This window comes from Haemorhous mexicanus, chromosome 5 (assembly GCF_027477595.1).
Source record: "Haemorhous mexicanus isolate bHaeMex1 chromosome 5, bHaeMex1.pri, whole genome shotgun sequence".
Classification (NCBI taxonomy): Eukaryota; Metazoa; Chordata; class Aves; order Passeriformes; family Fringillidae; genus Haemorhous; species Haemorhous mexicanus.
Window position 1 is genome coordinate 28,460,288 of NC_082345.1, and position 144,179 is coordinate 28,604,466.

Genomic DNA, 144,179 nt, shown 5'->3' on the forward strand with positions numbered 1-144,179 from the left:
CATGCCCCCTTTGTGTGTCTCTGTGTCCTTCCATCACTCCTATCTTCCATCTTCTTATCCTTCCCTCAATAGGTGATTCTTTTCTACAGAAATACTAAATCTTAGCTTAAAACAGAAGAACCACCCCATTTTCCCTGCCCCCTTTCTTTTCTCTCTTTCATCTTTCTTCCCATGGAATTGTTTGAAGTAGCACAAGTTCCCGAGAAAGGCTTTTTTTTTCCTCCCTTTGTGCTTTGGCTCTGTGTCCCTTCTTCATAATATCTTCCCTTTGTTATTTTGTTCTGCCTGCCTCCTCTCTCTGTTTTCTCCCCATCTCTCAACCCTTCTTCAAGGCTCTCTCTTCATTAATATGTTAATTTCTAGCCCAGGAATGCTTCTTGCAGCTCACTGCTCACCAGGGAGAGCCAGAGGAGAGAGCCAGGAGAGAGAGAGAAAAGGAAGAGAGAGAAAAAGAAAAAGGAGTGAGTCAGTAACTCACAACAGGACAGGACAAGGGGTGTTAGCAAAGGAGAATCTTGCACTGACAGGTGTCATGATGCCAGCAAGAAGAGGATTATCCACAGTTTTGGACTGGATTTGTCGTTGTCTATTGTTTTCACATTTTCAACTTCTGAAGCTTAATATTAGTAGGAAAAAAACCCTTGAAAACTAAAGGAGCTCTGAACTCCTTTTTTTTTTAAGTAGTTCCTTTGTGGCAATTACTAAGTTATCTTTCCTTCTGCAGAGAATTTTTTTAAGCATCAGGCCCTACTCCCACCCTGATATGGTCTCTTTGTTTCATTTGTCTGCAAATGTCTGATTTGTTGTCTGTATGGTCTTTGCATAAGGCTTTGGGCATATTTTGCAGGATGAACAAAACCATACCAGAAATTCTCTGAAGGTAGTTTTACTCCAAAAGAAGTTTTCAGGTGAGAAGTAGGGAATGTTTAAGCTGCTATTCAGGTAAAGAGGGATGAATAAAGATTAAAACACTCCAGAAGTTATATAGCAGTGAAAATGTTAGGGAACCTGGGGTTATGAGGAGCATGACAACTGCCATTAGAGACAGGTGTGATGAGTCAAAGTTTTCCTTTCTGCCGCCCACCAGTACAGTTACTGGGTGGAAGGTTGCAAAGAAAGAAGAGATGGAGGCAGGCACCTCTGCATCATGGACCAGATCTGGGAAGGATGCAGAATGCCAACACTATTGCAATTTTGCCCTGAAATGAGGAAGCCTCTTTGCTGTTTTGTATCTAATGAAGCGAGACCTCTGTCTGTGCTCGTAGTCCTGCGATTGTGATTGCCCAAGCAAATAATTAACACTGCAGCAATGAAAGCTGGTGCTGGGGAGCTGGCAGGGTGGGTGGCTGGAGGTGAGGAAGCACTTCTGAGAAAGGGCATGTGGTAAAGGAGAGAGACAGGAAAAGACAATACAGTGCTGCAAAACCGGTATGAGCTGGAAGCCAAATAACTGGGGAGGAAAACTCAGGGGGACTGCTGCAATGTTCTGTGAAGTCCAAGGCCCCCGAGCCAAGAGCCTTTCATATATTACGTACACACAACTGTGTCAGAAGAATATTATTTAGGTTGCAAAGGCAAGCACTTCAAACAGAAGAAAATGCCAGAATTAAGGCTGCAATCTTAATTTGGCATTCTTGTGCCTATGCATTATAGAGCAGTGGTTTCAGTACTGTCTTTCATGACAGGACCCCTGCCTGCTTCTGTATGCGTGGTGGGTAATATTTCCTGACTGAGCAGTGATCCAGTATTTCATTTCCTTCACCTTGCCTACTGTGTATCTTAAAGCTTTGTATTGTGCCTGCTTTCACAGGCTGCTGAGAATTGAGGATTCTTTGTCTCAAGGTGTTATCTGTGGCACGTTAGGCCAGTATCTCGGTACATCATGAAGTTCATGGATTTTCACCCTGCTCCTACGAGCTGAGAGGACACAAGCTACTTTGTGTAAATCCATTGTATAGGCGGGGAACTGAGGTGCAGCAAGATTAAGGTCAAAAATGTCTATTAATTTTTCATGGCCCATCTGAGACTCCTAGAATCTCATTATTCAAAGTACTGATCATTACAGAATGCTTTCAGGGTTCAAAGCAAATTTCTCTTTGTCTTCAGCACAGCAACTCTTCAATTGCCCCCCGCTAAGTCTTTCCTAGGACTGAGCACCGTTTTTCATTGATTTTTTATTAATGTAGAAATGGAAATTTGGTGACATACAAGTTATATGGGCTGTTTGTTTATACCCTGTATAATTGTTTGTTTTGCAGAAATCATCTTGAACCCAGGAGAAAAGCAAAACACTCTCCAAACCATTTCCCTTTTTCAATTTTAATCTGAATTATTTCTTTCAATATATTTGAGATGAAACACTGGATTTTGAATTCCAATTAGTTTATAACTTCAATATGTATCTTCCTTTCATTTGAAAAAAAGATGTTTGAAAATGCTCAGATTCAAAAGAAGACAGGCTGAATATACGTATTTTTTCTTTCAACAGAGTCAGAACTTTATACTTACTGATCTGCCAAAATTGGGCTCTCTGTACAGTACTTATTTTTGTTTGGAATGGCCACCAGACCAAAAAAAGGGGCCAGAGGATATTTCCAGTTTTTGTTAAGCATCCAGAAAATGAATGCATAGATTTAGAGACAGCTTGTAAAAAATCTGGTTTCAGAGAATTTACAGATCTCTTCTCCCTTGTGTCCAGTAATAGGATGCATGTGAATGGTTTGAAGCTGTTCCATGTGAGGTTATACTGGGTGTTAGGGAGGTTTGAAGGTTTCCTTCACTGAGAGGGTGGTCAAACACTGGAACAGGCTTCTTGGTCAATGCTCCAAGCCTGCCTGTATTTAGGAGGCATTTGGGCAGGATGATTGTTGTAGGTCCCTTTTAACTGAAATAGAATAGAATGGAATACATAGTATATTGTAATAATAAATAATGAAATAATATTTTGTTCTCTTTGTGCCACCATGGCCTTGTGCAGAGCTTGGGACAAATCCAGCCTTGCAGTACACTTTTCAGCTGGCTTAGCAATATGATTTTTCCTGTTTGTCCCAGCCATTCTCAACCTCTCACTTGATTACTGCCCACTTTCCAAACAGCTAAGTTTGATTCCCAAATTAACCTATCTAGTACATTCAATGAGATCAGGGTCCTGCAAGAAAAATTGTTGATTCAGGACTGATTCTTAGTTGTTATGCAAAATGGGATGCATTCAAATTGGTTGAATAACTATAATGCTGAAGTTTTCCCTCTTTTGCAGTGCTTTACTTTTTTTAATGCAAAAGCCATCACTTTGCCAAACTGCATGGTTTAGTGGTCACAAACCATGTTAGCTTTTCTCTCCCACTGCTGGCCTCTTTTGTCGTGCCTCCACCAGCTTGCCTTGTCTGTTCTGCCCTTCTGGCTTCTTGTCCCCCTCTGGTTCTCACCTAGTAAAGTTAGAATCTGTCTTACAGAAAAATAATCTAAGCTCCAGAACCTGGATCTAGAAAAATCCAGCCTCCACTGTTGGACTGTGTCACTTATTTTCATCCATTTCCACTTATCTCACATTCTGACTCCTCGTCCAGTCTGCTTTCCCCTCCCCTCAGCTCCAACAAGTCACACACAGTCTCTTTGTCCAAACAGTCCAGGTGTCACACCTCCCAGTTCTCTTCTTTTTTAGCCCCTCACTTCTTGCAGTGTCCCAAGTCAGTGTACCCTGATTACCTTCCTGGCTCTTTCCTGCTGATTTTGAATTAGCCAGCCTCCCTTTCCAGCCATCTCTGTGTGCAGGGAGCAGGCACAATAGGAAATACAAACCCAATAGGTGTATTCCTCCTTCTTCTGCTTCCCCAGTCCACTCATAAGCCTTACTAGAGCCTTAGACTACAGAAGGCCCAGTCAGGAGAGGAGTTTAAAAAGGATGGGTTTTTTTTTTGAAAGCTCTAATAATTTTTCTTGAACAACTGTAAATTGTAGTTTTTCCAAAGGCTTATGACCTGTCTATGTTTTCACAAGTATGGGAAAAATCAGCATGAAATGAATGTTTGCTTTCCTCTCTCATCAAAATTCATGTCCCTTGAAAGCAGAGAACTAGTGGAGCTTTTTATTAAGGTCACTATCTTTTTCCTAATGTTGGTAAAATAGCTTTTTCCTCTTGCCTGTTTTTGGAAAAGACCAGACCATTTTGACTTCAATCTTTGTCAAACATCAGACATGACATGAACATCTGATATGGAAAATGCCACTCTTAAAGATAAAACTTGGCATAGCTAGAGCAATCTATAAGGAAGACTTTACCTTGGGAAGAAGAGACAGCTTGAAGGGATGGCGATGCCAGCTCCAGCAATGCAAATCTCTCCTCTCTCTGGGCTTCCTGGAACATTTTTAGGATGTCAAGTAGATCTGCTTACTGGCTGAATGTGTTCTTGTAGGGTCTTAAACCTGGGCCTCAGTCAACAAGCAGAGAAACTAATTGGTTTTTTCAGTTTCAATTGAAAATGATGTTTCTTAAAAAAAGATAAAAAGTCTCTACCCCAGGCTTTCAGCACCTTTAATGTTTGTTTAAAAACGTTTGTCACACAATGAAAGAAAATCGGTACCAGTCCCCAGCATGGAAGTAAAACCAACCATCCAAACAGTTAGAAAAAACAAGTGCAAGAGTGGAAAAAAATCCAATCCTCCACAGGCTGTCCTTTTCTTACTTCTCCTTCTCTTCCTCCCTCCTTGCTGCAGCCATGGGTGTTCAGCTACAGTGCTGTATTTTGCAGTCCTGCCTTCACCAAAACACATTAACTCATGCAGCTCATGAATCATCCCCAAACATGGGAAGCCTTAGTGGGAAGAAAGCAGTGCCAGAGATACTGTTTTTTCTCAATCTTTTGTAAAATATTTCTAAGAGCCAAGTGGCACGTTGAGGTTACAGGCTCCAGATGAAAGCTCTGGCTGAGAGCTACGGAGTATGGCAGACTGGAAGAGGCAAGTTTGGGGTCAGAATGTTGGGAGAGATTTGGCAAAGATTTGGCCAAGCATCTTCTGACACTTGATGCATCCTTCCTTGGTCTCTTCTTGGAAAAAACATAGTGAAAAATACTTCTTTGGACTCCATGAAAGGCATGCTGTGTTCTGGGAAGAGATTTCAGAGTAGATGGTGCAGCCTCGAACCTCACTACTAGCCTTAGCTAAATAAACAGAGAATCAAAGTTTCACTTAGGTTGGAAAAGACCTCAGAGATCATTGAGTCCAGTCATTAACCCAGCACTGCCAAGTCCACCAGTAAACCATGTCCTTGGTGCCACATCTACACATCTTTTAAATACTTCCAGGGGGAATGGCTATACCATTTCCCTGGGCAGCCTGTTCCAGTGTTCGACGACCCTTTCAGTGAAGAAATTTTTCCTTGTATCTAATCTAAACCTTCTGTGGCACAACCTGAGGCCATTTTCTCTCATCCTCTTATGGCCACTTAGCAGCAATGGTTGTGGGACTTGTGAGATGAGCAAGGTATCTCAGTCTGGTTCAGTGCTGATATCATCTCTCTCCTGAGGCTGTTCTCAGATAGTTCTTGTGAGTTGTCCACAGCTGAAGGGGTGGGGGTTTGAGTGGGGCTGAATTATGAACTGCTTTCTCATGGCAGGTAAGGGATACTTCCTGGCTGACATTCAGAAGACAATGGAGGTAACTTGCCTGGCTGATGTCCACTCTATACCTTTCTCAAGGATAAATAAAAATCTCCAGGGTTGTTATGATTCCTCCTCACATGAGCCTGAAAAGCGCTGAGTATAAATTGAAAAAAAGAGGAAACAGGAAGAAACACCAGCATCTCAAATGATGTGCAAGAGGGCTGCTGCCTGTGGCACTTCATGTATTCAATTTCAGTGTGCTGTATTTACTTCTGTTTCCCTTCTGAAAAGACAGCCTCCAGGCACTTCACTAAATGGATTGAAAGGTTTGTCTGGTTTTAATGATGCTTCTGAAAGAGCTTGTGTGTTATTCCCCCACTCAAATACTTCAGAGAGACTTTGCAGTGCCTCTTGGTAAATCAGAACATTATGAATACCTTGGCATTTAGGGGGCAGGCAATTATCTGTTCTGGGACTGCTTTAGAAGGAGTGACTGGGGTTAATCAGCTAATGTTTTCTAGGAGAGGGTATCCTAATCTGGGAGAGTATGGGAACAATCAGTGGGTTAATTAAGATGTGTGAAATGGCATGGTATGAACATTTAGCTTTATCCTATGATTTATTCCTATGATTATAGGAATTGGAAGCACAGTTTCAGTCTCAGGTGGGATGCTGTGCCAGTGCTGCTCAGCAGTAGCCAAAACTGGTGTGTTACAAACTCCTTTCTAGGTACCAATGCAAAGCACAGCACAGTGAGGGCTGCTGTGAAAAATGACTCCATCTCAGTCACACCCAATACAAAACTCTGCCCTTAATTATCATGGTAGAAATCTATAATATCAGTGTGTTGAAGAGTGCTACAGAAGAACTGGGCAGCAGAGGAAAACTAAATAGAGTCACAGGGATTCACCTGCATAGCTGAGATAAGGTCTGGCTCTATGGCTTTGGCAGCAGAGAGGGGAGCTCAGTGATCTGGATGTGAAAGGATGTAGTGCTGGTTCCTCAGCATGATAGTCATGAACCAGCATCCATAGGAAAAAAAATTGGAGCAGGTTTTTTTTCTGCTTGCATTCCCACATAGCCTCGGCTACATATCAGAGGTGAAGGATGGGAGAGCTTGGGGGAGAAAAAATTAATTTGGTCCCAATGACTGATATTATTTGTGCACACAAATTGCTTGTAATAGGGAAGAAGTCCTACTTGGTACTTCTGTGACTTCAAGGAACAACTGTTCTAGGGGTGGCAGCTGTATTTCATTACCAGTACAATTACATCTCTCCTTAGCCAAGATGGAGCTGGCACTATAGCCTGCGGTGATGACACTGTTAGATGCCACAGATTCAGGCTTCAAAGACTCTTAGAATCATAGCATCACTAAGGTTGGAAAAGACCTCTAAAATCCCCGAGTCCAATCATCCTGAACTGTCAGGTCCACCACTAAACCGTGACCCTAAGTGCCACATTGCCATCTCCCTCCAGGGATGGTGACACTCCCACCTCTCTGGGCAGCCTGTTCACTGGTTCAGCTTGAAGCCATTTCCTCTTGTTCTATCTCTTGTTACCTGGGAGAAGAGACTGACACCCACCTGTCTGTGACCTCCTTCCAGAGCCGTAAGATCCCCCCTGAGCCTCCTTTTCTCTAGGCTAGACACCCCCAGCTCCCTGGGGAGGGTTTAGCCTGGTGGCACCCTGGGAAAGGTGCTCCTCTGTCCAGGATCCTGGGGATGCTCCCTGGGCTTGGTGGAGATATCTTTTCATAGATATGTCCCCTGGTCTTGAAGACAGGTTTCTCACTTTCTGTGCAAATTGACTATTATGCACAGGTCATTTTTCACGCCTTTTTGGAAATGGGTTAGAGAGCTTTGGAAGGCTTGGGTGGTTTTGATCCCCCCTTACAGTCCTTAGCTGCTTCTTGGCCTCATTCCTGCCCTTGCTCTGTACTGTATTATCTCCAGGAAGTACAACAAGGATGTTTGCCTTGGAAAAGTGCTTCCTCATGGCCCCTTCTCCAGATACTCTTTTCTTCTGTTCTTTCTCACACCACGTTACTACCAACAATCCTTTATCAGCTTCACAGCCAGGGGCTACAGGGGTGCAGTGCAGGTTCAGGGCCAGCTGCTGTCCTGGGGACCCACCTGGTGCAGGCAGTGGGTGTGATGCAGGGGCACTGGCATGTCCTGTGCAGGGCCCTGAGCCACCTCCTGAAGAGGGAGGGCCCTTGCTGTAGGTGCTTGCATTGCAAACACTCAAACACCTGCCTGTCCCCTGCCACCAAGCTGTCCTCCCAGCAAGTGGCCCCTCTGGCAGACTCCATTTCCCATAAAGCCCTCTTCACATATTCTCCAGTTTGGTAAAACATTCTGACTCCATGCCTGTGCCCCTGGCAGATCCAGATCATTGGCTGGGGGTGTGGGGGTGTGTACGGTTGAAGGTCTGAGTGTTCTGCCCATGCAGGGTATTTTTTGATGATATAAAATTACTTCTGAAAAAGGGATTTAGAGAATTTTTTCTATATCAGTATATATGACATCTTCAAATTTAGGGCACCTTCCCAGGGAGACTTTGTTTGACGTCCTTATCTGAAGTCAGGCATTCAGGATTTGAGGACCCAATGCTTTAACTACTGGGCTTAAATAGTGGGCTTTTCTGGAGAGGGAAGGAAGGTCTTGGTGACTGACTAGAGGAAGGCAGTGAAGAGAGCAGAGGATATATGCATCCAAAAGACTGTGAATAATGATGCAGAATAATGGACGTGAATTGTAGAAGGCTCTGTCTCTGAAGAGCCTGGAGCTCTGAGAAGTGTCTGAAAACACTTGCCATCTCACACCTTGTAAAATTTGAGCCTCGTGTGTGAACACTATCGTTTAGAATTGATGGGTCAGGAGGCAGAGCCCAAATTCCTAGTGTGTCTTATAGTACTGTGTGGGCATAGAAAAGCAGCCAGCAGTAGCGTCCATTGCCTGATTTTCACTCAAGCGAAAGATAGTGATGCAGATAGCAGTAGTTACTCTATTTCTAAAAGGTATCATGTTAAAGAGCTTGTTAATACCCTCCTACCTCCTTCCCATCCCTTAGGCAACCAGCATGGGCAGCAAGTATAAATAAGTAAGGATATGCAAAGGGCGAAATTTCATTCCAGCTCAGGGCATGTTCTGCGATGCAACGGATGAGCACTTAGAGGGAAGGCTGGGATGGAAATCTGCAGTGCTCCTTCCCAGAGCTGGAGATAATGGTTAAAGGCAGACAGAGTCGGGGTGTGGATGGAGCTGAGTGGGACTGCACGAGTGGGAGAAAAACATGCCTGACTGACTCTGGCAATGGTGGGGGTGCCTATTCTGGCAGCAGGTGGGCGAGCGTGTGGGCTGCAGTGAAAGTGTGGTGAAGATGCATGATTGAATTATTAGTTTGTTATGCACGTGGCTGAGGCAGTTGAGGGGAGGAAGGTGGTCAGTGGAGCAGACTTTTCCTGTCCATCTGGTCGTGGTGTGAAGAAAATACTGAGGCCAGTATTTTGATTGGGCTGTGAATCTAGAAGGACTCCCAGTGAGCAACAGCTCAGCATTGAATCCACCTTTTCAGCTCTCTGGGACGTCCTTATTCCCTCTTGGGCTTTTCGGACCAGTTTTCAGCTTTTGTAAATTGCTGCAGGGCAATAAATCCATTTACATCTGGGTAAAAGAAAATATAAATGTTGTGCCATCTTTCTTGTCCGTCCATCTGTCTTACTTTGCCACCCTTTCTGCTTTGTCTTCGTTAGCTCTCTCTGGCTGTCACCTGAAGCTAGAATGAACTTTCTGGTTTTCCCCATTGGTTCTTCCTTTCAGATATGGTTAGCAGTGATCCTGGATTCTGGGCCATGTATGACTGTGCAGAGAGGCTGCACTGTGCACTGGGGAGAGGGGTAGGCAGGGCTAGCCAATTTATGGTGAGAAGCACCCAGAAACCAGGGTGTAAACCAGTCTGAAAGCATCAGGAATAGCTCTGAGCACTCATGCTGGAGCCAAAGGACTGATGGTGACCAGATCTAGAGCTACACAGAGGGGACTCGGGGGGTGAGGGTCCTTTCCTCACCTGGAGAGAATTCTCCTTATGGCCCTTGCTGTGAGTGAGGCTGCTGTGCTGGACCATGGGAGCTAAAGGCTGTGCCACCCTCAGTCTCTTAAATCACAGAGGTTGTAGTGGGAGAGCTTCTAGCACCAGGAGTGGGAAAGCTGGAAGCTTAGACAGGGAGTAATGAAGAGAGATAAATATGGGCAAGATGTGGGTGTTCCCACCCTGCATGTGCTTCCTACAGGAATTGTGACTCCTCTTCAGTTTGCAGGGAGTGGCTGTGTGCGTGCTCAGGGGCTGGAAATGGCTGACATCAAAAAAGCTGTCCCCATCCCTGGAGTTGGAGAGGTTGATGATTTCCAGGCTAGGACCAGTTTTGTTCTCAATTAAACACTTCTCCCTGCAGAGCTCTTCTCTTTAGTCTATGGTTTGGATATCTGCTCCTCTTTCAAACTGTGGGAGGCTGATGGGGTGTGTGGTGTGTGTTTCTGCTGTGTGAGTGTGAAGAAATCACCCCACCCAAATTAGCTTCTGAGCACCAAAAGGCTCTAGGGCAGGAAAAGTGATTGATATTAACCTTGTGCATTCTTTAGCTGTTGGTTTTCTTTTACTGAATGAATATCACATGTCCTTCCTTCCTGCATCATCCCCCCACCACTCCCCCTGCTCTGGGCTTTACATCAGCCTCCTTAATAAGAAGTGCTCTGTTTTTAGTCCTAAGTGAGTGCTGAGCCCTTTGCTGCAAGGCTTGCTGTTGCCTAAAGCTCTCATCTGAAATATCAGACTGGTTCTTCAGGCATGTTGCACACCCCTGAAGAGCCAGCCCTATCTGACCTACCCTGCATTGTGCATGGGGGCTCACAGCCTTCTCCCACCCCACCTCCACTCCTTTTATTCCATATCATCAGCAGTGACTGGGAGATGGGAGTAAAAAACAGACTCTCCTGCTTTGTATTTTACAATAAATTTCTTCAGGTAGTCAGTTGCCATACTGACAACAACGCTAGTAGAATTCTGAGCCTCACAAAAAACCAGGGGTAACAGGACCCTGTTAGTAAAGGAAATTGGCAAGGATACACCTCTGCTAAGCTTCACTCAGGACTGCTGAGAGTGCAGTGGGAAAATGTGTCCCTGTCAAGTGGCACTGACCTGAGCACACACCAAGAGGTGAACATCCTTTCTCTCACCTGTGTGCCCCCCCTCCATGGTGATGCCTTTGCAGGGTGCTCTCAAGGCAGTGTTTCTTTCACATGTATTTCCCAGTCCTTCAGCTGCCTCCACCTTTGTATTTGAGAGTTCTTTGATATTTCTTCCATCTCAGTAGTAGTTTCTGGAGTCTTCCTTGCTTGACCCTACCATACCTCCTTCAATAGTCCAAGAAGGAATAGTATTTCCTGAGGTGAAATATGTGAAAGGCAAAAGACTAAAAGGAGGACACTTAAAAATACAGTGTCTAATTAAAATATCGAAGTAACTGGAATATTATGGCAAATAGCTTAAAAAGAAACCATAATGGATTAACCAGCTTTCTGAATAGGACTAACCCCAGCTATTACACAGGGCTTGGTAGGAGCAATAAAAGCTAATGTATCAATTCTGCAGAGACAGGAAGTTCATTTGGACTTGAGGAGGGAATTGCAGATGTTCTCATATCTCTGTTCCAGGTTGGGGATCCTCAGTCATCATTGCCATTGCTAATGATGAAACCAATGCACAGGACAGGGCTCCGAGGTGGAGGAAGTTTCATCTTTAAATGACCTGGCCCTGTGCTTACTTTACCACTCACTCTGAGCCCTCTGTTTCTTACCATGTGTCCTGGTGCAAGGAAGGCAACATCAGCTCCCTCTTCAATGTCATCAGCCTTCCTTCACTCTTAGAGCTGTGCACATGAACTGCTTAGCTCAACTGCCCATACACATTGGCTCTGAAGTGCTGAGCTAGAAAACTCAGAAAAACTAATCCTTGCTTGTGAGATTTTTTATCTTTCGCTATACTTCTATCGCAGATCCAAAGGTTCCCCTTGCCACAACACTCCACCTCTCCATCCAACCATTCTACAGTCACATTTTTTGCCCCTCACTCTTTCCTCTCTTGCTTGAACCTTCTTCCCACTCTTTACCCATCAGACCTAACTGCAGGATGCTTTAGTGTTTTTGTTCAGTTGTTTTTTATTATGCTATTTGTTAGGGTAACTGAAGAGACCTATTGTTTATTTTTTGAAGATGGAGCTAAAAAGCTCTCTGTGTATGTGTCATTTGGGTGTGTAAGAGTGGGCTGCTATGACATGAAACAATAGGTGACAAGTTAGCTAATGTTCATAGTTTGATGTTTGGTTGCTTCATTGAAAAATGGATGGGAAAAGATTACATAAGCTGATCCTCTTTTGAGTGGAGGGCTGTGCCAGGTCACCTGCAGAGGTCCTTTCTAACCTGAATTTCTCTGTGACTCTTAAAATCCTGTTTGCTGTAGTGATATTTTCATCCTGAGGTGAATTTTTATTTGTTTGTCTCACAGTGCGTGGCATGGTGGGACCAGGCAGTATCTGGAATATTGTTGTCTAGGCACAGAAATCCAATCAAGTGTTTCTCCTTTCATGGCCTAAACAAATCTTACTTTGCAGGAGAGCAAAAAATGGCAATTTGAAGAGCTCATCTGTGGAAGTGTTTTGCCAGTCAAGGGCTGCAATAACAAATGGGGTCGAAGCCTTTACAATTTCAGAGACCTAAATGAGGGCTTGCAGCTGGAAGTGGAACTGCAAAGCTGAAACTGGACCTATATGTGAATTTTGCAGTACAGTTTGGGTTTTTTTTTTTTCTGTCAAAATGTCTCTCTTTGCAAATCTGTGTAGGCTGCACCAGGTCTTCTTAGTCTCTCAACTACCCATTGTAGCACTTCAGCTTCTTCCTAGAAACTCATATTTCTCACATGACTTTCCCCATGTCAAAATAAAATGAATGGAAGGGGGAATAATGGAAGCTTCAGTGTTCCTAATGATTTCATGGTCTCATTCCAAGGAACTGTGATTAGCCACAAGAGCCCTGATTCTGGCTTTCTGTAAAGACTCTGAGAAGGATTTTCAGATATATCAAACAGTTTGAATTTTTTAGACATTAAGAAAGCAGGGTTAAGAAACTCTATTTTGAATGACTGGCTACTTGATGTACCATGGCAATTGACCCTCTGGAGGCTCTGCAAGCCTAGCTTGCCTCTGATGTCCCTTCTCAGCTACCCCTGTCAGAACTGCTCCGGAAGGACTGAGTCTGGGATTGACAGATGACATTTGCAAGTTGAGAGGCCAGGGATGCTCAGAACATTATTCCAGGGCCCACTCCACTGAGCTGCATCCCTGCACAACCTCAGCTGTGCAAACTTCCTCTTTTTCAGTCTCTGACTACTGGCCTGGGCGGCAATGTTTGTGCATGGGATTCAGGAGTCATGAGGGCCCTACCCCAGCTCTCAGTGTTCTCCTTGACCTGCCCAACAGTCCCCAAAGAAACCTGTAGCTTTGCCACCCTCTCTCAAACTGTTTTCTATCACCATTACCATATGTGGCTGTTTGGACGCCAGCTGAGGCAGCATGTTTTGGAGTGGGTCAGCCTCCCCTCTTTCACAGGAGCTATTGGAAGAGCTGACTGCAAACAGATTTTCACTGCCCCAATGTGGACTGATGTCAAACAGTGCCCAATGAGAGCTGACAAGCTGACAGACCCAATCCATCAGTGGAGGATGAGGGAGGGGGGAGAGAACATCCCTTGTGCCCGCCTTCAAGAGACACAGAGCAATTTCACAGATGGGCCGGCAAAGCTCTTGTAAGTGATACCAGTCCATATTTAATAGCCTGTCCATTTCCCTGGAGGCAGGTGCAGGTGCAAGGGATACAGGGATAAAAAAGTCAGTGCCAGGCACAAAGTAGCCGATAGGAGTCTGGCTTCCAGGGGCAGGCTCCTGTTTGGTACTGCCACAGAGTTATTTTATTGGTAAATAACTGGGAGTGAGCTGGCTGGCAGCCCCTGCTGAGCTCAGAACTAGAAGGTCTCTGAAACCAGACTTCAAGCCACAAGAAATAAATCTGTCCCGTTTTGACCTGTGCATCCAGTGTTGCAGAGTATTCCTGAAGAGTAATTGCAACAGTGAATTCAGAAAGTAAATACTGGATATTGGTTCCTTTTTCTGGAGCATGGTTAGTTGTTTTATGCATAGTGGGCTCTGGGCTGTGCACTGTCTTCACCTTTGTCTGAGGCTAAGATGCAGCTTTGCTGCCCTTTGGGTTTTCTTTCCTTTTTGTTTGAGGCTAAGATGCAGCTTTGCTGCCCCAGTGTTTTCTCATCTGGTGGGAGCCCCCAAGCCTTTCTCCTGCCCTTAGGGCACGGTACTTTGTCCGGGCTCCAAATCAGACCACATCTCACAAAAATGACCCAAGCTTGGACTCATCTGGGCCTACTACATTTCCCCAATAGCGTCCCCTATGCTGGCCTACAGAATGACTCCAAACACCTTACTTACGTCAAGATTTCAAAGGGGCCCAGCCTGAAAAGAAATTCCCTTTCTGAGGTCACCTGCTTGAAATTGGTCCCAAAAGAACAGACTTGCCAGGGACTTCTCAACACAGACCATGGAATCACAGAATGGTTTGTATTGAAAGGGATTAAAAACATTACCTAGTTCTAACCCATCTGCTATGAGCAGGGACACCTTCCATTAGACCAGGTTCTCAAAACCCCATCCAGCCTGGTCTTGAACTTTGCCATCCTTGTGTTGGGAACCCCAGAGCTGGCTGCAGCACTGAAGGTGGGGTCTCACCAAAGCAGAGCAGAGGAGGAGAATCAACTTCCTCACCCTTCTGGCCACACTGCTTTTGATGTAGCCCTGGATATGGCTGGCTTTCTGTGCTGGAAATGCGCATTGCCAGGTCATGTTGAGCTTCTTGTCAGATCTGAAAATCAGCACTGATTTGGATTTGATTTATTGGTTGTTTCACAACCAAAGTCCATGTGAGAACACTAATCCCATGCTGACTCTTTTCTGCATTGACTTGTTCACTGCTTAAGCCCATAACAGGTCATTTTTATAATTTCCTTTTTCTTCTTCCAAAATGTTGGCTGGTTTTAGGTCCCAACAACAGTTGAAGTAAGAGTTTGACCCATTAGTGATTCTTCACTATTTTTCAGCCTGATGCTGAGATAATGAGGACATTATTGTAGTATATTGCATCAGACACATAGGAGGTTATGAAGCTCAGAGAAGTCAGTCAGTTGTTCTTCCCTCATCAGGAAAGTTGAGAAAAATTCTGCCACTGTCTGTGCTTATTTTCTTTATCCCATATAATGTGACTAGATAATCTTCGGGGTGGTCTGGAGGCCTGGGCTTGGGCTTCAATCTCAGTAATCAGCAGAGCAGTGCAGATGAATCACTTGGTGGTCCAGCAGAGCTGTGATTTGGCTCAGAGCACAGGGGCAAGGATTTTTTCTTCTGTTTGAGCATTGTCTGCAAGCTGGTTGCTTTATTTCATCAGTGCAGATCGTTTAGAGAGATGAATGATTGGAGCATAGAGCACTTTGGAATCCCCAGCTCTGAAATATATGTGGGAAGACCAAGCTGCTGTTGCAATAAAAGTTAAGCTACTTCATTGGTGCTATACTGTCAGTAGTAATCCAAACACATAACTTAAAAAGATACAGGCCAGGCCCTCTCTGTTTGGTCCGTGTCCTTTTCTGTGATGAGGTGGGAACTGGCATCTCCTTGCTTTATAACTGCCTGATTTGCAATGTCTCTTTCCCTCTTCCCCCACCCTCACAGCAGCCTGTCCTCATACTACTGATTCATTGTGCAATCAGATGGGTGATAACAGATGCTTCAGGAGAAGGGAATCTTCCTCCACAATTTGCTTAGCCAGTTGTGTGGTTGGAGTAGGAGTCAATTCCTTCCTGCCGTCTGCAGCCGTCTGCAGCCTGAAACGACTCATCCATCCCTTTCCATGCTAGGGGTGCAACTATAAATACTAGCAAGGGTTCCTAGAATTTGCCAGCCCTTTTAAAGTTCTTTCTCCAAACTCTGTCTTTGACCATCTCTTACGGCACCAGAAGGCTTCTGACAAAATGCAGTGTGCAGAAGGGTGTGAATGGTTGCTCATTTCACTGAGTTGCCTGCCCTCCAAGGGTTGCAGTGTTGTGGGTTAAGAGGCAGAATTGACTTATTTTCACAGTGTACTTCATTTCCATTAACAGAATCTCCTCTAATTTTTGCTTGACCACAATATTGTGACATCTGTCATGTTTTAGAGGTAGGTTAGGACGTGTGCTATACTGGGTGGGATAGACACAGTTGAAGGGGACCTGGCCCTGTGCAAATGTGAACCCAACAACAACAACAACTCTTCTTCTTTCCTTGGTAGCTAAGTTTGCCGGGAAGTAACATTTCCATCTCGATTTCAGTGATTAGGAGTGACATCCTCTTTCTACAGCCATCTGGGGTGTGAAAACAAATACATCTCTGTGGTCCAAATTGATCCAGAAAGGTGGAAAGAAAACCGAGGGCTATCAGAAAAATTATCTCTCTTTGCCTCGCTGCTTTCCACCCGCTCTCGTTGTTTCGTTTGCTGACTTGTATTTCCTCCCACTCTTCAGCTGGGCCAAATTTGACTCTGTCTGGTGGAGGCAAGGGCAGAAGCAGTGTCAAGCCTGTTGGGAAAGGGGGAGAGGGGTGGGCCTGGGGTTCTTGGGGTTGAGATAGCTTCAGGGCTGGCAAGGTGACTCCCCCAGCACCTCCCAGGCCCCACTCCAAGTCCATTTCTAGGATCCTGACTGACTTTGGCAGTTGGCTGCCGATGGAAGAGGGTTTCCATGGCAATGTACCAGTGCTGCTTGCTCCCTCCTCAGCACTCTGCCTCCCATTCCCTCCCTCTCCCTCTCCTCACCCCCCTCCCCAGCCCTCCTGTTTCTCAAGCCTGTTGCCATGGAAAAGTCATAATCCACAACGAATTTCAGATCCCCCCACACCCATTGGGGTTTGGGTTTTTGGTTTGGCTTTTTTTTGCATGCTAAAAGTTTGCTTTTCAGTTTAATGTGTGGGTAGGGAAAGCTGTATCTGCCTCTTTGAAACCTTGTGCCTTGGCAAGAGGGAGGTCTTTATCCTGGAATTGGAAGTCCTCCTGGAGGGAGGGTGGTAAGAAGCTCTGCATGGGAACTCCAGCTAATGGACACCCCATCAGGGTTATGGCCTTGAGAAGTGCTTACGTGGCATTGGAGTTTATGACCAGATTTTTGAAGGGACCGTGTCATTTGGCATCTGAATTGATGATGTATAAGCACCCAAGACATGTTGGAGGAAAAGGAGGAGTGAGAGATTTCTGAAAGGTGCCTCCTCTTGAGGCTGCTTTTTCTGAAGTGGCTTTGGTGACTGCTGCCAACAGAAGAGGGTGCAGACAAATCATGTGCTGCCACAGTGTGTGTATAGCAAGAGCTGTGGGAATGAGGCAGCTGAAGGTACTGAATGAGACCAGAGCTAGAGCCCACATTATTCCATCCCACCTGGTGCTCCAGCTGATTCCCAAGCTTTCAGGGTACGTCCACATCTATCAGGACCTGTAGATGAGATTTGTGGGTTATATTTTAGTTTGTTAGCTTCAGCACCAATTAAAGATGAAAACAGGTAAATTTCTGAGAACTGGTTGAACTGGAGGGAGCTGTGGTATGATAATAGATGTGGAGCTTGACCCTCTGATGCACTTTCCATGGAAATGTTCTGGTCTCACTCCAGGGACACTTGTTTCCATCTGTTCTATGTTCAGATTTCCCACCGTGGACACTGTGGCCTGGAATGCTGAGATGCTTGCTGGAAAACTGTTTTCACTGTATTTCTAGGACCAAGGAGTCCTGTAAGTCTCCTGAGCAAAGAAATATTCTTGTCAGATTTCCCACTCTGACTTTCAGGAGGGAGAAGGAATAAGGTTCAGATAATATATCCCAAATTTGGACCTTGTACTTATTTCAGACCTCCTGAGAGTCTTTTATTGGATGCAATGTTAGTATCATGCCTGAGGCTTCTTTAGAGTGACCTTTTCTCAGAGAAGAAGCAGAGAAGTAATTCAAGATCAAATGCAACTCTAGAATAAAATGGCACATTTATTTCGCTGGAGATGAAGCAACATGGGCTGAAGTTGACTCTTTTCTTGCTTCAGGAAACCCTGAGGATACATGCTCTGTTTCATTTTTATATATATGACTATGTTCAGGTGGTCTGCTGCAGTATCCTTATCTATTCATCATGGTTACCTCTCCCCATTGTCTGTGTGTACCAGGCATCTGAGTCACTTGCTGCTCACCTGACCTCAGATGCTGTAATGGTCATGGAGTCTGGCCTGGACATGTGGAGTAGGGGATGGAGTGTAACATTGAGTCTTTTCAGACTGTTAGAAAAACTGTTGGTTTACAAAACCATTGTCATTGTGCTAGGTCATTTTAGAGCCTCTTCTTTTGGATTAATCCTTGGAAGGTGATGGATTTCCTACTGCCACAGAATGTGGTCTGCCGCACAGAAAGCAAAAAGCCAGATCTCTCAGCAATGCTTACAAAAAGCCTGATCTGTCAGCAGAGCTCTACCTTTTTCCTTGGCAATATGCCTTTACTCTGTTCTAGACAAACATAATTTCTTCAGTTCCATGCCCTAGGTTATTTGTCTACTTCCATTTTCAACCTCTTCTCTCCTCCTCTTGCTGAGGAGGAAGCCTGAGAAGTTGCAGTGGCGTGTTGGGCGCCTACCAGGTGGACCCCATCTCTGTGTTTCACACAGGCTTCTGAACACCTAGCAGCAATTGGGAAAATTACTCAATCACTACCAATCTCATCTAGGAGTTGAATTATTTACCAGAATGCAGTATTTCCCTTCTTTTTGCACCTGTCAGACCTCAGGGATGGATCCCAAAAGATTTTCCAGAACACTATATGAAAAAGTAGGAGTGCACTGATCATATCAGCAAACCAGTCACCCTCCTCGTGCTTAGCAAGACCTTGTGTAGCCCCAGATCTCTCTCTCTCTTTTACCAAAAGAAAGAGAGAGAGAGAGAGGCGTGTAAGTTGATTTAACAGAGCCTGGGCTACAAACTACATCACAAAACACTCTACAAAGTTAATAATACAAGGCACAAGTCGGATATGATATAAATGATGTAAATGTGTGAACTCTGAGTAGGACTTTGGCAGTGTTCCCAGCCGTGTTCAAAATGTACCCATGATATTTCTATCTCCCATATTGGGAACCCACTAGAGACAGGCATAAAAGACTTAGGTTGGGTTTATTATCCGTATTTATCATTCATTTCAGAATAGCATCTTCCTCCCACACTGATCCATCCTCACGGCACTACATATGCACCCAGCTCAAAGCAGGATTCTTCACACCCTGGCTTTTGGGGCAAGAGTTGAGAACGGTGAGATAGGCTTGAAGTGTGTGTTGGGAAACCCAAAATAGATGGTGCAAGGGAATATGGACTCTGTAGCTATACAGGTGGAATTAACAGAAGCAGTTTGCAAGTTGTCAGGACATGGGACTTTGGGACAGAAAGGAGGCATGTCTGAGTGTAGGAAACCATGTCAAAAACTGGAAGGAACTTCTTGGTATTTATCTCTCTTTTATATTTTCCCAGTGTTTGAAAAAGGGATGATGTCAGTGAAAGAAGAGCACAGAGGTGTTATTGCTGTGACTGGGGTGGGTATAAGCAAAGGTTGGGGGCTGAGGATTTGCAGGGTAATTTTGGACCTGGGACCTGGGGTCCAGGGAGCACCCAAATGGGGACACCTTGACTTTCAGAGCCTTGCTGTCCCAGTCAGAGCAGAGAAAGTACCAGTTGTGCAGTTGAGCTGGCTGCAATGAAGGCAGCAGTGTAACAGCAGTGGCTGTGTTGGGAGTGCTGATGCAAGTGGCGGAAGAGCCAAAGGGAAGGATGGCAGACATGGCAGATTGGGTGGAGAAGCAGCCGCACAGGGAAGGGGCTGATGGTGAGGAGGCTACTAATTGCACCAAGTGTTGTTGGAGTGCTAACTACAAGTGAGGACAAGGATGACTAATTACAGACAGGATTGTGAAGAGGAAGAGGAGGCAGGCTCGAGGAGGAGTGGTGAGGTCTGTGATTATGGCACTTGGTAACGAAGAAGATGCTGATCAGTGCGTGACTACGAGGGTTTGAGCTCTGGTATTAACCAAAGCTGTGTTCTTCACATGTGCCAGCTTGTGCCTTTCTTGCTTCTCCTTCTATCTTACTCTTTTTTTTATTTGCTACTGCAGCATTTTCCCTCTTTGCACGTAGTGTGGAAAGAAATGCATTAAGGGTTTCATGTGGAAAAAAAAAATGGAATTAAGAAATCTTAATTTAGACACTACCCCATTGGTGATGCATCCTGTGCCCCTTGTCACACAAATGTTAGCTGGGAGCCTTCTTGAAAGAAAGAGGTTTTCCTAATGCTACAGGGGAAAAAAAAAAACCAAACAAAAAACACAAGAAAGCTTAAAGGAAACGGGGAAAATAAAAAAAAATGAACCCTTATAGTCCTGAGACTTTCCTCAGCCCAAGGAAGGGTTAATGCTTTAAATGCAATGTAATTTCAGCGGCAGTAAAGAACACGTTTCCATGGAAACATCAACCCACAGAGGGAGAGAAAGAGGGAGAAAGGAGAGGGAACAGCAGCAGAGGGAGAATGGCTCCTCTGGTGAAGGAAGAGCAACCTCCAGACCCTCCTTTCCCAGTTACAGACAGGAGTGATTATTTGTTTATTTTTTGAATCGATTTCCCCTTGGAAGTGTTTTAGGGAAGAAAGTGATAGGGTGCCAGCTTGGCCAAACTACTAGAGACCCAAGAAAATCCAGTCACACTTTTTGGAGTGAGTCTCCTTGCAGGCGTGACTCTGCTCCTGCCAACACTGTGAATTCATTGCCCCTTGCAAATGTGCGAATGCCTCCAACACTTGATAAACTTGAATAACCCCAAAATCACTAGTGGTTTCTCCTTGGGTCATAAAAGTCGAGCTAGTTTGCTTTTTCTGAGAATATAATAAAAGGATTTATTTCAGTCTCCAACTGGTTTAGCTTTGCCTGGCTTCTGTCAGTGAGATGGACCTTTCTGGCAGATTTGAGTGGTTTTCCATAACAAAAATGTTATGAAAGCTCTATAGGAAAACTGACATGTTCACCTGTTTGCTGGTCTTGACTCCCAGGATAGAAACTGGAGTGGCCTCTGGTTAAATAGCAAGATGCCCTGATGGCTGGCTGCACCCCAGCATACCAGCCTCCTTCAGAAGACCAAAGAGGTCCTTGACATGCACATCTGCTCAGCCAGATTTTTTAAGCCATGGTCCACAGCCATGCGAGATTTCAAAGGGATGTACAAAAATTATTAAGAAAAGTAAGGCTGCTGTCAGTGGGATTAAATTCGTTGCATAGGGACAGTAGTTCAACTGGAATATTTTTTTACAGCTCTTCAAATTGACAGAGCTTGAAAGACATCATCCTGGGTGAAAAATCACTGAAGAGCCTCATTTGACTTCTGTTCTGTGACTGCTTCTCCTATCAATGATTGTATGACTGTGCCTTAAGACAGATAAACAGATCTGAAGGACATCTCCTAACCTTTCAGCATTTGTTTTATTCTAGTGGTATGGCTTTCATCAGTGACCTGTTAGTTGGTGCCAAGACATAATTATGACCCATTGTCGGCTGTTCTGACAAATGTAATTTTCCATGCTTTTACTGCCCCATGTAAGCTGATTTTTAGTCCTTTCATATGAAAGAAATACCTTGAAAGCTATTTTTGCTTTGGAGAAAAGTGATATGTTATCTGTACCTAATGAACAAGGAAGGATGTAAAGGTGTAGCAATAAAAAAATAATACTTTAAAAAAGTAATTGGCAGGAATTTAATAACTCTGTAAAGCTTTCCAGCTTGATCCAATTTTGGACTGAACATTTAGTTTTTATTTTATGCAGTGACTGTAACAATTTTGACCTTAAAGCTAATTTTCTATTAGCTATTTTCTGTTACTTAAAGGTTTGGTGAGTCAGTTCAGAATTATATTTGTTTTTATCAAAGCTTTTCTGGCTAAAAAAACCTTTCTGAGAATAGGCTGATTTCCTATGACATTTATAGATAGTTCCAGCTTTAACAGACTATGCTCTTAGAACATTTTTCCTTATTTCTGTTTTATTTCCAGTGGGGCCAGAAGATGTAGAGGTATATTCCCTAGCTACTTAGGACTGTGTAATTTTCCCAGGGGAAAAAAAAAAGGACAAAAAAATATATAAGTTTAGAAGAAATCAGAATTTTTAAATGAAGTATTTGGGGTTTAAAAGGGAATATTTTGACATGGAAATCCTATATGCTGTCTCTTGTGATTAGGAGCATGGGAATTTTGTATTCCTATTTCTCCTTCACAAAACTTAAACTAAATATTCAGTGATCTTTCTTCCCCTGTTGAGGTAATGCTGTTCCTTGTAGGATTCTTTCCATGTGGCACATCACAGATGCGTTTTAACTGGGACTCTTTTCCACAGAAGAAAGGGTGGAAGGTGTCACACAACAGACCAGACTGTGTGGGAGCATGATGATACCGGAAGCTTCATCTTCTGTCCAAAATTACCAAAGTTTTCAGATCCTGTGTTTCTTCTTCTTTCTAACAAAACGTTGACCTCTTCATGAGAAAATGTTGTGGCCACATTCTTATCCCATTTAAAAAGTGGTTTTGCCAGATAATTTTTCATGGCCCTGGCTTTTGTGAAAATAGGTTAGTCAGGATGTCTGTGAGAAAAAATTGTCTTTGGCTGAAATTTCAAGATATTGCTGTGACCAGCATAGCCCACAGGGCAAAATCAAGATTTATCTCGCTCTTCTTCCCATGAACAGGTTACCTCATCCTATCATATATTTGTTTATCCTACAAGTCACATACAGTCTGGCTTTGGGACTGTCAGCAGCACCCTGGCAGAGGGAGTGTGAAATGCCTCTCGGCCTGAAGGGCACCTCTTTCCCCGTTAGTGACTGCATAGGATGATAAGCAATTGGGAGATCAGGTCCTGGATGACAATATGTAGACAATATGTATTTACAATATGTATTTATTGTGAAAACTCTGAAGCTCACACAAGCAGACTTCCACCTTGGTGTCATTACTGTCATGTCTGCCCCAGGCTGGAACCCGTGGTCCCTTCTGAGGGGTAATTCAGTGACTCCCCCGCCCCGTCTGCTTCCTGATGGATACCTGTCTGTGAGGCAGAGCCCTGTGGTGCAATGATGAGTTTCCCCTTACATTCTCAGGAGGGAGGCTGGGGGCTGCACACGCTGTGGAAAGTGAGCTTTGCTTCTCATTCTCAGGAATGGTCCCGTCTCATTAGGATCAAGCAATGCGTGTAGGAAAGCAGCCCTGCCATTGCTGTGGCTGCCTGCATCCTCCAAGGATAGATATATCCTCAGTCCCCAGGAGCTGTCATCTCAGAGTCTTTGTGAAATGACAAATTCGTGGTAGATAAATAGAAGAAATGGGAAACAAAGTGGAAGCACAATTTTTTTTTTTTATATTAAGAGAGGGATTGATGGAAAAGATTTATCCTTCCACTGTACATAGGAGCTTTCACTTGGAAGTCTCAGCACACATACACATTATTTTCAAAGCAACTTTGTTAAATATAGTGGAGAAAAAGCAAGGATAATTCAGTAGAAATTTGTCTTCCACCAGAAATGGTTATTTCAGAGGTCAGGATCAAACACCAAAAAAATTAATCTTCTTAGAGGTGAGGGGCCAGTCTCAGTGGATTGACCAGTATCACTCCATTGATGTCAAATGAATATCACTGATTTATTGCAGCCCAGTAGCTGCCCTCTTGTCTTCTGAAAAGGTGTGGACAGCAGAGACAAACCAAATGAATCTCTTCCATCTCTGTTATCTTTTAGCCTGAGGGATATTTCCTAATCTAGATGATCTCCAAATCTTTTTGCTTAATGAAAACGATCTTGAGCTCTGGGCATTTCTCTAAGGCTACTGGTCAGATTGATTCCCAGAAGTAATTTAGGCTATAGTCTGGGCAGATCTTCTGCTCCAGGAGGCCTATACAATTTGGAAGTTGGTAGCACTCTTTTCTACTCTTTCTGTCTTACAGTGCATTTCCCCATATTCAGTGGTACCACTGACAGTGAAGGAGAAAGAAATAAATGAAAGAGTGAAATACCATTCCCTTAAGATTTACTTTTCCTAGTCAATGATTGCTTCTGGTTTTTTTTTCTAATTTGTTTTGGTTTTGTTCTTCATTATAGCCTCTTGTTACATAAAATCAGCTGCACTTGTGCCCTTTGCATGGAGTCCTTTTGCTCTAAATTGTTCCTGACACCAGGCAGATGTTACACAGACACAGCCAGATGTGCCTGCCTTTCACAACTCCGTGAGCCACTGACAGCGCAGCCCGAGAGGGACGGTGCAGGGCAGTGAGCAATGAGAGAACCTCTGAAAGGCTCAGCCAGGATCAGGATTTTCAGGACAGATTCCATGGGGAAATTTGATCAAAGGCCCAGGCAGAGCCTGTTTTTGCCTTTTTTAGGGTGAACGGTTGGGTTTGATATCCTGTGGAGCCTGTCTTACCTCAAGAGAACTCATGCAGCACAGCTGGGTCTGGATGGCTCTTGTGTCTGAGCTGGCTGTGCTCTGAGGCAGAGGCAGCCACAGAAATTTTGAACAATGGTATAGAGAAATAATATCTGTATTATTTTAAGCCTTCCATGGGTTTAGAGAATGGAGGTATAAATCAGAAGCAAAAGGGATCAGTTGAGGTTTTCTCATTAAAAAAAAACAACACTACTTCAGTCACTCCGATGAAGGCGTTAACAGCATAGTTAGTGCTGGTTAAGTCTTTTATCTGTCAATCACTTGCCCCTTGAAGGTCAGAATTCCCATTTGTAGATCAATATACTGGTCCTAGACTCCCTTTTCCCTGCCCTATGAGTGCACCATCCTTTTGTGGTGCACATCCTTTTGTCTGTCCATCCTTGTTTGGGAGCAGGTGTAAGGATGGGCAGGACCCTGCTGCAGGGCTGGATTAATGTACTCTGCCCTGGTTGTTTGCATCAGGCAAGGCTGGGTTGGTCTTGCTGGTGCTGAGAGAGGGACCGTGGTTTAGAGCTGTGGGCACTCCTACTAAAATGCAGTAACATGCTTTAGCTTTTTTGCTCCTTCCTGGGTGCAAAGTGGGTCTGTTCCCTGATACCTCAGACTGGTGAATTTTTAACACTGTCTCTAGGGGGAAAAAATGGCTATTTCACCATGCAGATTCTGTGGAGTAAAGGACTTTCACTGCTTTCATCTCACTGCTGTTATGATTGACCTCAGTGTTTCCCATTACAGTGAGATTCCGGACAGGATGGTGGTGGTATGCATCCCCATCCCTTTATCCTGCATCATATTCCACCTGCCTTTTACCCTGCAAAAGTAAAAGGTATCCCACAGCTTTTCCTTCCCCACCCTCCACCTACACCTTGTTTTTCCCTCGTGTGCTGGGCTGCAGAGATGACTCCCCAGTGCTGACTGTGGAGAGGCTGTTTTATTTATATGGTCTGTCTTATTCAGGGAAGCGATCGATGGAAGGATAATCACGCCATTTCAGACAGACTGCTTGTCTCACTGAAGCATAACAAGCACTGACAGGACGCAGGGAGGGTGTGTGTTTGTGTGTGTGCTGCACACATGTGAGGCAGGGAAAGCGACAGAGTGAACCGATGCAATGTCCAAATTTGCCCCTCCAGTCAGCTGGCTTAGGAGGAGCTGATTCCAGGCAAGGCACTGGAGGCAGAAGTAGGAGTGGCAAGTGCTGATTTCAAATGCGTCTCCTTCACAGCTGTCTCTGGGGCAGAAGAAATTTGAGTAGCACCCTTTCTGTGTTCCCTCAAGCCCCCTGTGCCCACCATCTGCCTCTCCAGGCTTTCTCCATCACGGCTGAAGCCATTTAAAATGCCATCATCTCTCTGCTGGTCCTAAATTGGCCATCTGATGTGGTTTTAATGCTCTATTAGCTATGCTTTAAAACACTCTCCTTTAACTTGCAAGGCTGACAGATTTATGTCCAGGATGGGTGATGTTACCTCAGAGCCCAGGATGGGGCTTAGGTCCCCCTGGGTGTAATTTGCTTTGTGCCCAAGGGCATGTCCCATTGCTCCTGCCTGCTTGTCCATACCACAGGGCTCACGGTGTCAGCCTGCTTCCACAGGCTGTGTATGTTTTGCTCTCACCCGTCTTGAGTTTGGGCATTGCATCCGCTGCATCGCCACTGGGCTGGCAAAGGGCTCAACCCTTCTGTGCTTGTATCAAGTAGTTCCAGAAATTGCCACGTAAGCAAAATCTTTTGCTGAAAGGTGATTCTAGCAAATTAAATTAAATTGCCTGTGTCAGCCCCCACCATGCCCCCTTTCTCTTTCTCTAACTCTCTCCATCTTGGAGTGCCAAACATGCGGGCATTAAAATTTTCTCAGGTAGTTTCCTCCTGGTTTACGTAACCTGCATGCACAACCTGCTTGCCCTCCTGTTGTGCCCCCGTTAACTCTGGTGGCTCAGTTCAGACATGTCAGCGAGGCTCTCAGCCCCCTGCTTGCCTGCTTAGGGACTGGAGTGTGTGCAGGCTGTAGGGAGGAACCAAATCCCCCTGGCCAGAGCAGGCAGCAGTGGTGCTGGTGTGCCAGGGCAGCAGTGCTGCTGAAGGGGGGGACTGCTGCTGCAGTAATGATGGAGGGCAGAGCCACTCGAGTGTGGCTGCCTTGCAGCGTGCTGCTGACTCGGCCTGCCTGGGAGTCCTTCAAGCCCTGATGCTTTGTCACATAGGCTCAGTGCACCCGAGCAAGCCCTGCAGCTCCCTGCGAGCTGCTCTCACCCTGCATCCCTGTGTTAGCTGGCAGCATAGGTACAGGAGAGCAGGGAAAGCTGGGGGGGGATGCCACTCCTTCTGCACTTCTCCTGCAAACTTTTGTAAACATATTGCTAATGGGTTGGAGAGAAAACACTGAAGAGTTATATTGCCAAATTTGGAGACTAATTTCAGTCATTAAGGTGTGAAGCAGGGGATTTTAGTGCTGCTTTAAGTTTAAATCTCAAGGCAGCTCCAAGGATTGGAGTCGTTGATGATCCCGCCTTGATTATTATTAGAGGTTCTAATCTTTCCAGTGAAAATGAGCATAAATGACACCCTCTTGTCTCATATCTGTTGCTGATTTCTGTGAACTCTTCTTGTCAAGCTGTGCAAGGGAGATTCCTGTAGTGGAATCGTTCTTGGGTGTGAGGAGAAAGAGGGCTGAGAACAGTTTAATATTGGTGTTTGCTTAATTAGATGTTGGCATTGCTTACTCATTCCTGACAGATAAAGCTGCAACTCCCATCAGGCTAATGGCATCCTCATCTTCTTGGAGCCTTTCTTTGTCTTTGCTCCGGTGGCCAGTGCAGAGAAGTCATGAAGTCTTGGTCCACGGGAAGATCCCTCCCACCAGAGCCTTAATTAGGTCTTGTAGGGTGCACATACCAGGCAATTCCTGAGTACCAGAACAATTCACACAGCTGGGGAAAAAAAAAAAAAAAAAAAACCCAACAAAAAAACCAGAAAAAGAGCATGGGATGTTTTATGCCATTACGAACAATTGCATGGCTAAGATTTTCTGGTTGGAGGATGTTTTGGGGTTCACTCAATGTTTGGGTTCCAAATGGCTTTGGTTTTTGGAAAATAACCAATTGTCTGCCTTTGAAAACTGTCCTGTTGCAGATGTTTCATGCTGGGCTCCCTTATGGCTGTATTTCCAATGCTGAACACGTCCCTTGAAGGTCACAAATTGGATCAAGTGTGGAATTTCCTTTAGAAATAAACATAATTGCTGATTGCACTTTGCAATGGGGAGTAGATGAGTTTGGTTGATTAATGTAGTTAAAACAAAAAAGTTTGAAAAAGGAAGAAACTAAAAGAATGCCCTGCTTTTTTATTTGTTTGAAGAAGTTTCCCTGATACAATGATTTCATTAGATTAGCGGGGAGGTCTCTTTGTGCAGATAGTAGGAAAGCATGAACCCACCAAAAGAACAGATTTTTTTCCCCTCTTATTTATTTTCTTGAAATTGGTTCAAATTGAGTTCATAAGGGACAAATTGAAGCTGAATATTAGGAAATGTTTCCTGATGTCACGGTGTAATAGAATAGAAAACCTCTCATGTCTGTAATAGAAATGTTGCTTGTGTAATTTATAGAACTGTGTGAAGTAGGGGAGTGCAGAGTGCAGGGCCCAGCCCTGCAGGCAGCTTGGTCACCTCTGCCTCTCACGGTGATGTGATGCTACTGGTGCCAGAGCAGATTTACAAAGGTACAATCTACTTCATGCAACAGGATTGTGAATTGAAGTGAAATATACGAACAGGGTAAACTGTCAGAGTGCCATGGCAATGTCATATAAACCACTGAACTGTGAAATGTGTATTTACCTCCTCTTCCCTACAGTGTATTTCTAGATGGTCTGACAGTTAAGAAAACAATAGACCTGATTCTTATTTACAGCACCACCCCTTTAACATTCTCTCAATGTGCAGCAAGGCCTTGAAATGAGTGTAGCTGTAATCTCAGTCCACTTAAAGGCCTTCCCTATTGCCAGAGCTGCGTAAGGAGGCTTTAGGATAAATGAGATTGAAGCCTGGACTGTTTAACTGTCCATGTGTACAGCTGACATGAAATGCCCCAACAGGGAGTGTCCTCTGCAGGAGTGATGGGGCCTTTCCAGACAAAGAGAATCGCTGATGTTGGCTGCAGGGCTGATCACTTTAGCTTGATTTTACTGGGTGTAAGGCTCGACTCTGTCCTTAGGAAAAACGACTTTCACTGGGCTCTTTCAACATCCTTATCCCTGTTCCTAAACTCCTCCACAGGACCACTCTGGGCCCCATGAGGTGTGCTGGCTCTGATAGGGATAGAGCTTCTTGCAGGTGTGCTGCTCCTTCCTTGGGTCTCCACTGCTTCCCGAGTCATTGCCTCGATATTTGGGCTGGGGGGAGGCTGTCTCCACTGCTTCACCTGTTGCCCATCACTGTGCTCAAGTGGCATGCAAAATCCCCTTTGGAGAGTGAGTGACGTGTGGGCTGTGGAGTGTGTTTACACATCTGATTGCTAAGGATCCCTCTGCCCTTTGAGGCAGAGATAAAACCAGGGACTGTGGGCATACATGTGCGTGTGTGACTCTTAGACATGCTTTTAGGAATTCATTGAGAGCCAACACAGTACATCACTTCCCTATCCCAGTCACAAAATGGGGGCAATTGCCCTGCCTTGCCTGACTGTCCCAATTTCTGGACTAATTGTCCTGTTTTTCTAACTCGCTTCCTCTAAGATTTTCCGTTGTTTTGCACTGTGCTTCTACCCTCCTGATGTGAGCTGAAGAGGGGAGGCAGGGTCTCGTTTTGGGTTTGGTTTCCAAGCATTAATGTTCTCCTTGCTCTCTTCTCTCTCTCGCAGGTACCTGATCAATGTCACCTTTGAAGGCAGGAATTTGTCGTTCAGTGAGGACGGATACCAGATGCATCCCAAGCTGGTCATCATCCTTTTGACCAAGGAGAGGAAGTGGGAGAGGGTAGGATATGTTTGGTAATTCTCCAACTGTGTCAGGGAAGAGGAAGGGGGAAGGCTCCAGGCAAATGATCCTCCCCACCTTTCTGTACTTCTTATCAAGGGCTGGCAATCTGCTTCTTGTATCCCAGACCACTGGTATCTCCACTGCCCAGGCTGCTGTCTTCTCCACGCAGGATGCCATTACAGTCTTCCATTAGCATGCATAAAAAATTCATCAGCTTCCTTTCTGTAATCTCTGAACATAAGTTTCCTGGCCTTTCAGAGAAGATACCTTGTGCCATGAGTTTCAGTGGCTGAGACAGAAAATATTCCTCTGTATGGCTTGGTGGCAGTGAAATTCTGTCACTAAGTGACTGTGGCTGTGCTACAGCCACACTTAGTCATTTATGCTTGTATTAACTGTGCTTGATGCATATGGCCAGTGTCCCTTGCAATGGGATGGTGCATTAAGAAGGATGTGAATGTGAGATCATATTGAGTCGTTCAAAGATCCAAATTTGCATATTTTGGAATAATTTGCATACAACCCAAAGCACCATTTTAGAAATGGTGTGAATTTCTGAGTTAGTGGGAAGTTTTGGTTCATTTCACCTCCCACATAAATGTCAGTGGTCCAGGCTCTGAACAAGCATTCCCAAAGGGTTTCTGTTGAAGCAGAGGGGGTAGTTTAAGGGCTAAGAAAATGAGATAAAAAGTTGCATAAAAAAAGTTTTGGGTGTGAGAAGTCAGAGCAAAGGAAGGAGAATTCAACAGAACGCTTGATAGATATGAAGCAGGTCTGTATGGAATCATGTGTATGGCTTAGAAAAATGCCCCTTTGGCCCACCATGCACAGAAAACTTTCTCTCCTTGCCTGCTTGTTCTCTGCATGGACTTGCAAGTGACTTGCTTGGTGAAAGTGAGGAAGAAATTAATGGGGAAATTAGAATGAAATGGGGAGCTGCCAGGAGACGTGTATTCATAAGAGAGCTGTGGGAACGACTTCTGAATGAGACAGAAGAGCAATCACATTGGTGCCTGGCAGTCACTGGGGTCTCCCAGTAGTTGCAGGAATTTGGCAAGAAGGTGAAAGCCCCCAGCTTGTGCCTGGTTTCCAGGAGGACCTGTCTACCTCATGGTCTTGGCACTGTCCAGACCAGACGAGGGTGTGTGTTCTGGGAGTCAGAAGAGGTCTCAGTGAGCCAGGAGTGCGAGGAAACAAAGAGCATGGCATAGCATGTGTGGGCAGGACATAGCTGAAGGCAGGCTGTCTAGATACTGCCCAGGGTGTGGTCATCCAAAGGTCAGGCTGAAGAGACCTCATGTCAGGCTTGGTCTGTCACTCAACTTCATTAAAGCTTACCAGCAAAAGTCCAGGAGGATTTGATCCTAGCTGGCACCACGTTTGTTCTCAAGGGGGAAAATTCCATCATCAGAGAAGGAAAATGAAGCGGTAGCAGCATGAATCCTCCTAGGGGTTATTAGCAGGCCTGGCTGTGGGAATCTGTTGCTGGAATGCTTTGCAGTCTCTGGGGAGGCACAGCTAAATGCAGTCCTGTTTTTATCTTGCCTGTCACATGCTTCACATGTCACACCCTCCGTGAAGGCTTGGTGGCTTCCGTAAGTGGTAAGAAGGGTTGTTCAGTCTCTGGGAGTGAATTTGTGGTCTCTCAGATGAACCAGACAATTAGTAGAAGGGTTATCAAGAATGTTGGGGTTAGATCTGTGGCTTGCTTGAGCCCTGCTGTCTGTGAGGACTACTTGGCATCCATTAAAGCGAAACAATCCCTAATTTCATAGGAGCTGGGCTGGACTGAAATGAGGCTATGATGAGCTATGGTATTAGTGGTAAGAAAAACACATAGTGCTTCTTGGACACAAATGTTTTATCTTGAAGTGGGTTTCTTCCTCAGGGAGGATCAGACTATTATAATCAAACTCTGAACTGGCTGAATTTTATGCTGGCATGCTCTTTCTGAAAGACACTGAAGTAATCTCCAGCATGTTCTGATCACAGACCAAAACCTTTTATATCTGGAACCTCATGCTCTTTTTCTAATTTTTTTTTTCCATTCAGCAGAAATGCAAACATAAAACTATAAGTGTGAAGCAGAGATCTTTGTGTCAGGCAACACAAACTGTTGGCCCTTAACAGCAGCTCTAGGCAATGCCACAAGACTAGAAATTATTGATATATTTTAAGCACATAATTCCAATACCTTTGTAGTGCTTTGGAACATTCTCCAATTCTCACTAATTTTATGTAAATAGCAAGGTGCTTCATCCTGGGAGCTTTCAGGCAAACAGGCAGTAGGAGACATGTGATGAAAGGCTGAGTGGGAAACAATGATTTGGTCCAGTTGCATTCACTGTAGCTCAGTCTTTAACTACACACTCATCTTTAATCAGATGCTATGCCTGAAAGGAACATCAAGAGGCCAACTAGACCCTCCCTGTGCCCCAAGAGAGGGTTTAACTAGACTGAAATTATTCCTGACAGATGTTTGTCTCACCTGTTCTGAGAGACCTTCAATGCTACAAATCCCATGAAATCCCAAGTCAATCTCTCCTATGGCTTCTTTCTCCTTGCCCTGTTAAGTTTTCCTAATGTCTAACCTAGATTTCCCTGGCTGCAATTTAAGCCCACGAATACTTTGTGTCTCCCTAATGGACATAGGGAATTGTTTATTCTCTACCACTTCTTATTGTCCCCATGTGGATTTGAAGTCTTCTATCATGTTGTCTCCCAGTCATTTCTGGTGTGGGTTAAATGTGAATTTGTTCAGTCCCTCTTGGTAGGTCATGTTTTCTAGTCTTCTGATCATTTCTGTTAGTCTCCTCTGGATTTAGTAACACAGCTTGCAGCTCTGTACAGCTTGGCACATTTGATTCTTGAAAGATGGCAAATGGATTTTGAGGGTATGTCTCATGGAGTATATATAAAAAGATATGTTTTAAAATAGGTGTGAAGTCTTCCATTTTCTGAGCAGCAAAGATCCAGACAGTGACTGAACCGTTTCAGGATTTCAGGTCTGTGAAGTCTTTTGCGATTTTGATTTTTACCTCCCAGTAAATATCTTCACAACCTCACCAGTTATTTCAGAACAGGAATTAATTTTCCAGAGGAGCTGCAGCTGCCCCCAGACTCTGCTGATGATGATAAATCTCCTCATGAGTGCTTCAGGTAAACTGAAGCCTTGTAGGGCTGACAATCATGAAAGAACAAGAAGAAAACCCACTTTCTGCAAGGGGGCAGTAACCTGAGCTCTCCTGCTTGTCTTACCCATGAGTAGTGGTTCATCATGATAAGCAAATGTGCTGCATTTCATTCACTTCTCTGTACTCTGTTCCTTGGGGCAGAATGCTGCATGCCTTTCCACACTGCCTTTTCATCAGCTGGTTAGTAAAGCTCTCTGCTTCACTGGCCAGATAGCCTAGGTGTGTTCTGGGTGCCTAGATGCCCCTGTTGTATTTATCATAGAGGTGCAGGGAGGCAGATGGAGGTGGTGAAGGATGTCTACTCTTATGCCCCATGAAGGACCATGCCTCAGTGCAGTGATGAGTGAGGGCCAGATGTCTTGCAAAGTGAGCCAGAGGGTCAGCACTACTCTAGGTTTTGTGTCAGTGGGTTCTGATATTTTGTGTGGGAAGAGATTTCACACAGTATTTTTCTTCACTATTTGCCTTTCTCTTCTGCTCTCTTATGATCCCACATATGATGAGGACTTAATTCTGGGTTCATGATCCCTTTATGAGAGCTAGCAAGTGCTGCTATCTCCAGCTCTTGCTTACCTCCTCCTTCTCTACTGAGTCCCATCCCACTAGCTCCCTGCCAACAGTCCTGTCCTATTAGCTCCCAGATCCTCCCATCTGCTTCCTCACTTTCCCCCAGCAAACCTGGGGGTGACACAAATGTTATGAACTTGGAGGCCCTCCTTCAGATTCCTTCTCTACTGTAATTACTAGTGAGTTTGGCATCACTTCTATTGCTAGTTTGTGCTCAGTCTCTTTTCTTAGGTGTGTCACTGGGGATTCAGAGCACCTTTCCATGAGGCTCCTGACACCAGGTTCTTGTGCCACCCCACAGAGCTCTTTGATTCACAAGCTCCCTCCATCTCTTACCAAGCGTGCCTCATTCACTCCTCTTCCTGTCTGGGCAAGCAAAGCCCCAGGTGATGGTTTTGGTCAGGGTGCCACTACAAGCCATCTTAGAGGACAGATGGGAAACTTGTGGATTCTCCTTGCTGCATGCACTAATCCTCTGCCCCTATCAACCTTCACCCCACTCAGCAGATAAAATGTTTGCCTGCTGCTGGTACTATAATTATCACTTTTAGCACTTGACTTTTGAGCTCTTCAACTCCAGCAGGGTCTGTTCTGCTTCCTCTAGCCATTGGTGTGACCATGATTACAAATTCACGGGCAGGCTGCTCCTCGCCTGTACCCTTACACCACTGTACCCATTAGTGCTCCCTGGGAATGGGGCCATTTGCTGTGACAGCCTCTCAGCTGCCTCAGTGACTGTAGGCTTCCTGGATTTCCTAATGCTGCAGCAGGGTGGAAAATAGTGCCACTGCTCTCTGCCACATGGATTTTCCAGAGATGTGTTCAACCTCGATCACAGTCTGCACAAGATGAGTTTGTGAACTTCTGTGACCCTGCCTTCAGCTTGGGACAGAGCACCATTATGCCCATCCATGCCCGGGAAGAGTTCCCCTGGGATATGGGACAGAGATACAGAAAGAAAAGAAGGATTTAGAAAAGAAAAATGAAAGATGAAGATTTCCCTTATCTAAAAAGGTGAGGAAAGAGAACAAGATAAATTTTTGGACACCTAAATGATTGCTGAAAAAAGGACATACTAGTCAGCTGCTTTTCATGCCCCAGTAGGGAGAAAGAAAAAGTTGTCTTGCTAAATTGTCAAGCAGAAAGATTTCAGTTAGATATGTAGGGAGCTGTCTAATTATTGGCATGGTGAGACATGGTGAGGCTCATTTGCTGGTAGAGGTTCATTTGCTGGAGTATATAGTGAAAAATATCCAACGGTGCAGGATCTCAGTCTGTCTTGTCCTGCCTCCGAGCTGATGGATGCAGTAAGTGATCTCTTGTGGTTCTCTGCCTGCCTACATTTCTGTGATTAGATGAGCAAGACAAACCTGAAGAGCGTCTCACAAAAAGCAGCTTATTTCATAGGAGAGGCAACCCGGGTTATGGACAAGCTGATCAGCACAAACTTCAAGCCTGATCCAGTGAGCACATAATTTCTTCAAGCTTCCACCATGAACCTTCTGTACGAGCAGGCAGTTGGCATGTGAAGGCTATTGTGCACGTCTGTGAACAAAAGCTCTTACTGAGGCACTTGTCACCTCCTGAAGTCTGCACCTTTGGGGAGCTGATGAACACCACAGAGATGCTGAAGAAGCTGTAGCATTTGATGATGATGCAGCCTCCAGGCCTGATCTCTTACTGTGCATTAAAAGAAACATTCACTGTCATCCCTCTGTGTGCTTCAATGTCCCAGTGGCAGAAATAATGGGGGAGAGGACTGACAATACGATCAGTATTCTTGGCTTTTAGTAACAGTCCATGTGGTACTGACCGCTCCGTGAAGAATCAATGTGAATCTTGTTATCCTATCTGTTACATTGCTAAGCAGAAGGAAGGGCTTCGATTTTTTTTTTTATTTCACTTTCTTGGAGAATAAAAGCCTCCTTAAAGAAGGCGCTTTAAAAATAGGAAAGGAGCAAGAATGAAGGGTTGTGAGGTGAGAACTTCAGCTGTACAAATCCAAGTCTTCTCTGAAGGCCCTCCCCTGCCTTTGGAAAGATAACTAGATGTTTTGAGACAGTTTCTTCCTCATGTTGTCTGGTGCCCACCTAGGCAAACCTTTCACATGTATGCTTTTCTCCATGGGGTAGAAGTTACTGCCTTTGGTCAGGTTCTGCTCTGTGTGTGGAGTTCTGACATCTTGCCTGTGTGTCCAGGGAGGAAATTATTTTTTATTCCACCGACTCCTTTTACAGTGAGACAAGATTGGATTGTTTTTGCCAATCAGTCTTGTTTTGCTAATTTTGCTGTGTACATGGGGATTTATGACTCATTGTCCCTGGGGAGAAATGGCATAGAAGTTTGTTTAAACCTACTCAGAGTAAGAGACTGATTCTGTTCCCACAGAACCAGTTTTTAGACTGATAAAGCTTCTCTTAGGGCAGAGGGACTGTTCTGGATTCAAGCACATATGGCTGAAATTAGAACGGGAGCCTGTACATGCATTTCCCCCCCTTATTTTTAAAGTGTTCTTTCTGGACATGTCTCTAAGAGACCATAATTTGCTGAATGCCTTGCTTCTCATTAGACAGCAGACTTGCATCAAGGAATACATATTTTATGGATATCCCACTCCCAAGTGAGTGTCCCTTAGATACCTGATCTAGGTCACATCTGACGGGTCTGTTTATGACCCTGATTCAATCAGACAACCAGATGGCTTTATTTGTGCACCTATGCTGCATCCACTGCCAGGATTTGGCCTGACTTCTCACAGTTGCCCAGGATCTAACTGTATGTATTTGTGGCTAATTATGGCCATGTTAATCTTACACCGACTCCTAAGGAGAAGGACAGATTCAAGTGCCACACAAAGCCTTCCTTACCAGAGGACAAACAGAACAATCTTTCTGAAAAAGCCTTCTGTGTAAATCTTGCAGACGTGCTGGTCAAACTGTGTCTCTGCTGGATTGCTGCATCCTGCAATAATAAGCTAGTCTAGCTCTGACCAACGAGAACATATTGGATGTCTCTTCCTAACCACCGTGTGTTATGTCATCATGAGCTGTCCGCTCTCTTTGCCTCTTGCTGAAGCAGTTCCTGACTTTGCTTGAATTTTGGAGTGTATTTGTATGATTCATGAGCCTGCAGAAAAATATTCTGGCTCTTCTCCACCAGACCCTACTCCCTTGCTACTGGAGGGAATTCTTACATTGAAACAATGACAGCTTCTTGGAAAGACCTTGTCCTCTTATGCAAATCAGATATTGGAATATCTGGAGATCTTTATTAAGCCAAGGCTGTAGTTAGAATGCCTCCTACCATTTCTCTGCTGGTGTAGCTGATGAGGGTGATAGCAGCCATCTGACCTGTACTGGGGTTGCCAACCTAGCTCCTTGGACAGGGGATCCTGGAGGATTGTGCTCGTTGTACTAATAACAACACATGATAGCAACATCCAGCCACAAGAGAAGACTGCCCTCACCTCCGCTGTATTCTGCACGAGCACTCTTGCCTGGAGCTCTCTCTCAGCTGACTTGCTCATGCCACAAAGTGAGAAGTGCCACTGTAACCCTTTGCCAGCATATATGCACCTCTTGCACGTCATCATTGCTGTCCCCAGCACCCAGTTATGGACTTGGGACTCTGCTCTGCAGGGAGCTGAGTGAACACTAACAAAAAAGGTGGCTTCTACCCCAAAGTGGTTGCACGTTAATTGCAAGACAAAAGGTAGCAGATGGGTACAGATGGACCAACGGGGGAGTACAAGGGAACAATCAGACAACATTAGTCAGCATGGTAGGCAGCAGGCTTTACACACCAACTGCCTAACTCTTGTGAAGGCTTTGATAGGCAGCAGAGAATTATAACTGGCTTTGTGCAGGCTTATGGGAGCCTCATTGAGAGTGTGAAGGGCAGACAGGGAAAAGCAGTAAAGGTGCTTGGAGAGCTGCAGCTGAGAAGGTGCAATAGCTCAAAAATACCCAATGCTGCTGGAGAATTTCCAGTCTTCTTTATATCTGAGGGGATAATCCTAACTTTACAGAGAACAAAAAAGCCTCTAGTAAGGCCACATCTTGCAGTGCAGCACAAACTCCCAGTACAGGGCTGACGTGCTGGTGCCAGAGCCACATTGCTTCTGGTTGAAACCCTCCTGCTTGCCAGCAGCTTGAAAATTTCTATGGCATGTCAGATGCTGCTGTGTATCTGTGTTCCAGCATTTCATTGATTGTGGGAATGTTTCATCCCAGCATGTTGAAAACAAATATCCATATCTTAGTGCAGGAGATAGCTGATTTGCTATGGGAAGATGAGCTTTCAGGTATGGATACAGTAATTACATATTCCTATCACAGCAGAGTATCAAGGATCCATCCTATCATCATCCCTGATGATGAGTCTATAACATCCTCAAAAAACCCCAAACCCCCAGACCAGGGATGGTGATTTGATTTTGTCCCTAATTTCAGTTTGAACACAGGAGTGATTTTTCCCTGAATTCCATGTACAAGGAAGCTGAAGTGGCTGAGGTCACTTGACCTGTTCAGCCTGGGGAAGAGGAGACTGAGCAGAGGCCTCACTGCAGTCTCACAGAATTCACAGCTTCACAGAATCACAGAACATTCTGAATTGGAAGGGACCCACAAGGATCATCAAGTGCAGCTGCTCCTCACAAGGGGAAGCGACCAGGCAGACACCGATCTCTTTCCTCTGTGGCCAGTGACAGGAAGCAGGGAATGGCATGAAGCTGTGCCAGGGGAGGTTTAAGCTATATATAAGGAAGAAGTTCTTCACCCAGTGGGTGTTTGGGCACTGGAACAGGCTCCCCAGGGAAGTGATCACAGCGCCAAGGCTGCCGTAGCTCAGGAAGTGTTTGGACAATGCTCTCAGCTATATGGTGTGATTCTTGGGATGGTCCTGTCCAGGGCCAGAAGCTGGACTTCAGTGATCCTCATAGGTCCTTTCCAACTGAGGATATTCTAAGATTCTGTGATTCTGTGACTGTTTATCAGCCCAACAGTAATTCCTTCGTCCTTACTCCACTCAGGAGTAACGTGAACAGGTCATGTATCCCTCAATCCTGGATAGGTGCACAGCAGAGCCACTTTCACTTTCCCTTGCTTTGTGCCCAGTCATCTACTGGAAATCACTTCAGGGAGTCTGTAGCACTGAGATGGACACAGGTGCCCTGGGAAGAGGAAATTTATTTCCTGTTGCTTTTGGTGGCCAGACTGTGCCATAAAAAGGCAGCTGAAGAAAGCATGGCAATTTAGGCAGCTTTAAGATTTGAAATGCCTGAAGAGATGAGGGCACAGAAAGCTAGCAGCCAACCAAACTGGGTCTGGAGAAAGAGCTGCAGCTAAAGGAGACTCACAGTGAGTGAATGTGCCCCCAGTGCCTAAGGGTGTGTTTTCATCTGTTCAGTTGCATTTGCTTGAAACTGTCTCATGTCAACGACATCTTTGCTTGGCCTGTGAATCCTTTGCTTTTTCTATTTTTACATTATCTGAATGCTATTAACTGGAGGCTCTGTTTTCCTTCCATGGGGCTTGAGAGAAGGGAAGTGCTGCATATTCATAGGACCCTATGTTTTTCTTTTGCCTTTTTCTTTCTCTTCCTCCTCCTCCGCTTCTCTATTTGTTTTGGTAAGATTTTGGCAGTTTGATTTTCCTGCAGTAAAAGTCTGGCCACATTTGCTTCTGAATTAATTTGAAATAAGGTTTTCCTGATATGAAATGGTTCTGACATTTTTCAGTAAGAAATAGCTTGTTTGTTGTGTCTTTGGCTTGGTTTGCTTCTCTCCTCTGGTGTTGGTTCAGTGTTCCCGTGCTTGTTCTCACATGCTCCTTGTTTTGTGTTTGAACCCTGGTTGTATGTGCTTGACGCGCCTGGATGCTGAGCTGCATCTTGACGGTATTTTTTACTAGACCAGGACAGTCTGTTCCCTTGTGGTCTTCTCTGCACTGTAACATGTAAACCTCTCTGGTGTTTTTCAAAGGTTTTTCAGCATTAAGGCTGTGGTTATCACTGGAGCTACTCTGTGCTGGAGTTACTCTCGCTGCTCATGAGCTCTGGCATGCGCTCCATGTCATTGATTTGAGCATACAATATGTTCAGCATCCTTTGTTTTCCCTGTGCCTGAACTGTGTTTTCCTGGAGTCTGTAATTTTTTTCAGACTGCCTTTGGTAATGTTAGATCCCGGCTCTGACTCTTGCCTTGCCTTGCAGTGGTGTCTGAGTTTCTGTCACCATCCTTTGGCCTTTCTTCCTTGTGAAAGGACCTGGCATTAACTGACCTGGGTTTAATTCTGAAATGTGCTTGGAGTTGTGCTGTCTTCTGCTGAGTCAGCAGTTTGACAGTCCTATTTAATTTCCTTCTGCTGGGCTAGCTGCATGCTGCAATGTCTCCCACCATGCCAAGCCTGAGAGGCTGTTTGACAGCCTTTTTCTTGTTCCCCTTAAAGCTTTCAGACTGGTCTGCTTTCAAATTGGTCTGCATTTTGTGTGGCAGCTTCTGGTGCTTGTTTCCCTTCGGTTTATTTCCTCAGTTCCAGTACACGAGAATGACTTACATTTCTATTGTTCCTTCCTTCCTTCGAGAAGGATCCCAAGCACTTTGCAAAATTAACATAGAGACAACATTTCACTATGAGTAACATTCAGCTGCTCGTGTGGTGGAATGGGGTTAGGCTGTTCAATGATGTAAAATAGCACTGCACAACCATGTAAGGTAAGGAACAGGAGTCCCAAACAGAAGGAGACCAGGAATTTTTAATTAGATTCTGGCCAACTTTGTCCACAAAGTCTCTTTGTGGGGAAAATGACATGGATCATTAAATAAGAGGAGTGATAAGGCCTGCCAAGCCTCAGAAATAGGGTGGGAAGAACAAATGAGTGTGAAAAAACATAGTTCAGGATCAGTGAAAATATTAATTTTGATCAGATATGGAAGATTTATTTTGAAGTTTTATTGCTGTAAATGAAAATGGACATCTTGGTGTTTTCATGTAGACTCACAAAAGCCTTTAGGTACCATTCACAAAGGTGATGTGGAGGAGAAAATGGCAGCACCTTCTCCCAGAGCCCAGAGCCTCATTAGGCAAACAGTGAGGACAGATACTAGGCAGTGTGAAAACTGTATTCAAATCATTTCAGCCTGACTCAGAATGGAGGCTTAAACTGTGGTCTCTGTCACCTCTCATGAGAAAGGTCTAGCCTTTGGGACTGGGATTTTATAGTTTATTTTATTTTTTAAATTGATAATTCATTGCTAGGGAGTACATGAAGTGTCTCTGCAGATGTGTGTCTCAATCCAAATTTCCATCACTTTTATTATTCGTGTCTGGTAAAGAACATGATTTTTTGTGTGTGTGTTGAATGACTGAGTTTGGTTAGTGTAAAATTCTAAAAAGCAAACAAGCCTGGGTTTAGATGGAAGAAATACCTGGGTTTAGATTGAAGTAATATCTTTAATTTAAATTTTTTTTTAATTGTTCATATCTTGCTTTGAAATATGTTTTTTTTGCACAGCTTCATCAGAGCACCATTTTGGTCAGTGGTGGAGCATGAAGTGTGGACACTTATGTGACTGGAGAAACAGCAGAGTGAAATGTAGATGCTAACAGGTGTTGCACATCTTTTTGTTCTCCCCTTAGATCCATTCTGATTTATGTAATCATGTGATTTTTGAGAGGAAATAGTCTTTGCTGGCAAATCAACTTATATTGGGTGCAGCCCTGGACAGCAGAGACGTGCTGCAAGTTTTCCAGTCTAAACAGTGTCATATAACAGTGTCTCCATCCAAGCTGGGAGATCTGGAGGTAACAGAGAGTCCATTCTGCAGTCTGCTGCTGGAGATCAGCTCCAGCACGCCGAGTTAACTGTTTGCTCTAAGCATCATCTGGGTGTTTTAAGAATTCAGGATTGCTCAGGTCACTTCTTTCAGCAAGTGCTTTACTTTTTTCTCTTTTAGAAGTGGGAACTATTTGCTATTCTTCTTTGATGTGTGCTCATTTTCACTGAGGCCAGAGTTCTTTGTATTGCTGCATTAAATTATGTTTGCTTTGTAAAGACTGCTGGGATTATGACAGCATCTCATTTCTGTAGCTTTTTTCCCCTTTGACAGGGGCTACCTGTGGACAGCTGCTTTCCTTGAGCTTGTCCTGTGCGTATAGATCAGCCTGCATTTGTAGTTTCCACCAGGATCATGCCCTGTTCCTTTTCTTACAGGTTACTGCTGTTTGAAGTCTCAGTTTTTGGAAAGGCTGAGGAACAGACCCATAGAGAAGTCCCCCTGTCTCTGTTTGAACATTTATCCTATCCATGCTCTGTCTCCTATTTGGGTCCAGAGTAAGTTCTGTGGGTGTATAAATTTTCCTGCTCATTGCCCAGACACCTTGCTCCAGCCTGGGACTAATGGAAACACTGTCTTATGAATAAATAAGGATTAAGAGAGTACAGTCTGGTGAAATTGGCACTAGGAACTTTCCCCATTAAGAAGTCCCCTATCTCAAATAAACACTGAAGAATTCCCAGAGTTTATCATGCAATGTTACTTGAACTTTAGTTAAAACCATTTTTCTCTGGCTCACCTGTGTCTCACTGGACCTTTGCCTGGTTCCAGAGGGTAGATTTTCCCCAAATATATATTTTTGCTAGATAGGGAGTATGATAATTTTCTGCAACTGTTGAAGGGAATATGCAATGAAAAAGAGAAGGACTTTAAGACAATCCAAGTGAATGTAATTAAAGAGTAATGGGAGGCAGAGGGTAGAGGAAAAGTGCATTTAAATGTAATACCAGGGAAGAGTGGGTTCTTTTAGAAGATACAGAACAGTAGTCTGATGGACATGCTGGGAGCCTGGTTGCTGTCACTGTTGACTGTGGGACTGGACAGACCACATGGGAGGGAGATGCCGGGTCTTTCTTCGAGCCCACACAGGGAACGCCAGCAGCCGTAATCTCTCTTCGAGCCCACCCAGGGAACGCCAGTTGCCGGGGGCTGTCTTTCTAGCCGGTCAGAGTGACCCCGACTAAAGTTCTAAAGTTCCTTTTCCCAGCCCGGTGCTTGAAGAAAAAGTCAGGGCTCTTCATTTTTTCGGTCTCAAGATTGTTTATTGCATCTTATCTATAAAGTTCTTTCTCCCTGTCCAGCCGAGATCCGTTTGGCAGGACAGCCAGAGGCACTCCCCCCTCCTCCAGGGCGGTGTTATCTTTATATACTACAAACTACGTGTACAATATTTACAGTTATTTTCCAATACCTATCATCTATATTAGACAGTGAGTTTCTACTTTAGACCAATCTAAAAGTGCCAACATCACCAGACAAGATGGAGGTAGAGAAGAAGAAGAAAGGCTAGACACGCCCAAATCCCTCCATCTTGTCACCAGAAACCCCTATACCAAAAATCCTAAAACCTACATTTAGACTCTGTAATTATTTATTCTTACACTATTTACACTATTGTGGCTTTTATCTCTTTCTATAAAGGTGACAAGTTATTCCGTGGTTCATAATCGAACCCACTGGTGTTCTGGGCTGTGTGCCAGGGTCTCCGAGCCCCCTGGCAAGGGTCCCAGGAAACTCCGGACTCCCAGAGGGATGTCCTGAGTTCCGACATCTCCCCCTTCTGTTTGCACCAAGAAGACCTCTTTGGCAGCTTGGTTGACAACCCGCCATATACACAAAAGAATGCATGGCGCAATGAACAAGAGAACTAAAAGCCCTACTAAAATATAACAAGCAATCATCTAACAACAGTTCTACAACACCACTGATTCCCACACCCATGAAGAGACCCAAAGTCCACAGTCTTCTGTGGGCAAAACACAAGGGTTGGAATCTCTGTGCAGTCCACATCTCTACATCTTCTTTTCTGCTTATGGAATGGTCAGCGTTTTCTTGCCCACGCTTCTTGTCAGCATTGTCTTGCACTGGATGGAGTTTCACATTCTTCACTGAGATTCACCTGGACTTTTGTACCTGCTAAAACACAAACAAATCCACGCCCCCGAAGAGACTGGAGGATTTTCTCAAAATCTCGGAGGTGAAGAATGGGTCCTGATATGAAAATAAAACATTGATCAACTCTGTTTCAGTCTCTATGCAATTGCATAGGGAAATGTAAAATGACAGCAATTAGAAATCAACTAGATAATACACATAACCAATAACACATCTGAAATCATACAATTGTCAAACACTACAACACTGAACTGTCATCCCAGAGTCTGCGACAGCTGATGAACCTTACAACAACAGAGAAGTGGAGAATCCATGTCCGGATTCATGTCTCTCCAAACTCCTTCTGAAAACAGGCTCAGCTATCATTGACGGTCAAATTGCCAAGCCAAAAGGACTTGAATACTTTTTGATGCAGAAAACATCTGGGCTGATTGTCAATCACTCCATTCAAGTAGAGCTAGGACTTGGCCAGAGCCCGAACTCTAATTGATGGATATCACTTAGCACATTCTTAAAATGAGACTCTTAAAAACAGCAATTATGAATAGGAAACCTTAGGATTAAAGATCTATCAAACCATTAAATAATTGGATCCTTCTGAAACTTCTGTTGGGATAGAAATTCTTCAAACACAGTAGACTTCTTGAATTCTTGGCTGAAGTACCTCTGTAATAACTGAAGAAACAATAAATGAAGAAAACCACAAAAGCGGCAATTTGGATTTAAAAGAAATCCAAAAACCTGTGAGTAGTTAGGAAATAAAGACAAGATTCTGAAGAGACGTGGCTTCTCACAAAAGAGATAGTGGAACACTGGCTGGCTATAAACACTACAATACCCTGATAATAATTCTTATCATAAATTCTGAGAATTCTCATTATATAATCAACTTATCAACAGGAAGTATTTGAAGGAGTTAAGACAACCTTTTTAAAGTATTCATATAACATTAACAGCAATCCTTATTTATCAGTATTACCTATAAAATCTAAAAATAACAAAGGTTACAAACTCACTGACAACAATCCCTAAAACTCTGAACCATTGGAGAATCAGCTGATGACCCCACAGATAGGATCTGATTGATGTTTCTCAAATGCTCTGTCTTCAGAGACACTTTGAGTAATTGAATCCTTACTAATACTTCTATCTTTATATGGTGCCGTCTCTCTCCCTGAGAGGCATTTTTCAAAATAGATTTCCATCTACATCATATTTGGAATAACATTGATTTGCATTGATTTTCCCTTCTTTTTTCTGTATCTTGGGCAAAAGCCTGGTGCTTTCTCACTTTTCTCTGATTTTTGGACAACTTTTTTTTTTTTCTTTCCACGCCCATCTTTTGCATCTGAGACTTGATCATCTGATAAATGCTGTTTCTGTCACTTCTGTGGGACTAGCCTGTTGAAGAGTTCGGTGTGCCTCACTCAACATGTGCTGCACCCGCGAAAAATCTCCAACTTGAGATTTTGATGGAGGCTGAAACTGTGTGCTGGCTGCTGCGGTTGGCTGGGTGCCCATTGCCCTGGGATCGGAGAGGGGTGGTACCTGGGGCAGCCTCTGTACCCTGACCACGCCCCGTCTCTGCCTGTGCCGTCACGGGAGTGTGGACAACCCCGCCCCGACCGCGCCTCCCCTGCGCTCGTCTCGGCGCAGGCGCGGTCTCGGAAATGTCCTTCTCTCTCTGATCGACACCAGTACAGCTCAGATCCCATTCTGGCCCCGTGCCAACACCCGCAGCCGGCGCGCGGTCCCTGCTCGGCCGGTGCCCGTCTCGCGTCCGCGAACTGGGGAAAAAACCCTTCGCGCCCCGACTTCCGGGTCCTGCATCATCACCACGCGTCTCCTGCGTCTGCCTACGGGCACCGCTTGGAGCCCTGCAGCTGCTCCAAGCCCACCGCCCGCGTCTGACGTGGACGCTATGATTTGAGAGCCCTTCCCGGACGTCCCGCGGGTCTCGCCCTGCGCGCGCGTCCCTGGCACCGCGCCAGCTGAGGCCGCCGCTGTCGGTGTCATGCTCACAGCCCCCGCGCCGAAACTCGCGTCCCCCACTGCCTCCGCGCTCCCCCCGCCGCTCGCCGCCGCCGCCGCGCAGCCACGCTCGCCGCGAGCTGGGCTTTCGGGGTAGAGGAATTGGAGGCGGTAAAGCTGCTTCCCACTCCCTCTCATCGGGAGTTATTTCCCGCTCCCTCTCATCGGGAGCTATTTCCCGCTCCCTCTCATCGGGAGCTACTTCCCCGCTCCCTCTCATCGGGAGCTACTTCCCCGCTCCCTCTCATCGGGAGCTACTTCCCCGCTCCCTCTCATCGGGAGCTACTTCCCCAGGGCTGGTTGGGACCAGAGACAATCTCTGCTTTGAGCTTTGCTCTCCTCCCCCCGCCCCTGTGGGATTCACAATTAATGACCTTTTAGCTCTACTCCGGGATCTTGCCGTAATTGCCTCTAACATGATCCTTGCTGGGGATAAAAGCTTCAAGGCCGTTTTACCTTTTTTCAGAGATTTTCACAAGTTGTGTGGCTGCCAGACCTTGTAAGGCTGACAAAATCCTTAACTGTTCCTGAGAGCATGTCCCCTCCATGTTCTCAAATCTCAACCTTCTTACCAAAAGCTGAATCATTTGCAAGGTCCGTCCAGAGGTCGCCCTGGTCACTGGCCCCCCCGCCAGATCTGGATGCGAGTCTGTTTAGCAGAAGTTGAATCTTGGATCTTCTGTGTGGATTTTTTTTTCTTTTTCTTTTTTTTTTTCTTTTTCCCTTTTTTTTTCTTTTTTTTTTCTTTTTGGGAGTGCCTGCTTCTTTTCCTTGTCCTTTTTTGTTCTCTTCACGGGCTGTGTTTCAGTGGCTGATGTCTGGTGGCGTGGCTGCCTGCCAACTGCCCACCTGGGTGCTTTCTTGCTGCTTAACGTGTCATGGTCTCTCTTTTGCAGCCCATCTCTTGCAGCCGTCTCTCTTTCCGCCCATCCGGGTTGTTCTCTTGCCGCCCAGCTCTTGCAGCCCACCTGGGAATGCCAAATGCCGGGTCTTTCTTGCAGCCAAGCCAGGGAACGCCAGTTGCCGCAATCTCTCTTCGAGCCCACCCAGGGAACGCCAGTTGCCGGGTCTTTCTTCGAGCCCACACAGGGAACGCCAGCAGCCGTAATCTCTCTTCGAGCCCACCCAGGGAACGCCAGTTGCCGGGGGCTGTCTTTCTAGCCGGTCAGAGTGACCCCGACTAAAGTTCTAAAGTTCCTTTTCCCAGCCCGGTGCTTGAAGAAAAAGTCAGGGCTCTTCATTTTTTCGGTCTCAAGATTGTTTATTGCATCTTATCTATAAAGTTCTTTCTCCCTGTCCAGCCGAGATCCGTTTGGCAGGACAGCCAGAGGCACTCCCCCCTCCTCCAGGGCGGTGTTATCTTTATATACTACAAACTACGTGTACAATATTTACAGTTATTTTCCAATACCTATCATCTATATTAGACAGTGAGTTTCTACTTTAGACCAATCTAAAAGTGCCAACATCACCAGACAAGATGGAGGTAGAGAAGAAGAAGAAAGGCTAGACACGCCCAAATCCCTCCATCTTGTCACCAGAAACCCCTATACCAAAAATCCTAAAACCTACATTTAGACTCTGTAATTATTTATTCTTACACTATTTACACTATTGTGGCTTTTATCTCTTTCTATAAAGGTGACAAGTTATTCCGTGGTTCATAATCGAACCCACTGGTGTTCTGGGCTGTGTGCCAGGGTCTCCGAGCCCCCTGGCAAGGGTCCCAGGAAACTCCGGACTCCCAGAGGGATGTCCTGAGTTCCGACAGGGAGATGGAGAGGAGCTGGTAGCAGAGAAATCCACCAAACCTTTATTTTCATTGTTCCATGTCTGTCTGTGTTTCTCTAGAGGGAGAGCAGCACAAATCCCCCCTCCCATGAGAAAGCCTCCATCTCCCAGATGTGCTCTTCCCCCACCAGCCTTGCCTGCCTTCCTATGGGCAGGAATGGAGAAGAAATTTCCTTTGCTTGAGGGGGCAGGCCCAGTTGGTGCCATGACAGAGAGAGAGAGGGCTGAGAAGCCCCTGATACCCTGAGGAGGCTGGCAGGTCTCTGCACTGCCTGCTTTGTGCCTGTACGGGTGGAATTTTCCAGGATCATCCCCCTCTGCCACCACCATCACTTTGCAAATTCCAAGAAATGCAACTCATGAAAATGCATTCTTAGCACACAGCTGACATGGTCAACATCTGCTTTCCAAAGAGAGAGTGCTGTGAGAGATTTCAAATTGCTGCACTGTGGAAAAAAATTACTTGGGGTAATTATAGATACCTAACAATACTATTTAATTTCTTCTGCCATATCTTTCCTACATAGTGTATCTGGTAATGCTTCAGAGAGCTGAATAATTCTGACAGAGGGCAGTGAAAGGGGTAGGTAAGGGAGGAAAAAATTCCCTGTGATTTCAGTTGGGATCTGAACTGAAGGAAACGTGAGCAAAAGATTAGGCATTTTCAAGTCCTGCTCCAGAAAAGGGGCCCTTGCCTTTTTTGTGCAGTGTCTGCAGGAGTAAGCAGAGGATGTGGATGATGAAGGGAGCTGAGGAAAGCAGGACCTCCAAGAGCTGTCTCACAGGTCAGGGGGAGCTTAGCACAAAGCCTTGCTGGTACCTGGGCTGCTGCTTGACACCACTGCTCCTGAGCAGGCTCAGAGCTTGGGATCCCAGGAAAAAGGGAAGGGAGGTTGGACCTGTGACCAGTCGCGAGACTGACTCTTCCAGTCGGCGGTTCAAAGTGCCTAAAAGTCAGCCCTGCTCAACAGCTCCTTTGCTTCCTGTAGTACAGAGGGAGCCTGAAAATTCCAACCTCAAACAGGCTCAGCTAGGACGAGTGTGGGTCCTGTGGGTCTCCTCTCTGCTTCACAAGCGCTGTCACTCTGTTGGCACCACATTCCCAAGGTCCCGGATAAGCTGTGTGTGCCCACAGACTCCGCTGGGCAGCACAGGGCTGGCTGCTGGGATGGCCCCATCCCCCAGGAAAGGTTCACATTCCCTCAGGGCTGCTGCAGCAGAAAGGGCACTGCAGGGGAGACTTCAAAGAGGCTCACGGGTCAGATAGGTGTGCCTGTGGGAGGGTCAGGAGATGGTTCAGGAGAAGCCCTCAGAGACTAAGTGGCACATGGGGAGGGCACGTGAGAAGCATGGAGAGCAGAAGTGGGGAGCAGAGGGCAAAAACAGCATTTGGGGGTATTGGATGGCAGTTCTGGCATCAGAGTGGAAGCACCCAGGAGAAGGGGCCTTGGGGACTGTTGAACCTTTCTGCAGAGCCAGCAGCAGGAGAATGATGGGAGGTTGCTGTTTGACTTGGCTTGCTATGCATCCAGGGGCAAAGTGGATAAAAAAGGATGCAGGGCAAAGAAGAATCCCATGCTTTCTGCCCTTGTGCGGAGTGCTCTGTCCCACCTCAGTTGCTGTCCCTGAGACAAGTACAGATGTGCAAAGTTGAAGTAAAAGGCAGTGGAGGTTTTCTAAAGGGATGATAGAAAGTCAGGCAAAGACTTCAAGCTGAGAACTTCTCAATTAGTATGGCTTCTGCTGGTAAATTATCCCATGAAGGCAAAATGTTAAGTATGATTTCCTGTAGAGAAATGCACCAAAAGGGATATAATGAAGATATTTATATTATGGAAGCGTGGCTGTTTTCCTGGAAGAAGCACTGGTTTGCCTGTCCTGCTCACTGGGCCTTTGTCACAGGGATATGTAACCTGAAGAGCTGTTGATGCTGATTTGTTCCAATGCTTCAGTGTAGGCCCTGGGAAAGAGGCCTACATGAGCAAACATATGTATTTGAGTTACTCTGGCCTGAAGCAACTTGTATTGAATTAACTTGCAGGAAAACTTCTGAAAGTACTTTTGGTGGAATATTAGTATTTAATTTTTTTTTAAAATGCTTATTTTCATTGAGACACCCTAACTTTTCTGAGAAGTCCGGAAGATTGAAAAGTGACACTCCTGAGTCTTTTATGGCTACAAATGGGCACCTTTTTTTTTTTTTGTTTTTGTTTTTGTTTTGGTTTGTTTTGTTTTTTATCTCAGATTTTTGACTACTGTTTTGAAATTTTCAGCAGCAGAAGTCAGGGACCTCCTCTCATTTCTATTCAGATGGATATTTTTATGTGCTTCAGGAAGCCAGAAACACGAACCAGATGATTCTGGTATTAAAAAAAAGAACATACTTTTAGCCACTATACCTCCTTCAGAGGAAATTATCATCTCTCTCTGCTCCAGAAAGTTCTGCAATGATATATGCAATGTTGTGCAGATGCTGATGGAATAACCAAACCTTGGTTTCTGAGGAAAAAGCTAGGGATGGAAATCAGTTCAAGGCTGAGATCCTTGAACTAAAAGTGTTCAAGGACAGTTGGACGGGGCTTTGAGAAACCTGGTGTAGTGAAAGGTGTCCCTGCCTACGGCAGGGGGTTTGGGGCTGGAGGATCTTTAAAGGTCTCTTCCAACTCACGCCATTCCTTGATCCTGGCCCAATCTGAAGCTGTGAACCCTGTTGAGGGCTTATGAAGGGTATGGTGAACATGGGCACAGCTGTGTGGCAGGAAGTACATGGAAATTATTGGAAGGAGATACAAAAGTGAATGATAAATATTTAGACAACATCACAACTTTGCAAGAGGGTTCCTAAGAATTAAAGCAAAAAAGAGGTGTTTTGCTCTTGAAAGGCCTCTCTCACAGACCACCCAGACACCATCTTCTATAGTGACGTGTAAAGTTGTGTCTTTTCCTTGCTGCCTTCTGCTCTCTCCCACTTCTGTTGCTGCAAACCGGACTATTCTGAGCAATATTGATGCTGTAAAAAGGGCAGTGCAGTTCCTGAGCCAGCCCCTCTTTCTGGAGCACAAGCACTATCTCTGTCTGCTGATAGGTTGCCTGGTTCTCAATGTGAGATGCACATGCTGGGTAAGTCTTTTCATGTTCTCCCAACACTGTCCCTTCAGACAGTGCTGGACAGGATTGTCGTGGAAAGCTCAGCAAAGTCAGAAAAGGAAGATAGCCAAGAAAAGGAGAAAGAGATGGGAAGGTTTAAAATAAAGGACTCTCATGAGATCTGTGTTGAAAGAAAATTGACTGCATCCTTGATTACAAACGTGTATCTTGGGGAAGAGACTAAGCCAAGGTTATTGCTGCTTGAAATTTTGCAGTTACTGGTCATCTGTTTCTGCAGCACTTTGCAGAGCAGTGAACTGAATACTGACTGCCACGGGGCCAGTCAACAATCTACCTGCAGCATAGCACCGACAGCAATGGAAACTGGAACTGACTTCAAGGGTTTTCTGACATCACCATGGCCTCTATAGAAAGAGAAGGAGACAGGTTACCAGCCTTCTGTGAGAAGCTCTAAGAGATACTGCAAACACCTATGTCCCAAAGTAGATGACCTCTACCTTTATCTCCCTGCCTGTCAGAGGGTTTCCTTGCAGGTGAAGGTAGTTTCTGAGTTGCCTGTGCAGAAGTAGATCTGAAAAATCTCTGATTTTTTTTTCACCTGTTTCAGCTTAGGTTTGGGGACAGGGAAGCTGTGAAGGTTGTAATTACCACGATCCAGTTGCTGAGTCAGACACAAGGTTTTCATTAACACCTCCGTTCTGTTCACTTCTCCTTCAGGGTAGTTTAAGGTAATTGCTTGTCTCCACAAGGGTGGTTGGTCTAGGGGATAAGACCTCCATGTGAGTGTGAGCAGCATCTGTTTTTTTTAGTAGTTTTCAAGGCTCAGACTTGACTGGAAGAGGCCACAAGAACTCAGAAAAGCACTAGACAATCTTCCAATTTGCCCTGAAATGAGACTGGGTGGCTGATCTCCTGTTACTGGGGTATCCCATCTATTTTGTGTTGGACATGCAGACAAGACATAGCACCACAGCTGTTTAAAAACTTTTTCTTTTTTTAAATTTTACTTGTTGTGTTTTGTTCCCTTCTTACTGCAGTCACTATTTCTCTCGCCACTGGGTGTATAAGAGCCTGTGCCAAAGTCATAGCGAGGTTAGAGATATTTCACTGAATAGTGCTCATACACTGATCCTACAGTACATATCTTTTTCAGGGGTAGATCTACCTTGTTTTGTGTTTCTGGTACAACTGAAGGTATTGAATGTGTTCTTCAGAGCCCTCTGTGGCTTTGCATGCTTAGTATTTTATAGGTTTATCTTTCAGCCTGGATTGAAATCAGGTTTGTGCACGTAGCTTACAGGTGGTGTGGTATTCACACGGGGTGCCAGACACTGGTGCTTTCTTCCGTGCTCTTGGTAAAACACAGGCAAAAGGTTGCTGACCTTTATGACAAGTTGCACTGCCTGCCTGCTTGCTGAGGCTGTTTCTGAGATGTTTTTCTTCTTTATGGGCTGTGGAGGTCTCTAATGTAATTTTTCTGACCTTGTGTTAATTGGAAGTGTTTCCATAGATGTTTTTCAATTTTATTGCTATTGCACTCGGGGAGATTGAAATAATACACAATACAGAATGGGAAGTAAATAAACCTAATGATCTTATGAGGTTTGGCAAACCTTACATCTCTGGTGCCTGGAGCATCCTTGTTGGCTAATAAACTACTTGTCCTTCTTTTTCTGGCTTCTCCTCTGGAGAAAGTGTCCCTTACCTCTTACAGTTTGCCACATTCAGAGCAAACCCCTAAAGGGTTTGGCTGCAGTTCACTAAAACTGTCTGTGATTATATCTTTTCTAAATCCCCCTGAAGAAGACAGAATTTTATTTGCTTTGATTTCCATTCTCAGTCTTTTGACAACATAGTTTACAAAGAGGCAGATTTCTGGGGTAAATTTGTTCAATATTTATTGTTCCAGAATAAGAATTTCCTCTGTACCGCCATTCCCAACAAATTAGTTTACTTGAGAATAGGAAAATTTTGACATCTTGTAATTCTCTGTCCTACCATGCTCTGTCAGCATGGTAGTCATGCTGACTACCAATGATCTTCTGGCTTGTGGCTGTGGGCAAATGTTATTTTCTCACTATCTGTTTTACAGCAGCAGTTTCTAATGCAACACTGTAAGGGGGCAGTTGCCTCTGAAAGGGTGATGCTTGAGTGTTCTGTGTCCTTCTTGTAGTAGCCCTGCAGCCTGTGATGGATGGCATGTGGTATAGACTAATTCACTCTTAAATCTGTGCACAAACTCCCCAAGAGAGCCAAGGCAGGAGAGGTGGAGCTGTCCTTGTGACAATTTTCCATCCCTCCCCTGAACACAGGAGCCAATTTTCCTGACTGCTGAGGAAGATATATTTTGAGAAATGGCAGCTGAAATTAAACTGTGGCAAGAGAAAGAGGTGGTAGAGAGAAGTACTTCTTGAAAGAACATGTTAAATCCTAAACATCTCCTTCAGTCCAGCGTCTCTGCCACTTAACTCTGTAGTGAAGACAGATCCAGGGACTTTCACTGACAATCAGAAAAAGTGGAGTTTCTTTCAGCAGCTGCTATGAAACCTCTGCTCTATGCTACAGGATTTTCTGCTCACAGGTAGAAGTGTAACATCTCCACAGCAGGCAGTGTTTTAATGTGAGCAATAAATGATGTGGGAGACTTCAGAGTGGCTCAAGACATAATGTCCCAATTTTTCAGTAGCAAGGCAGGACTGCTTCTACTTTCTGGTGAGCTGAGTGAGTTGTATCTTCAGGCTGTCCTTCCAGGCTCCTCCACAGATGCTGAGAAACGTTAAAATGCCAGTGGACTAATTTAAGTGTCCAGTCATTTGGACTTCATGTATAAGGCTTTGTCCCTTGGATATTTTAAGTGTGGAGTCCTCTGGAGCCCAGGAAAAGAAATAAAACTGTTCTAGGGACAAGCATTTTTCTGGCATAATTCTGTGTTCAAAGCTGTGTTCTTTCAGAGTTCCCCATAGGCCAGGACAGTCAGCAGAGGTAGATTTACTTGTGGAATGGCTTAAACATAATTGAATGAGCTAGACTCCCCGTCAATGTAATGTCTCCAGGGAAAATGGTCTTAGTTTTTAGTTTTGGGATGATATCTTTTTTTCTATCCTCTTTATTATCTTGTTTTGGCTGCAGTCTGGAACTTTTGTTCAATGGCCAAAGATCTCAGGCAACCAAAATGCCAAGTGTGAAAGTTTGCAATGTTGTGTTCTGCTTTACACTTGTCATCCAGGCTGGCTTCTGGCTTTTGTCTGCTTCTGCACCCAATACACCAAATGTAAGCCTAGAAAAAAACCTCAACATGGCTGTGAGCAGGCAATGGTTGGTACTGGGTGTGAATCTTGATCATTTTTGCAGTGTTTCCAGGAGATGATGCTTCTGTGAGGTGCTGTAGGGCAGAAAAAACTTTGCATGTTGCTCTTTGAGTGGCATAGGTGAGTGGTGTTTAAAGTCTGCAGAAAGTTGCAGATCTGTATATGGATGGTTGGGCTTAACAGGGTAGGTGTGGATGTGTAGTGGTCCTGAGTGTGTTTCTGAGTGTTAGTTAAGAGATATTGGTCCTTGCAGTGTGTGTGGAGCACTGCCTTGTTGTGTGTTTGTGCAGCCACGGTCGCTTCTTTCACTCTTGATTGACCACTGGAATTTTTATCACTCCTGTAAATACAAGTTTCTTTGTCTTTGCTTCTTTCTAATTGTTGCCAATGCAACTTTGGGAGTGTTTTCCAAACCTGGGAGTGCTCAATCCTTCTTTCAGCATCAAGCTATGTTCCCTATTGTTGTGCTGTGACAGCAAGTTCCATAATCTCACACTCTAGATTGTGGAGAAGTATTTCCTAGGTCCCAAAAGTATGTATGTGTGATGCTAAATGAAAGACACTAATAGAAATAAATTTGAACAAATTTGTAGCCACTTTTTAAAGATTCCAGATTCAAAACATAAGACTTTTTTTCTTTTCCGAATTGTAAGCAATTTGATTCTAGTGTGGCCTTCTGTAATTGCATCTAGTCTTCTACAGTCTCCTAGTTGAGAAAGCTCTGCCTTTTGAGAATCATAGTAATCCAAAATATTCTTACTCTGTATGTGCTTGACCCAACATTCTGTTAAAATTTCAAAACTGTAACAAAAATCTTGGAAAAAAAAGCATTTAGAATTTGACTTTACTAAGTATTTTTCAAAATCTATTACTGTGAAGAAAAAATACCTCTTTTTAATACGGAAACACTTTTTAGTGCTAGTATAATTCTGTGGTTGGTCAGATTTTAGCTTCATGCTTGTTATGTGGCTTGAGTGACGTTTCACATCCAAGGAAATCTAGTTCACAAATAGAAATGTTCTGCGTGATTGTGAGTGAATGTTCCTTGAGACTGCAGCTGTTCCTTGAGATTTCTTCTCATTTTCTCTTTTTGAAAGCACAATCAGCTGTGGATCTCCTGAGAGAGCTGCACCTAGACATGAGATTTTCTGGAGAGTTGTGCCTCACATCCAAAACAGTGGTGAAGATTAAATGCTGGCTATAGCCAACATTCCTGGTGAAGTGCAGTGGGTGCATGGGCTTGTGCTGTTAGGAGAATCTTCTATCGCATCTCCACGTGAAAATGTGTTTGATGGATGGGGTGGGAGTTTCAGTGTTGGCACCTCACTCGGGGTAAGGGCTGTCTGTGCTTTTCCCTAAATGGCCATTGGCACAAAGGAGCATCAGGCGTTTCATAGCTCACTGACCTATGCCATAGCCTGTGGCAGCTCTTCCTAAAGCTGTGGAGTCCATTGAGGTCTGGGGCAGTGCAGTGGTCAGGATGTGGTAACAGTGCTGCTGGGGCAAGGATGGGTCCTTGGCTTGACCTGACTCCAGCCCAAGGACTTCTCTGCAGTCCTGGAGCTGGCCTCAGAGGGTATGGGCTGCATCCTGAAAACAGGAATTGCTCTGGAAGGAAAAGGGTTATACTACATGGATGATACTATGGGGCATGAAGGAGGCCTTTCCTGCACCATGCTTGATTTCCTCTGGCAAGGGAAAGGCTCTTCCCTCTTCTCTCTCTGTTCTTACTTCCTTCTTTCTCCCCACCTCCACCTTTCTCTTTCCTTCTCACTGGCTGGGTTGCTAAGAGCAGCCCAGCTGGGACTGAGGTAGAACTGCAGACTGGCCTCTTGTGCAGTTCTTCTAAATGCCTTTTCAAGCAAGCTCAATAATTGATGAGCACCTGAGTCCTTGTCTGCACTGAAGAGTGCACATGGTATTTAGTACATGAAAATGCTATTTTGCCCATCACAGCTCATTGCTGGAACAGCACTGTTTCCCCAGCACACCAGTTAATTGATCTCTCAGTAGTTAGAGAGAAACTTCCTTTCTCCAGTTGTCTCAACTGCTTCACTTCTTCCAGCATAGAACTTGTGCCTGCTGTTGACTTCCCCTTGTCACACCAGAGCACAGTTCAGTTGCCTTCTTCCTCCAGTGGGTTATTCCCTGATCACTCCTGTCCTCTGCTGTTCTCTGCTGTAACTGGAACAAGTGTAGCAGACCTCAGATCATCTCCTGGGTTTCCACAGCTTGGGTTTCACACTGAAACATTTCACAACTTGTTGCCTGTCCAGGATTAGCTGCTTTTATTGAGGTGAAAGATGCACTGACACAGCTGCGGGTGCAGGAGAGAGCAGGAAGTCAGGGTTGAAATGTCTCAGAAGAGATGGAGAAAGAGGAGGAAGAGTGGATGCTGTGGTTTAATGCCAGCCAACAGCTATGCACCAAGAAGTCCCTTGCTAACCTCTGCCAGTGGGATGAGGAAGAGAATTAGAAAAAGGTAAGACTGATATATTGAGATAAAGCAATTTAGTAATTAAAATAAAATGAAATATAATATTAATAGAAATAAGAAGGAACCTAAAAAAGGAATAAAACCCAAGACAAACAATTGATGCACAATACAATTTCTCAATGCCTGCTGATCAATGCCCTACCCATCCCTGAGCAGCAACTGATGACTGCCAAACACCTCCTCTCAGTTTATATACCAGGCATGACATTTCATGGTATGAAATGTCCCTTTGGCTTGTTCAGATCAGCTGTCCTGGCCATGCTCTCCCCAGTCTTCTCGTGCACCTGCTTGCTGGCAGAGCATGGGAAACTGAAAAGTCCCTGACTTCAAGTAAGCACTACTTAGCAACTAAAACATCAGTGTGTTATCAACAGTGTTCTCATACTAAATCAAAACCACAGCACTGTAACAGCTAATAGCAAGAAAATTAAGTCTATCCCAGCTGAAACCAGGACAGTGGGTGAGAACTGTCATATGAGGGAGGGTGCAAGCCATCAGCTTAACATCAGTCCCTGCTGAGCACACAGGCTGGATAGAGTAAGCAGGACAGAGCAGCTGGGGATGCTGCTGGCAGGACAGAGGCATATTGACAAAACTGAGTGTGGAGTGGCAGGAAGGACTGAAATAGTTGAGATGCTGCAGATGGGGTCATAGATGCACTGACTAAACTGCTTAGTAACAACCTCCTTTCTCCTGTTGCAGCAACACATTACATACCCAACCTGCTCAATTTTCAAAGCAAATCTACAGAAAGGGCATTCACTGAGGGCACTGCATTGAATCTGTACGTGTAAAGCTGACCCAGCTGGTATTTGCCAGATACTGGAGAAACATTGATGCCTGTCTTTAAAAAAGATCAGAGGGAGCAGAAGGGAAAGGAGCTTGGGAATTGTAGATTTATGGCATCACTGTTGCTTAACCCTGATTCTAAGAAAGCATATGAAATGAGTTATCAACTAAACTCTTTGTCAGCACCTGAACAATGACATGGAGACTTGTAGAAGCCCACCAGGATTTGTTGAGAACGAGTCATGTCAGACCATCCGCGCATCTTTCTGTAACAGGGTAACAGACATTTTGGACAGAGGTGAAACTTCAGGTGTCATCTACTTGGACTCCAGTAAGGTTTTTTTCATCTCTTTTATCACACTTTGCTAGCAGTCTAGAGGAACAAGGTCTTGAGGAGAGTGAATAACAAATACATGCAAAAATGAACAAAAATGTCAAAAGGGAAGCGAGAATGGACTGAAGTTCCGTGAGGGTCTGTCCTGTGCTCATTTCAGTTCAATGTTTTCTTTAATAGACTTGGTGGTTGATGTAGGATTTACATATTAAATTTGAAGATGACAGGAAGCTGGGGGGACTGTAAATTTGATGGGAGAACAGGGTTAGAATTCATAATGCTCTTGCCAAACTGGAGGTACACTGAAAAAGTGTGATGTAATTCAATAGAGACAAGTGCAAACTATTGTACCTTGGCAGGAACAATAGACTGCATAAATACAGTGCAGAGAAAGATCAATTAGATCACAGTTCTGCAGAAAAGGATTGGGGGAAAGGATAAAAGAGGATCACAAGCTGAACATGGTTGTGTATTGTTGAGAAAGAGGCAAATGCTGTACTTGGGCATATAAATAGGAGTTTAGCCTGCAAGGCATATGATGTAATCTCTGTGCTTTGCTGGGCGATGGTAAGGCTTAAAATCTCTCTGCAGTTCTGTGGATAGCACTTCACAAAAGGTCTGGACAAACTAGAATGGCACTGGGGGAAGCAGCGACAGTAATTGGGAATGTAGAAAATAAGCCTTACAAACAAGGATTTAATGAATTGGCATTGTTTACTTGTAATTTGGAGAACTGAGGAGAAAGGGGGAGAGACTGCACAACAGGCAATGGACTCTGAATGTCAGAGCTTCCCCATTTGCAGCAATCCCTTTGGCAGCACTAAGTGGCAGCATCAGTGACAGTGTCAGCACTTTTACCTGGTCCCCAGTGGAGGAGGCATTCCTATGATGTGGTTTGTATGGTTAGAGGCTCAGGTGACTCCCATGTGTGGGAACAGTTCCTTTGGACCATGGTCAACATAGTGACTGGAGGCTGTCACAGGAAAGAAGGGGAGCAGGGGAGCAGGGCTCATGAGGATTCTCCCTCACTTGAAACAAGTGGGTGTATCTAGGCCAAGGCTCTGCTTGGGCCCAAGAGCTGTTGCAGTCACTCACTGCCTGTGCTGTGTGCCAGCTGATGTCTTCAAGGTGAGGTTGGAAGGTTGGCAGGTCATTTTCTGCACAGCATCTGTAACCCTGGGAGAAGGATAAAGGCTACATATTGTCTCAAAATATTGTCATATTTTTTTCTTTAAGCCAGGCTTTGCTCTTTATTGCCTTACTTGGCCTTATCTTTTTTTTCTCTTTCATCTCTAACTTCCTATCTATCACCAATATATATCCACAGTGATTTAACTGCCTCAACTTCCACTCTTCTGGACTTGTATTTGTTTTCTGGGTTGCTGTAATTCCCTAGGACTTTCATATATCAACCGTCTCATCTTTATTGTCGTTATTATGGTGTCTTTCATTAGGCACCACAAAAACACCTTCTGGAGGTCAGTCTCTCAAAGTGTTGAAAGGAGATATTGCACACTACAGGTAGATAAACATACATTTGGAGAGAGTGGGAGATCTTGGGTGCAATGAGGAAATGAAATACCTGTATTAGAGCATCATGAATGGTGTTTGTAACTTGCTGTCTGAATAGGTTCTGCAGACATGAAAGCTGAAGAGAGTTTGAAGGCTGAATGTCATGGCATTTAAAATGATGTCTAGATTCCATTGGATGCTGGAGTGCCAAATTCTGTTTTCTCAAAGGAACAAATTTAGTTTTCCATACCTGAAACTGTATCCCATTAATTTCTATTTTTTAAATTTCAAATGTATTTACCACATACTGCCTCGACATACTTTTCTTTTTTTAGGGGTAGTGGTTGTATTGGTGATGCAATACTCATAGGCGGTTATCATCTGCATTACTTTAAATATATATTAAGAGTCTGAGGCCTTGTGAACTCTTTGATTAGCCCTGTCTGGCAGTACTTAGGAGCTATATAAAACAACCTTGAAGTGAGGAGGCAATATTTGGGCATGGAAGGACAGGTGTTCTTAGTCTTTTGAGAAGATCTAAAGTCTGTAGCTGAAGATAAAGGGGGCAGGCATGAAAGCTCCTAGGAAGACAGAAAACAGAAACGCAGCATTTTTATGGATGAATGAGCTTTTATGAAGTTGCTTTTAAAAGGCGAAATTATATGGCCATTTGCACTGCCTCTTGATTGCTCAGTGCACCAGCTATTCTTTATGCTGCGTGCCGTTTTCTGCCTTGTATTTAACTTTACAAAATATTCTGGGATGCAGTTTTCATAAAGAGACCTGTATTAATGCATCTGTACTATTAGATGGGGGTAGGATTTCCTCCAGGGGTGCTCATTAACTTCCAGTATTTCTTGCCCTTATTTTGTGCCATAGCTGAGCTCTAGGCTCAGCTGAGTTATCTGGGCTCTGGACTTGAGTATGACAGATGGCTATTCTATTGCAGCCTTTTTTGGCCCTTTTTGTCCTCCACTCACGCTACAGCTGCAACGTAAGCTTTGAAGGCTCGTTATCTAAATCATGGCATAGAAAAGTCCTTTGGGAGCCAAATTCACCTCTGGCATAAGTGTTGCAATTCCATTGACTTCAGAGTAGGTTCACTGCTTGACGTCAGGAGAAAATTTTTGCAATGTAGATATCAAAATGAACAGGTCTAAGGCATAATGGACTGCTTTCTCTCCCCAAAATGACCCATTCACAGGCTTGGTTTGGCTTCTTGTCAATGCTGCACTCCACCCTTGCATACTGAGAGCCTCTTTTCTGTTTGTTTCTGTCCTGGGTCTTTCTTTTCTGCTCCGCGTTGTATCCTCCCGAATGCCTTCGGATCGGCTTGTCTGCAGTCTCATGCTTCCTCTTCTCCCTCTTTGGAGATGGCTGTGCCGAGTCCTTGCAGCAGGCGGTGTTGAGACAAAGCTGAAACAGCTGTTCCGGGATAATCATTGCCACCATGTCTTAGGAGGTTGTGGAAGATGTCAACTGAAGTCCATAAATGCTGTCCCATAGCTACTGCAGGCCAGGGCTCTCTTATCTCCCTTACGCAAGGGAGCAAAGACAGTGAGGAGCCCTGGAAGCCTGGTGTACAGTAATCTTACAAACCTGAGGTATTTTTGGCAACCAGTACGCAACTCCTGGTGGTATTTACAGCCTTGCAACCACTCTGGAGGGGATGAGTTGTGTCAGCAACCCCTGAAATGGGGGAGGACAGTAGAAGTGCAGGCTGGCAAAGCCTGAACTGATTGACTCTTATTGGCAAGGAACTATTTTTGGGAGCCAATGATGAGAACAGCGTGTACTGCTGCAAGTTTGACTGTGCCTTGCAAGGTTATTATCTGTGAGTTTAATCAGTCTGTCACATGCATGGAGTGAGTAGCTAGTGTTTCAAAGGTTGTGTTTCATGCTGGGATAGGGGGAAGGAGAGCTGAGGGGTGGGGAGAGAAGCTTTTGAGGTATGAATGGAAAAAAATAGACAGTCACTTCTTGAGTTTCTGCTGTTTTTTCAGGTGCCATTAAATACACATACATTACTTACATAAATTCAAGACAGACTTCCCAGATACCTATGAACTTGTTGTGGTCAGGCAAAGGCAAATCTGTGATAGCAGATCTCTTCTTTTCCCTGAGCCTGGGGGGTCTCCGAGTTCTCTGAGAATGAACCCCGTTCATAGAGGTTGCTTTGCCCTCTGCAGAGATGTAATTGTGCTTTCTTGGGATGAGATGTGGCAGCCGTTCATCAGTGCAAAGCCCTTCTAACCAGCCATTAGGAAATGTGTGAGAATGGAGGGGTAATTAGGGGAACAGGCACTGTAATGAATAGCACTCAGGCTGCAGCATGACTATCATTCTCTGTCATGCAAAGACCAGCCCTGGTGAGTTTGATTTATGAACTGTGCAGAACAAGCTTGATGGTTATTTTGATTATCTGTGTTACTCTATTCACTGAAAAAGCCTGCCAATAACCGGTGCCCTGTTGTGCTGTGAGCTGCGCAGAGAGACGTAGATGATGGCTGTAGCTACTAAATAGTTACCAGGTAAATATAAGCTGAGAAAACATGGTCACACAGACAGAGGGGAGAGCCAGTGCACAGGGAACGCAGGCAAGTACAGAGCAGTAGTAACTAGCCAGGATTTTCTTGCTCAGCATACTTTGGGGAAGGTCTGTAAAGAGATGACATATTTTATCCAACGATGGCAGTGAGTATTTTTGCACTGAACTGATAGAGAAATATGAATTGTAAATGGGTGAGAATTTTGAGTTCTGTGGATTCCGAGCTTAACATAGCAGCAGCCTGACCACTGCAAATTATCTGCATAAAGTGAGTAAAAGGGCAAAAGTAAGACTTATGGTAGGGTAAGACAAAAAGCAATGACAGAACTTCACTGGTGTTCATGGGACCTCCCTCAAGAAGAAGGCAAAAACTGAAGAAAACTGTGTGGGTCTCTGAAAAGCTCCTGAAGAAAGTGGAACAGGTCAGCATTCACATCTTGTTACTGACTGAGGGGTTAGGGGCATAAAGTGTCTTGGAATAGAGGCACTTGATACAGCTGAGAAGGGAGGCAAAGGAAGAATGAAAAGAAAGGGGAAAAATTTTATCAGGAAAATAATCTCTGAAACAGCCTTTAGAATGGATGTGCAGGGTTGGGAGACTGAGGCATTTGCCACAGCCAAAGTGAAAACATGGTAGAGTAAGGAAGGGAGCAGAACCATTTATGTCAGTGAGGGTCAACAGACCTGGGTCCTAATCCCAAGCCTCAGACCTGCATCTTTGAAGACAAAATGGGGTCAGGAGCCTGGCTGTGTTCCCCTCCAAAAAACAGTCTGTCCAGAAGCAGGGTTTACTTTTTTGTACCCAGGAATTTGAGCATGGAGCTCTCCTTCACTGAGTCCTGCTGTGCTGCTTGCTGCATGTCACCAGACTTTTGGTTTTTGGAGATATCTTGCCCAGCTCTCATGCGACCTGATTTTTCCTGATCCATAAGATTACAGGCACCTCTGACAACAGCTCAACAATGTCACAGTTGCAGAAGTGCAATAACCTGCAGGAAGCAGACAAAAGTTCCTATGTGAAGGTAGATGCATGGATAGTGAATGGAGCCCGTTAGCCTGTCAAAAATTCCTGTTTGTTCTCTATATTAGTGTCTGTTCTGTTTAGAAAGTCTGCATTTTTTAGGTGAGAGAGTTTTGTAAAGTGAAAAATGAGAGGCCTGGGAATATACACGTGTTTACTGCAGTGCTGACAGATGGGGGTAATCACAGACAGGGAGGAGGTGATGGGGGGAAAGGGCTTGATGCCACACAGAAAGCAAACTGCGAGAAACCTGACAATGCAGCAGCCACTTTGGGAAATCATCAGCTGTGATGGCTGTGAAAAATCCCAAGGGAATCCCAAGTGCGCAAATGCAGTTACGATTTGACATCTGGATGACTGGATTGACATCTTGGGAAGGATGTTTTCATTTTCCACTCTGCTTATGGAGAATTGGGAATGGATGGAAGGAGTGGGCTGAATTCTCCTGTTCAGTGGTATGCACCACACTAGCAGGCCGGCTCTGGTGGATACTGCTGGCTCTTCTCACTCCTCAGTTTGCTGAGGGACGGGCTGCTTCTCCCTGTAATGGAAGAAAGTTGCCTAGGGAAGGAGGTGCATTTCTTTATACTTATTGCACAGAGTTCAGGTAAAGAAACATACCCTCTCCCATTGAACACCTAGTTTGCATATGTGCAAAGGCTTGGTTTTTTGATTTATTTATACAGGTTGGGTATTTTATTTTGTTTTTATTATCAATAACGAGCTTTTAACCCAAAATGTCTTCCTTTCCTAAAGAACACTGATGTAGAGCAGGGTAAAAAAAGTGATAAAAACCCATCCTGCTGAGGCAGAAAGAAAAGCTGCAGAAATTGCTGAAACAGAGGGAAGAGGTGACTTTGGCTGATTGCATTCACTTCGGGCCCAAAACTCTAGCTGATGGCTTGCTCCTTACCACAACTCGAGTAGCAGCCAGAATCTTTGTACTGGAGGAGAAAATAGTACTAGAGAACCTGAAAGGGGGCCTTCCTTGACCTTTCCTGCTCTCTGGGGAAGTGAAAAATCTGGGACATACTCCTGAAGGAAAGTTCTCCAAATCTCTCTGAAATGTCACCCTCCAGCAGCTGCGTGCCAGTGCACAAAAAACGCCCTCCTCTGATCATACAAGTGGTCCTCCAAGTCTGCTGGTGCCTGCTGTGGGCTCTATGATTTTTGATAGAGTGTGCTCTGCAAGAAACTGTCTCTTGACTGATTTTCTGTGAGCTTTTTAGCTCTCCTAGATATGCTGGGAAGCATACAAATAGTATGTGGTTTCCTAGAGTATGGCATATTTTATATGGCTATCACCCTTCAAACTGCTGTCTTACATGGGTGACATAAGTGGCCAGGTGCATACCCTATTCCCTAAAATACCCATTTCCAGAACAGGGTTTCTCAAGGAATCTAGAAAATATCCAAATGATATTCTTTGATATCTCATAGAGACTTGTGAAATCTGTAGTGCTGTGGGCATGGGCACAAGTAATTCTGAGTGGATATAGGATCTCTAAGCTGGTGAGCCTGGAAGGAACTCTCAAAGGAACCTCCTGGTACCTAGTTCAGAGGGCAGAGGAGCAACCAGGTCTGGGTCTCATGCCTGGCCTCTCTCTGTGACAGACCCAACCAGTCCTCAGAGATGAACCTCCCACCTTCTCCTGGGCATTCGAGGTCTCTTTCTGGAGCATGGCAGCAAACTAGGAGAACGGTGGAGCATTTAAACTGCAAAAGACTCAGCAGCATTAGTTGTAGGATTCATTATCTGTGTTCAGATAATGGTTCAGTTAAAGGCTCTTTCCTCTATCAGCCTCCCAGTATGGCACATTCTTGGCTTTTGGATTTATGCAGCTGTACTAACACAGACCTGTATTATATCAGCTCTGGTCTCAGGGTGAAAACCAACCCCCTGTGCTTGCTGGGTCGGAGAAGAGAAGGGTATAGCTGTGTTTCCTTTTCAAACCCTCATCACTTGTCTTGTCCCAACCCTCCAAGCCATGCCTGTGTCCTTTCTCCTTTGTGCCCTGAATACTGCAGACAAGTCCCTCACGTGCTTTTTTGCATCTTCTGTGGTTTAGTGGCTACTTAAATTTTTATTTATGTAGTACTTGCCCCTAGGGATTGTCTCATGAATGCAGAGGAGGGGTATTGTGAGAGAAGGAGGTAATGAGCAGTCCCTAGAGGGCTCAGTGTTGTCTATTGCTGAGAGGCAGAAACTGCACGAACAGGCTTGTTCTGGAAAAGGATTAATGTGTGAAAGAACAAGCACACACCCGTGCACACAAACACACACACACACACACACACACACACGTATAAACGCAAACAGAAAACTGGCAACTGAACTCAAAGAGAAGGAAAACATTTGCATGAGTCAAGTGATTAGAGTCAGTCTGATCTGTTCAGTCATGGAATTTGCTCTCTTTTGACCCATAGGACACAAACATTTTTACAGACCTGCCATCCAGAAAATGCTGCAAAAAAGATATATAAGGCAGCAGGGATGGCCTGAGACACCACATTCAAGAACAGGCTTCCATAAGTTGAAGGACAGACTGTATATCATCGAAAATATGAGTTTCCTGAGGTCTGCAAACACGCTTGAATTTGCCCATTGATTTAAGTGTTAACAATGGCTTTGTAGACAGCATGTAGGAAAATGTGGAATCTTTTTTGCTGGTATGATTGATATTGCTTGAACTTTAATCATATGCAAGAGGCAGCTCAGCTTGTTAAATTCATTAATTGCTAAGGCGTAACATATTCACTTAATTGGATTCTCTGCTAGATAGAGACGTAGTTATATGTATTTGTATATGTGGTTAGTGTATATATTTAGCTCCACAAAAGATGATATTAACAGCATGTTCAGGTTGCCTGGTGAAATAATCAGCAGACTGGAAGGAATAAATGTTCAGTCTTAACCACAATCTTTTCTATTGCAAAAGAGGGTAAGACCTGGCTTACTGGATATTCTTGGCACAGCAGTAAAGCAGCCAGGCCTATAAAGCTGGCACTGAGGAAAATTTGCACTTGTGTGTTCTTGGGCTGGCTGTGGGGCTCTGTCTCACCACAGTGCCTGTGTTGTGCCTGAGGACTGCTGGTCTGTCTTTCTCCGAGACTGTTTCTCCTGCTCTGGTCTCAGAGGCTCCCTCTGCTTCCTTGTGGAAGACAGCACTGCACTGGTGAGCCAACAGCTCTCAGCCACAGCTGGGGACCATCCTTGGAGGTGGGCTCTGAGTGGTGCAGGATAGGAAAAAGCAATGGTGCTATCTAAGGAGGCTGCAGCCTCCTTCCCTCCCTCCCACCCACATCTCACCTCTGTGTGTGGAGAACTAGTGTGTGGGACCCTGGATGGCACAGTGGCTGCTTCAGAGCCATGAGGGAGAGCTGTGGCCAGGGGCCTCAGCTGATGGAGCTTTATGTTGGGTGGGGGAGATGAGGTGCATCTGTTTCCTGGAGGCTGGAATGGGCAGGGCCGAGTGCCACTGCATCAGCCAGAGCATCGCTGTGGAAAGGGATTTTCAGAGAGTGAGGAAAGACAGCTGCCTGGTCACTTGCGTCGCTTCAGCTTCCAGGGCAGGTGGAGAAAACCCAAGAATGTTCTCTTGAGCTTTAGTTAATCTCCTGCATCAAAACTAGTCCCTAGCAAGTCCCATATAAAACGCTGCGGTTCCATTTAGAGCCGCCGCTCCACATGCCTGGCTGGCGGTGCTGCTGCTGTGCCATTAATCAGCACGATCCCCGCTGCCGACTGCCGCCACGCACGGCTGCTCCCCACGAACCCCCACCCTGCCTTGGCAGAGCTCCTTCCTCTGATGTGGGGCGGGAAGGTGCTGTGGGTGGGCTGAGACATCTCCTCACTGCGCTGACCCTCGGCCACTGCTCTCAGCTGCCAGGCTCATGCACCTTGCAACTGATTATTCAGAGCCTTTCACAGAGGGAGAGCTGAGCTTCAGGAAGCTTTGGTGGCACGCTTAAGGTTACAGAGTAAGCACAGGACATGATAACAGCCAGCACTTGGGTCCCTTCACTCCTGGGCATCTGAGGAGAAAGTGTCTGCTCTCTGCACAGCTGCTGCACAGCTGCTGCGGGCAAGTTTGCCCTGTGAACACAGCTATGTGCTGCCTGTGCTGGCATATGCTTGCCATGGTAAATCCATACGGCGCAGAGCAGTGCCACGGGGGTGCATCAGCCAGCAGGGTGCAAGGCAGCTGTGTGAGCCGGGCAAGCTGCCTCGGCTCTCACCTTGCCCTTGCTGGGCTAAGGCTACATGGCATCTGCACTGTAACCATTCCCAATTCATCCACCCCTACCATGGGACTTCTGCTCTGAGGTTACACAGAGCAGACCAGCTTGGTCCTGTCCTCCCCTTCCATGCAGTACAGCCCTCAGCCCTGTCTTAGTCTCTTAGGAGAGTATTGCTGCAACACAAGAAACCTGCCTGCAGCATGATCTGCCTGATTAGTGCCTTCCTTTAGCCTCACCTTCTGGGCATCATGACAATGAGGGACCTGCCAGCTTCACCCTCTTCCACCTCTCTCCAATGCACCTTTTCCAATTTGGCTTCTGCTTTCTTTGCCTCATTCAACCCCTTGGCAAGGTCAGTGCTGCTTTTCTCATCATAAAACAGGATTGTGTAATCTCTACATTGGTTGGTTTTCTTGCTGTCCATTGCTGTTTCTTTATTCCTCTCTGCCAGTGTTTGGAGATTCATGGATAGCTCTTTCTCCATCTTCACAGAAAGTTCTTGGCCTGCTTATTGGTTTTGTAATAGCTCGTGTACATTCAAGCCGTAGAAGCAATTACGTACACAAAATAAAAGAACGGTGATTCAATTTTTAGCTTGTGAAGTCAAGCTAGGAAATGCCAGTCTTGTTTCCCAGGCCACCCTAATTCTACTTTTTCATGTTTCTTTGAAGTGTAAGGGTTGAGGGAGGGACACCATGGAGAGAGCTGCATGCACTCATTAATTAAAATTTGAATCGAAATGTCCACACACAAGTGGGATGGAAGAAAGGCTGAAAAGGAAACTGTAAACCTGCCATTTTCTAATACTTAAGAGTAAATAAATTACCCTTCATGTAGTTGGTTTTATGGTTTGGTGGTGAGGTTTTAATATGTGCTGTGTTTTAATTTGTTTCTTAAGAGGAAACCCCTCAAAATCTTTTCAGTAAAATAAATTGTTCATTCTCATGCATGCTGAGCTTTCAGCACTGAGTCTGACTGCTCAAGCTGGTGACTAACCTGCACTTGTTTCACAGACATTCATGAAAGCTCAAAGTAGTTTTCCTTTCTTCTGCATCCTGAGAAGTGGAGTGTGCAGGTGACCTTTTCACATTGAGGCACATTTAAACAGATAGAAGAGAACCCGGATGATTTGTCCACATTTTGTGTGTAGCGTGATTGGGCCTTTGTCTTTCTCTTGCTCTGCCAAAGCTGAGGTGGTGTACTTACCATGGCACTGGTGGGGAGTCGCCCCTGATTTACTGAGGTGCTGGGTTTAGCTCTTAAAACATTTATGCTCAGATGCTGTTTGGACTGTCTGCCAGGATTTCTGCAAGAAAGTGACAGAAAAGAAATGGTGATTATTCAACAGTTTATAATGCACCTAAGACAGAATGAAATTTAATGGGCCAAAGTAAAAAACATGTCCTTAGCCTCAGAAGTTTTGCCCTGCTGACTTTGAAATGCCTGTTGCAAAACATGGTGATGTTGATTTTTCTCAGAGAACTGGCCTGAAGACTCTTGCAATGGAAAATGTCAGAGAACCTAATTACAAGCTAACTGCTTATCCCCTTAAAACAGTGGTAGCTATGCAGCACACACACATTTAAATACACACAGTCATCCACCTGGTTCTAGACTGACTGAAATCATTCCGTGTGTGGACTTACATGCCATCATAAAAGATATCCTGCAGCCTGCTGAGAGCCTTAGCTTCATCTTGTCTCCAAGACTGCCTCTGTCATGCCTGTTCTCCTACTTTAAGGCCACAGAAATGGCACAAGATCTGTTTTGTGTTGCTGTGTTTATGCCCAAAATGACACACATACCTTTGAAAAAGAGGTGTGTCTGAGGCCCATCAGGTCTGAGAGAAGGGAACAATTTTATTTCTTTAAGGCCACGCTCCCAAGAAAACAGTTCTTGGCTTAACTCTTCTTTGCTTGCTAGGGTTGGCAAATACATGGCTTCTTCTCTCCTTTCCAAATCACTGGTTTCAAGGTTACCTCTCACTCCCTCCACACTCATGTCTGATTGTGCTCCTTTTGCACAGAGATGCCTTGCAGCCCAGATGGCCTCAGCTGGGCCCTTGGCAATTCTGCTTGGACTCCAAGCTCGGATGGGCTTAAGATAACTGCTGCTGGGGGGTACCTCTGTGTGTGAGTGTATGGCAGGAGACAGGAGAAAAAAATCCTTGGCAGAATCACTCACAAGAGCACTTGCTGGCTGCAGCCAGCATGGCAGTAATGCACGTGTGTGCCATGAACCAGCTGTCCTGCTGGTGGGCTCCGTCCTGGTTGGGTCTTCTCTGTAAGGTTTAGGTAGAGCTGGCAGGTCTTGTCTAATGCTCCACCCAAACTTGGCAGAATGCTGTGGTTTTCAAGCAAAGCCCAGCACTTGGCTGTAGCAGTGAGTCAGGTGGGAGTCCTGAAACTCATGGGTTCTCTTTCTGGAGCTCTCATCGATCAGAAAGTCTGAAGTATGAGCTTCTTAGGCAGGAGTCTCCAGCTGGGGAGTTCAGCCCACACTAGCTCCTGGGGGGCTCCATCTGGCCTGGCAGTCTGTGCTGTATGAGAGGTTGGTCTGCAGCTGCACAGGCAGAAGAACCCTGGTAGGTCCCACTGCTGGCGGAGACGTAGAGTGCTCACACTGCTGTGCCTTGGGCCAGCATTTCATTTCAGGACAGAGGCGGACACTGCTGGCATGCAGACAAGCCAGTCCATGTCTAAGTCAGTGGGAGCTGAGATAGGGGGAAATCAACCTGCAAGTTGCTCCCCCATCCCTGCAGGTTTCTCGACTGCTTGCACTGGTCTCGCTCCTTTGACTGGTCCTGGCACAGGGGCACCAGACTGAAGACGTGATGGAGGCAGTGGTTAGGTCACAGGTCTGTGCAGTGAGGACTGTGTCAGTGGTGCACAGCAGTGACAGGAGGCAGGACCATAGGTGTGTGGGTGAGATGGGGTGCCCATGAACCAGATGGGAGGGACCACCATCCATTTCTGTTACACGGGTGAGATGGAGACTGTCTTTCTTGCTGCTTTCCCCCAGCTCCACTCCCTGTCCCCTGTGTTTGTTGGGGAGCACCTGAGTGAATAAAAGAAAGAAGGAGGAGAAACTGAATCAGGACATGAGGGTATTTACATGCTTTCTGCATAGAGGCAGATAAGGGAGACTGTGGATAAGGAAAGGCACAAGAATCCAGTGAGCAGCTCCTTTAAAAGCCACAGAATAGAGGGAAAGCAGCAAGGTTGTCCCTGGTTGCTCCTATCCCACAGCTTTGCTTCCCATCCTGTCTCTTTGCAAAGCCAAGAGAAGAGTCCTGGCAGAGAACCAGGATGCAGAGCAGACCTGTTGTTTCAACTCAGTTTGGAGATCTGGTGACAATTTGGAGCAGTGTTTCAGTTGGCTGCCCCTTGGGTGGCCCTGGTGCACTGCACAAGATTGCCTGCCATGTGCCAGGTTGAGGGGGCCTGCAGACATGCACCCTGAAGATTTGGAGGTAGTGGGGCTGACTGTGGCTATGCCAGTGTGACTCCAGACCCAGGATCCAGACAAAGGGTGTTCTGCCAATGAGGACAGCATTTGCAATCAGCAGCCCAGTGCTCTCAGTGGTGGGGGAAGAAAGAAACGGGGACTTGTGGCTTTGTAACTGGTTTCCCTGGAATCTGTCTCCCAATATGCACAGTAATTCCCCTGGAAGAGGTTTGATCCTCCCCTTTCCAGCAGTGAGAGGAGAGCTGAGCACCCTGTGTCTCTCTGCCAGCGGGGTGTGTGTACAGCCGTGCCAGCGCTGCTCTCAGCTCTGCACGGGGGCAGTGGGGGGCTGCCAGGCAGAGGGCAGGGGCTCTGGCTGCTCTGTGAGGGGTGGGGAGGTGTTTCACCCACTGTGACACCCCCCACTGAAAGGTTAAGGATCTCTCTCTGATATTCTCAGAGATGCTTTTCAAGCAGTGCCTTCAGTCTTGCTTGCACAGCACAGAAAAAAGTGAGATTTAGGTAACTTACCCCCTCTCTCCTTATTTTTTCTCCTCTCCTAACTCTGCTGGGGCCAGCTTCAACATTTAGCTTTTCTCAGCACAAGGGAACAACTTTGGCCTTCTTCTGTATCTGCATTTTTGAACATTCCTTCAGCTTCAGACCCTAAGAGATTCTGGGAGAGATATTCAATCAGTGTAAAGAGCAGGTGTCACTGCACACGTGTCAGGGTTTTGTACACAACTGCACTGGACCCACTTAGCAGCCAAAGCTCTAAACTGTCTCCCAGACTGCAGAGTGAATTGGCAAGCATCCCTCCCTCTGTGTAACATGCTTTAGGGGAAAAAAAAAATCTGAGTGAAATAAATGAAAGCTCAGCAAAATGAAACTCAAACTCAGAACTCAACAGGGAAAGCCAAGGGGAAAAATCATTAGATAGGGCATTACATGCATGGACACGTACTGGATGCAGACACACACCTGCACAATGCGGATGCACTCCTAGAGACTGCAAAATGCTTACATAAAGCATTTAGATGCCTACACATGCACATAAAAATACATTTTCTTTAAAGCCTTTGTGACTCCTGAACCGCCTGGGACACACATTTTACCAGTACCCCTGCTATATTTTCTCTTGCCTCACAGTTCTGCAAAGGAGAGCAGTAGAGATACTCAAGGTGAAACCTACTTTCACCTTAGATGAACAATGATGGGGACAGTATAAGCTCCCCGACTTTGGATTTTATTTACCAGACCAGAATCAGAAAAGACTGATCTTGCTGGAACTGGGGACATTTATTAAGCTCCCCTGTCCTCACACAGTCATTTCAGAAGGGCATGATGGCTTTAAGTATACAACACTATTAAGTAAGAGTCTGAGTCAGGTGCTGTCACTGCCTGTTAGCTGAAGGTGGGTTATGTTGGATGGTAGTCAGTTTTCAGTATTTGTTAAGATATAAATTTTGTTCTAATTCTTCTTCCCAAATCCTAACACCTGATTTGCCCCTGCTAGAAGCTTAGAGTTACATTCTCCAGCCTACTCAGATCATAGCCCCCGCTACCGTGAACAGCTTCCTCTCTCCTCCTGTCTCCTATTTATGCCTGTGCTGATTGCAGTCTGCATTTCCATAAATCATGGTTATGTACACATCAGGTAGCACTAAGGTCCTTGAATAACTATGTCCCCCTGGGGTCCCTGCTGCTCCAGCTTGAGCCAGCCTTGCCTGAATGAACCACTTTCTGGGATACCAAGTTAATGCTACCATCAAGAACACCATCATCTCCCAGAGGGGCTGGTTTTATACCTGTATTGAATTTTTGGTGCCTTCTGGTTTGGAGGAATGATTTAGCAAGGCAAACTCTTTGGCATTCTCACAGCTCTGACCTTTTTGTGACACCAGTGGAGCCCCATAGTTCACTGACTTTGCAGAAGTCAGAAGTGCTCAAAGTATACCTCATTAACCTTCTCTGGCTAATCATGGCAGGGGACAGGACCTTAGCAACTGCAAAAGGCATATAAATGCACCAGGAAATAAATGTTTCAGCAAAAATGGCAAGAGTTGTGTAAATGCCAGACCTCGGTGAGATGGAAGATCGTGTTTCTGCAAAGAGCTTTTATTCCCAGAATGAGTTGTAAAGCATGAGCAAGTTACTCACCCTGTCTGTATTCTATGCTCAGCCTCTCTCTTTCTGGCATAGGCTAGGTGCTGTATAAATATAGAGGGGAGAAAATCACACCATCTCCTGCAGCCTACATTTTTAATTGAAAGGCTATTAGAAGCAATTCCTGCTTCTGCAGGTGCAGTCAAGAAAGCATCCTTCCCCAGGTGGTTGTGGAAGGTGAACTTGAGGTTCAGGAAGGAGCGTTGTTTTTGTGTTAATTAATTTTGCATGTGGAGCATTCACAACCATTTCTTGTCTGCTTTGGCTGATGTGGTTAATTAATCACCTTAAAGTGTCTGTAAACAGGGGATTTTTGCTCTTTGTGGCATCTCTTTTCCACCTGCTGTAGACCAGCCTATGTGAGGATACAAACCTGTAGCATCACCGGAATGATACTTTTGGTAGTGGGGTGATATCAGCACTGTAAATCTGAGAGTCATAACATAACCAGCTTGGGTGAAGGCTATGAGGAATGTTTTATTCTCAGGGCACTAGAGAAGATGTTGCTGCTGAATGAGGCAAGTAGGAGCAAAGGAGTTGGAGGTATCATTTGCATGAGTCTTTGTGTTCATGTAGGTTAGCTGGGGGACAAAGATATGATGATTAAGACTGAGTTTTGACATTTGCAGATGGAAAAATTGAGGGGAAAAGGCTTTTCACAGTGGAATTCCTCCTCTTGCTTCTGCTTACTTATAGTCACTGGACTGGAAAGGCTCATCTGATCCCATCCCTCTGCTCTAGGCAGCAAAATCGTACAGCCCTATATGAACAACTTGTGCTTCTTCTTGACCCCATTTTAGTTGTTTTCACAGCTACTTTTGGGCAGCTGTTTCAGAACTTCCACCTCTGATGGTTAAAATCTATCTTATTTTCAAGTCAAATTTCCTTACAATCAGTTGTTCTTTTGCTGGCATTGTTTTTCCTGCTTAAAAAACACTTTCTTTTCTCCCTTGTGTATCTGTCCCCCCTTTATTTATACAGAGCAGTCATATCCCCTCTTGGCTTTCATTTATCTAGGTTAGACAAGCTTTTTAATCTCTTTCTTTAAGACAGGCTCTCAGTTCCCCTAATCGCTCAATCCAAGGTTATTTCTGATAACTAGCTTTTCTGTAAGGTTCCTTGCTGCTTTGCCCAAACTGAGTGTAAAACATCACGACCTATTGCCTGTTGAGTAATTTTGGGGTAAAGAAATATGCCAGCTATCAGATCCAGAAAAAGAAATATCAAGGTGCTGCTGTGAAAATTTGCATTTGTTCTCCATCTAATCTCTGTGAAGCTAAAGACTTCCATAATAACTCAGTTCCTGATAAAATTTCTTTTTAGAAACAGAAATGGCATCTCCATCTAGACTGAAAGCCAAGCCTGTGGAGCTACAGTAGATCTCTGTAGTTTGGTCCTCATGGAATATCTTGCACCAGCCTTCCAAAACCTATTTCAATCCAAAATGATTCTACTTTATTTATGCATGATTTATTTCTTCACAGTCTACTGCAGCATTAAGGTTACAACAGCATCCCCTAGATCTACCTTTATTTTCTGTACCCTGAGTTATGCCTACTTCCATTGGCAGTGTCCCAGTTATAACTGCTATTTCTATGGTGCTTCTAGAGTAGCCCTTTTCAGGTCCTGCCCAGTTGTTCTGGTTTTCCCATGTCCTCATTCAGTATCTGCACCAATTCTACTGACAAGAATCTTATTTCTCCTTGGACTTGCCCTGCTTCCCAGAGGGGTTAGGTGTGCTTCTCCATCAGCTATATTACCAATAACAGTCCTATTTTCTGCCCCTTGTCCAACATCCTACCTTCACCTTTTCTGTATTAGACCTTCCATTTTTCATGTATTTAATTCAGGTGTAAAAGTTATGTAAGATTTTCCCAAAGATTAAAGACAGGAAGTTTGCACATTTGTACACATTTATACATTTCACATTTATACCATTCATGGATACATGCTGTATATGTTCCTTTGTCTAGCTCTAGACACATGGACACGTGTATGTGTCTCCTCACTTCTACAGTAGCTGTGAGCCTTGTGGCCTTTTCTGTTTTATCTACCCAGTGCACCCCAGGTGTAAAAACATGATATTATCTCAGTTTTGCCCAATGTGGAGCCACAAGGGTGCAGATCGGGTTGCAGAGATTCTTTGTGGAATAGGGAATTTCTGCCTCCTAATTCATGCTCTCTGTTGTTGCTTTAGTGCTTCCCCACTGGAATGAATAAACTCCTTAGCTCCTGGGGAAAAAGAAATAAAAGAACCAATAATAAGGGAGGAAACATTGAGCTTTTGGGAAAATGCAGAAAGCAGTTCAAGTCCTAAGTGAGTCCTAATGGTCTTTTTTTTTTTTTTTTTTTTTAATTCTGCAGATGAAACCAAATCCTTTTTGTTCCTTTTACATTTCTTCTATAGTGGGGGGCGGGAGGGTGGAGGGAAGAGAGAGAGCAGGAATTGAGATAAGATTGTAAATGAAAAGAGATTGGTGCAAGGCATGGTGCAAACAGGAGCCTGAATAAAACAATAACTTTCAGGAGACCTCAACTAGCTAGTTTTACTCCAGCCTGCTGAAAAACAAGCACCTGAAGGTTCAGGCTCTCTCCTGAACCTCCACCCTAAACACCAGTGCAATGCTGCTGAGTATCTTGCCCAAGAAACATCTCTGAACATTTCTGGTTTAATTCAGAACTGTATTCTTGTGCCTAGCCCTTGAAAATTGGATTTCTAGGAGATTTTAGTTTTCCATCTGTTGACAGTAGTTATTGGTCTTTCCAGATGCTCTTGTGTTTTGAAGTCCTACCTTGCCATATTAGGAGGAACTCAGGAATTTACTTCTGCCTTTGTTGGAACAGATGATTTTGGAAATTCATGGGAGTAGCTTGTACTTGTCCCTAGTACCCATCTGGGTAAGGATTTTGTGAATGGTGAGACTGGATGCTGGTCATTTGAATAGGTGGCTGGTTTTTGCCAGTGTAGCTTATAAGATAGCCACTGAATGAGACTATCAGCTCCTCTCTGTTAAAAATATCTTACTGACCTGATAACACTGAAAAGAGCACATGTAGGAGAATAAGAAAATACACTCTCCTGGTATAAATTGCAGCAAGAAGATTTAGGTTAAACATCAGGAGAAAAACCTCACTTTTTAATGGGAAGGATAGCTAAGCACTGGAATAGATTGCCTGTGGAGACCACGGACTCTCTGTCAGTGTGGGGACAGGTTAGAGAAACATCTGCCACAAATGGCTGTTACAAGCCTTAGCTTCCCTTGGGAGGAGAGAAAAGCCTCTGTTAAGAATTAGTTTCAAGGAACTAATGTGATGCACCTTTCATTAAAGATGCGCATTAACATACTGCAGAACTCTTTTATTCTGGCTGCATTATACCGCGGTTGAGGCAATTTGCCAGCTGCCTGGAAGGCTTTCAGAAGGCTCCCACTTGTTTTCCCCTTGCATAGGCAATCATGCCTTTTGTCTGCATAGGATAACTTATATGCTTAGACAAACAAATAGCATGTGTGATTACCTTTCTGTTCTACAATCATTCTCCCTTTCTTTCTTTGCAAATGTTTTGGACTTCTACTTCCAGTCCTGTTATCCAAAATAGGATCTTATATTTAAGGTAAAAGTTAGCTACTTCCCTCCTTCAACACCTCCAAATTCACTCCCAAGCCAAAGTGACTTTACTTTCTTGACAAGATCAGATGGAGCAAGGAGCAGTTAAGGTGAAATTCTGTTGCTTAGGAGCTGTGTCCTGCCATAAAGTAACATTACATAGGGATTGGAGAATATGATTAGAAAGGAGTTTTTATAGATTCCTAGTATCTTTGCTTTTACTGATTCTGTGACCTGTAAGGGCTCCTAGTGGGAGTTTGGATGACTGGACTGATTGGAGAACACCCAATGGGTCTTGAAACTGCAGGGTGACCAATATGAACGATGCCTGGGATAGTTTATTTCTCCTCTTTTTGCTGAGGCAAGCACTCATCAGAACCCAAGTAATAACTGTTCATAGGCTGTTAATACAAAGTACCCTGAGACTTCTGAAATGCCTTCCTCTGCACTGCACAGCTTGCTAGGTTATATTCTTTAGGCTTAGGCATCTTTACCTGGACAAATCTGTGACATTTAATTCTGCTGACTTCTGTCTCTGCAGTGAGTTGTTCCTTCCATCTTATGGCAGATTATCTAGCATGATACACATTTGAATATTCTTTATCTTGCATTGTCTCCATCCTCTGCACATGTGGTGTTTCTTATTGCCCACATGTTGCTTATGTCCATCCTTCTTTAACTATGTGCATATATATTTGACCTTTGCATGCATAAGCATGAAAAGAAGTCTGTCCTCTTTTAATTCACTATGATTTTCTGACTTTTCTTATTCATATCTGTACATATATGGAGTCACATGGCATGTCTGATTGTTCAGCTTAGCAATAAAATATTTTCAAGACAATCCATAGTTGATTTGGAGATTTAGGTCAGAGCATTTACTTGCCTCCTGTTTTTCTTCCTCCTTGGACAATTTAGAATTATTTTATTGGGATAATAAGGAATGAATGTGTACTACTGTATTTGCAAGTGAGGTGATTTAGTGCATAGAAGGCTGTGGCAATGCTGTCATTGTTATCCTAATTTCATAATGTTTCTGTGTAGTACAACACTGTGAGACGTGCCTGGCACACAGCCTTATGAACTCCCCTTTCTGTCCCAGAGAACTTCTGGGTAATTATGGGTTGGGTTTGCCTATCTGATCTAATTTATCACTTAGGGGGTTATATCATGCCTGTTACTGAGGTATCTAAGTGCTGCTGAGATTCTGAAAGATGTCTCTTTCATCAGCCACTTATTTCTATGATAAGTTAATGTCACTGAGCTGAAAACTGGGCTGTTCTGTGCAGCATCTTAATCACTGGTCCCTGCTGAGCCCCGTGTGGCAGTTACTACTTTTGGGGATTTGAGCTCAGTTACTTGAGAGCTAAAGAAGCACTGCAGAAATCTCTGGCTCAGATGATGATAAATTGACCTGCTTGGTGAACGAGTGGGAAGTCCAGGGCTGAGCAGACCCTGGACAATCATGTGAGATTTCCTTAGAAATTCACTTTCCACATCCAGGGTTAGATATTAGCATGAGTACAGAGCATCTTCATGGGTGGAGGGAGCATTATGGGCAAGCTCTCCTCGGCATTCTTTGCCTTTGGAAAGGCAAGACCAACTGCCCATCTTTTCACAACCCCCACCCAGCTCACTGGGGTGCTGTGTTCACCCTGCACAGGGAGGGTGGGTGTGGAAACTGCAGTCTCTGGGCGATTTCTTCTGCCTTTCTTCTCCCTCCACAGCCCTCAGAGAAGATTTTTCTTTCATGGCCAGATGAAGTGTTTGTTTGTTTTGAAGGTGACAAGTGTTTTATGTGAATTCTGGATACTCTCAAATGCCAAACCCCAGCTGGGCTTTGAGTTTCAGAGATTATCCACTGACACCTAATGAGCCTTTAATAAATGTTTCTCCCGCCCATTCTGTCATTTCAATAAATAAATGACTGAAATTTGGGGGTTGTTGGATTGGAGTGGAATGAAGCTTTTTTTGTTTACCCACCAAGCAGGTACACCACTAAGAGCAGTCATGCAAGCTTCCCACGCACCCACACTGCCTCTGCCATCAAGTCAGCATGTCTCAGTCCTGGCCTGGAGGACTTGCTTTGAGGATCATACAGGAAAGCTTCTTCTAAAGCCCAGTTAGCTTCTTCACCCTCTCAGCTTTGGTTGCCAGCCAAGGTGCTAATTACTGTCAACTGTGATGGTGGGAGGGGGAATTGAGAACAAAGGCGAGACTTTGATAGTTGAAAGTATAGTTGATGTTCAAGTTTTCTTTTTTCCCAGTGGTTTTTTTTTTTTTTTTGTAAGAAATGGTCTGCCTGGGCAGTGGGTGAGCTTGCACATATTGTCTCTTTAAGGACTGCAGTGGCTTCTAAACAGCTTTCATTCTTGGCAGTAGGTATAAGATAATTGAGTCCCGCCCCCTTTTTTGACTACTGAAGATATGATCTCTATTCACTTAGGAAATGGAAAATTAGGCATTCTAAAATTGCAATAGAAATTTATGGAAGTTATGAGAATTAGGGAAAAAATAGCAAGATTTAAAAATCATCATAGATACTCTTTGGTTTTAATTTTCATGCATCAGAAACGTGAACCAATTCCTTGTTTCCAGCTAAGGTATGTAACCAAGTCGTCGTGTTCCTGTTGTTTGGCTGAAAAAGTTGAAGGACATAAGTTTGTTTGACCACAGTTAGAGTATTCCCATGTTTATCCACTCAGTCTCCCAGAAGGTGAGACCATCGCAGAGATGAGACAGCTCAGAGATATTTCTTGTTCTGCATTTCACCCTTGTTTTAATTCACTCACTCAGAGCTTTCTCCCCAGAAATGTCTCCATCTCACATGAGTTTGGGTACTCCAGAATGGTCCTCTTACCCAGTCCTGCAGTAGCTGTGGTTGATGCAAAGGGATGGCACAATTAGAAGTCTATCTTCTGTGTTTTGTGTCTCTGCAGGTGGGGAAATGGAAGGAAAAAAAGTTGCAGATGAAGTATTACGTGTGGCCGCGCTTTGAGCTGTATCCTGACTCTGAGGAGCGCGAGGATGATCACCTGAGTATCGTGACCTTGGAAGAGGCACCATTTGTCATTGTGGAGAACGTGGACCCCCTAAGTGGCACCTGCATGAGGAACACGGTCCCTTGCCAAAAACGCATCGTGACTGAGTATGCACCCCTGTATTCTTCTGCTCATCTGGGGCTCGTTGCTCTCAGCAGAATGTAAAGTGTCTGTTGGGCCAATACCATCATAACCTGTAATCCTTTTTAGAAAAACACCTCCATTTGCCCAGCCTGTCCCATGTCCACTCATGATGGGCCCCTTTGGGCAAATCATTGTAGTGTGTCCCTTTACCCTCCAGCACAGATAGCACAATATAAATTGTCCACATTATATAATGGGAGGGGGAATGCAAACTGACAACAGAGGGGAATTACAGTTGTTTCTCCCAATCTTTTAACCCACTATTATTGTGATGGTTCAGGAATAAAACTGATGAGGAGCCAGATTACATGAAGAAATGTTGCAAGGGGTTCTGCATAGACATCCTCAAGAAAATCTCAAAGTCTGTCAAGTTCACCTATGACCTCTACTTGGTGACTAATGGCAAGCATGGAAAAAAGATCAATGGGACGTGGAATGGAATGATTGGAGAGGTCAGCAGCAAAGGGAGGGCATGGTGGGCTTCAACCCTGGGCTGGGTGATGTCGGTCAGGTCGAGCCTCCCATCATTATTGGGTCCACTTCTGAGGCAAGGACAGAGGTGACTCTAGAAATGACTGGCCTGCATTCTTTCTTGGCACTGCGTGAATTAATTTGCTCTGACACTCCGACCATGACAACCTTTCTTGTCTGACCATTAATTATTGTTCTCTGTGGTCTCACAAATTTGGCCTGCACAGTCTTAGAAAGAGGTTGATATCCATTCACCATGGTTGTTGCAACCTAGATTATGCTTAGGTTGTATATAAGGTGAATAAAGAATGAAATAAGTCTTTGCAGTGTTCGAGGGAGGATAAAGCAAGGACAGAAAAATGAGATAAGACGTCTTCTCCGTGGATGATGTGTTTATCCTAAGACCTCTGTGGATTTATTTTTTGTACACATACCAGCTTTGAGGAGAAGATTAATGTCTATAGGTTTTCTGAAAGAAGAAAGTGTCCTGATGAAAGATTAGAAAGGAGAGATGTTACAAACAATATAGGGAATAGGATTACGGGAGTAAAAGGATTGTGTTGGAAGGCAGGAAGATGAGAAGGGGCTTGACTGTGGTGCTTGAGGGCTGCCTCGTGTCTGTGTGTGAGCTCTTTCTTTTCTTCCCCCAGGTTGTCACCAAACGGGCCTATATGGCTGTGGGATCCCTCACCATTAACGAGGAACGTTCAGAAGTGGTGGATTTCTCTGTGCCCTTCATTGAGACGGGAATCAGTGTCATGGTGTCACGTAGCAATGGAACTGTCTCACCTTCTGCCTTCTTAGGTATTGTTTCAATCTAAAATTAAAACTTCACCCGGTGGTCATAAAAAAAATTAGGTGAAGGTTGCTTGTGATTCTTAGCCTGAAAGCTCTTTTTGGGAGTACCTGTGGGACAGATGTATAAAAATATACTGTGATGTTTTAGAACTGAGTCCCAGGCAAGTAAAATCCAGGGAAATGCAAGTGCAAATAGGCACTGCCTATGAGTTCCAAGCCAAGGCACTTTTCAGCAATTGTATGCCTAATCCTAGAAAAACTGGGCTCACTCAGAGCTGTCACATACACTGCAGCATGTGATTTCCCAGTGACTCAACTAATAGTATGTTCAAGGAGTGTAGGCCAGAAGAAAATTGATTCAAACCTTATAGCTGGGATACCATAACCCTTGGTGACATCAATTGGCAATAAATAATTGCACATTGAGAAACATTATTTGTAAAGATGTTGTTAACTTGGCCTTCCCTTGACACCTAGTAGAAGTTAGAGAACTAATAGACCTTTTCAAGAACAGTTGAGCCATCGGTTCTGTGCTGACACCATGTCTTACAGTGAAGGCATTTCTAATGTCCTTCAGTGGTGGAGGGCGATCAGAGAATACGGAAATGATGCTGCATTTCCCCGAGACATTCGTGCCTTCCTGGTGTCTACTATTTGGCTTTATAAAGTGCTTTATGATGCTGCAAACACACTATATGAGTTATGTAATTACTGTCTGCACTCTGCCAGAGTCCCGAGAACATTCACAGACAGAAATACTTTTATATGGGTAATGAAATTTTCCCAGACCTTTTAAAATATGAGTTTCATGACTGCCAACTCTTCAGGAGTTTTTTCCCTTAGCAAGTCCACCAATATTGCTGGGGTATGTAAAAGCAATGTTAAAGTTATCTCCTAAGTTCTAAACTGGAATTTATTGAAGTTGCAATATTGGCTATACTCTGGAGCAAAGTTCTTTGTTTCTTTGATCTGGTTCAGTCCTATCTTTTTCTGTTCAGGCTGGGAGAAGGAGAAAACCTGGCAGAGATCAAATACTTGCAGAATATGAACATGAACATTTCTAGAATGAGCCAGTGTTCCCATTGCTAGAGGGATGGAATACTAAAAACCTACTGTCATTATGGCTGAACCTTAGAAATTTGGAGATGCTCTTTGGCTCGATAACATCTTGAAAGTTGGATGCTTGTCTGAAACTCTGCCAGTTCTGCCTGATTTTCCCCACTCTCTCCAGATGGTGCTGGAGGACTTCCTGGGAACAATCTTTTATCAATGTGTTTTATTTTATCAATGCATGCCACAATGGCTGTGCGTGGCTCCAGATGGAGCCATGTGTCACAAATGTAACAGTACGATGGAATGCAGTCATTACAGAGACAGAAACTTCAGATTTTCCAGCTCAAAAAGTTTTAAGAATCAGGTTAAAGACTTTGTTTTTACTTCTGCTTTTCCCCAACCCAGTTTGCCCCACACTGGGCTTCTCTGGAGAGCAATGGAGGTTAGGTGTTAGGTCTTTCACCGTGGTTTTCTCTTCCTCTCTAGAACCTTTCAGTGCTGACGTATGGGTGATGATGTTTGTGATGCTGCTTATCATCTCTGCGGTGGCTGTCTTCGTCTTTGAGTACTTCAGCCCTGTGGGCTATAATCGGTGCCTTGCTGATGGCAGAGGTAAGGGGGGCTGTTTCTTGCTATCATCCCCTCTGGTTTCTCTGGTTTTTGCAGTCTCTGTTTGTTGGGGTGTTCCTTTGCCTTGAACACGACACGGATCTAGCCTGCTCTGAGCTCTGCATTCAGACTGAAGAGGACAGGGATGGAGATGGAAAAAAGGCTGTGAAGAGAGCAGATGTGTATAATGGATCATTTGCTTGGCGTGAGAGATGGAGCTGTGTTGCCTTTCATGTCTAAAGCACACACCAGTTCCAACTTGTTTCTCATTGAAGGAAAATGGGCCCTGGTAGCCAATGCTGGCAGGGCCTATGATGCTGCACTCTGAGGCAATCACAGGGCTCAGCACTGTCAATCCATCCTTCAGTGCTATATCTCCCTGCAGAGCAAGTCACTCTGCTGGCTTCCTGGCATTGTGCTGTGTCCTCCAGAATCCACAGCTGTCACCTGGTCACCTGGCTTTCTGAGACCAACTGAGAGAATGGGAGACTCATTTTCTTGGGAGTGGGTAAGAATTATTTTTCAAGGGCAGCAGGAAATTTAGGACCAAGCAAGTGATCCATTTTTGTCATTCTGATCTTCAGAAGGCAGACAGATGAATTAAAGAAAGGCTGCCTGTCCTTCCTAAGGTACAGCCTTTCCCCCTTATTGACATGAAAACAGTTTGCAAGTTGAGTCTTCTGTCATCTGAATATCTTCACCCCCTGGTGAATCAGCCTTTCAAACTTTTCTGGATTTATTGGTTCATACAGAATAGTGGGAGAGAGACAGTTACTAGAAAATGCACTCGTTTGCTCCCAAGTCTAGTGCTTTGAGTGAATTTATGCTATCAAATTAGAGAGGAGTAAAAATAAAAAGTGTTAATGAGAATGCAGGCAGAACTACATATATGGGGAAGTGGAGAACTTGTCTCTTAACATAGGACTGTGGAGGGCCTTTATGGCACCTGATCATAATTGCATGGATCTGTGGGCACAAGTCCTGAGAAACCCGAGTCTCTTAGGAGGTGTTCATACAGATGTGGAACTGGAAGCAGTTTTTGGTACAGACATGCAGTTATGCAGTTGTTAAGTTAGCCAAACTGCAGCTAAAAGTATCAATATTTCTGAGTAATTATGAAGAGTATTGCATGATCAGACAGATATTATCCCTGAGAGATGAAATATGAAGATACAGAAACCTGCTGCAGAGACTGCAATGCTGATTTTGGTAATGAGAACCCTGGCTAATGTTACTTTGGCTGCATTTGAACTATGACAGTATGCTCCTGACAGTATGCCTCAAACAGCTGCATTTTCTCTTTACGGGCATCAAGACTTTTGGATTGAAATCTCCCATTACAGTCTTGGTTTGTGTCTGACAAAGTAATTTTGGAGCATGTGGGGTGATCAGTGGAGAGAGGAAGGTTTTTAGAAGGGAACTTCTCAACTTCCTTCCACCATACAATTCCCACTGATGTTTTTCAGGCCTTTCACCTGTATATCTTAGGGCACATTAGGTAGAGAGGGATATAAAAATACCACTCCAGCATGTAAAAAGACAAAGACTGCCCAACTATGTTTCTCTTAGGAACTTCATCTCCCTGGAATTTAATGGCACCTGTTTACCAGGTGATGATTCTGCTCTGAATTTGGTGTGCAGTTCCCTGGGTAGAAAATGAGCCCCTTGCATTATTCAGTTGTATTTAGGGTAACACGGTTGGTGTTTCCAGATGATCAATGCTATTCGCTGCTCGGAGGTTTGGAGAGGCATGTCAAAACTTTCTTCCCTTTTGCTATTCTGCTGGAGTCAATCTTAACCACAGGCAGCAGCACTAAGGCCCAATCAGCCTGCCTGAGGAGATAAAGTGTGGGATGTTGATCAGGTTGGCGCTGTTGGAGAAAGGACAGATGCTTGAACTGTTCCATTCATCCTAAGAGGATCTTCTCCGTGTCCAAAGAGCGATCACATTGGCATTCTCCCTCTCAGCTCCTCTTGTGCTAAAGCTGAGGAAATTCTGGGTTAGGTTCCCACTAGTGGGGATACAAGATTGCTGGGAGACAGGTGCCATTTCACATGTTTTCAGATCTAGTGCTTCATTAGCACACATGGCTTCTGGGGTATGACTGAGCTTCCACACTGAAAAGTGAATAAGGGAAAAATAGGAGCTTTTAAAACTCTGGATTTGCTCCTGGACTATCTAGGGCAGACCTGCAGATTTTCTTAAGGTGGAACAAGTGTATGTCACTGTCATGTACCTTAGACACAAAATATGGGGAGAAGGAGCTGTGTTCTTCTCTGGTTCATGGATCTTCGACAGGCTGAGTAACGAAACATTCATGCAGAAGTATTTGTAAAGCCCTGCTATTTCAGATGGTGCTCTTCCTCATACCTTTACAAGTACAGTAAAGAGAGCCATGTTTTACACAGATGTGTACTGGGAGTTTGAGGACATTACTCTTGAACAGATGGAAATGAGGATAGACTGTTTCTGAGCAAATTCTGTTTCTGGAGACAACACTTCAACCAAAATTAAATGTTTTGTCTTCTAGATACTGCAATCAAATAAAAAAATGCCCTCATATAAGGTTTCAGTGGAAATCCCCTAGATGAAAAATATGGAAACCTGAGGACAGTTTTAAAAAAATAATTCTTCAGGTTGTACTCAGCTGAGATATGGTAGCATGAACTTAGGGGAGTGCAGCTGCAGATATTCTCACAAGTGGGAATAGATTCTGCTCTTAACTCTGAAATCAAGATGTGTATATGACTGGAAATGCAGACCACTTACTCTCAGGTGCTCACTGTGGGATCATGTTTCTCAATCACTCTAGAACCAGGAGGTCCCTCTTTCACCATTGGCAAAGCTATCTGGCTGCTGTGGGGGCTGGTGTTCAACAACTCTGTGCCAGTACAGAATCCCAAGGGTACCACTAGCAAGATCATGGTGTCGGTGTGGGCCTTCTTCGCTGTCATCTTTCTGGCCAGCTACACTGCCAACCTGGCTGCCTTCATGATCCAAGAGGAATACGTGGACCAGGTGTCCGGCTTGAGCGACAAAAAGGTAATGTGTCCACCCAAACCCTCAAAGCAGCCTTTTCCGCAGAATAGCCTGCTCTACCCTCTCTTCTTTCCTTTCACAAGGAAAGGGGGCAGGTGTTTTCAGAGTCACATTATAGCTTTAGATCCTAGTTTAAATAGCACAACTGCTCTTTATTGGTATTCAGTTGCACTTTTACATGCGATAAGCACTTCAGGAATGAATTATAGACAGAACTAAACTGTGCTTGCTTGCATGATCCCAAGCCACACCTTGACTGTCAGCAAGAAACAAATTAATAGAGCTTTGAAGACAATGTGTATAATGGCCGTAACCTCATTTTTCAGGATTAAATCATTTGGTTTGGGTAGGAATGCTGGCCATTAGACTAGCAAATATGATCTGTTAATTTATTCAGAAAACAAGTCCTGTCCATGGGGCTAAATCACTGTGCCTTTGATGATTTACTATTGCTTGCATTTGAAGTTATACTGTTGGTTTTTCAAGGCGTTTGGAAGCTTACCACATGAGATCATTTTGTGTTCAGACTGCATTTCAATGCCTTGTTTATCTGCACAGCATTTTGCCCATGCAGAGCATTCGCTTTTGCTGGACTCTGAACACTTGAGGATTTGAGAAGATTGCTGATACATGCAGGGTAGCACTGTCTGGCTCGTGAGGGTGTAATGCTTTGTGCTCTCCTTTACTTTTGTTTTGTGATGAGGCTACTCACAAGGAATTGGGTATTGTGAGGCTCGATTGCCCATGCTGATCTTGTTACTCAGTCACTGGGGCTGCTTAAGGGGTCATGCCACTGCAGGGCAGCCAAATAGCAATGGGTTGCACACATTGCTACTGGGGATAGCAGCAAGAGGAGGACTGCAAGTGTCAGTTGTGGCTGCTGGGTTGGTTGTAGTTACTGACTCTTGTGTCTATTGTGACAGTCTAGAAATTTGTGGCCAGGCCCCCTGTGTATGCAGTGTCCTGTTCAGCAGGCTGGAAATTCTGTGATGAATTAACCATAGGAGCTTTTCTTACTCACTTTGTTGTTTGGTTTTTGTTTGGTTGGTTTTTTCCTGGAATGAAACGTGGCACCAAATAATACAATCCATGCAGAAGTGCTCCTGTTATTTGTTTTAATTTTGACCTCAATTTGTTTCACATTGTCTCCTCATTTGCAATGTGCTGTGTTGAGGATGGGGTGGAGGGGAGGATGCTTTTCTGTCAGGTGGAGATTGTTGTAGAGACTCCTTAGAAGCTGTGAGCTCTGACCTTGAGACTGAAAGATACTGCTCAAAACCAGCCAGCCCTATCAGAGGTAACATTAGTTTGTCATCATTAGATTTTCAGCTATCTGAGCTAAATGGGATAGTTTGTACCTGTGATCTATTGTTTCAGGCTGTGCCTAGGCTCGTGGAGAGAACATGCTTTCATTCTCACGTTTTTCAAGATATTCTTCATACCTGCAGATATATGTGCATGAAACATCATATGAAAGCAGTGACTCCTGGAGCTTCACAGAGCCTTTGAATACAAATTTCTAGGCCTGTTGATTTCACTGTGGGGCCACCTGTGTGTATTGGATTGAGGCCATTTTCTTCCACTTTTCCCTGCCAATGTACCTGTATTTACTTTTGCTACGCTAAAGCATATGTGCTTTTTTCCTTGGGGAAGAGAAAGGCTATAGTACGTAGAGGATTGTGGTATGCCTCAAACGTAGCTGCTACTGCAAGTGCAATATTTGGGTAAGATTACAACCTACCAGAGCATCTGGAATCAAGTGAAAATTGGCTGGTGAAACTGAAGGCCAACAGCTGCCTTTGGGCGATAAAGGCAGGTGGGACTAACTCCATCCAAAATAAAGTGAGTGAATGAGCTTGATCTACTGGGCTTATGGATTTTACTGTCTGAATATGCAAAGGGCCCTGCAGGATTTGTGAGCAGTCATCCAGACATTTGTCACAGTGCTTCAAGATCCCCTGGTCTGGGAGGAATTCACTCTTCTGGTTCTCATCTTTACCCTTTTCTGAAGCCCGCACACTGCTTGCAACTCACTGACCCTCTCAGTGTGCTGCTGGGCCAGGATGAAGGGCACAGCCACATCCAGGGCACATGGGGGTGCACTGTGTTCAACCTCACTTCTCTTGCCTGCTTAAAGCCAGTTCACACTTTCAAAAGAGGCAGTCACTGTTCAAAGCCAGGTGGGAAACTCTGTTTTCCAAGAGGAAAAACTGTCGCTTCCAATCTGTTTTATCCCAAATGTATGATCTGGTGTCCACAGCAAAAGTCAGGCAGATTGGTCTCCTGGCCTGCTCCATCAGCTGGTAAGGGCAGCTGTGTCCAGCACAAGGATTTGGCAGATGATGTAATCCAAGCCAATGACAGTAACAAAATGATGTTGTTACTACTTGCCTAGACCCAGATCTGCTTGCAAATGTCTCTGTAGTTTGACAGTACCTGGGGAAGGTGTCCCACTGACACTGTAGAGCAGCCAAAATGCCAGATGCACTCACAAAATCCTTTCCTAAGCCTGGCTGGGGTGCACTCGCCAAGGTCAGGCTGGCTACACTCTGCAACAGCAACCCTGAGTGTCTCCTTGGACCCTCTTCCTTAGGTTTTGCCTGGGAAGAACCACTGCAAGAAATGCCTGCTGGCATGCCACTTCCCCAGAAAAGCAGACTGAAATGCTCTAGATGGCTCAGGATGGTGGATGTCTCTTGGATGATGCCTTGGCTGTGCCCCAGCATTTACTTCCTAATGGCATACAATACCATGACTAAAGTCATGCCCCCACTGTGCTTCTGTGGATGCTTGAGCATGTCTGTCTGAGCTGGGCTGGAGTGGATGCCTCTGTCCCAGGGTACCAGGTTGAGCTGAGGGTATCTGGAGGCCCCCTGAATGAATGTAGGGACCTCTGCCACTCTCTCTCTCTGTCCCAGGTGATGCTGACCTTGCTGAATGCTGCCCTTTGAGCATAGCTGGCTCAAAACAGGTGCCAGAGTTGGTGCAGGAGCCCACCTTATGACTGCTTTTAGTTCCTTCTTGTTCACCTTGGGATCTGCTAAATTGTACATCAAGCTTTAGCTCTTAATTCTGGGGCAGCCATGGGCAGTTTGAGAGAGGATAAACCTGCTCCTGCCTGAGAGCAGCACTGACCTGGTCAGTTCTGCAGGAAAAGTCCTGATGTTGACAGCATCTTCCTTCCAGCTCCCTGTGCTCCTTGTAGCAGGCTGAACCACTTTCCTCCTGCGCAGGTGCCAAAGCAGCACCTTCCACCTCCACTGGTCCACTTTGTGCAGCAGAGGGGCTGGAGGTGGTCCTGGCAGGGGCAGTGCCACACTGGCAGTGCCAGCTCCCAGCAAGCCCAACTGGAGCATCTTTGCACGTGCTGCTGGGCTGCATCCATCCAGGATCCATGTGGGGGGCTGCTGCTGCTGCTGCCCTGAGCCCTGAAAATCCCCAGTGGTAGGAGGGCCTGTCGCAGAATGTGCAGTCAGCTCCTGGGTCTGGATTTCATCTGAGTGCAATCAGAAGATATAACCCAATTTCCATTAGTGGGAGAGCTTCAGACACATTAGAGAAACAAGCGCCTGCGGTAGTTCAGTCTAACGAAGGCAATAAATACAGGAAAGATTATATAAAATGAACTAATGTGTGAAGTAATCTAATAGCTATACGAAATTTCCATTCATATAAAGTAGTAATAGAATAAAAGCAAATGTGGACAGCCAGCAGGGCATTTAAATAAAATGATTTAGAAGGCAGTAGGTTAATAATAATAATAAAAAAATAGTATCCTTTCCTATAAATTAGTTGGAAATGCCAAAGAAGTTAATAAAGTATCAAAATGGTAATTTGTAATTGACATGAAAAGAAGAGAAATTGATTTCTGCATGCCTGCAAATTAATATAGATTGCTGAAATTTCACACGTATTTGACTTATTTGCTTTTCAAGATGTTAATGCAATGTTGAGACAAATGCAGCATGGGTCAGTTATTTTTTCAATAGATATGAGTTTATTTCTCTTTTTAAAGGTAGGTTTTGAAGTTAAAACTGGCCAGTATTTTTATGAAAAATAACTTGAAGAGAGTATAAGAAGGCAGAAGGAATTTCTGATATTTTCCAAAATAGCTCATTTTAGTATTCTTTATACAAAATACTTAGATATTTCTGACGTGTATTTTGGCATGTCATTTTCTAAAGGCACTACTCATAAAACTAACCTACATTTAAGGGGGGAAAAAGTGGAAAAAGGATTATTTTTTTTTTTCTGTAACAAAGGAAGGGGACAGACAGAGATAATTGGAAGATGAAACAACACAGGTAGATCTGAGGTAAATGGAACATTTCAGGTTGATACAAAACAAAAGCCTCACTGAAAAACTTACAGAAAGAAAAGGATCTGCTCTTTTCTGGCAGTAATAGGTGCTTGGCTGTGAAGCTGAAAAATGAATTATTTCCCACATTGTACTTTGCGGCACATTAAATCGAAATTATACACGGATCCCAGATATGCAGAAGACTTAAGCGTGCACTTAACTTTGTGCTCATGAGTGGTGACATTAAAGTCAATGGGCTATTATTCACATGATTGAAGTTAAATGCTTCCCCAGGCTTGCAGCTTTTGTACAACAAATACCTGTTCTGGACAAGTCCAGGGGAAATGCGGAGCAGATACCTTCAGCTGGATGTTTTTCAAGAGGACTAAAAGTGAGGGTCAGTCTTGTTACTTGTGAGCTCTGCAAGGGGAAGATTGTCTAACTGGATAACTTGGAGGCAGTACAAATCTTCCACGGGATTAAATATTTAGTGTTAACTGACATTTGTGGTACTTCCACACATTTCAGCAGGATACAAAGGAAGTTTTATGTGGCAGTGTCCAAAGGCAGAAAGTACGTCATCTTTCAAGAGCAGAATAATTTTTATTGTCAGGACACTTTTGTGGAGATATGAGTTAGGCAGACAGAAGAAAGACCATGCCACTTCCAATCCTGTCCTCTTGGTATAAATCATAACCTTTTCTAAAATGCATAAATATGATGCACCTTACTTGACAAAAAACCCTTTCCAAAATGAAGAGGTTCTTGAATATCCAGACCTTATGTCATGGGATAGAGTTGAATTTCTTTCCACAGTGCTTTCCTACGGGTACATCTCCCTGCAAATGAGTTGAACTATGCCTTTTGCTTAAATATGACCTTTATCAATAACAGTGGTATCAACTAGAGTGCTTAACAAAAGAAACACTGGTTCATAGTGAAGCGTAACAAACTCAGAGCTCTGATAGTCTGGAATATTATGGCTTAAAATCTGATTATTTCTCTGCATGTCCTTGTAAATTATCAGGTGCTATAGTAAGAAGTATTTAAATATATAGCTACACTATATTGTATAGTGTAGCTATATATTGTGTGTAAATACACATAATGCATGTGTACTATCTGTAATTACATATTATGCTAAAAGTTTCTCATTTTTAAATAGCTATTAAATAGCTACAGCTGATCATATGTTAGTAATAGATTTTCTGATTTGTGACTTACATTTATTGTATACATAAATATAATCTTAGATAATTTTTTGCAGTTGCAGATGGGTGTGTTTATCATAGATTTAGATATTCTGCAGTCTTTGTACTGAGATAATTTTTACGCTTTCTGAGATCTTTGGAACAAACCTCTGTGCCTGCGTGCTAAAATGTGATTCAGTAGATTTTAAGACTATAAATGTTTAGAGTCAGTGGGTCTTCACACGTTTTGTTTTCCCCCTGCTTCAGTCCTAGTTTCTTTGTAATTCTCCCTCTTTTTCTTCAGCTCAGCACTGTACAGTGCAGAGCAGCAAGGAGGCTGCAGTGTGCTTTAGCCTTCACTTGGTCTCTCAGGATTCTCTCTTTTTCTCTTCATCTGTAGGGACTTCCCTGGTATCAAAAATGACTGGGGGTTGAAGGGATCAAGGGCAGCCTTGCCAAGAAGGACTTGGGAGTGCAGGTGGACAAGAGGCTGGACACAACCCAGCAATGTGCACTCAGCCCAGAAAGCCAGTTGTACCCTGGGCTGCATCCAAAGGAGCATGGGCAGCAGGATGAAGGAGGGGATTCTGCCCCTTTTGCGCTGCTCTGGTGAGACCCCACCTGCAGTGCTGCATCCAGCTCTGGGGTCCTCTGCACAAAAAAGGACATAGACCTTTTCTGGTCTATGCAAAAAGACTAAAAAAGTCTTTGCAAGTCCAGAGGAGGCCACCAAAATGATTAAAGGGACAGCAGAGCATCTCTCCTTACAAGGAAAGGCTGAGAGAACTGGGATTGTTCAGTCTGGAAAAGAAAAGGCTTCAGGGTGACTTAATTGTGGCCTTCCAGTACCTGAAGGGAAACCTACAAGAAAGATGGAGAGAGACTTTTTAACAAGAGAATGTAATTACAGGACTAGGGGTAGAGGCTTCAAACTGAAAGAGAATAGGTTTAAATCAAGTATTGGGAAAAAAAATTATTTGCTGTGGTGATGATGATGCACTGGAAGCAGTGCCCAGAGAAGTTGGGGATGGATCATCCCTGGAACTGTTCAAACCAGGCTGGATGGGGCTCCAAGCAGCTGCTCTAGTGAAAGGTGTCCCTGCCCACAGCATGAGAATTGGGATTAGATTACCTTTAAAGTCCCTTCCACCCCATTCTATTATTTAATGACAGTAAAAACCTCAAATGGGACTATTCAGGATTTTTGACAATTAAAATGCAGTTTAGTTGGGAACTTGAGCAGGTAAGATGTGAGGGGATACTCAGAGTCAGACTGTCAACTTAGTTCACCCTTGCTGGAAAGGAAGAAATGCAAAGCCCTGGGTTTTGTTGCAGGTACAGATGAGAGTTGCAGGATGAGGGACTTTGGGGACGAGGCTGTGACATAGTCCTTAGCTTGCACCTTTTAGATTCCCCCTCCACAGCACTCTGGCCTTTCCTAGGCCTTGGCCACCACTGACCCTTTCTTTTTATCTTCCTTTTCAGCAGCTCTTGGAGCTATCCCCCTTTGGAGGGAGTGGTTAAATTTGGTTGCTTCTGTGCTAATTGCTTGGCAGTCTGGAAAAAGCTGTCTTTGGAGAATTACGTAAGGGGAAGAGTGAGAGAGGGAAGCAAAGGATTGTCCTGCTTCTCACATCAGTATAAGTCAGGGGAGAGGAAAACAATGAAGATTTTTATTTATTATTTATATGGTGCCATAAATGTACTTGGCACTTTGCAGTCAAATAAAAGACAATGGCCCTGCCACCAAAATTTGGCAGCCTGAGAGATGAGAGCTGGCCTCCTTCAGCTGAATGATCAGGGCTGAATTACTGGTGGGGAAGGGATGAGAGTACGAGATCTACAGGATTACCAAAACAAAAAAAAAAAAAACAACAGCTGTATCCCCACACTTTCATTCCTGATGCCTGGGGACTGTGACATTTGGAGTTATATGCACATACATATACTTGATAAATACTTGGCAGGCTGTAATTTTACAGACATTTTTACTTCACTGCATGCTTTACTTTACTTTATTGCCCTGCTTCTCCCAGGCCTTTGGCTACTCAAGGTCAAACCTCCCCATAATCTGGGTGGCCCAGCAGACTTGTTTACTTCAGGTGTAGCTCAGTGCCCCAGGACTCACATGGGAGTGATATGGCTTTCTTTTCTCTGTCTTCCTCTTGCAGGTAGGAGGCAGTTTTCATCAGAAAGTTAAAGGAAGGCATTATCTCCCAGCTCTGGGAAGGTGCTGCCCTGTCTGAAGGCATTATCTCCCAGCTCTGGGAAGGTGCTGCCCTGCTTTTTTTGCTTTGCATCTCTGCCCTACAGATGTGCTTAAGAACTTGCACTAATGCAATTACTACGCTTTTAAAATTGCTTGGATTGAAGTCTTTTGGAGGTTTGCCAGGCTTATGCAGGGTTTCACCCTGCTGCCCAGTGGACAGTACCCACATAATAGTAGGTTGGCTACTCTTAAGTATTCAGAAGACAGAAGGATCTGACCTTCCTTTGTTAGTGAAAATGGGTGAAAAATGGAATTGCTTCCCCACCAAACTACATCCTCTGAATTTCTCAGAGGGTTTCATAATTTGTTAACCAGCTGTCTCATGTGCAAACAAAGCAGATTTCAAATTCCTCTGTACTTATCTGTCACCTCTCCTCTCAAGGTCTTTTTAATCAGTTAATTTTCTCCCTCTGAATGAACATCTACACTCCTAATGATATTAACATGACTGTAGTAAGTGGCATCTTTCTGCCTCACAGTTTTCTCTTTTGTGTTTGCCTGGGATTATTCAGTAGATGCCCTTGTCCCCCTGTGTTAAGCTTCCAAGGAAGCTGACTTTCAAGAATTGAATACATGGCATGATTTGATGCTGGATAACCAGATGATCTCCATCCTCTACATGCATGTAATCAAAAGTAAAGTGTTCCATAGCCATGATTCCATAGCACCCTTCATTGCAACAGATGTGGCTGTGGTGCTCTGATGCCACACATGCTAACACTGCAGCTGTGCAAGCAGCTTTTGGCTCTGACTGGTGAAGCTCAGTGATTCCACTACAGATTTCTGGTCAAGCTTGAGGGACACCTAGCAGTGACTTGAGTGCTGGTGGCGGGTGGGCTCTGTCTGTATGCGATGGTGGGATCCTGCAGGGGCCCCTCAGGCCTGGGTCAGCATAAAGGCAGTGTGGTGGTGTGTTCATGGAGGAGGTGGGACCCCTGACATGCTGTCTGTTTGGGGTGACACTGCACTGCCCAGGGTGCAGGAGTGGCACGGAGCAGGTCTGTGCATAGCAATCCAGCTTGCAAAGAGGCTGCACAGTCCTACTGTGTGCACTGCTCTGGCAATAACTGCATGTGATGGAGCCTTCTTCCACCAATTGGATCTCTGCTTTCATCTCAGTTATTTTGCAAGGACAACTATTTTTAAAGTTGCTATATTTGAACTCTTTTCTTTTGCTTTCACCTGCCCCCCCCCACCTCTGCATTGTTGCCAGGTTGCTCTGTTCCCTTTCCTGACCCGCACATGTCCATATTTCACCAACAAACATTCACAGATATTCTTCTTTCTTGTTTGTGGGTCTGACCCACACTACATCTTCCTTTAAAAAGTACTTTAATAGAATTCTTTGCCAACTTCACTGCAGTCAGCTGCACTAACTGATAACTCCTTTCTTGGACTTATCTAGAGCAATTCATGGGTGAAAGCACTATGCAAAGCAAGACAGAGAATTTGAAACATCACTGGGTACTGAATAATAAGATAAACCACAAAGTCAAAGTCTGAGGGAGGATGGGGTAATTTTATGCCCTCCCAAAATTGACATACTTGATTTGTTGCTGTTTGGTCCCCTTTTTTTGTAGCTTCCTTTTTTGTTTGTTTATAAATCAAGACATGTGTTGTTTGACTAGTGAAGACAAGAAACTGGGGTTTCAGGAAGAGTTGGTGTGGCAACTGGATTCAGAGCTGTGAGGAGTCCCAGCCACTGCTGAAGAGTCAGAGAATGTCATTGTGACGAAATGCAGGAGGGAACTAAGAAGAGCTAGGGTAAAAGGATGATCTGAAAACTCATAGTCACTTAGAAATGGCTGAGAGTTCCACCTTGGAAATAAAAAATGTCTGTAATGTCAAAACTACATGACTGTGCAGAGGGGAGAGGAATGCTGTAGGAATGAATCTCGAGAAGTATCTTTACAAGCGAGTCATTAATAATAGAGAATAAGCAGCACAGTCACTTTAGTCTGCTCTCCTCACAGATTGTACCAGTGCTAAGATTTAGGTTTGCAGTATGATTTTCTGCCTATGCTGTTGGGCTGGCACAGCTGGCACACTCCTAGCTGGGATGCAATTTTGTCAATTTTACAGTGCCTACAACACCAAGCCACCAACAGTTGCAAGTTCTGTCCTTGAAATCTGTAGAGCACCTCCTCTACCAGGACAGGTGAGAGGGGGCATGGGCTTGTGGATGTGCCTATGTGCACAATCCAAGCTGCAGAAAGAAAAGAATACAGTAAACGCTCTGAAGATGGTGCTGGCAGTGTCGATTGACATTCCAGAAACAAACTGGTCGCTACCTGAATGCAGATCACGACAGAGTTGCAGCTTTGAAGAATTTGCAAGCTGAAGATGAAGGATTGACAAAGCATGATATAATACAGAGAGACCCTGAGAAGAGGAATAATTAGCATGTGCTCTGATTGGCGTTGTTTGTGTTGCCTTACTGCAACCTTTTTTACTGTAATATTCTCTCAGTGTCTTTGGATCTTGATCAGATTGTTCTTGATATGGTGGAGAGCATGTTCACCAACCAAAGATAAGTCAGGGAAAGACCTACAGGATACAGCCGAAGGACAACAGCAAGATAGGTTGCAGGTCCACAGCTTGCAAAGAAAGACTAAAGGAACTGGGCTTCTTTAGCTGCAGTCAAAGAACTTGGAGAAGCAGCAGCACAATGGTCTTCAAAAACATAAAATCATAAAATTCACCTTCAGAGAAGAAGAAACTGTTTGGATTTCCCTGCCCATGGACAAGATAACAGAAAACATTGCAGTTGTATTTGTAGCTGGAAGACTTTAGTTCAGAACTTTCCAGTAATAAAGCTCTGGTGGGCATTGTCCAGGGAATGGAGGAGTCTCCAGCACCAGCCATCTTCCACAGTGGGCTGGATTAAGGGCTGTCAGGAATGGTGGTGTCCAGGAGAGACTCACCAGAGAGACAGAAGTGGAAGAGACATCTTCTCAGGGTCAAATCCAGGTTTGGGATTCTGTAGCATTGTTTGTGGTGCAGCTTGAGAACAAAAATTATATATTTTGGGCATAAGAAAAAAACAAGCATTTTCTCTTTGAGAGTCGTCTGTTAGCTGTGACAGAATGAATTTCCTAGCTGAAACAGAGGACATAGAAGGCAGCTATGGCAAGACATGCTGCTGTGGACCTGTGTAACCTATCAGGACTTAAGTACAGGCATAGAGCTACCTCAGAGTGAGACCTGAAAACCACTGACCCACTCTTCAATTTTTAAGGTTCTGAAAGAAGCTGTTGTGCAAACAGCCTGGTTGGATTTTCAGGCAATGAAGAAAGGGGCAAGCTGACTGCAGTGACATACATCTGAACCAGAACAAGAGGAGACAATCGAGGATGTTTGGGCAATGCAAAGAGGTTGTGCATTAGGGGGGTGGTGGGCACTTTGGGCTGGTTGGCTCCCTGTACTTTTGGTGGGAGATGCCCTGAGAGCTGAATGGCCCAGTGGCTAGATTCATTTGGGCCCCTGTAGATGTCTAGAGCTATTTTAGGTGTACTGGAGTGTCCAAACTACACTCAGGTGGTGGGCAGATTTGACACAGGGACTATGAGAGACCTGTTCCCAGGGTGAAATTCCCTAGGCATCTCAGCTTGGCACTTACTTTTGGGTGAATGAAGCAAGCTCAAAGTATCTAACATGGGCTTAAGCTCTTTTGGATGCGCAGCTAGCAGAGGAGCTGAATTTGTGGCTCTCAGTTTGATGGGTCAGAGATGTGGAGCTTCCTGTGGTGGAAAACTTTAACTGGTCAGTAGGGCCTTGCAAAGTGTAAGGAGCCCTTCCAGAGAAGCTGTATAAGGGTAAAGCACTACACCCACACACCCACGCACCCACCCTTGCACCAAGTGCTGCCAGCTCATTATGTTATTCAGCAGTGCATTGATCTGGGTTTTTATTTCAGCAGTGTAAAAGTAAATCGGCTGATAAAAAAGAGACTTTTTGTAGCAAGAGCTTGCTGAGTTTGGGAAACTGCTTTCAATGCTATTGGCAAACACTTTACAGTGTAAACAGGGCCTACATGAGGCAGATAAATAAGTGCAGATGTGCTTTTCTGTAGGATCCATTCGGTGATAGACAATATATTGAAAAAAAAATTCTCATCAAATTAATTGTCGCCAATTAGACATAACCCCTTCCCCTCATCTCTAAATCCCCTCCATTTGCTGCTGCATGAATGGGAAGAGCTCCTATCACCTGTTTCATTATGCAGATTGATAGCCGAACATCTGAGAACAATGCTGCTTTCTGCACGGCACGGCTCCAAATTGCAAATGAAACAGCTCTGCCAGCCGAGCCACTCAAACCCGCTGCTTTCACTGCCGCTGTCGACAGCTCTCATGGAGAGATGGGGAGAGCAGTGGCAAAGGAGCTCTTCCCCCTGAATGTGCTAACAGCTTCCAGCCTGTGTGTTTATTGCTCTTCAGAGGAGGAAGATTTCTGCTCTCTGACTCGGAGAGGTTACTTTTGCAAAGCCGAGGTCTGCTTTGCACTTAACGCTCCTGGATTTCAGTTTGTGGAGGGAGGGGTTGAAGAGGCAGGCAACCACTGGGCTCTGAACATAGATATCTCATGTCCCAGAGCTGCTGCATCCCTTCAGGCATCCTTGGTGCCTGCTTTCCACCCCCATCTCCAGCATCCACCTTCACAATTGATGTGAAGCAAGTGGGACTTCTTTCACGGGTGAGAGGATGTGCACATCACCTTGGGTACATAATAGGGGAGCATCTCATAACGGAGGTTCCATGGTGAATGAGTGGGAGGATGCAAGTGGGATACACCTCTGTCTGGGCCTCTTTGGGTGCAGGACTGCAGCTGAGCTCTGCTGGTTCCCTCACAGGCAGTCATCCTTGGAGGCAGGTAGAGCAGGGCAGCAGGACAGGTCTCCTGCTGCAGGCAATTATAACGTGGGGCTCCTACAGGTGGGGACCCTGTACAGCTGGGTTTTCTCAGCAACTGATGTAGTTGCTTATCTTCCTTTCTCCTATTACCACCGCATTTTTTTTGCCAGAACCCCACAGGACTACTCCGATGCCTGGAGTGGAGTTGTTGTGACTTAAAGCTCTGTCAGGAGAAATTTTTGCATGAAATATTGGGACAGTTCTTTCAGTAATCTGCATTCTGACCCTTTCTGTCCATATCTGTGGTTAATTCCTTTGTCAGTGTTCACTGCAGCATTGAGATTACCTCTGCACAGGCTTCCTCCATGTAATGGCCCCAGCATCGTGCACCAGCTCCTCCCTCGTGTCTCAGACTCCCTATAGACCCATCTGCCAAAGAGCCCTGCTTCCCTGGGGATGATACTTTTGATCCAGGCTCATGGTCCCAGCCCCTGGGAGAAATCAAACAAGTGGCTTTCCTTACTGAACTCTTTGACAATCTGTCAATTAACTTTCCTCCTTACAGATCATCTCTAGCTTCTCCACACATTCCTCTGCTGTGTTGGCAGAAGAGGACACACTCCTTCCCCATCTGTCCCATGAACTTTCTGGGAAGGCTCACATGTCTTCTTGCTCCCTCAGGATGAGCTGTGTGGGACAGAAGTTAGTTCAGAATGATGCAATAGTTTTTGACCCTGGACAGCTCACTGGAGATCCCTTCATCCTTGGACTGAGCTGTGCCCTTACTGCCAAGAAACCCACATGGGGATTTTTGAGCTGCTGTCTCCTATCAGAAAGCTGCATGCATGTACTGCTATTACTCTCAGATATGGAGAAGTGGCTGCTTATCTCTGGCTGCATGGACTGTGAAGTCAGCTGGACATTGGTTACTTTCAGCTTTGTAAACATTAAGCTAGGTTAGCTGGGGATCTGTGTTCCTCTTGGGCACTCAAGCTAAAATGGTCTGGTGTGGGCCCCATATGGGTCCTTTCATATCGTTTCCCGTCTTGCTGTTCACCAAGCTATTGCTGAAGTGTGTGTGCATGTTGGTGTGTGGAGAGTAATTAGCATTTGAAGATCTGTTCTGACTAAGGAATCAGCAGGAGGTAAGGATTGGTGAGTGAATGAGTAGTATGTGAATTTGTAGAAGTCATCAACCTGACCTCTTTCTCTAGAAATGTGCTTCTCCTGTTGCCAGAAACAGTAATTTCTTGCAAGAGAAATGTTGTCATTTATTTATTGATTGCCTGAGAGATTCTGGAGCCTTTCACCTGTGGCTGCTCTCATGGCCTCTGGAACAGCGTGGGGACAAAAGATAGGTCAGAGCTGGGATTATTTCCCTTATCTCAGGGAAATGCCTGCCTTTGTAATCCTCCGTACTCCAGTTTGTAGGCACCATGATGGAAGCAGACAAAAGTAGAGATTGCATGACTGGGAATGGAGGGTGGAAGTATAAAATGGACTTGCCAAAACTCAGTCCTACAAATGCTGGTCAGGCCTGCCTGATGCTTCTCCTGTTGGCTGTACTCTGTCAGAGGGCTCTGTGGGAATGGGAATGTCCTGTATCCCTTTAAGGTGGGGTTCTGCAGCCTCTGGGAAAGCAAGTTGCCCACGCTGCAATCTCCTGGTTTAGAGACTGTGTTTCTTTGTGTCTGGCATGGCAGTGCCCTCCTTGTGATGGGTCCCCTAGGCTGCTGCTTTAATCAGCTTAGTAAAAAAGAATAATTTTAGCATGCTGTGGTGATTTTTCTCCCATCAAAGTTTGCTTTCATTACAGTCTTTGATAGCTGTGAGTTTGTCTTCCTCCCTAGAGGGTGTGACAGAGTTCTAAGAGACACCTTACTGTCTGTTTTATGCTATATGAAACTTCTGTTTTGTTGGTGATGCACTAACCTGAGTTCAGAAAAACAGCTCCAATGTTTTTTATTGGCTTAAAGCAGTAGGATACATGTTCTCTCTCCCACACTCACACGCACACACAAGCCCACCTTGCCATCCAAACTGAAGAGATGAGTTGGCTGGTACACAGAAACAGGTGAACAGTGTGTTCACCTATCCACAGACCCAGCTTCTAGCTGTTCTCATGGTTGAGATGTGAGCGAGATACACTGCTCTAGGGGCTCTGGCCTCCTCAGCTGAGCTGACCAAGTTCCAAAATGGCTTTAAGTAGAGCTCAAGACCAAAGCTCACCTGCTCGTGTTTTAAGCTAGAACTGTCTGTGGATTGCAGCTGTGTAGAAGGTGGCAGTGCATGACTGCACGTATTCATGAGCCAGGTGCACTCCTGCTGTTAAATAGTTTTGGTCTGACCATTAGCCCATTGTCAGCGTGCTTCTCAGGATCATAGAAATACACAGTCACAGTTGGGAGTCAAGAAATAACACCAGGCAAGCTACTGCTTGATATATCCAGGGAGGAGGAGGCTTCCTTCCACTAAACCTACCTTTGCATCTTTGCTGCTTATTCAGTTCCTGGTTTATAGTCCTGTGCTTCATCTCATCTGCTGGTTCTGGGGGTTTTAAGCAGTCCTGATAATTGATAGTCTAAATTTTACTCCTTGTGAAATCCCAGAGAGCATTGATTATGACTTGAGTTAAGCAAGTGGCAAATAAAGTCTCACAGGCTTGCAGCCGTAGGGGAATGATATGATGAATGTATTTCTTGTGAGCAGCAAAAGCTTTGGAGTGTTCTGCCAGCTCTGTTCTGGGCATCAAATGTAACTAGTAAATTGCAGCCACTAACAGCATTTTATTTGGGACATTTGCCCAAAACTTTGAAAGCTAATAATTTGTTTGGTGAAGTGGGTGTGAGGTGTGCTGAGAGGCATCTCTCCTCATTAATTACTTTTCTACCTCTGTCAGGACCAGGAAGCATAAAGGCATCCACAGAGCTGAAAAAGATACTTCTTAGGAACTAAATGACAGTTTGTGGATAAAAAGCACATCACATAGATTTTATTGGAAACTGCTTCTTGACTGTGTTCCAGCACCACTGTTGCATTTTCCCTTTCCTTTTTGCTTTTATCTAACCTCCTATTTAATCTCTGATCACTGACTATTTCATGCCCTTAATCCAGAGTAGAGAAAAAGAACAGTTTGCTCAGATTTACTTCTTGTTTCTTAGGCATTAATAGGAAATATTCATGTTTGGAAACAATGAAATATCTTTTCAATTATGTTTTCTACATGATAGTAAAATAAAATCAGATCAGCCTTCTGATGTTCTCCCAACCAGATGACTGCTTCAATCTGAAAGACTGTGAGAAATAGTCCTTTTTCTGTCTCTTCAGTTCCAGAAACCAAATGACTTCTCACCCCCTTTCCGCTTCGGGACGGTTCCCAACGGCAGCACGGAAAGGAACATCCGCAACAACTACCCTGAAATGCACAGCTACATGGTGAAGTTCAACCAGAGGGGCGTGGACGATGCGCTCTTCTCGCTGAAGACTGGGTGAGGCTTTCTTACATGCTTACTCACCACAGAAACCTGACTTTTTGCATGCTCGTCTGGAAACTTTACTTTTTAGGATTGAAAAACGAGCCTCTGTTATCATGCTGTGGTTAAAAGTATAGCCAGACCACACATAGCACAGTAGCACAGGAGAGTGACTCTCTGGTTCTCTTTGCCAGGTTTTTTTATTGACATCTGTTTAAAAGTTTTTTGTTTTGCTGTGTTTATAAGAATTTAAAAACAAAAAGAGAAAGAGGACTTACTGTATTCCTGTGTACATAATCCATGTGTGTATTGGTCCCAAAGACCTTGCTTCATCAAGATGTTCCATGCTGATGGGTTTTTATGCATGCAGAAGAAAAGCTCGCAGGTCCCTGCGGACAAAGGTTTTTTTGGAGCATTTATATTGTCATCTGGAAATTCCTTTGTTTTCCCTCCTTCAGTGTACAAAAGATTATGTTAATCAGGAAGCTGTCAGACTAATCCCACCCCAGTGTATCACCAGCTAATACAATATAATGGAAGGTAGGTTTGAAGCAAATAGTTCGGAAGTAGCCTACTCTCTGGAATATTTTAGTATCAAGGGCTAAACAAAACATTATTTAAATAATATGGAAGTATAAAAATGTAAGCGTTTCCTTGGGTAATTTTGGAGATATGGGAAAAATTGTTAGCAAAAAGCATGCTTGAATAGCTCATCCTTTGCAGTGAATCTGCAAAGGACCTAACTCAAAATGGCATTTTGCAAGCCTTTGTCCTGTGTAATTAAAGACCTACTCTCAGAACTGACCATTTTGGTTGTCAGAGCCCAGCCACAGCGAATAAAAAACATTTTTGCTTGCACTCATGTTGCACTCTTAGGAGAAAGTTCATTTCAAAGCACAAATTAAGATGTTTAGCCAATTCAATTACTAGATTGACTGAATATTCCTAAACCTGCTTGCCAGGTTCAGAGGCCCCCAGCCCATTACAAATGGCTGTACCATAGTTGGATACCGTCCTGGGAAGGCACATTTGCCAGGATAGTCATCATTCAGGAAATAAATATGCACTGTCCTGGAAATATATGGATGAGATAGAGGTCATCACTTGTGATAGATGTCATCCTGGCTTCATAGTCACCCTTGGACAGACCTCCTCACAGATAAACCCTTGAACTGAGATAATCACTATACTGTAAATATATGTGCAGGAGGTAGATTGTAAAGATAGTATGTGAGAGAGGATGTGCAACTGGAAGATCTTAGGTCATTTATCAGAAAATGTTTCATTTCAGATCTAGTGGGAAGATTTACTCATCAGCTGTCTTTGGGTTTGTGGAAGATGCAGCCTCCTGAGACTGTCCCCCACATCCAAATCAATTTGCTTCAGTGTGAAAAGGCTCTCATCAGGCCATTGAGCTCCCTATACAGCCCATAATAGGGATTTCTCCATGTTGAAACAGAATTTTTGTTATGATTTTCAGCTGCAAATTCTTTAACAAAGGCCAATTCAACAGGATAAACTATAAAGCTGCTCTCGTGGCCAGTTCACATTGGTAAAGATCTGGTAGTACTTTTCACAGTAACTGAGAGGTTAAACATAATGTCCTGACTATTATATTTGAAAAAAAAAATCATTTTTCTCAGCTAAGTCATTGGATATTGGAAAAAATATTCTCCTTACTTCAATCCCTACGTTGCTATCTAATATTGATATATTTTATAACGCATTTTAGATTCTTTTGAGATGAAAGGCAGTAGAGAAATATAAGCTATTCTTAAAGATATAGATCCCCTTGACTTCCTCTTCATTCATCTTTATCTTGCAGTGTGTGTGTATTCCAAATTTCCTTTAAGATCAGAAATGACGATTAGCAGATAGTCAGAAAGAAATAGACAATCCTCATTTATAACCCAGATTCACCTGTAAGACAGCTTTAAGCTGATTTTTATTTAACTATGGAGAAAGTGAAGATGATGCCTGAAGGATGGGATACCATCCAGAGGGACCTGGACAGGTTCAAGAAGTGGGCACATGGGGATTTAATGAGATTTAACAAGACCCAGTGCAAGGTGCTGCACCTGGGTTGGGGCAACCCCTGGTATCAGCACCAGCTGGGGGATGAAGGGATCAAGGACAGCCTTGCCAAGAAGGACTTGGGAGTGCAGGTGGACAAGAGGCTGGACACAACCCAACAATGTGCACTCAGCCCAGAAAGTCAATTGTATCCTGGGCTGCATCCAAAGGAGCGTGGGCAGCAGGATGAAGGAGGGGATTCTGCCCCTTTTGCTCTGCTTTGGTGAGACCACAACTGCAGTGCTGCATCCAGCTCTGGGGTCCCCAGCATAGGAAGGACATGGACTTGTTGGAGCAAGTCCAGAGGAATCCACCAAGATGATTAATGGGATAGAGCACATCTCTTAAAGGAAAGGCTGAGAGAATTTGGATTGTTCAGAAGACTTTAGGGTAACCTTCCTGAAGGGAACCTACAATGGAGCTGGAGAGAAACTTATTATTAATGCATGTAGTGACAGGACAAAGGGGAATGGTTTCAATCTGAAAAATTAGATATTAGGAAAAAAAATCTTTTGCATGATGGTGGTGAGGCACTTTACTGTGAGGTGGTGAAATTATGGATGTCCCATCCCTAGGAGTGTTTGCGGCCAGGCTGGATGAGGCTCTGAGCAACCTCGTCTACTGGAAAGTGTTCCTGCCCATGTCATGGGGTTTGGTACTAGGTGGTCTTTAAGATCCTTTCCAACCCAAACTTTTCTATGAATCTACATGACATATTGCAGTCCATCTTAAAGTGGTTAATTTCTTCCTTAGCTATCTAAAACCACCTTTGATTTCATGCAGATGTTATGTTTTCTGTACTATACCCTCTTGTTTCTTGCCTCTGTGCAGGAAGTTGGATGCTTTCATTTATGATGCAGCAGTGCTAAACTACATGGCTGGCAGAGATGAAGGCTGCAAGCTGGTGACGATTGGGAGTGGGAAAGTGTTTGCCTCCACTGGCTATGGCATTGCCATCCAGAAGGACTCAGGCTGGAAGCGCCAGGTGGATCTTGCAATTCTACAGCTTTTTGGAGATGGTAAGTGACAGGAAAAAGAAGTGCTGTAATTTTCCTAAGAAATACTGAGTTTTGCATGTAAGAAATGGAAGTTTCTGGCCCCGGTGCTTCAGATGTGAGTTGAGAACATGGAATTATTAATGGTGTTTTTTTAGAGGCAACACAACAAAGATGCGAGAATGTCACTTCTTTCTTGTTATTGATGCAGGGTAGCGGTATCATCAAAAGCCTTTAGTGCCAAAAGCACTAAAGTTTTCATAGAACAAGATCAGATGTGTGTTTGAAAAATATCTTATGTGAAAAACATCTTGTAAAAACAAGAACTCTGGTGTGAATTTTTCACTAGTTTTGAGATTTTGCCATGACCAAACCCACTAATTATACTGGACTGTCTGTGGTTATTCCATACTTTATAGCTCTAGACAGGATCAATTCATGCAGAGTTTACTGAATTAAAGGATAAATATTTCTGGATAAAAGAGCTAGATCAGATTTTCCAAAACCTAACCCACTCCCCCCCCCCCCCCAAAAAAAACCCAAACCAAACCAAAACAAACCAAGAAAAACTTGAGACTCAGAAGGATATTTTGGAATGAGGTTTTAATTAGAACATTATAGTAACATAGTTTGCCTCTTAATTTACAGAGAAAATGTTAATATTAATAAAAACTTCATGGGAAAATAAATTCCTTCTTAGCAAGTATTTTCCTGTCTTTCCATTTCACATTACATTTTACTGTGTCCTTTTTTTATGAATAAATAAAATTCACAGGTTATTTTATTTATAAGTATTCTTTTTCTCCCCTGAAATCTGAAAATAACATATGGTACTATAAATATGGGAAGAACATAACTTGGACTTACTTGAGAAAATTGGCCACCTGACAGATAGATTGTTCTGTTTCTTAAAAAGCCTAGTATGTCTTATTTTAGAGAAGGACATAAGTTCTCCACAAAGCTTCAAAGACTCTGTTATGGCACTACTTACATGTATGGATTTTTTTTTCTCTTGCCACTGGACCGGAGATTGAAAACGTAAAAAATGAACTTTTCTAACAACATGAAACAATTTGTCATCCTGCAAAATTAGTTTGTTCTGAGTGTCCCAATATGTGTGCATGTGAGAGTGTTTACCTCTCTCTCACCCCTCATGAAAGCACCATAATGGTAGTAAGTGGTGTATGAAATTAGAGTACAGAACATTTGCTCATAGCTGATACAAATTAGTAACATTTTTGATTGGTCAAAGCCCTTGTAAGTGTTGAATTTGAACAAAATTGAAGGGAAGAAAAACAAGCAAAAATACTCAAATGTTTTTTGGAACATTGCACCTGGTTTTAATGAGCTATGGATATGATGGAAACAAAAATTGATTGAAAACAATTAATATTTTGATTCCAAGTTGGAAACGCACAATGAACAAAAATACAATCTTTTTCATCTAGAAGTGATTAATTTTGGTCTACCACTAACAGTCACTAATTTTTCCCTTCATTGACCTAATGAAAGTGGAAGTTTGTGAGGCCACGTCTTCAGTCATGTGGTGGACAACTGTTTCAGGATCTCAGTGTAAACACCCAGCAAGTATCATAGCTGTGTCCTGTGGCACAGCTTGTTACGGCTAATATCAGGCTTTGGAAAAATCCTTGACTTTCCTGTGACAAATGGCACATCAGAAGGGCAGTCAGGATATTTTAGGGATGTTGTAGATGTGGAAAAAGTATGTGGAGACTGGAAATTACGTTAGATCAGCTTCTTGCTTTAAGTCTGCCCCAGTTTGAGCTCTTCAGCCATTGCAGGATTATCTAACCTGTTTCTTTCCTCCTGTCTGTCATTCTAGGGGAGATGGAGGAGCTGGAAGCTCTCTGGCTCACTGGCATTTGTCACAATGAGAAGAATGAGGTTATGAGCAGCCAGCTGGATATAGATAACATGGCAGGTGTCTTCTACATGTTGGGAGCAGCCATGGCCCTCAGTCTCATCACCTTCATCTGTGAGCATCTCTTCTACTGGCAGTTCCGCCACTGCTTCATGGGGGTCTGCTCTGGCAAGCCTGGTGTGGTCTTCTCCATCAGCAGGGTGAGTGCCAGTAACTGTCAGGGACGAACAGAGGCTTTATTCAGACAGTCCTAGGTACTGGAGATGGGAATATCCACAAAGACTGTCTAATACACAGGTGGCAGTCTGCACAGTGTCATCTTTGCACTGTTGATATTGCAAAAACATGTTAGTTTTTTTCTGTGACACCTCTGGTCTCTGCTGGGTTGTGGTAGAGGAAATGGAAGTTTCACATGGAGATGAAAACACAGGAAAAGACAAGTTAACTGTTACTGTTTGCTCCTCCAAAGTGAATTGTAATCAAGTGATGATGGTTGGCATGATTAGAAATTCAGGAGTTTTACATTGTCCTCTAAATTACAGCATTTCAGCTGACCTTTTGTTAACTAGAAGTGTGCCTTCATTGACAGTCAGAAGTCCTTAACCGAAAGGCATGCCCTGAACTATGCAGAAATCTTTTTACAGAGGATGACCACATAAACTTAGCAATTGCTTTATGCAAATCTGCTTTAGGGTACAACATTTACATTTAAAACAGATTCTAGCTATTTCTGAGTCATCTTCTACTATTAGTGTTGCTAGCAGTATCCCATTTGGAGTTTTATTTTCCTTCTTTCAAGCCACTGGCCCATTCTCCTGATCCATTCTGAAGTGAGGTCAAACCTTGGCATTTTTTAGCTCAGCATCTGATGTAGAAGTTACTTTGATTGTACAAGGAGTATATAATTACTGCATAACATATTGAAGAGAAATGACAAAGCCTTTTGAATGCAAGGGCACAGCCTCTCTTCTATATTGTTAGTTTCTAATGTGGTTTAGTCTGGAGATGAGATGGGGCATTGTGTTTGGCGACCCTAAGCTAAGAATACGTTATTTCATTCTGTGGTTATCTGTTGGACCTGGGCCAGGTTGGTGAAAGGTCTGAAAAGTGTTAATCATCTGCTAGCTGCTGAGAAATCATGATAACATGATGTGATGGTGTTCATTTCACAATTGACATGAATCATCAGGCACCATTTGGCAGGTCAGGGAATAAAGGAGCCCCTTTCGTTCTGTTCCTAGGGATAGCCCTTGCAAACAGTCATGGGTGAAATGAGCTTGTGGAGAATGTGGAGAAATTGGGCCCTTCTGTTGTCTGATTTGAAGCTGAATAGAGCACTTCTGCTTTCAGGGCTGTCAATTTAGAGCCTGTTATCACTGTTAAATTTAACAGAATGCAATTAAGAATTCTATTGTACCTCGATCAACCGCATGCAAAATACCTAAATACCTATTCTAGAGTTCTGCTCTTTCTCTGTTTCCTTTTCTAATCTGTACTGGTGATAAAGGTAGCTAAGTTTATGACAAAGGATGCTGTTCCCTTTTAAGATAGCTCCTGTCTCGTTGATTCACTGATGCCCAGATGATTTTCAGGGACCAAAACATACTTTCATCCTCTCATCCAAACAGAATCATTTGTCTTGATTCATTTATTCCCAAGGATATCATTGTCCCCATTTGCAATTCTGTGTTATACCTGCTAGATTTGACTAACTCTTACAGATGCAAGCAGGCATTCCTGCATCCTGGAGATACAACTTGAAACAAAGCAGAGGAAGAGGAATGGAGGGAAAAGAAAAATGTGAGGATCAAGAAAGAGGGTCAAAACGGCGAGGGTTGATAGAGCAGATCTGATTTCATTTGATTTGATTGTGCTTCATGATGGAAGGCTGATAGGCCCTACTATCCTGCAGGAACAGACTCTTGATGCACAGGGTGCTTCCCAGTTTAGGTCCCCCTCTGTGTATTCTTTGCAGGACCGCTCACCTCCTTCCTTTCTCTCATTTCAGGGTATCTACAGCTGCATCCACGGCGTGGCCATTGAAGAGCGCCAGTCAGCAATGAACTCCCCCACAGCAACTATGAACAACACCCATTCCAACATCCTCCGCCTGCTTCGGACAGCCAAGAACATGGCCAACCTGTCGGGGGTCAACGGCTCACCACAGAGTGCCCTGGACTTTATCCGCCGCGAGTCATCCGTCTACGACATCTCTGAGCACCGCCGCAGCTTCACCCACTCAGACTGCAAATCCTACAACAACCCCCCCTGCGAGGAGAACCTCTTCAGTGACTATATTAGTGAGGTGGAAAGGACCTTTGGCAATCTCCAGCTGAAGGACAGCAATGTGTATCAGGACCACTACCATCACCACCACCGCCCCCATAGCATTGGCAGCACCAGCTCCATCGATGGGCTCTATGACTGTGACAACCCGCCCTTCAACGCCCAGTCGCGCTCCATCGGGAAGAAGCCCTTGGACCTGGGCTTGCCCCCTGCCAAGCACAGCCAGCTGGGTGACCTTTACGGCAAGTTCTCCTTCAAGAGTGACCGCTACGGGGGCAGTGGGACCCACGACGACCTGATCCGCTCAGACGTCTCTGACATTTCCACTCACACGGTCACCTATGGCAACATTGAGGGCAATGCAGCCAAGAGGCGGAAGCAGCAGTACAAGGACAGCCTGAAGAAGCGCCCAGCCTCCGCCAAGTCCCGGAGGGAATTTGATGAGATAGAGCTGGCCTACCGCCGGCGCCCGCCCCGCTCACCTGACCACAAGCGCTACTTCAGGGACAAGGAAGGGCTACGGGACTTCTACCTTGACCAGTTTCGGACCAAGGAGAACTCACCGCACTGGGAACACGTGGACCTGACGGATATCTACAAAGAACGGGGAGATGAGTTTAAGCGTGACACGGGAGGAGGAGGGGGTGGATCCTGCACTAACAGGGCCCACCACAAGCATGGCTCAGGCGAGTTTGGTGGAGGCAATGAGCACAAGCATAGCGTTGTGAGTGGGGTCCCAGCGCCGTGGGAGAAGAACCTGACCAATCTAGACTGGGAAGACCGGACCGGGGCTAATTTCTGCCGCAGTTGCCCTTCTAAGCTGCACAACTACACGCCATCAACGGTGGGGCAGAACTCCACCCGCCAGGCCTGCATCCGCTGTGAGGCTTGCAAGAAAGCGGGCAACCTGTATGACATCAGTGAGGACAACTCGCTCCAAGAGCTGGACCAGCCGCCTGCCCCTGTGCCCGTGGCCACCAGTGCCACTTCCTCCTCCAAATATCCTCAGAGCCCTTCCAATTCTGCCTCGAAGGTGCAGAAGAAGAACCGCAACAAACTCCGCCGGCAGCACTCCTACGACACCTTTGTGGACCTGCAGAAGGATGACTCGGCCCTGGCCCCCCGCAGCGTCAGCCTCAAGGACAAGGGCCGCTTTTTGGAGGGGAGCCCCTACGCCCACATGTTTGAGATGCCAGCCAGTGAGACCACCTTTGCCAACAACAAGTCCTCAGTGCCCGCCACCAGCTACCACCACCACAACAACCCCGGCAGCAGTGGGGGCTACATGCTCAGCAAGTCGCTCTACCCCGACCGGGTCACCCAAAACCCTTTCATCCCCACTTTTGGGGATGACCAATGCTTGCTCCACGGCAGCAAATCTTATTTCTTCAGGCAGCCTGTGGTGGCAGGAGGGCCCAAAGCCAGGCCAGACTTCCGAGCCATTGTCACCACCAACAAGCCGGTGGTCTCAGCCCTTCATGGGGCTGTGCCAGCCCGTTTCCAGAAGGACATCTGTATAGGGAACCAGTCCAACCCCTGTGTGCCTAACAACAAAAACCCCAGGGCTTTCAATGGCTCCAGCAACGGGCATGTTTATGAGAAACTCTCCAGTATTGAGTCTGACGTTTGAGTGAGAGGGGAAGAGCGCGGGGAGGGACTGGGGATGTTTGTGGAGCACGGGAGGGTGGGGTGGGATCAATCCCATCAGCTACTCTCCTGAGTCATCCTTAGTTTGTGGGATACTGGAGTTGTGAGTAGTGCAGCACTGGTGACAAGTGCCACCTCTTTGGTTTCCCCTCCTCCTCCTCCTTTCCCAAGCCTCCCGTTTTATCTCTTTTTCCATGTTCTCGCTCCTCCCATTCTCCTCCATTCCTGGCCATTGCACTTTACAGTGATGTCGGAGTCGGATATCCTTGCTCATGGTTTCAGGAAGCAGAGAAAAAGGCAGGGAAGGGGTGGGCTGAGGAGAAGCAGCAGTGACTTTAGTGTTCACTTCTGCTGGCTCCCAGCAGGGAAGGGCATGTGCGCACACGTCCGTGTGTGTGTGTGTGACAGGAGGAGGCAGCAGCAGCAGTGTAATGGACATGCAGGAAAATATGCTTGCTCAGGCAACTGTTCCTTAAACTGCCTAGAAAAGAGTAGTGTTTGACATGGAGAAAGTGAAGGGAGAATAACAACACTAACTTGATGATGCACTTACATGTTAGGTATATTGAGGTTCTTGTTACATTATTTTGTGAAGACTATGGGGGTTTAGGGCTGAAATATATATATATATATATATATTTGCGTATATGCTGAGAAATTTTACGCTAAAATTTTGAATTGTCTGCTGGGGGGTGTGGAGGGAGGGAGGGAAGATTTGTCTGCAGGTCAGGCTAGTGGTTTCACTATGGCTATTACAGCCATTGATTCTATGGCAGACCAGTGGGAGAGAGAGAAAAGAAGTGTAGTATGAGTTTGAGCCTCCCCAACTCCAGGGTTGGTTTCCCAAACTTAGACAAAAGATGCTGGTTTGCACAGAAAGAAGAAGGATTTGAGGAAAGAGGCACAGGGTTGATTCGTTAGCTGTGAGCTGCTCACTAGTTCTGACATTCTTCAAGGGTGGGAGCAGTATATAGTAAGGGTTTGCCTATCTGTGAGTATATACGATAACTGCATACTTGAAATGTCTGTGAAGAAAGCAAAGTAAACCCAGTATCCTATGAGGTGTCTGGAGAACAAACACAGTAGAACAGAGCTTAAGAGTAGGAAAAGGTGGGGAGTTTTTTCACTGTCACTTCAGGGGACACCAGACCCATTTTGGCATGTCCTTTTAGCAAGGACGGGAGAGAAAGAAGGAGCTTAATCCTTCTGCTCTCTCTACACTTGGCCAGCAGGTTGGAACAAAAGGAATAGGGTGCCCTCTGCCAATGGTGGAAAGGAAAAAAGAAATTCCATAGAGGGGTGCGTGTGGTGCTGGTGGACTGTTTCAATGCCTCCTTGCACATGTGAAATGGGAGGAGGGTGTATGCACCCGTGGGAAATACATGTGTATATTTACTATTGAATGTACAGAGGAAGTACACAGCTTGTCTTCCTGGGAAGGGATGTGCTTGAATAAATGCCAGAGAGCACAGAAACTTGTGCTGAAGACTGAAGATGTACAAAGCTGAGATGTGCGTGTATGTGTGTGTGTGCCTCTGTGTGAAAGAGAGAGATACTAGCACAGGTGTAAAGCTGGAATAGCCTAGGGTTTCCCATCCCTGCAGTTGTAGTGACAGCTTTCCTGGTGCACTTAGTATCAATAAGAGTGTTTTTTCTTTTCATTGTATCATTTTAGATGCAAGCTAATCTAAAGGAAAAGGAGCAATGGTAGGAGTGAGAAGCTGAACACACCTTTCATATGTCATCTATCTCCTGAGGTGGGGGTGTGGACCGACCTCTCCCATCCTGAGAGATATGGCAAAGTCTCTATGGCTTATCCTGGGTCTGTCCCAGTGTCTCAATCACCATGGCTCACCAGGTGAAGGGTTGAGAGAGTGCTGTGCTGAGAGCATGCTGAAGATTGAATCGGAAGGGAGATGGCAGCCCTGTCTTTATGAGCCACATTTCTTGAGCTGAAAGCCACCTCTCTCACATTCCTCACCACACCATGGTTGATGTTATCTTATCGTTCTCTTTTTAAGCCAACAGAAGGCCTTTTATTTATTTACCTATTTATTTTATTTCTTTTTTAAGCTGAGGCGGGGGGAGGGTGGGATTTACCTATAAAGTCAAAGTGTGTGAGGAGAGGGTGGACAGGGTTGTTGAGGGGAATATTTTCTTACATTTCACAGAGGAAATTAAGGAGGAAAGAGGGGAAGAATCTTTGTGATGCCACCCCCTCGTCTTTGGGGTAAGGGAACTTCTTACTCTTTCCCTCTTCTCTCATTACAAGTACAAAAAGGAAAAGAAAAGAGAAAAAAAGAAACCAAACAAATTAACAGAGCGATCTGCAATCCAGAACACATGGCAGCTTGTCAGACACCTCTGATAGCAGCCACCAAGAAGGCGTTCCTTTCTTTTGTAAATATTTCTTTTTTATTGCGTTTTTGTATAAATTGGTGTTTCTCTTCTCGTGAATATTCAGGTCGTGGGGTGGGAGGGAGGGGAGGTTTGTTTCCGTTCTGTTTGTTTTCTATGACTTTTCAGGCTGCATTTTTGGAAGCGGTTTACGCAGGTCGAGGCCGTATGAATGAGGAAAAACAAAAAAAAAAAGAGAGAGAGAGAGAGAGAGAGAGAGAGAAACCCATGTGTGTTGTGTTCCCCTGAGGCCCCTTGTATTGCCCTGTCACCTTTATCTTCATGAATGGAAGACGCCGGAACGTCACTTCAAGCCTTGCCAGCAGGGTTTCATGTTTTGATGGGAACACCCCCAATCCCTTTTTGCATATAAACTCTCTGTACCAGCATCTCTCTGTGGAATTTGGGCCTCAAGGCACTACACTGTCTTGATAGTGGTGGGGTGAACCATCAAGTTGGCCACTCAGGTTGGACCATCATTTTGACATTAAGAGACTTCTCCAATGCTACTTTGGTTTAGAAATCTTGGACCTGGGAAAGCTCGTGATAATTTCTGGTATTTCCTAAGGGCTTGGGGTTGGGAAGCTTGACAGCTGACGAGGGCAGCTAATCTCTTTGGTGGTTATCTCGGTACTTTTCCGTCCCTCCCCACCTGGAACGAGGAAACCTGGAGGGTGGTTCTGCAGGGAAATTAAGCTGAAAACAAACCAAAAAGAAGTTAATGGAACTTTTTTCAAATCTCTTCTTAAAGGTTCTGATTTTTGTGTTCCGGGTTGAAAGTTGGTTCGTATTTTCTCCGAACTGGTCTGTCCCTTGTTCCACTGATCGGCAAATGATAGTTTGCCAAAATCATTATCTAGTATTCTTGCTGTTGTAGCACTGTTAACACTCCGAGTGCTCTGCAAATATTAACTGTGCCACAAACCACTCAAATGAATGCTCTAGGGCAACCAGAAAAGAAGAACTGGAAATTCTGGACTGAACCACTGGTCTAACCACAGGAGTCTGGTATTTTGCCTTCTCCCATAATATATTAGGCCACGTGTCCATCAGGTTAATCCTTTCTCCTATAAGTGATCTTTTCTGGTTGCTTTGTTTATTTTAGTTCTGACAGGTCAACAAGTTTTTGGGACAGAGATGAAGGGGAAGGGGTGGGAGGGGGGAGGGTATTATTCATAATCAAGAAAATAAATCAATGATGTTATTAAACTCTGATTATATATTTAGAATTTTAGATTTGGTGTATTTTCATTGTAAGTATTCAAGTGAATCAAACAGGTAATATTAGCAGCAGGTGTTGTCTATACTAGAAAACCACCCATGTGCTGTTTATTACCTGTCCAGAAAAGAATGGGATTTCATACCAGAGCCTGACAAAACTCCACATCCCCTGCCTTACCATTTCTCTCTCTCTGCTGCAGAAACACCAGTATTATCTGGGGCAGTGGCTGGGAACATTTCCTCTCTCTGAAGTTTTCTGCACACAAGAATACTGAGCAAAAACCATTGTGTCCTCTACAGTTGGTGACCTCTACTGATTATTTGCAGACAGCCTCCCAGGAAAGATTAGGCACCTTTGGCAGTGTTTCTGACATTTACCTCCTTGCTTCTAGCCAGAGGCATGGCTCTCTGAGAGGTATTTTCATGAGCCATGTTCTTCTGAAGTGGTACTGGAGTGTATGTACTTGGCTGAAGGAGGATGTCTATGAAGGAGATTGAGGAAATATGCAAAAAATATCAGAAATGTGCCATACACGGTAGAAAGCAACTGGCAGGTAGAACTTGCAGCCATGGATCTCCACATCATAAACCTTGTTGGAGTATTCACACTGGCTTTTTACTGTAGTGCAACACAACACGGGCTGGTGTACTCGTTCTCTGTCTCCCATCATGCCTCCCAGTGAGGGCAGTGTCAGAGCTTGCAATGTCACATCCTAAGTGGGCAAGAAAAGCTGCAGTCAGAACTTGTTGTCAGTTGAGACAATGAAGCACACCGTCCCCCCCTCAACAACAGCAGCAACGAAAAATCCCATTCTCTCTGAAATCCAGCATGCATTGTCAGAACTCTCCAGGTGAGAACCCCAGTGGGTTCAAAATGCTCAGCAATATCAAAGTATGAACTTTGCCTGTAGGGAACTGGTACTTCAATTTCCAGCATACTGAGGGAGGAAGCTTCCTTTGTGACTTTGCGGAGGATTTGATGGAAGGGTTAAAAGTTGCCAGGATGGGCCTCTTCTTCAGCAATGTTTGCTGATGTTGAGCTCCTCACTCCGAGAAGACACTAGCATCCATCTTGAATAGTGCCCCTTTGTACATTCAGATCAGGCTGTTGCTCACAGCAAAATTGCCAGCAAAAGAGAGAGGGGGGAAATAAAAAAATTAATATGATGGTGGTGACAGGTTGGAGTGATCAGAGATACCTCAGGGATCTTCATAGGCAAGTCTTTGCTTTAGAGCTTTCTATCAAATATGGCATATCCTCCCACCCATTGCTTATCAACAGATGGAAGCAAGCCTGGGAACACAGCCAATGATCAGACTTAGGCCTTTCACACATCCTCCACTCCAGTCAAGCAACCTTTGATGAGCCCTTCTCTTGGAGAAGGGTGGGAGGTTGCACTTCCCCACACAGGTTTGGTTGCCAAAAAGAAAGAGAAAATGGAAGCAGATAAAGATCAGGAGTGTTGATGAAAGGACTTTGTGCTGACCCTCTGTGCCCTTGCTCTATGGAATTACACTCTGCCCTTTCTTCTCTATCCAAGCTGGCAAAGGGTAGGGTCCAGTTATGCTTCCTTTCTGTGGCACATGCCTGGTCACCGCAGCAGTCCCTGGGAGCTGTGTGCGAGAAAGGAACCAAAGTGCTGGCAACGAATGGGGACAGAGTCCAAGCCATGATCCCCATCTGCACCCACTCTTTCCCATAAGTGCTTCCCTGCTGCTGAACACACCTGGCGTGTCCACCTGGAACACACCTACCATGCTGCTGGATGCTGCAGGTAGTTACATTGAGATAGTAACTAGTGGGACCTGATTGTTGTCCCCACAAGGGCTTATTTTCAATTTGCAGCCAAATAGATTTCCAAGCCATAGACCCTCGCTGCATTTACCTACACTTCCCTGTGGCTTCCTCTCTCCTCCCCCATCAAAGGCAAACTGGGGTGCCGAGTGTCTCACTGGCAGTATGAACACTATTGCTTCATCTTCATCCTGGGCCCTCTGGACCACCCTGGGGCTGACTGCAGACAAACCTGGGTGTCTGCCACTAGAACAGCAACAATGAAAACCACTTTGCAATTGGCTTTCAGTTTTTTTCTCCATTTCTTGAGATTCCCCAAATTCCTCTCCTAGCCATGCCATTTGAGTGAATTCTGGCACCCTTCTGCCATTGCTGACAACAAAACTGACACAGCATAAACTTGCTTGTGTATAGAAAAAGGCAGTGAAACTGTGTTGCAGAGAGCAGGACTCATGTCCGCAGATGTCAAGGGTACAGTCCCCTGAGTGCTGAGGTGAAGAAGGAGTTCTGTGATGTGTTAGTAGTTCAGATCTCTTAACCTGCTGGCTTCCTGACATTAAAGGTTCACAGCAAGCACTGGTATACACTCCAACAGGTCAGAAAATAAGAAAATAATTCCATGCTGTGGAACAGGGGTTCCTCTGGGCACGCAGAAACATACAAGGCATACTGGGGAAGTGAGACATACATGAGCAAACCTGAGACAGCAAGAAGCTGTGAGGTTTGTGTGCCTGTATGTACACGCACACACACACACACGACACAGAGTACATTGCAGTACACTTAATGACTCTGTCCCACAACACATTTTTGCCAAGTAGGAACAGCGTGACCTTTCCTAATGTTCTGCTGGTAGTTATTTAATTTATGTATTCACTTTGTGACTTTTACATCATCTGCTTTCTTGACTGCAGCATAACTGTGTAAATACATGTGTATATATGTACAGAAACTAGCTCAAGCAATTATATTCAGGTTGGGAAAAGGGTGGGTTTTATATCTGTACAGTATTTCCTTATTAAATAATGGCATGGGGGGGGTTGGGAAAGTTAACTTCTAAATTGTGGTTTTATTGGTCTGTGGTGTTTGAAGTTGTTTCAGTGGTTGCTTTTGCTGGTTCAGAAAGTTTATCTGGATGTTATATGTGTGTGCCAAGAAAGGGTCCCCAGAGAGGGGAGGTTTGGGATTGGTAAGGGGTGGTGGGTAGCAGAGGGTGTTAATAATTTCCTGTAATAAAAGCCGTGTCGATTGCTAGGGACTGTTTGTGTGAGGCACAAGGCTGTTTCCTTCTCTATGTGCTTTGCTCTTTGATTACTTCCTCTTCCCTGGTCCCCATTGTCTTCTCCCTGGGATGTCAGCAGGGTACATTTGTTACTGTGGATTACAGGGACCTCCCTATGGGCCTTCCTCAGCTGGCCAACCCTTCCTTCTCCCTCTTTTTGTGGTCTTTCCAGTACCAGTGAAAGGGGAGGGAACATGGTCTCAGACCCTCTGTGCCATTCTTGACCACTTTATTTTCTCTGCTCTTTGTCCTTCCTCTTAGCAGACCCTCATTTTCAGGTGTTTTGATCTCTCCAGCAGCTTACTGCTTCATCTCCCTGGCCTCTTATCTACTTTCCCATCTTACACCAATTCTTCAATTTCATCTCAATGCCTCTTCCCTCAGAATTACTTATGTTGGCTGTTTTCCCACTCTCCTTCTCTTATTACTCTCTTGTTGCTCTGTTGTCTTCTCCGCCTGTGCAATGCTGTGTAGAAGATGAGTGAAGGGCAGGCGTCCACTTCTTCTCTCCTGGAAAATTCTAGCCATGACCAGATTTTTAAAAGATGATATTTTGTAGCTATTTTTGACTTCTCTGTTGTGTTCACTGAGGTAGTGTTCTGCTCTTGCACACTCAAGAAATCATCAGTGTGGCAAATTTGCCCATGCAAGAGAGCAGTGAAACTGTATTTTCTGAGAAAGCCCAGAGAAAGAACCTAATTTCTGTCCTGGATGGCTGACTGATAAATTTATAACAGGGAGAGATACAGTTTTTATCCACTCCAGGTTGACCCATATCAGGATCAGTACTGTTTCTTTGCGTTTACTCTATGTGAATAAAGCAAGGCTGCTGGAGAGAAGTATGCTATCTTTTAAAAGCACAAGGCACTTCCTTTATTGCCTAGAGGCTTCTAAAGACCTGTGTGAAGTTCTGCTGTGTTGCAGACCGGGCAGTGAACGCCCGGTTGTATTTGGTCCCTTTCTGTCTGACCAGTCAGTATAAGCTGGTACTTGGCATTATCTGCTAGGGTTGATGGTCTGATGTCATAGCAGTAAGGAGAGTGATAGGATGGTGAAATAAGCATGGAGAGAGCCAGTGTGAGACTGGTAGAGGCTTTAGGCAGATGCCAAGACATGTCCTTCCTTCCCTTTTTGACAATTTGCATTGTTCCTTAATGAACATCCATCAACCTACCATCCTCAATGTCCCTGGCACTGGCTGCTTATCCCTGAAGACACCAAGGTCTGCTGGCCACAGTCTGAGAAAGGGCCAGTCAGTCTCTGTGTGTATAGTGTAGTTGTATGGAAGTACATGGGCAGTGCAGGGAGCAATGCAAAGGATCAGCATGGCCAGAGGTTATTCAGAGCAGCAGTCTTCTCCCAGCTGCAGCTAACGCTTGCTCAACCTGCCATTCCATTGCAGGCCTGTGTTTCTGATTTCTGGGTGAGAAAAACCACCACAGCCACCTGGGAATGGATCTCTGCTCCTAGGTGTGAGGAGGGTAGTCAGGCTTCTGATGTACCCTTGCTATGATGTTGGCATAACTGTCCCAGCATGGTCCACGGAGGTCTGTGTGCCGGTGATTACATGGCTACAAACACCTGTAGGTCTGGGAGGAGGTGTATGTTTGCACATTTGAGTGACTCCTGGCAGAACTCTAAACATAAGTGGAGTTGGAAATGCTGGCCCATTTAGTGCTACTGCAATGATGCAGGTAGGTATCTCCTTGGGAGAACATCCCATAGATTAATTTATGGCAAAATAGCGAGCTACCTTTCTGAACATCACGAGGCCCTTTGCTGTGTTTCCTTTGCTCATTCAATGTGCCAAAAGTACAGCATAAAGGCAACATTTGCAGGGTGGCCAGAGAGAATGCATCTATTACATGAGACTTCTCTCTAGGTCCTTGGGCACTTGGCTGTTAAGTCCCATGTCAGTCGGGAAAAGGTGATACCTGTCCCTGAACAGACAAAAATCAGTCAAGGGGATAAGATTCAAGTTTTGTACTTTCTCCCTCTGCTTTCCTTCCAGGCCTTGGAGCCAGATCCATCTTCACAGGCAGCTAAACTCCTGTGAAATTCAAGGAGCTTTCGGAAGAGCTACTTAGGGGTTTAGATGCCTGGAGTGGCTTTTTCGGATTCTCTTCCTTGCATGGGCCACTTCCCGCAGTGTATTTTGCCAGGATTCATCTCCCAGGAACCTACCATGCTTGAACATAGCTTAGAGGGGATCCCTCTGCTTGGGATCACCATGAGTATGTTGCATGCCTGTTGCTACTTGTCTGTGTTTCTTGCACGTGTCTGTTGTGGGGGGCAGGGGTGGGTTCATGTTGGTTTGTGTATTTATGCAGCCTGCACACATTTGTATGTGTGGTGCCACTGTGCGTGTGCTTAGGTGTTTGTACGCATGTGTTTGAGCTGAGACAAAAGTGATGGGAGCCGTGTGCTGCTAAAGCCAGGTGATGGTAGGTACCTGCAGGTAAATTGGCAACCTTCTTGTTCCTTCCTGGTACACCCTGGCATGGCTGCTTTCTTTGGATTCCAGGGGACCAGCTCTGAATCAGTGATGAGGCTGGGATGCAGACCCCTGTAGAGGGTTTGACTACAGCATCAGAAACCCATTCCATGTGTTCATTCACTTCTGTGCTTCATCCACTGTGCCACATTTCCAAACCATTGTGCCACACTCTTTACCTACTTTGGCCTTAACTGGTAGGTGGAGCAGGAAGACAATCACACCCTGACTGTAAGGTCTTTCGGGAGAGATCTGGTCAATCTAGTCTGTGACTCTAACAAGAGACTCCCTTGCTATTCATTTTGCTGCCTCCTAGGGCGATGCAAGCACTGCAATTCCACTTGCAAGAAAACACTAGCCTGTTCTTTCTTGCTCTTGTGCCAGATGGACACACAAAAAAGCTGAGCTGAGGTGAATTGGTCTCCCATCCCATTACCTGGAAGAACATCACTTTTGCTGCTTGGAGCTGAGTAGGGAGCTTGCAAACCCCGCACTCTGGAGGGTTTCCATTTCTCCAGAGGGGACAGTGAAAAGGGAGAGTAGAAGGAGGTAAACTTTCTGCAGCCATTCTCCATCCCGTTCATTTCCAGGAGAGATCACAAGACTGCTAGCACCAGAGAGGAGGACCTCCTGGGAGGGCCCTACAGCAACTGGCACAGCACTTTGACTGGCCAGACTGCTGAACAAGACCCTGCTGTCCTCGGTCAGCAGCCGGAAAAGACAATCAGGACCCAATGAAGAGATGCCATGATTAGTCAGACAAGGAAGGAGCAACATTTAGGGGCTAGGGCACTCATCATTTAGCCTATCTTAAGTCTGCTTAGCCAGCCCTTTAGTGCTGGTGTCACTGGGCCTCTTTGGTGGTTTATTTTTCTTCATATATATGAAATGTAAGAGAATAATCTGTGGTCTCCAATGACTCATTCTATCAGACCACTTCCATCCACTTCCTCTGCTCTCTAGCTGCTCTTTCCTCTCCATCAAATTGTATCCTGTGCTCTGCCGGGTTTGTCTTTTATGGAAGAGAAGATATATGTGTGTGAATGCTTGTACATGTGCGTGTGTGTATTTTAGATATTATTGCTATTATCAACATGCTATACACCTAAAAACTCCTAGCAAGCTGGAGCCTTCAAGAGGTGCTGTAGGAAATGACCTTCCCACTGGACAGCAGTCAGTGTGGAGGTTAGCACAGAAAGCTGCTAGCTTTGGAGGCCTCTGCCTGTCTGGTTGCTTTTCCTATCTTTGGAGCAGGCTGTCTCTCACCTGAGGTCAGAAACACAGCAAACTGCTCTTTTTAGCTTTGCATTTTCAAAATTTCTAACATGGGGCGGGGGGGAGAAGGTTTATTGTTTAGCTGTTGATTTATTTTGTATGTTTGTTTGTTTGTTTGTTTGTTTACACAGTCCTTTTAGTGGGCGCAGGGAGGTGTTTTCAGCAATACAACTTTCCGAGACCTCAGTTCTGTGCGGTTATTGTTTGTATGGTTCAGCTGTATTTGGGGTCTTTCCTTTGTACATGTTTTTCCTGAATGGCAGGGCTATCTTGAAACGTCTCTTTGCCAGTGACCAAAGCACCATCTGTAATTGGAGGTGAGGCCTGGTATATAGTGGAGGCAGCAGCCTTTCGGGAAGTAGCTTTTCACTGACTTCCCTGTGGAGTCACAGAAGACAAAATATTTAATTGTTGCACAAGTGGGCTTTGGAGAGTTTTGTTGTATTTGTGGGGTTTTTTTTTTGGTGGGTTTTTTTGGTACTCCCTCTCTCTTTCCTTCCGATTACAATTTCTCTTTTTTTCCCTTAAAAAATGGTAAAATGTTTCTCCAGTGAACTTTGGCCATTGCACCAAAGGCTGTTGCAAGGCAGAGAGCCTGTCTGACCCTTGGGTCCTGCCCTTCTGAAGCCATGCAAGATTGTCCAGGGGGGGATGGAATTGGCAGATTCCATGCCATTTTTTGGACAAGACCCCTGTAGCAGAGGGGTCTGACCCAAAGGGAATAGTCATCCACAGCTGATCATCCTCTAGTACGTGTGGGCTGTGGATCAGGCTGGAGGGCAGGCAGGGGAAGATGGTTCACTGGCCCCTGCGCAGTCCTTCCCACGCTGGAGCAGGAGCCAGGCACGTAGATCTGCAACAGGGACAAATGAATGACCCTGAATGGGCCAGAGGTCTTCAGCCTTGCCTCTCCTGACCTATTTGCAAATGGGTAGGAATGACTCTGAACTTGGACAGCATCATTCAAGGCTGAGCAGAGTCTCACAGACCATGAAGTAGGAGTTAAAGGTGGTGCATGGGCAGCTGGCCAGCTCTCAATATCATGACACCTAAGGGAAAACCCAGCACCTTCATCCTTTGGCACTTGAAAGTGACTGAGGACAGCAGTGGAGGACTGTTGTGTCTACTAGGGTTGGGGCAGGTAGCGTCTCTAGACCTGTCACAGGTCAATTTCAGCTGTATTTGCTTTCTAACTAATGTACATTTACTTTGGAGAGCACCTTTGGTAAGCTCAGACTATCAACCAAAAGAAAAATAAATACTCACCTCTAGTCTAAGTCTTCTACTGCCCAACACTGCTACCTCCTCTTCTCTTGAGCTGTTGGTACCTTGCGGTGAACCTGGCCACCCATCAGGCTGTTGAACACAGCAGATATATCCTGTCCGCTTCTGAGACCATCTTTGCCTAAATTTTGCCTCCTATTTGTACCCTTTATGCATGCATATGTGTGTGCACATGAGCACACACACACACACACATACACATACACGCCCACCTCCAGCCACTTCACTGGTGAAAATCAGAGCCACAGAGACATGAGTGCCAAATGACTTTTTATTTCTCAAGTAAATGATATAAAAAGTTTTGTTATTTTTCTTCTTTTTTTTTTTTACATATGCAAATGTAAAAGGGAACCGACAGTGAATTGGTGGTGGCGAGAGGAAATGGGATGTTTTGTAACCCTAGCTGCAGTAAAAAAAAAAAAAAAAAAGAAATAAAAATACATTAAAAATATTTAAAAAACACAAAAAGAAAAAAAAAACTTGAACTATTTTGGAAATATTGTGAATAATTTTTTGATATAAAAACTAATTTTTATGTAGCATGAAAACCACCAAAATAAAATGATCAAGAATAAAAGCTGTGCAAAGGGTGTTTTTGTTTAGTTGCTGAGGGAAAAGAAGGAAGAGAGAAGCAGTGGTGTATGAGAGAGATACTGCAGTCATGGCTTTTACAGTGAGTTTCACAATACATAATGTTTTTCTTCAATCTTGGTAGCTGGAATCTTGTGATTATGTAAAAAAAAGAAGGAAAAAACACAACTCATTCTATAAGAAAAAGTCTTTTTTATCTGTGATTACTGGGAAAAAAACCTTGAAAATAAGAACAGAATGAATCCCAAGGACTCAAAAAACCAAAAGGCAAATTGAAAATGGACATGAATTGCTTTTGAGTGTTGCATTCATCATGATTTTTTTCTTCTTGATTTAAGATTGTTGAGTAGTTGAGGTATCAATAGTGGGAGGCAGGTAAAAAAAGAGATAAGACATTAACGGAGGACTGAAAAAATTATATTTTTTTGTAATGTGAATTATAGGAGTTGAACCAGGGGCTCTTCACATTTCCTTCCGAGTGAAAGAATAGGGTAGTGTCGTTTTGCAGGATATATTGGCGCCATTCTTCACTACTTAAAAAAATTTTTCTTCTCCCCCTGGTTTACCAAAGGAAGCAGACTGCCTCCCCAAATTCCAGATGAAACAGTATGCCGTCTCAGCATTCCAGACCTTCTTAGAAATGGTAGCTGTGATTCTCTGCTCCCCTGAAGGTGGTGAGGTATCAGTCTCTCTATCTCCTCTGAGGGCTCTGATTCCGGGTGCTGGAGCACTACATTGCCTTTGAGCAGGTGATACCACTCACCCCACCCTGCTGTGGACCAAGGTGGTTCCTCAGCACAGGCTGTGAATCCTTCTTGCCTGGAAGACAGGAGATGCTGGTTTCTGGAATGGTCAAGGAGAGTTGGTAGGTTGCTCTGTTCATTCTGCCTTGAAGGTATTCCACGTGCCTGAGTGAATCAGATCTCCTGCAAATGGATTTCAGCTTCACTCCCTCATGCTCCCATCTCCCACACAATCTCTAGAACGTTGCCCCGCCAGCTAGCAGGGGACCTTCTCTGATGCTCCTGTCCTTTTTGTCTGGGTGTCTTCTACACTGTAGACTGGAAGGTAAGAGGCAAATAGTGTACCACACAGCTTAAAATAGGCTATGAAATAAATTGTGTTCAGCACTGACTGAGAAGTCTGAAAAAAAGTGAAGTCTCAGTATCAACCTCGGCCACAGCTCTAGCAGTGTGCTAGGAAAAAGAATGCTGGATAGAAATCTTGTCTTGTGCTCAAGTCAATATAGACTTGGGTGAAGTAGATAAGGAGGATGTGAAGGTTATGATGGTGTAGACCAGCTAGACTGGTGGGTTCTTGAGTTCTGAGCCAGGTATGAAAGAGGATCCATGGGAATATTACCTCTTGGTGGAAAAAAGAGAGGGAGAGTCCTGTTAGCATAAAAAAGACCAAATCCTGAAGCATCTTCTTGGCCTCTGTGGGTCCTAGTTAGCCTGTTTCTCCCTGTTGCCAATCCCTATGCCATACACTATCTGTGATTGCTTTTTCACTCCTATAGGGAAGAAGATACTTTGTCTGCTTTATGATGCTTTTCTCATTATTACAAATGATGTTACAAATCTAGGCTGTTCCTCCAGTGAGCATCTGGCTATTTACCATTCTTCCCACTTGTTCTGTCTGCTAGTCCCATCCTTTTTGCCCTTGTGACCTCCTGCACTTTCATGTTAAGAAAAAGGGCCCTTCTTTAAGGGAGTCTCCTTTGTGTCCTACAGTGATTTATGAGGGCAGAGAAGATATCACACACAACTTAGGGGTATTGTTTATCTTACTTTGCTCCAGTACCTTGTAGATTCCACCTGCTTCCTTACAAACAATATGGTATCTTCCACCTGTGACCATTTTGCACTAGCTCTGCCTTTGTTACTGGTGAGCCCATACAGTGGGGCAGAGTTAAAGCAGACGTTTGGAGAATGCTCTGAAAATTCAGATTTCCAAGCATAATGTCTCAGACTCTGGAACCAGGGCTGTGGCAGTGTGCTTTGCTGGAAATTCAGCCAAGGGCATTCTACTCCAGCCTGTGTGCTTGCTCACCTTCCCTTCTCTGGAATGAAGCAGGAGGCTCATCTTCCCTTAGACCCACAGGGCCAATGACAAAAGGGAACAGCTTTCATTCTGCTCACCTTGTCTCTGCACCAAACTGCTCAGGTATCAGGTCTTTCAGGTAGACATTCAGCCATGCCAGAGGGAGGACAGAACTCCTCCCAATACATATGTACAACAAGGGCAGGAGTCTGGAGGTCTGGAGCACACAAGCCTTGAATACTCTTGAAATGTCTCTGTCTTTGTTAATGAGTGCTGCTGGGTTGGTTTGCCCTCACAGATCGCTTGTGTGACCACCAGGAATCCAAGATTATGTCAGCAAAAACCAGCTATTTAATGTGTGTCTTTTTGACATTTGAACAAGAGACTAGGATTGTAGTTACAGAAAAGGCATCTGCAAAGGGGTATTTCCCATACCTGGGGAAGATTATCAGATGTCTTTACTTATTGAAGCAAACAATTGGGCTTCTCTTAGGCCTTTCACAAGTAAGGACTTTTCCATGTAATGAAGGCACTTCCCCAGGTTCTGGTCCTTTCCTGAACAGAGATACTTCTCTTTCAGCTCTGGAGGCTGAACATTGCTCTGCTAAGATACAGGTAAAAGCACACTATTTGGAATGAAAAAGAGCTAGTAATGAACCAGCTACTTCTTCTAGCTTTGCAGCTTCACATTACTTAGGAACTAACTGTTCAGGTGTTCTTCCTCCTCAAACCACTTCAGGGCTCTCTCTGTGCTGCAGTGGAGACTGAATTTGCTGTCCCTGCTGACCTTCCCCATTTTACATGCAGGGTGTGAGGGCTTTGAGGCAGCTCCTTATCTGAGGCCTTCGATTAAACTGGAGCAGCATGATGCTTTGGACCTGTCTCTGTGGCCCTTTGATTAGTTATCCTTGCTGAGGAGGCAAGACGCCGAGTCCTGCCAGCTGCAAGGTGAAGCTTTGGGCAGGCGCTTGTCCTTCGGCAGGAGACGCGCCCTGGAATGCTGAGTGACTTACACGGTGTGTCCGCCACTCCTTCCAGGCTGGGGCGTAGACTCACATCAAAGCAGAAAAGAAGGAATTGGTTTCTTCCTTCTCTATTTCCCCAGCTCCCAAGGGAAAATTTCCTGGAAAGGAGAAAGGGAAGGTTCATCCCTCACTTGGAAAGTCTGGCTGCTGTCACTCCGCGCAGAGCATTGTTTTGCAGTGGTAAAATAAGGCAGATCTTTGACTGGTGCTCGAACACAGCCTTTGGGCATGTTTCTAATTGGGTTTTCCTGAGGGAATAGACTAGTTCCTGCCATAGAGGGCAGGGTCAATTTCTCTGCCGCCTTGGTCTCAAGGGATGAGCCCTGAGTCCAAAGTCTCAATCACTTAGCACTTGCTTGGCTCTGTTCAAGTCCCCCTACTATACATCCTGGACCTAGAGCACCCCAGGCAACCCCAGATGTGAGCCATCAGCACTGCGTGTTGGGAAGAAACACACAGTGAATGCTTTTGTCATGTTTGCATCACATAGGAAAGGATTTTTAAAAACACACAAGAAATTTCTTAAATGAAAACACATCTTATTAAAAGCCAATAGTGCTTAGATGCTCAAATGTCTTAAGAAATTTCCATTACAGAAGCTAGAAATGTTTATTCTTTTTAAAAATCTCTTCATGAAGGGGCTGGAGTATTTAATACTGAGGTAAATTAATTGAGTTCTCCTGAGCCTAAAATATTGTGATATTAACCTCAACTACCAACTAATCCTGGGGGATGCCCTGGGTTGAGCTGAGGATATGAAGATCCCTTGAGAAGATGCAGAAGTTCCCTCCTCAGTAGCTCCTGCCACTGAGGGGGAAGTAAGTAGCATGTGGGGCAGGATTTAATCAGAAAGGTATGCTTGGGGTTGCACATCGAATGCAAGCAGTGACTGGTGGCTTCAGGGGTAATTTTGTGTTGATCAAAATTACTCCACCTCTCCTAACAAAACTATTGCTGTGGAGTTGGACTGTGTCAGTACCAGTCATTAATTTGGGAAGCAGCAAGTAAAGTGAAATGCTGTGTCAGCAGGGTGAAACCCTGACATAAAATTGATCAAAACCATTTAGGTCCTTTTGTCAGACAGGATTTGTGCATTTGATGCTTCACTCTGCCACAATCCTTACTTCAAAGAGTTTGCAATTTTGATGCTAAACTAAAATACGTTAATATTAGCATTTACATTAACAAGTAAATTGACAGATGCCATAGTTTACATATATTATGCAAATATCCTGAAATCTTGCATGCATTTGCATCTAATCTTCTTGAGGTTAAATGAGACATACATTTTATAGGAGAAATAATTGAGGCATCCAGACGTGATAAGCCAGGTGACTTGGTATGACTTGTGTGAACAGGGATAAATACTAGGAGCAGAGGAAAAGGACATCTGGCATTTTTGTTTGGAAAAGTCTTGTGTTCATGATTGCTGTTTGGAGAAAGCATTGTAGCAACTTCCTGGGATGCAGTCAGAAGCAGTGCAGGAAGTTTGTGCTGGGAGACTTGATCTGGGATGTTGAGAGACCTCAACCCGAAGGGCCAGGGCCAGTCAGTGTCTCAGCCTGTTGGGTTTTTTAGTTAGTTAGTTAGTTAGTTTGTTTTCAAGATTTGAAAGAGTTACACTCATCCCTTTGCAGCATGGTGCACATACCAAACAACTGAGATTCCCCCCATGCTCTAAAGTGATTAGGTTTTCCTACACAGGCAGGGAAACAGTGAGGAGGTGAATCTGTGATCCACTCAGGAGCAAGCCACAAGACCCCAGAGTCTCCACTTCAGTACCTGGAAGGATGTTTTCTTCTTCTTCTTACACTTCTGGAAATCATGAAGGGATGACAGCATGCCCCGGGGTAATCAACATCTGCTTCAGGTGAGTTTGGTGAGAAATCTTGCTATTCTGGTAGTGCTCTTGTTTTCCAGCTTCATTCCACTTCTTCAGTTGGGCTAAGCCTTGAGGATGTTGTAACTTATCCCAGCCTTGGACAAAGAGAACCTGAACCATAAAACTGTGATTGCTCTGTGCATTTTCAATTAGCTCTGCTTTTACAGGCAGCATGGGAAAGTGCATGTATGAACCTAATCCAGAGAGGTGCTGAGCTGTAAATGCTCTCTGAGGATGTGTGCAGTGCACGGGGCTCAGCCTCTGCTGCCAGCTTGACCTAATTTCTCTCAGCTGAAGCTCTACTAGGATTCAAAACACAACTCATTTCCCTTCTTTGGAAACTTGCACATCAAGGTCTTACTGTACTCCTCACAAGTAGTCTTGAGCATCTCTTTGCTGCTTTTGTCAGTCTGCTACAAACTTTTAGCATTTACAGGGAGACTGTCAAAATATTGTATAGAAAATAATTCCCTTTTTTTTGGTTCCACCAGTGTGCAGTAACACCTCTGACTGTCACATTGGAGAAGCTTCATCAAGAACCTCTTTGTATCATGCAAAGTGTTCATTCATCTTGGCAACTCTTCATGAATTTCATCCAAGACATCCTGGTCTGTTTGAATAGTGACTGAACTTTCTGGCCAACTGCTTCTGGGGCATTGCTTTCAAACCTTGAAGGATAGTTTGAAGTGCAAACAAACATGCAAATGGACAGAGGCTGACCCAGCTTCCTTTTGTTTTCAAAAGTCTAGGAAGATAAAGCCAGCTTTCCTAGGGTTACAGGTCAGCTTAGTTCAATTTGCAGCCTAATTAATTGCTCCAAAACTGTAGGTCTGTCTTGCCAGAACCCCTTTAAATTATGCATACTCCTACTTACACAGTCACTGCCACTCTTCAAATATTCAAGGGTTCCTTACATTTTGGATGGTTTACTCTCTCCAGGGAGGAGGCAGTGTTTTAAAAAGAAATTGCTGACGGATAAAGTAGAGCTTACATGACTTGCAGCAAACACCAATTTGAGTTCTCAAGAACATGTTTTTTGGACATGTAGATTTTACTCATTTGCATTTAAAGGACACACGTGACACACAACACTGCTTTCTCATCCAGTAACATTATCATCTAGTGACATTAACTGAACGGTTAATGTCAAGTTTTTATTAACATTTACAAGCACATTGGGAGATTAGTTTGTTTACTTGCATTATGCAAAACTGATTTAAGTTCGTGGTCTGCATTTACACACATTTACATAGTGTTTCCTGATTAATACATTAAAATACACACAAATCATGTGGAAATTGCTGGCTCACGTCTGCAACATAAACTTCATTTTCTGTCGCATAAAATCTGACTTAACCGGCAGACCTTTTCCAGCAGGCTGCAGTTGAAGTCAGGATATCCTAAGGAGGGAAGGAAGAATTGGGATCCGAGGTGGATTTTCTGTGAAGTCCTTCCATAGTGCCTGTTACTTGCCAATGCCCTGCAGTCACGAAACTGAGGGAGAGGGTGCCGAGGTTAGCTGGCAGCAGGATGAGTCTCATGTAATGGAACCTGTGGACCTGGAGTCACACTCCTGCGAACAGCAGCTCAGTTGAGCACTCAGTGACTTTAGACAGGGAGTGAAATGGGTGAGCAGCAAAAGGAGATGGTGGGAGGCAACCATTGTTGCAGGTGGTGGATCTGTGTGAAGGGGCTCAGCGGGGTGTAGCAGAGACCCCCGAGGCACTCCCTCTGCTCCTTGTACACCAGGGCTGGCTGGCTGGCGTGGGAACACCAAGGGAGGGTGTGGGGAGAAGGGCAGCGACAAACACCGAGCTCCCGCTGTGGGGCTGAGACAGGGCCCAGAAAGGCAGCGCCCTTGTGCTGAACCTGGGGGCAAGGGGACACTGGGGACACTGGGGACACTTCCCCAGTGTGGCGTCTTCCTAAGGGAACGCGCGGTCGAACTCAGGCTCGCCTCACCTCTCCGAGGCCCGAATCCTACAATCTCTCCTCCGCCTGTCACAACCTCATTCTCCTCTCTCCTACACCCTCACCCTCCTCCGGTTCTTCTTTCTGTAAATAACTCTTTCTGATTTTGGACAAGCAGGGATCAACAGACTCTGGAGGGGGGTGGGAAAGACACTCGTTTTGGTTTTTTTTTCCCCTTTCTCTCTTGAATTTTGGGTGTTTGAACTTGAAAAAATAATATATATAAATATAAAAATATATGTATTTAAGCAAGTGGATTTCCTGGACAACTATGAAAGGAATTAATTTTTTTCCCCTTTGATTTCTCTTGTTTCTCATTGGGGTTTGTTTTTTGGGGAAGAGGTTTTTTGTGAACTGTTGAGATTTCCAGTTCAGCATTGTTTAAAGGATGTGGAGAAAAAAAAAAAAAAGAAAAAAAAAAAAGAAGAAAAATCAACAAAAACATGAAAACCTTTGTGATGTACAAATCCTGTAAATAGTCAAAGATACTTTCTCTTTTCTAACAACAAATTATTTCTGTCACTTTATATTCAAAAATAAAGAAATGTACCACAGAATATCAGGGTTAAAAAAATTGGAACCCATAATCAGAATATTTTCTTTGCTGTCTTCGTTCATTTTGTTCTTAACTTGGAGAATGCCTGGGAATTTTGCTGCATGAGTGATGTTTTAAAAGCCTGAAATGGTGATGAGCTTAAGTTAGGATGAGAATGTTACTTGAGAGGGATTCTTGCTCTGGTGTCCACTGTTAGCTGTGGATTGAGGGTACACTCTTGGGGTTGGATGATGAGAGTGAGTGGATGAAGGAGCCTGATCATATTCATGAAACACAAAAAATACTGAGGCAGAGACAGGAATGGGAGATTGTCTCAGTGGATTGAATCTCCTTTTATACTGCCTGAAAATGTTTCTGGGAAGTGCATGATGAGAGCCACCATGAAGCTGCCAATATCACTGCTAACCAACCTGCAAGACTTTGGAGATATCTTGAAGCCCTCCTGTCAGCCAGCAAGTGACACGGCTTTGGCACATGGTTTATGTAAAACAAAGCCCACACTGAGACTTATAGAGGAGTGGCAAAGACAGGGGTGGCAAAGATGGTAGGGAAGTCTTCAATGATGTCGCCTTATCTGGGCATCAGCCATTCATCACAACCCCCAAGACAACAGGAAAGTTGAGGGAAAGAGTTGAACTTTGCAGAGGTTACCCTGGTCCAAACAATGGAAAAGGCTCAAGAGGTTATTTATAAAGAAATGCTAAGAACTGACATGTTTTGGAAATACAGAGCTGTGCATCACCTTTTATGGTGAGAGGCCAGTCAGCTATTTTTAGGGGAGCTAAAAATAAAGAAAATGGACTAGCTGAGTTAGTCAGAGGATGCTAGACTACCTGTGGGGTGCAATTACAAGTGTGGAACACAGCAGAAACACTCAGATGCACCAAGTCAGATTCAGAACAGGAAATGCAGTGTTCAGCCATGAAGCTTATAGCAGCTGACACAAATGAAATGTTAGTAAATGAAGATAATTCATAAGGTGAGCAACACTGTGAACCAGGGAAAGAAAATCTCCAGCTAGTAAACATGAAGGTAAATAGGATTATATATACACAAGCCCACGCTCATTGAAAATCCTGAAAATAGATGTTAAGTACTAATGATGAGAGATAGGTCAATAATAGCACAGGAGAGACTGAAAGGCTCCATACTCAGTTTTTATATGAAGCTGGAGAGACAAATGGGTCATTACCCATGTCTGCACTGCTGTTCATCACCAAAGGAAGTGGGACATTGTCTGAGACCCAATGAGAGGTGCAGCTCCAGCCTCCACTGTCACAGCTGCAACCCCTGATATACCTGCCCTGCTCCCTTCCCCCAGTAAGTCACTGGGCTTGCTGCAGTGGAATGACTCAGCTGCTCCTACAGCCTTGTGACAGTGGTTATTCCCGGTCCCAAAATCCACCAGTGCACTTGTGACCTTAATGACAGCAGAAGGAAAAAAAAGGTGAATATTGGGGTTTTGGTTTTCAGTCTCAAATCATGTGTGAATATAAGGTGCTCACCTTTATATTTCTGAGTTCCAACAACATCATTTTGATGAGTAATAATTGCTTTTTTGGCTGTGGCTTAATGCAAAAATGAAATGTGTTTTTCGAGCCAATTCTGCCAGCACCCGATATTTTTTGTTAAGAAAACAAAATTCTGTTTTCTGGATCTGGAATGGAGCTGCATTAATTTCCCACTCAAATGCAGGATATTTCACCAAAATTGGTTAACTTCCAACTCTTAGCTGAAATACTGTATCATTTATTCAAACTTTAGCTCTTTGGCCAGGTTCATGTGCCAGAGGCAGGCAGGCATTTCACTAGATTGCACTTGCTAGCCAGAACAAAGCCTTGGCTGGAGGTGCAGGGGAAACTGATGGTTTGAAAGTTTCAGTGTTTTGAACTTCTGTCTTCTCAAAACAGAAAGATTTTATACCTTTTGAATACCATTCTAAACATTTACTCCTTTTTTCATTACTGAAATTTTTAATTGACAGGTTCTGTTTTGAAGATAGAAATGTTTGCCAATTTAATTTCAGGTTTGAAAATACTCACCTTTTGGCCAAGCTGCACACTTGAAAACTCCTAATCGACTGCAAGTAACCCAAACAGAAAAATAAATGGAGTGTGGGAGAGAAAAGTAATCATCAAAAGGGATTGAAGAAGGATTCCAGCAGTAGAAAAGTATTTCTTAGGGGTTTTTTACTTCTGTAAATTTCACTGAAATAAAATCCAACCAGAACTTTAAAATGGCTCAACTGACAGTGGTTTAGCTGAAGCAAATGATTTTTAAGAGGCCTGGAGATGCTATCAGTGACTGGGACAGCAACTGAAAAATCAGATTCCCTCTCTGAATCTCCCAGATGGACAACAATCTGCTGAAAGTGGGAAGAGATCGATTAACTTTCCTCTATAGATTTTCTTCCTACTTTCACCTCAGCCACAAGCTGGTGACCTGGGACTAGGTATGGAAAAGTGGGTAAAAATGCATAGGGAAGTAATCACATTATCACTGCTCTTGTGGTACCCAAGTTTGACAAGTATAGGTTTATTCTGATGTCACCAGCACTTACTGACCCCTTTGGGCCTTTGAAGAGCCAAGGTTTGCAGAAAAGCTTTTAAACTCAGCACAGGAACACATGATAGAAAAGAGCTGTTCACTGGTCCACCCAGGATCTGCTGCCCTCACCACTAGGGATGCATCTCCCTAACAGGGACACCCTAACCGGTGTCTAGCAGGGGATAGATCCAAGCCTCTTTCCTCCAGGCAGAAAGCATTTCTCAAACAGGGGCTATGCTGGCCTGAGGCCTGTGTAGGAGGCACAACTGCCCTTGGAAGAGCACTTCTTTAATACTTGTTCAGATGGTTGGTATTGGAGAGTGTGTGTGTGCATGTCTGTGTGTGTGTGTGTGCACTCAGGGGCTCACCTAAGCTTTAGGGGTTCAAACCTCAGCTGTATGCTTAGGTTTTCCCTGGTATCTAGACTCTGTCTAGTCAATGGACTATAGAAAATATTTACATCCTCTCCAAAGAGATATCTCTTTTGGCTCAGAGAAATCTCCCACCAAAGCCATGGTCTGGGAAACATCTGCTGGGAGTTTGGACCCAGGGACATCTTCAGCAGAAGACAACTAAGGACAGATCAACCGAAGCCTACTGCTTGTGTTTAATTGAAGGTGGCAGACAGGACTGGGGGTAAATGCCTCCCTAACAGGTGAGTTGCACTGAGTGACAGGCCCTGAGGACAGAGGTGGGATTGGAATTCCCTCCTGGCCAAGTTCTTTGCTGCAGGGTAGCTGAAAATGTCAGGCACAGAGGAGGGGAGGGCAGAGTGATGTAAAATGGGAGCACAATGAACTGTAATGAACTCTATTGTCTGAGGCATCTCTTGGCAGCCTGCACTCAATGGAAGATCAATAAGCAGCAAAGAGTCAGAAAATAATGTATGTCATTGGGGAAAAAAATGTAGCTGAAATCAAAGGTACTTATGACTGTAATGGCTGACATTGTCTTCAGTGCAGCAAGGGTCCCCACGCGTCTGTGCCACAACACAGCCACGCTGCCATCCTCCAGGACGTAATCCCTGACACTCTCCACAGCACTGACAGTGCAGCTGTAGCTGAGAAGGACCTGTGCTCCTGCTCTTGCCTTGGGGACCCACTCTCCTCTGCTGGGTGCACCCTGTCTTGTGGCTGTCCCTCAGAAAATGCTGGCAAAAGGACTCAACCCATCCGGGGTGGGCAGGTTTCCCAATGCCTCTTGTGTTGTGTGCACTGCCTTCCATCTTCCTATCTGTGTCTTCTCAGCATTCATCCCAAGCTATGCAGAAATATGGCTGCCCCAGTTAAGGCCCTGTGCCAGCTGCCACATCCTCCTGTGCGGGGTGAGGGGGATGAAATCACTCCATCACGTGCCAGCAGTGAAATTAATGAAGCAAAGAGGGCCCCTTTCTGTACCAGACAAACAACAGAAAAGTTTAGCAAGCAATTAAAATATATTAGTGTCGTCCCCAACCTCTACTATCCTGGGCTGCCCTCTTCCTTGACTGGCCTGAGGGATGTGAACCCTTCAGTCTTCATTATTCTCAAATTAGGAAGGCTTATTAGAGGACCCTAAAGCAAAAGTCATCACTGCAGTGCCTTGCACAGGATAAAGCCTCGTTGGGAGAGGCAAACAGGATCCTGCAGGAAGATCTGTTGGTGTAAGAAGCAGCCGCTGCTTTCAGTCAGGAGTGAAAAGAAGACTGAGGTTGTCAGTCAGCCACAATGTTGTGTTTCCCCTCTTGTCCCCCCATTTTCTGCCACGTGAGCTGTAAATAAAGCACTGTACAAGTGGAGAGCTTACAGGTCCCCGTGAATTGCTCCCTGGTGCCAGCTGCACAGGGGTGTTTTCTGTGTCTAATTCCTGGCGAGCCCTCTTCTCAGCTGGTGTAACATTAGCACAAATGGCTACAAGAGCATGAAGGACAGCGGTGCCTTGTACTTGAACGCTGTGTTCAGTCAGAGATTGGATCCTGACTGATTTAGCAGGGCCCTGGAAAAATGGCATTCAAAAGCATGATGTCCCATGACAATAAGACCAGGGTGACCCGGAGGGGGCTGTGCTGGCTTGTTCCTGCTCTCAGAGGAAAGTTGTGCTCAGCTTTGTGTCCTGTGACTCAATTTGCTACAAGCATGTTCAAACATGATAACGTTGTGTTTTATAGAAAAGGACAGTGTCCTGGCCCAGTTCCAGCTTGCATAATTAATTTCTTCTTATCTAAAAATTCTACCTGTAATTTTGAATGAGTGTGGATGGATTTTTTCATCTTTTCCCAGCTACAGCTTCAAACCACCAACTTCTTTTTTTTTCCTCCTGTGACTTCTTAAATATTTTGTGTCTCCTTTACCTATGTGTATGCATGCATATTTATATCCCTCTTTGTATCTTTTGTGTTGTTTTGCCAACAAAAGCTGTAATTCACTTTGCTTGAATTATTGTGTGATCATGCAGCGTGCTATATGGGGCTACATGCAATAATATCCTGCCAAGAAAACAAAAAAGATTGAGCATCCATATATTGCAACACCCTAAGCTATCCAAATCTCCCAAAGACTGGCTGCTTATTACTGCATAGTGCTCCTTGCACCAGCTATCTGAATGCTGCTCTTTATTCAGCAATCAGGCATATATTCAGCACTGTACATGCATTTGGAAATGTCTGAGCTCAGGAGATGCAATCAGAAAAAGATTATTCTGTGAGATGATACCTATTCTTTGCAGAAATATTTTTTAGTTAACGACGTGGAGGAAAATGACTGTCCCAAAATTACCAAAAGTCCTTGGTTTAGTGCCTGACTGAAGGGCTGTTGTACATGTTTTCCTACTTGAGCCCTGCCATGGGGAACTGCCTCCTTTAACCCATTTGTAAGAGTGGAGGGACGCAGCAGCTCGGGCACGGCAAAGGTGTTCTGCCCCACTCTGCTGTGCAGTGTGCTGTGTAGTTAATGTAGCCAACACTGAAACTGCTCACATTAACAAATTTGCTGTGTGAATGATAGTGTTAAACATTTTCTAGTGAGGACATGCTTTGTTTGACTGCAAATGAGACATGCCCAGAAAGTGGCGTTTGCTTCAGCTGTCAGGGTGCTCTCCCAAAGCACTCAGATGTGTCCTTCTGTACATCCTTCTTCTCACCTCTGGTGCCAGGTGGTGACCACCTCAGTGCCTGGTAGCAGGGACTGTGGGAGGTGGTTGTACGATGGTGGTGAGTGAAATGCTGCCTGCATGTGTGTCCCCTTGCACAGGATATCAGTTTGAGCCAGCAGAATTGCCACTGACCCTTTTGGAAGCCTGCTAGGTACTCAGACTCGATATTCAGCTTGTGGAGGGTGTCACCAACGGCACAGCAGATCCCACCACTGGGTAGATCTGTGAGGGAGGGTTATTCAGTATGGCTGAGGAGTGCAGAAATAGTGTCCATGGCTGGCTTCCTTAGCCTGTGGACAGCACTGAGAACTAGTTTGACAATGATGTCACTGCTGGTGCTGGGAACAAACAGCTTCAAGCATCTCTCCCAAGCCCGGTCTCCTTCTCTGTGTGCATCAGATAGGGAAGGAGGCTGTAGCTTTTCTCTTCACCTGCCCAATGTTTCTGCTGCTCTGCTCACACCCCCAGAGACGTGTGTGGGGATGTTTGTGGCCATCTCCCCTCCCTCAGCCCGGTGCCAAGGCAATGTGAATGTGCTGTACTGGGTGACTCAATGTCTGAGCCAATTCCTCAGTCAGCAGCGCCTGGGTAACTAACATGGCATTTTGACGGCTGTTCAGCCCTCCCCAACTAAGCTGTTTCAACACCCTGTCACCATGTGTTGCCAGGTGCTTGTAAAACAAGCAGAAGTGTGCCCATACCAACAGAAGAATAAACACAGGAGGGAAGGAAGGAACGGTGTCATTAATGAGGAGTGCAGGAATCACAGAGGTCCAGTGAAGGGCAATTCAAGTGATCCAAAGCAAGAGGGGCTGGGCAGCTGTCAGGGGATGAGCAAGGAGCTGATGCATGGTGGGGCTAGGGATGCTGCAGACCAAAGTGTAGGTAATAAACAGGTGCATGATGAATGATCAGGAACAGGCCAACAGACTCTCCAAGCCAGCCTAGTACAAGAGAGGAAGTCATAAAGGCTACACGCTTTTCCATTTTATAGATTAGAGGCACTCACATTTCTCACCCTGCAATTAATCAGTCCCTGGGATTTGTTCTTTTTGCATTCATCAAATATATATAATGTAACAGATTTTGTGGAAAGCCAGGCAGGTATTTATTAACAGCAAGGCTCCTGGGCAATGCCCTTAGAAAGACTTGCAGCTGTTTTCCACATCAGTCCAGCTGGCTGGAGTTCTCATGGCTCAAAGTACCCTTCAGAGAGAAACATTCATCAATTCCCACCTGTCCAGATCAAAACCACTGTCACAATACAGCACAAGGAATAGTAAATTTACAGATTGGACATTAATGTAGGAGTGTTGTCCCCCAACAAGAACTTAGTTGAAATTTACCAAGAGCAAAATCAAAAGCATGAATTAATCTGTAGTAGGGTGAGGAAGACATTAGGGGATTTTCCAATTACAGGTAGTGTAGAACTCAGGTAGGGAAGAAAAACTACTGCCTTTCCTGCTGGTGTGTCACAGGAAAGACAAGCTGCAGAAGAAGTCTTGTCTCTGAGGGATCACTCAGGTGCATTGAGATGAGGAGGAGGAGTCTAAAGCAGCCCCTGTTGGTACCTGCACACAAGACAAAGAGCACCTGCCTTACTGCTTCTTCACCCTGAATGCTGGAGTGGAGACAGTCCATGTCTGTGATGTGATTCTGCCACTGCTGACAGTAAGGAGAGGATGCTGTAGGAAACCTTTGCTGCTGGACCACCCACACCATGGTTGGGTAAGCCATGGAGAGGGAGGAAAGGTAGCTGGAGCAGAGGTGTGTATCTTTTCCTTCCCCCTCCGTCTTACTCTAGGGTTTCTCTGGCCTCAGACTTCTCTTTCTGTGATAGCTGAACAAGTCCTTGAGAAGGGCTAGGCAGTGGGTACACCATGACCACAGATTGTCCTACTGCTGAGAGGTCAGGAAAGCAGGAAAGCTGCCAGGGCACAGGGGCAAGGCTTGAGAAGGGGATCTCCCCTCTGGGTCCCTGTGCTGGCTCTCCTGCCTCTTCCCTGGCTGATGGCTGTGCCTCCTCTGGCAGCCTTGCTGTGCCAGCAGCTTTTCACCATGTCTGGTGTGCAGGACTGGTGCAGGAGGGACGAGCTCTTGTCTGTGCTCGTGCAGCACCTAGCAGGTGGGGACTTTGCTATGTGCCGAGGCTGTCTCCAAAGGTGTGCCACAGCACAAACACAGTGTGAGCTGCTCGAAATTAAACAAAATGTTTTAGCCACCTACATCACATTTGTAAGTACTTCTCTGGGGACTCAGTCCCTTGTGAGGCTTTTATCTTCCAGTGGAAGAAAAGCAGAACTCAAAAGGGTAGGCTAAATGGTTTTAGAAACAAACAGTCATACAAAACCACTTGGGCACTCTTGAAAATTAGTCCCAAAACAAAAGCAAACTCATGGAGTGAACAAAAGCAAACTCATGAGGCAGCTCTGCATGGGAATTCCTTGCCCTTGGGAGTAACATGGGATCTATCCTCCTAGCAGGGTATATATGTGACCAGCTGGTAAGTGTTAGAGCTGCTTTTCCTGTTTGGATGGATTTAGACATTTTGCTTGCACTTGTGTACTGTTCTTACTTCAGCTGCTTTGCTTTGTTAAATGCTGAAGGGTCCTGAAGGAAATACTGGAAGGGAAGAACATTACAAAGGGAACTGACATGCGGCATGAAGTCCCCTGGCACTGCCCTTCTTGTGACAGGCACAGGAGGAGCATGAGCCACACTCTCCTGTGTCCTTGTGGCTGCAAGGATGGGGAAGCAGGTTTGTGTGTCTGCTCAAGGAGAGCTGCAGCAGGGACAGTGCAAACACACTGGCCTGACGACCAGGTGTATCTGCGTGTACAGAGGTGATCCTGTCACTCAGCTATAAAAGTGAGGGGCTATGGATGTGCAGGAGGCAGAACTGATAGGAGGAGAAGACTTACCTTTCCTTAATCCTGTAGAAGGGGTGCAAAGGGGCCTTGAGACAAGCCTTTCAAGCTTGCTGCTTTCAAACACAAAGAAATACCTGTGTGCCTGAAAAATTCTCCCTGTTTTCACAATGTAATATGGGAGTATAAGTGACTCCTCAATGATACACATTCTGGTTCCTCTTTGTTAATGTGACATTCTGTTATTTTATTAAAACACCTAAGAGCATATCAAGCCTGTAATCAAAAAACACTACTAGAGATAATTTCAGTCCAGCCAACAAAAGTCAGACAGTGGGGAAAGGGCATTATTCTGATCAGCAAACCATTCCTGGTTTACCAAACTTGTCCTTTCTGTGCACTTTGGCCACTGGCTTGTTTCCAGTAGGTGGAGAACTTCATTTCATGCCATGGAGGACTGAGTTCTGCAGACAACAGAACAACATTACTGACATTGTATGAGTCCTGGAAAAGGAGGTGCAGTCTTGTTTTTCTCTCAGGGGGTACCTCTAGGGACATCTCAGACATGCAACCTAGATGTGGGTGGCAGAGGTGTTTTACCAGTCAGCTTTTTTCATTTCTTTCAAAATGTCTTTGCCCTGCCCTCGGACCTTTGATCGTGCTGTGATTTCATCAGTGGCCAGCTATGTTTTAAACTAGACTCATGCACAGCCTTCTATTTCAAACCCTGTTGATGCAGTTTGTCTTTATACAGACATGTCACGGTCACTTTTGCCACATGCTCTCATTTAGTAGTTATGACACATCAAATTCTTTCTCATTTCTCTAGCAAGTAACAGTTTGACCCTCTTTTTAGAGAGGTCTTCTGGCACATAGGTTTATTTTGTAGGAACTTCAGTCTTAATTAATCTGGGATCCAAAATCTTTTTAGATGATGGCAGAATTCCATCAAGAATGTCTGGAATGGTGAATCTCATAATGTGCTGCCAGATATTTTGTTCTGTGCTAAGACAGATCACTTGAATCCAACAGGGCTTGATCCATCCAGCCCTCTTGTCATTTGTATGGATTTCTCGTTTACCCTATTCGACTCTGCATTGATGGTGTGCTTGGATTGACACATCGAAGAGCAGCACACAAATGAATCACTACTGATTAGGAATGCACCCAAAACTTGGTACAAAGCCTCTGCAATTTTTAGATCTATTAGCCTTCATTCCATGTTGTGCAAAGCTTGCTTCATAGAAATGAGAATAGTTTTTTCCCATTTCATTCAATCCGAACAATAGCTGCACCATGGACAATTAGTAACCCGTAGGAACACCATGGATCCTTTGCCAATTTGTCTTTAGGATTTTTGTTGATGCCATAGATTGACAACCTTTCCAACAGCTCCTTCTCTGTGACCTCACAACACCTAACCCCTTGGACTGTCAATCTTCAGAGTTATCTTTGGCATCTTCTTTTACTTCTCCAGGGCTTTTCCTCTTGCCAGTTATGTTCACAGAAGCACAGAGTGTCTGAGTAGGAAGTGGCCTAGGAGGTCATTTTGTCCGGCCTCACTCACCAGGCAGTGCCAAGGACCACCTCGAGCACTGCTCTGGACCACACCCAGATGGCTTTTGAGTGCCTTCACAGATGAAGATGCCGCAGCCTCTCTGGGATACCCGTGCCAATGCTCAGTTGCTGTCACAGTGAAGAAGTTCCTCCTGGTGTTCAGAGGAAACTGCATGTGCTTTAGTCTGTGCCCATTGCCTCTGGTCAATGTTCACCACTGAGAAGAGCCAGGCTCCAATGTCTTTGCACTCCCCTTTCAGCCATTTGTGCACACTGACAGGCCCTGAGCCTTCTCTTCTCCAGGGTGAACAGCCACAGCATTCTCAGCCTTTCCTTGTATGAGTTCAGTTGCAGCAACTCAGCTGCAACAAAGCAGAAAGACCTTGTGGAAGTATTACTTTAACCATTATTTAAAGTCCTGCATTTTAGCAGATTTCTTTCCCATTACTAATGTCTTTCCAGGATTTTTAACTGCTTTTTTCACAGCAGTTCTTTTTAAATAATCTTATTCATTTGTTTGTTTTCGCTCCATTAAACAGTCTTATCTTGGCATGCAGCAGAGAAAAATGCATAAAGTTCTGTTGATGAGGAAAAAAAAAGAGAAGGAAGGAATTTTAAGAAAAGGCAGCCACAATCCTTTTGGTGAGTGCCAAAGGGAGCTCTATTTCTGTGTGTAACATCCCAGGTCAACAGTAACATCATCACTGGCAACTCATTCTGTAAACTACACCCAGGTGAGGCTGCCTACTACAAACTCTACTTCTGTAATTTGTCTTGGTAAAGGCAAAGATGTTAGGCTTAGTTTCGCTCCATGGACCCCCTGGGAGGCCATTTCATAAAATTATTTTTATCAAAAGAAGTGCTTGCTGTGATGTAGATATGCTTGGCTTGATCTGTCATGTTTCCTTTGCTTCTTTGTTCCTTTCTTTCTGTCAATCACAAACCAGTTTGTGGTAAAGGCTGGTTTCAAAACAGCTATTTAAATCATCAGCAGGGTTTTGTCCTTCAGAGACATTTAGTTAACTCATTTTACACTTCTTTCTGCTGAGAACAGCATTTCTCTCCAGTGGTTTTCTAGCATGCACGACGCAGAGCCATTGTGCCTGGACACTGCTCTGCTGTGCTGAGGTTGTCTCTGCTTCAGTGCAAGGCAGCCTGGCCACCACTGTGTCCCTGCCCTCTTTACCATGGCTTTTTTAATTAGGTGAGTATTTGTTCCTGCAGTGCTAGCTTGTGCTTCAGTGTGGGCAGTAAGTAACCTTAAGCAGTTGTCAGCTAGAGTGTTAAAACATTTATTTTCCCCAAGTGCTGTGCTGTTGTGGCCACTGCTACAGACACATCTCAGCTGAGAGTTGATGCTAAAAAGCAAGCCAGCTCAGGCCCAGCAGCCATCTGATTCTGCCCATCAGCAGCACAGTCCTTGCTGCCATTACAAGTACTCGTGGTGATTCCAAGGCCAAGAGGTCCCCTTCTGCTGGTTTGGGGCATTAATTATATTTCAGATGGCCCACTTTTTAAACTTTTAAAATACTTCAGGTTTGTATAATACTATTTTATTTTCTTACTGCATTCTCTAATGGGATCATCAGCACTGTAGTCTGCTAGCTAGTTTATGGCAGAAACAGGGCACCTTTCCTATGTGGCATTTTCATCCAGAGCAGAAAATCCTCTAACAACTTTTGCCTTGCTGTTTGCACTCACTGCTGAATGGCAGTCCTGCTGACATGCACACCCTGGCATTGATATCTAGCTTGCAGGGTTTTCCAGTGCCTGTGCATTTTTAGGCAAGATCTGTATTGCAGGCCTCCACTGCCTCTCAGCCTGCCAGCTCTCACCTCTGTCGTGTAGCTGTACACTCATCTCTGTGGCACAAACTGAAACTCGAAGTGGGACAGCTTTGCTCTCATGACCAACCCTGCAAGGATCCAGTGCAAGCCCTCCAGAATGGCTTTCATGAGCTGGAGGGTTGCAGTAGGCTGTCATATGTGGTGTCCTCTGCACAGTGGCACGAAGACACACTGATTCTTAACTTGCCAGAGGTTTACACTATCTGCTCCCCCTGTTCTCTTTTCCAGGAAGAGAAATTCATGTGACCTGTTCTCTGTGTGAGCTCCTCTGTGTCACAGTCTGCACATGTTGAAATCGTCCCTGTTGTGTGGTGGGAACTGGGAATACAAATGTGTAAATTCCATTTGTAAGAACAGAGATCAGTTTCATCTTTTGGCAGCTTCACATATCCCTTGCTGAGCACTGATTTATTTTATGCTACAGTCCAAGGTCTCATATCACTGACATGCCTGCTGAGTATCACGAGCAAGTTTCAGTCACCAGAAACAAAATTGCAAATTTTCAAGGCACAGGATCATTATAAATCACTGTGTCTAACTTTTCTCAAGGAAATTAATGTTTGTGACAGGGTGGAAAACAGTGACCTACCTCTCTCTTTACCAAAAGCTGTCTGGCCATGGGGTATCACTCACCTCTCTCTTCCTAGGTCAAAAGAAAGCTCTGCTGTGTGGCTTGTGGAGCACAGTGAATGACTGGCTGTGTCCTACCCCTGCACACACAGCCTCTGCACCTTCTCTCTTCCCTCCCTATACCTCACAAGAATCTGCAATTCCCCAGGTGCACACTTCAATTCTTTCTCTTTTTGTCTCACTGCCGTGTGCCTCGCAGGCTCTGCCCTGGCTCTGCACCCAGCTGACACACTGCTATGGCTGCTGCCAGACCACCACCCCCACGGAGCTCAAACCATCCAAAAGCACAGCTCTTTCCTGGCCACAAGTGACCTTGCCAGCTTCAGAGCCCTCCAGTACCCAGGTGGACCCAGATCCTCCTCAGAGATGTGCTTCCCCTTTCTGTAGGTACTCAGGGCAGTTTGTGGGCTGTATCTTCAGCTGGCTGCAGGACCCAGAGACAGAGAATGCAGGATCTAATTATCTGCTTGCCAAAAAGGCTGCTATAGCTGCAACATGACACAGATCTCCTCTGCTGGTAGATTTCACAGCCACAAAGCATCTAGCAAGGGCAGCTCTGCTGTCTGCAGCTCTGCACGCTGCAGTGGCAGTGAACACTCTGGGACGTGGCTGCTGGGCTGTGTGACAGTGCTCAGCTCTATCAGGAGCACTGGGAGCAAGGGCCAGAGGCTGCTGAACCCTAAGCAAGGGGAACAGTGTGAGAACAAATGCAGCCTCAAAAGGAACAAGTCCCTAGGTGCCCTGCTTTCTTGTATTATTAGATATGCTGGCATTACATATGGCAGCACAGGCTCAGTGCTGGTGGAGGTGGTGTGGGGCTGCAGGGGCTCTTATTAAGGCTGGACTGATTGCAGGAACATGAAGTTCACTTAAACCTCAGGTTCTCTTCATACCATGGGTGCCCCATCCCTGCAAGGGAGGACTGGTCCTGCTGACTGAGCAGGTCAGTGCTACTTGAAGGAAGGAGTTTTTGCTGTTGTGGTGAAGAAAGCAAAAAAAGGACAAACCCCCATCCCACACACAACAAGAAAAGAGAGCCCATGTGTTAAGAAGGAGAAAAAATGCATGGTCTCTTGGCAGGAAGGGGAATGCTGGCAAGGTGAACAGTGAAAACCCCTGGCAGGATGACCCACAATTTTTCCTACTGTCTCTGGAGGTTTGATAAGGTGACAGCCCAAGGGCAAAGAGCTTCACACACATTCTTCTGGCACAGCTGCTTCAAAGCTGCCTCAAAGGCTTCCTCAGTAAAAACAATAGGACTTCCATGTTGTGGGTTTTTATGTTTTCCTTTTTTCATTTTTCAAAATTGCTTGCTCTAAAGGCTGCTTAGGAAGAAGCAGATGTGGAGAAGCCAAACTTGATGGACATTATATTGGAAGAAACCTGTTCATAGAAGGAGATGCATCACTGTGTTTTCCAGCCTGGTATTCCTTTGGCCTACAGATGTGAGGGAAACTGGGACAGAACAGTGCAGCAAGACCCAAGATGTAAACCTCAGAGGATGGGAGGGGGTGAGTGGATTTCATTCAGTATGCTCTCCCACTATGACAATAAGAGCGTGTCATGGCATATTCCTTGCATATGGAAACAATAGCAAGGCCCTGGCATAAAATGTGCAAAAGTATGTTTGCAGTCTGCCCTGAATGCTGTTAGGGATTGACTAAGTCTGTTGAAGCCACTAACACCCCCACTGCCAATGGCAGAACAGTTATCCTGAACAGTTCTCACAGAAAGAAAAGCTTGAAAGTCAGGGAAGAGTGCACAAATCCAGGAAGAAAAGATCTGCAGGAGAGATAAAAGCTTTGCTGAAGAGTTCTGAGCAGACTAGAGGAGGTAAACCAATTGTGGCTGTGGAGATAAAGGTCTGACACGAGCAGAGAAAGGGTCATGTGTGTGCCCACACGCCCTGTGAACGTCTCAGAGGTGAGCTTGTCTCATCAGCTCTGAGGAGCAGGAGCAGAGGTGACCACCAGCACACAGGATCCCTCTGCCTTCCCACAGGCAGCAGCTGTGCCCTGCAGAGCTCAGCCCTCCCCACACACGGCTTGCAGGATGTCTGCAGTGGCTTGCAGGATGTCTCTTGCCAGGGTGCCTTTAACTGCCTTTTCCTTGGGATCTGGCCACTTGGGCTGGGCTGGCAGCTCACACACATGGAGATTGCTCTGGAAGAGGCATTGCAGCTCCTACCCAGAGTGTGGCTTACTTTTGAGTCTAGAAATGCATGACAAAGCATGAATAAGTAGCATTCCCTTCCCCACAGTGCTTATTAATGTCTAGGTGGCCTCAGGAGCA

The 144,179-nt window shown here is 44.8% G+C and overlaps 1 protein-coding gene across 1 annotated transcript; it reads left to right on the forward strand.

Annotated features, from left to right (window-relative positions):
* The first annotated feature begins 28,575 nt into the window (after positions 1-28,575).
* LOC132328157 (glutamate receptor ionotropic, NMDA 2B) lies at positions 28,576-109,515 on the forward strand. Its single transcript, XM_059847917.1, has 11 exons — positions 28,576-28,580; positions 29,143-29,257; positions 78,310-78,518; positions 78,836-79,007; positions 79,677-79,830; positions 81,364-81,489; positions 84,300-84,529; positions 100,466-100,626; positions 103,516-103,703; positions 105,523-105,761; positions 107,570-109,515. Exons 1-11 carry the CDS (start codon positions 28,576-28,578, stop codon positions 109,475-109,477), a joined length of 3,507 nt encoding a protein of 1,168 aa, XP_059703900.1. The 3' UTR covers positions 109,478-109,515.
* The last annotated feature ends 34,664 nt before the right edge of the window (positions 109,516-144,179 follow it).

Excerpts from the sequence above, each read along its gene's own strand:
- LOC132328157 (XM_059847917.1), top strand. Across the intron at positions 81,490-84,299 it reads GTGCCTTGCTGATGGCAGAG|AACCAGGAGGTCCCTCTTTC; the intron begins GTAAGGGGGGCT and ends CAATCACTCTAG. Across the intron at positions 84,530-100,465 it reads CCGGCTTGAGCGACAAAAAG|TTCCAGAAACCAAATGACTT; the intron begins GTAATGTGTCCA and ends CTGTCTCTTCAG.